Source organism: Plutella xylostella, chromosome 8 (genome assembly GCF_932276165.1).
Source record: "Plutella xylostella chromosome 8, ilPluXylo3.1, whole genome shotgun sequence".
Taxonomy (NCBI): Eukaryota; Metazoa; Arthropoda; class Insecta; order Lepidoptera; family Plutellidae; genus Plutella; species Plutella xylostella.
In genome coordinates, this window is record NC_063988.1 from 2,334,448 (window position 1) to 2,443,248 (window position 108,801).

The 108,801-nt window shown below is 38.2% G+C and overlaps 6 protein-coding genes across 8 annotated transcripts; 5 read left to right on the forward strand and 1 right to left on the reverse strand.

Annotated features, from left to right (window-relative positions):
- Positions 1-373: 373 nt before the first annotated feature.
- On the forward strand, positions 374-9,267 carry LOC105383751 (ankyrin repeat and zinc finger domain-containing protein 1). The gene is made up of 12 exons (XM_048622481.1): positions 374-686; positions 1,084-1,293; positions 1,528-1,694; positions 2,023-2,301; positions 2,516-2,602; positions 3,081-3,216; positions 4,989-5,112; positions 5,438-5,777; positions 6,090-6,256; positions 6,805-6,943; positions 7,515-7,667; positions 8,021-9,267. The coding sequence occupies exons 1-12, from the start codon at positions 563-565 to the stop codon at positions 8,159-8,161; spliced, it is 2,067 nt and encodes a 688-aa protein (XP_048478438.1). The 5' UTR covers positions 374-562; the 3' UTR covers positions 8,162-9,267.
- Positions 9,268-11,244: 1,977 nt separating this feature from the next.
- Positions 11,245-14,488, forward strand: LOC125488850. Of its 3 annotated transcripts, XM_048622473.1 has the most exons (8): positions 11,629-11,689; positions 11,799-12,012; positions 12,103-12,315; positions 12,466-12,604; positions 12,693-12,758; positions 12,993-13,183; positions 13,362-13,398; positions 13,482-14,488. In XM_048622473.1, the coding sequence occupies exons 2-7, from the start codon at positions 11,803-11,805 to the stop codon at positions 13,389-13,391; spliced, it is 849 nt and encodes a 282-aa protein (XP_048478430.1). In that variant the 5' UTR covers positions 11,629-11,689; positions 11,799-11,802; the 3' UTR covers positions 13,392-13,398; positions 13,482-14,488. The 3 variants fall into 3 exon arrangements, with proteins under 3 accessions (XP_048478428.1, XP_048478429.1, XP_048478430.1); XM_048622471.1 differs by having other exon boundaries at positions 11,245-12,012; XM_048622472.1 differs by lacking the exons at positions 13,362-13,398; positions 13,482-14,488 and having other exon boundaries at positions 11,245-12,012; positions 12,993-13,329.
- LOC105385352 (putative nuclease HARBI1) lies at positions 13,393-15,905 on the reverse strand. The gene is made up of 6 exons (XM_048622468.1): positions 15,541-15,905; positions 15,215-15,448; positions 14,755-14,951; positions 14,520-14,652; positions 13,999-14,140; positions 13,393-13,918 (listed from the first exon to the last, which is right to left on the reverse strand). The coding sequence occupies exons 2-6, from the start codon at positions 15,446-15,448 to the stop codon at positions 13,485-13,487; spliced, it is 1,140 nt and encodes a 379-aa protein (XP_048478425.1). The 5' UTR covers positions 15,541-15,905; the 3' UTR covers positions 13,393-13,484.
- A 570-nt stretch (positions 15,906-16,475) lies between these two features.
- On the forward strand, positions 16,476-66,643 carry LOC105383771 (irregular chiasm C-roughest protein). Its single transcript, XM_048622482.1, has 16 exons — positions 16,476-16,932; positions 33,369-33,490; positions 51,815-51,958; positions 53,134-53,317; positions 53,805-53,999; positions 55,008-55,202; positions 55,660-55,731; positions 56,073-56,193; positions 57,390-57,536; positions 57,801-57,932; positions 63,332-63,384; positions 64,597-64,752; positions 65,165-65,266; positions 65,450-65,483; positions 65,649-65,860; positions 66,508-66,643. Exons 1-15 carry the CDS (start codon positions 16,869-16,871, stop codon positions 65,848-65,850), a joined length of 1,923 nt encoding a protein of 640 aa, XP_048478439.1. The 5' UTR covers positions 16,476-16,868; the 3' UTR covers positions 65,851-65,860; positions 66,508-66,643.
- Positions 66,644-83,895: 17,252 nt separating this feature from the next.
- On the forward strand, positions 83,896-98,639 carry LOC105383750 (G-protein coupled receptor Mth). Its single transcript, XM_048622484.1, has 9 exons — positions 83,896-85,156; positions 87,042-87,225; positions 90,236-90,318; positions 90,813-90,921; positions 95,854-95,932; positions 96,265-96,443; positions 97,327-97,495; positions 97,911-98,096; positions 98,389-98,639. The coding sequence occupies exons 1-9, from the start codon at positions 84,689-84,691 to the stop codon at positions 98,627-98,629; spliced, it is 1,698 nt and encodes a 565-aa protein (XP_048478441.1). The 5' UTR covers positions 83,896-84,688; the 3' UTR covers positions 98,630-98,639.
- A 3,859-nt stretch (positions 98,640-102,498) lies between these two features.
- LOC105383770 (E3 ubiquitin-protein ligase RNF25) lies at positions 102,499-105,440 on the forward strand. The gene is made up of 7 exons (XM_038115412.2): positions 102,499-102,711; positions 102,784-103,090; positions 103,300-103,518; positions 103,784-103,900; positions 104,260-104,382; positions 104,843-104,985; positions 105,386-105,440. Exons 1-7 carry the CDS (start codon positions 102,689-102,691, stop codon positions 105,438-105,440), a joined length of 987 nt encoding a protein of 328 aa, XP_037971340.2. The 5' UTR covers positions 102,499-102,688.
- The last annotated feature ends 3,361 nt before the right edge of the window (positions 105,441-108,801 follow it).

A 108,801-nucleotide genomic window follows, 5' to 3' on the forward strand; every position in this document is an offset into this window, starting at 1 on the left:
GAACGGGCTAGCGGTTCAATCAAACAGGAGATTAAACCAGATGCCTGCGACATATACATAATGTTAAGGCCAATGTAAAACTTAGGTAGGTACTTACATAGTTGCAATAAATATATTACTATCATTATAATCAGCAACAATACCACTTACCATAATATCCCACATTCACATTACACTTACACGGTCGACGGAAAGATACCAATGATCAAGTTATGTAGTTGGCTCAGAATATTAACAGCCTCGGCCTTCCCTTCATGTTTAAATCAATTTTTTTTTCTGAGGATTACAAGAACGAGTACGCAACAGGGTCTGTAGGAATCTGTGTATGACGTGTCTGTCAATTTTACCTGACATTTGACATTTCAAAATCATTGTTGTCAAAAACATCTGTTTCAAAATTTTGAAACTCCCAGAAAAAGGATAGGGATTATTGCACAATGTGATTAAATAAATTATTTAGTGGATTTTCAAGGGAACTATTTTAGATGTAATTAGTTTCATGTGATTCTGTGGTACTTATTAGTTATTTTACATTAGAAAAATATACAAAAGCTAATAGTTAATGATGACGTCGAAAACGGAATATAAACCTAGAAATGTGAAGATTTTCGACTTGGATGAGTTTGAGAAATTACTGAAAGATGTCAAAGTGCCCGCCTGCATGATCACCGAGGCACCCGTTGTTGGTAAGCTGAATACTATCTAAATATATATTTTAACCTAAAAATATTTAAATCCCGAAATAGTTCATTGTTCTATGGCTGGATCATTAGCTTATTACCTCAGAGTAATAATTTATTACATTAACATCTATTTCATGTCATGGTCATAGATAGAATCAATCGTTTACCGCCTACCTAGGAAAATATAGTACCATTTCCCACTGAAAAACTTAGAAAAACCCCATATTCCATATTTTGTCCATGTTGTAGGCTGCGTTCTACTCTACACGTTATTTAAAATCCTTCCACACTATCACATCATCATAAAACTTGTGTAGGTATTAATTTTGCAATATTTTATATTTTCATGCAATATCATAACAAGAATATTTTTGTAAATCCTGCTTTCAATATGTTCCAGTGGATGAACAGAGTGTGATAAAACGAGTGAGTGCGTTGACACTTGGAGGCTTCACTGGCGGGGAGCAATGCTCGTGCTGTGGTGCAGGTCCCTTTGAGTCCCGCGCGCAGCAGACTGCCCACTACAAGCATCACTGGCATGCACACAACCTCAAGAGAAGGCTGTTCGGGAAGAGCCCGCTGACGCTGTCCCAGTTCAATAGTAGACAAGGTTGGTAAAGGAAACTTGGTAATTTCTGTTTTACCCTGCTATGGTAAAGCAAAACGAGTCAAAAAAGTCCACCCTTTGTAAATTTATTCATTAGTTGTGCATATTGTGCAATAAATAAAAAATATATATTCTAATGTATACATCCATAGTAAGTTCTTGTAAAAACATAAGGCATAAATTATTCAAAACCACTCAACTTTACAGTGTAAGATATGCTTCTGTTTTTATTTACAGATGACAACTCCAGTGTATCAGGCAGTGACTCGGAGTCTGAGGATGTGACCGCCAGCAGCCCGGGAAGTGATCTGTTCGCGGCTGCTACAAGACATTGCAAAGCATTCTTCACCAATGCTGCTGGCCAGGTCTTCTGCATCTACAGATGTGTGCTGCATCATAGAAAAGTAAGCTGTAATTTGAATTTTGTTATAGTTATTTGCTTATACATAAAATGATTTTGAACGTTTATTTGTCATACACAAACCAACTTGAGTGCAAAGTATTTCATATAATTTCTGCAAAAACATCATTTTGTATTGAGATTACACTGTTACATAACCCAAAATAGGCATTGAATACTGCTAAATTTGCAACATGTATAAAAATTTACGGCAAATTTTCTGTAGCTGCAGAATCTTCCCTCCTCCTATTAGAAAATCTTCCCTACTTCACATAGGTGCACCAAAGCATAAGTAAAACTACTCATTTCATAATTCTCCTAAACCATTACAGGAAGACCTGTCAACCGACGGCGAAGGCAAAGTCTGGATCGAGCGGTGCCGGCGCATCGCCCTCCCTGGGGCTCAACGCTGGGCGGTCCTCATGGTCTCCGGAGGCCACTTCGCCGGGGCCGTGTTCTCAGGCTCCGTCCCTGTGCTTCACAAGACGCAACACTCGTATGTGGTGCGGAGGGGGCAGGGGCAGGCGCAGGGGGCGAGGGACCAGCAGGGAAACGCGCCTAAGTCGGCTGGTGCTAGTTTGCGGAGGTATAATATGGCGCAGTTTGTTCAGGTGAGTTAGTTGGAGGTTTTTGTACTATCGTGGAATCCTGCTTGAAGCTGGCCCAAGTGTTCAGTACAAACACTCTTGCACGGCACGACCGTTCACATCTGACTTAAAATAAGGCCAGGATGGATTTCCCCAATGGTACCCATGTTTGAGTATTGCTATTGGACGTTTTATACCCATATAGAGTAATCACAAATTAATAAGGTATCTCTTCCAGCATGTCCACGATATCCTTAACTCTTGGACGGAAGACCTCAACGGCTGCTCGCTAGTTCTGTATCGCGCTGTCGGCCCTGGCAATCAGGTATTGTACCTCCCCAATTACTCATTTGTTAAACTTATTGTGTTAAACATAGCTTCATTTATGTATTACCTACAGTTTACCAAAATCATTGTAAGAGCTTTAAAATATTTACGAATATGGTAACGATTTGAATATAAACGAAATGGATCGCCTTTTTTCTTCTGTCAATCAGGCGTTTGCGAGCTCGCGTTCTACTGGTTGACCGAAGAAAAAGAGACGATCTCTTTAAATGTGCACAGCCCTTAGCCTATCGCATCCCGGCAAATCAGACACGAATCAAAATCTATTGTGTCTTACTGCCGGTTTCTATAAGCTATCTATCTATTACTGGTAGTTACTTTTACTTTCATACGATTTTGACAGATAGTTACTTTTGATTATGACAAAATCGTATGAAAGTAACTACCAGTTATGGATAGATAGAGTTATAGAAACTGGCAGTTAGAGTTCACTTTGTCCTTACTAACATTAACCACAGATGGCGCTGTTCGGCAAGGGCTCCCCGCTGAGCCGCGAGGACGCGCGCGTGCGGGCGCTCCCGTTCCCGACGCGCAAGCCCACCTACAGGGAGGTGCGGCGCGCGCACGACACCGTCGCCAACATCGAGGTCTATGGTGAGACCAGGGAATTTTTAGAACCTACCTCTTAGGGCCACTTGCACCAACAAATTAAATCTAGATTTAGTGTCAAATGTCGATTTAAGAAACGTCAGTCCATATAAAATTTGACACTAAATCGAGATTTAACACTAAATCTAGATTTAATATGTTGGTGCAAGTGGCCCTTAATCACTGGTGCCTCGAATGTAGAAGTTGCCGAAAATACCGCCAGATTTTTAGATTAACTGCTAGATTCTATAAATAAAAGTCGTATTTGATGTTCACTTTATACTTTATTCTCACACTATACACTGTTCTATTACACAACCTCTCGGTAGCACGGCTCTCAACCGACTGACTAGTAAAACGTAGGGTTCTTTTCTCTATGCTGACTAGTGTCTCCTACCAGTGCAGCGAGCACAGGATTCGATACTATTTTCGAATCTACACGAAGGGTCACTTTTACCAAACGCTAAACGTATTTAAATACATTTTGTAATAACTGACAGACGTACTAAATACGTTTAGCGTTTAGTGAAATTCCACCTAACATATGGAAAAAACGAATGTCACTTTGATGGCGCTATTCGGCAAGTGGCCGGTAGACACTGGACTAGACTCGCACAGGACCGGAAGAGATGGCGTGATAGGGAAGAGGCTTATACCCAGCAGTGGGCAGATACGGGCTGATAATGATGATGATGATGATGATGATTCGGCAAGGGCTCCCCGCTGAGCCGCGAGGACGCGCGCGTGCGGGCGCTCCCGTTCCCGACGCGCAAGCCCACCTACAGGGAGGTGCGGCGCGCGCACGACACCGTCGCTAATATTGAGGTTTATGGTGAGACCTGGGAATTTTAAGAACCTACCTCTTAGGTCCCATTATCGGCATCGGCAAGGAAAAGGATCCTTCGGCGTCCTACATGCAAGCGCACACTATCGGCAATTATGCTTTGGCATGCTGCGACGTTCTTAGGGATGACGTGGCGTCCTTAAGGATGCCGCACCGTCCTGTAGCTATTTGAGCTAGCTAGCTAAGCTATCCCCCGAGTGTTGCCTCGGCGCCGGCGGCGTACCGAAGGATGCCGAAGCATCCCGAAGCATTCTCAAGTCTGCCGATACAGCAGCCTCAAGCATACGGAAGCGATATTTTTGTTATTACGACCACATATCACGGAAATTTCTACTTTATGGCCATTATGTTATAGTATATTGCTATTTGCCACCTAAAATACTCAGTCGTACCGATGCCGATAATGGGCGCCGGGCCTTAATCACTGGTGCCTGGAATGTAGAAGTTGCCGAAGATACCGCCAGATCTTTAAATTAACTACTAGATTCCAAGCACAAGGGATTAGGAGGTACATAGGTAGTAAAAAAAAAAATTAGCATGACAAGGGGGAACCGGGTGGCCTTGGCAGTTTTTGGAAAAACGTTTTCAAACTGAAGTTACGACTTTTTTTCAACTGGCGGCGCTAGTTCTGTGTATATTATACATATATATCGCCTACCTACCTTAATGTATTGAGAGGTAACAGAGGAATCTTCTTCTGAGGGTTTGTCGCCCTTTTGAGGGTATTAGCCAGACACATTAGTGTCAGTCGCTGATAACATTGTTTTAACTTCTCCTTAATGACCCTTCTCAAGGGAGCATAGAACCTATGGAATAGTAGTATAAGGAATACGTTTCTATACGTGAACCTTATGAATGATAATTTGGTGTAAACAGTTTGCCTTATCTTACAGATACTTAAATACATAAATTGATTGAAAAATGTATATTTCAGACTCGATGGAGCTATTTCAGAAGGCAGTGGTGGCGTCAGGCAAGCCCGCGCCTGACTCAAGTGGAGACCGCTCTAGGAAGAAACCGAGCCCTAATAAACCAGTGCTGAACCGCGCTAAGTCCAGGTACGATAAGACTCTACTATACCTAGCTAAGGTGAGATCGCTTACGTTTGCAGCTTAAAGTGTCAGTATTTTAATTTGTGAAAGGTATTAAAATAACACAATAATTCTGGCTTGCTGTGAAAAGTCTATCTATCTAATACATACTGATTGAATGAAATCTTGAAAGGATAGGTAACTACCTATCTTTTATTTTGTTTACTTTGGCTTTCGCGCATCCAAATCGCATACACGTCGCGCTAGTTACTACCAATGGCATTACAGCTTCGCATGATGGCTTTACTCAAAATCCAACCACCAAATACTTACCAAAAACGATTTTCTTCAGGGAACCAATAGCGCGTGAGCTCCCTACCCTAGTGACTTCAAGCGAGGATGAAGGACCTTGCTTCATAGACTCAGAGACCCCCGTAGACTGGATCAAAACACTCTCAGAGCAAACTAGCAACGGCCTTATAACAGCCTCGAGAAAAGACCTAATAAACAATGACCTTTCAATCGCCAGCCCAGAAAGTTCGGAAACCGAAAGCGAAATAGTTCCCGAACAGAAAGCGCTGGCCACTAAGAAGAAGAAGAAAAAGAAACAAGATAAGGCCGACGTGGCGAAGAAGGAAAAAGGTTCGGCGCCCAAGGTTGCGCCTGTCAAAATTCCAGCCAGTGTTAAGAAGGTAAATTGATGGTACTAAATAGATTTTTAGTAAAGTTAATGCTAAATGTTATCTAAACTACGGAAATACTCATCAATAACTTGACAATAAATGAGGTAAAAGAAAGCGCACAGGAACTCATCATCAGGCCTTCTGAACGTAGACCTCTCCCTAGCAACGCCACAACACTCTGTCCTCGGCCTTCTTCATCCAGCCACTACCGGCCACCCGTCTAAGGTTGTCGGTCCAGCGGGCCGGAGGGCATAACCTGCAGAGGGCAGTACAGAAACTCATATTCTTTCAATATGCATTAATATTCCCCTACTCTCCTAGATGTGGAAGGTGATATCAGGCAACGAGCTCCACTCGCTCGAGACAATCTTCGAGGGCTGGGAGCCGACAGCTGTGTCGGTAACAGACGCGTGCAACACCGCCGACCCTGTTGACGGGAACACCGCGCTACATAAAGCCGCCATTGCTGACAAACCGGATATGGTCAAGTGAGTAGCTGTAGGAAACTAAATGTATTTATTTATACATTTATAGTTGTTACTTGAAATTTAAACGTTGGTTTTGAGCGTTGCGAACTTAGTCAAGAGCATGGGTCTATTTCTCGTCATACTTCTTGACATACTTAAACATAACTTTGTCTCACTTTAATTTATCATACACAATAAGTACCTACTATAGGTATTTTTTTCAGGAACTTGCCAAAAGCGGTAAAACAAAAGTGATTCAGAATTTTGTCACACCGTTTCGGCTTGCTATACCTACCACTTTTGCAACACCCTGTGTTGAACACTCAACCTCCCGAATCCTCCCTTTCCTGCACTCCAAATGACGTCATCTATCATGGCGAGCTGATTTTCCGCATTTAGTCTCCAAGGTGGGCCATTATGCGTGAAATACCTATGGGGTGACTAGCTATTGAGCCACCCAAGCTCTCGCCAGAAAGCCAGTAGACGACCTAGGTTGCTCATGACTTCCCGGAGGGACCCCGGAGATCCGAGGATTTCATAAATGACGTCATAACACTAACCTTCCTTAGACAGATCCTGCAAGCGGGCGGCGACCCGTGCGCACGCAACCTCGCGCTGCAGACGCCCTACGCCGCCGCCCAGCAGCAGACCAGGCTCGCCTTCAGACTGTTCCAGGCGGAGCATCCCGATAGATACAACTATGCTAAGGTACATAACGCTCTTTTAATCAAATAGTTCCGGACAGGAACACAGGCCGCTAAGAAAAGATGAAAAAGAAAAGAGGTAAGATGTTACCAAGGAAAAAAGTTCGTCGACCACGTAGGTTGCTTAACTCAGGTCCCGTGTTGGTGCAACCTCGCGCTGCAGACGCCCTACGCCGCCGCCCAGCAGCAGACCAGGCTCGCCTTCCGACTGTTCCAGGCCGAGCATCCAACCAGATACAACTATGCTAAGGTAGGGGGGAAATAGGTTAATAACGCTCTTTTTATAGCCAGTTCGAAAACCAAACTGTTCCGGACATTAATGTAGGATGCATGGTAAGAAAAAAGGAAAAGGGGTTGAAAAGGAAGACGTTCGTCGACCATGAAGGTCGCATTACTCAGGTCTTCTCTCTCTTTGCATTGCTCCCGTCTTATACAAGGTGTAAGATGAATTGTTTGTTCGTAATCCACCCTACAGCTTATTGGTTCTTCGACTTGCCTCATATTATCTTCAGAAAAACTTTATGTACTTTACTAAGTTTTTCCACGATTTTAATGCGATTTACTTCTACCATCAGGCGCACATCCCAGGTCCCTTGACGCCTGAACTGCTAGAACAAGAGATAGAGAAGAAAGCTGCCCAGAAGAGAGCGAAGCGGCAGAAGGACAAAGAGAAACAAGCAGAGAAGATTAGAGCTAGCAAGTTTTTGGCGATGAAAGATTCCGAAAAGGTAAGGTCTTCCAGTAAATCATTATTCGGTACAATAATTTTAACCTCAGTCAACCTCATACCGCAACTTACGATGCCTCTTTGAGGTATTTTTTTTTATAACAAGTTTGTTGCATATATTGGTTTGTCTGTTGTTATAGCAATAAAGCGTAGTTTCGTTTTTAAGGTGACGCGTTCCGAATCCAGTCTTACCACTCATTCAGACACCGGCTTCAATTTTATCCTATTTTTATCATCATCCAAACTAATCAAATAATGACATATAACACCAACACAACAGCCCCTTTGTAACCCAATATACCCATGTATTCTCCCATACCTTATTAGACACCAATAAGATTCTCTACCCCACAGATGCAATCGCAAGAGCTGCGTTGCTTCCTCTGCGGAGTCAGTCTGCCGAAGACTCCGTTCCAATATGACGTGTACCGATTCTGCTCCATCAAGTGCCTTCAGAACCACCGGAACCTCAGACCCTTGAATATGCCCCCGTGATTTATGTATATTAAGTAGGTGTTTGTTTATACGAGAAATGTATTGAGATTGAGGAAAGTTGCTTAGGATAGTGATTGGAATGAAACTAAATTTATGGTATAAAAGTTGCGTAAATGTGCTCAAATTATGGTTCTAGCTTTTCGCCGAAAGCTTCATTATTTATATTTATTTAGAGTAACGTAGTAGGTCATCTACCTAGTGAAGAACTCGCGAGAAAGTTCCACCGACAAAATGCTGACACCAAATAAAACATTTAATTTAAAATTTGACGCCAATATAAATGTTTTCGTCGGTATTCTGATGCGCTGATATTGCAGTGCTAACTATTTCACTGGATTTTTTTAATTGTTTGCGAATGTTGTTATAATTGGAAAGATTGACGGACACCCATATAGGTTTTCGATATGATAAAAAGCTAAATTGGTCGCAGTTGCCATTTAAATATTTAGAGATATGCCTCTTTCATTTCAAATTAGCAAATGTCGGAAAACACTTATCTATAGAATGCGTAGCTATCCGAAGCGATGGTTAAGCTTAAAATTAGAGCTGTCAAAAAACTCCAAACCAAAAAATACGCACTGAAAAATTATAATATTCAATCAGAGAAGCGTTTTTCAATAAACTATTTTAGGTTTTACAACAAAATTGAATGGATTATTGTTACTAGCCGTTTTTGAGTCGACTCAGTCCGTTTTTAATTTAATAATTAAAAATATAAGTACTTGATTATTATTGATTAAAGGTAAGTATCTAGTCCATTTGTATAATGTATTTTTTCTTACTTGTCGTAGATTTTGAGCAATCTTTGAGTGTCTTTTTATTTGAATTAATTTAAAAACTAACTTATAAATTAAAACTTAATGACAAATGAAATACTCACAAGCAAATATAATTGATTTCGTAATTGAACCATTTATTTTGGCCGTAGTTTATTTGTTTATTAGTCTTTTAATTAAAAAGACACACAAATATTGTTTACCTTTTTCGCCAAATAAGAATGAATACAGTTTTTTATATACATGGAGTGTCTCTCATGTACCATTTATATTTCATATCATTTCTCGTGTGAACCGATCATTCTTCACTTTCAACCTCGGGTGTCAATAATGGGTTCCGCTCATCTCGCATAATCTTTATTGACCAAAACTCATTTCGCATAACTCGTATGGTCTAAACTTTTTTGGCCGAACCATCACTTTGCCAAGACTTATGTGGCATAAGGCTCGTTTCGTCTAAAACTCTTTAGGCACAATCTTTAAACACCTAAGTTTCGTTTGCTCAAATTTATGTTCGTCTTTAATATACATTATGTTTCGTCCGAAAATCACGATATTGTATGATCAAAAAATCGAAAGTTAACGACCAATATAATTATTACAAACCCCATGAGATCGAAACCTAAAAATAGGTGCGACGACGAGCAAAGCGAGGAGGAGCGTGTTAGGTGCACATGTTCATCAAAACCAAAGCGGAGCGCAGCGAAGCGGAGCGGAGCGTTTTCCAAACAGCGGAAACAATACAAGGCACCAGTTTGCGCTATGTAGGGAGACGCTCCGTCAAAGTTAAAGCCAAACGAATATTATTACTTTGTATAAACCTAATAAACCTATGCCATAGCATTATTAGGCTATTCAAGATTTGGCCATACCATTATTAGGCTAAACAATGTTATGCGAAATAACTTTTTACTAAACGAGATTTATGCCATACGATTTTCGGCGTAACGAGACTTTGACCAAACGTTACTATGCAATACGAGATTAGGCAAATAAATCTTATGCCAAAAAAGGTAGAACCGTCAATAATAGGTGTAAGGTATTGCTGTATTTTTCGTTTTCAACCCAATATGTAGTCATCAGATATTTACTGAACAAAGTCATAAAAGTACTTAATCCGGAGATAAGTTATAATAAAGTGCCTCCTCACTCCAACCATTGACTTGTAATCTGATAATAGTGTAATTTATTAGAATTTGGGCTGTATGTATTTTACTATAATTTTCAGTCGTTTTACATTACAGGTGAATTATATATATATTCACGGTGAGGCAATACCTTAATTTATTCTAATAAGCTGTTTATGGCTTCATTACAATAAAAGCTTATTAGAATATAAGACATTTTACGAAGATTTATAATAGACATTTTTTGAATAGCACATAGGAATCAAATAGAAACCATGAAGCAATATAAATACCTAGATAAAAAATAATAAATACTTATTTATTTATAAATGTTGTAAATGTTACCGAAGTTTTAAAAAATATCTACAATTAGCTTTATGAAAGTTGATATTCCAATGTTTACTGCCACTTACGTAATGTATTATTGTTATTTACCTTATGTAATAATATTTTTATACCTTACAATGATATTCTATAGTGCCTGCTTGAATAATACAGCGTACCTAAATAAACTTATGAATATAACTCTAATGAAAATCTTTTAATTTCTTACCGACCGGATGGTATCCTTACTAATATTATAAATGCGAAAGTAACTGTGTCTGTCTGTCTGTCTGTCTGTCTGTCTGTCTGTTACTCTTTCACGCCAAAACTACTGAACGGATTTGAATGAAATTTGGTATACATACTGTGTAGACCCTGGGAAAGAACATAGGCTACTTTTTATCCCGGAATTCCCACGGGAAAACTTTTTAAGGCGAAGCGAAGCGCGCGGGAACAGCTAGTAGTACATAATATCCACGCAACTTGACCACAAATGGAGGCTAACTGCGTATTTTGCATTTAGAAACGAATGATAGGAGAGGATTTCGGTGCCTGGGGGGGTCACTCTACAGGAGGTTGCAAAAAGCGAATTTTGAAATTCTGATTTCAGATTCAGGCTTAGATATAACATGCTGCACATGCTGGTTTCGGCTTAGTATACTTAACCTTTTTGCAACACCCTGTATGTTAAGCTTTCGTCTTAACATACAGGGTTACTAAGCGAGCGCGAGCCACGACTCTATAATACATATATATATCCTTGTATTAAAAAGTGCCCATTGCACGACCAGCTCTCGTTCATTCGTTTCGTCAGTATAGAGTATCCCACCTGAAAGCATCCTTGAATGACGAATGATTGCAGGGGCGCGATTCACATCTCAACCGAAATATTTGTAAAGCGATACGAACGAGTTACGAGATGAAATCCGCAATGTTCAAAAACGCGATTCATAACACACATACTTTGACCTCGTTTTCATATCGCTAGTTCGTATTTGGATCGCTTGAGTGAAATGAATGAAACTATATTTTTTTAATTGCCATGCAAAAATAATAAATACTACCACTAATTGTTTTAAATAATTTTGTTCCTACAATATATTTTGTTGGAATTAGTGTAGATAGCAAGTATCAAGAAACTGCTTTTTAATTCAACGTTGAAGAAATTCATAACCTGTGGCACTTTTGACAGCCGCCATGTTTAATTCATAAAAACTTTGATTTTCTTTGTGGGTTTCGAGTCAACGTACATAGGAAATAAGAAGAAAGGAAATTAATTTAGAGAAAAACGACTGAGACATGTAAGTATCAATGTATTAACCTATTTTTTTTAATATAAATGTTACCGGTTGTAGTCAAGAAGGTATTGTAATTTACGATGTATCCAATTTCTGTTTTGAATTGTTTTAGAATCATGAACGAGACGAATACTAGCAGCAGCAGAGTCTCCTACTCGCAGTTGGAGGCTCTGCTTGCTTTTATGGAGGAGCACCGGGAACTGGCTGCCGGGTTCCTAAGATCAACGGAAGCCCGGCACAAAAGCCAAAAGCTATGGGAGGAACTCGGGATCACTCTCAACTGCATAGGCGGGGGGTCAATTAAGACCGCGAAAGGGTGGTCTAAAGTATGAAAACAATGTCTATAAAAAAAATATTTAGTTTTGCTATCAGTTTACAAGATGTATGCATATTTATTTGATTTGTATATTTTGTAGTACTGGAGCGACTATAAGAATAAATTGAAGGCGCGGGTGAGGTCCCTCAACAAGTCCCACACTGGGACTGGAGGAGGGGGAGCACTAGGCCCTCCTCTGTCTGCAATAGAGGAGCGGGCAGTGGGGATAATGGGTCCCCAATTTGGAAAAAACATAAAAAATGTACAGGTTGACCCGCTGCCCCCTCTCAATTTAAATGAAGGTTGTTGTGTGGTAAGTATCTAATTGTTTATACTAAGACTTTCTATTTTATTTATTTATTGATTTTAACTCTATATTTTATACACAACACACAATGAAACAGTTAAATAAAGTAAGAATACCAGTATTTTTTAGAAAAATATATAATATAATAAATTACAGGTGCTTCCCTTTGGAGACGAAAACTGTCCGCCACCACCACCACCGCCACCTGCCACAACAGCCACTGTGACTAGTGGTGGCAATACTGCTACTACTAGTCATAGTGGCTTATATGAAAAACCTGAGCCTAATATTTCATGTAAGTGTGTATATTGATTAAATGTATGAAAGTGTTATACTCCATCAGTCTTTGGCTAAACATAGAACTATGTTTTTTTTTAATTCAGATGCCACTGATAATGATGAGCATGGAAGCTCTACACCTATCAAAAGGATCAAAATGAAACGGCAGCGTGAGTATTTACTTTACAATATTTATATAAACCACAACACTGGCGAAAAGTGGGAGCAGCAATGCACATCTGCTTACCCCACAAGGGAGTCCATTAGGACAAGGCGTGTGTGTGTGTGTTTTTAAAGGCCAATAAGTCTTTTAATGAAAGAAACAGATGGTCAAGTGATCCAAGTGCTAACTCTTGTGTCTGAGTGCTATTAAATATGTATAGTTATTTCCTTTATAATTTCAGGTATTTCAACACCCAGAAGTGCATTGGCTGAAGCCAAAGCCGATGTACTCAACTTGCAACAAGAACAACTGCGCTGTGAGAGGGCCACGGCTTCAGCCCTCACAATGATAGCTGAAGCCATGAACCGTCAGGCTGCAGTGAATGAGAGGCAATGCAGGCTTCTTGAGGAGGGGCTCCTCATATGGAAAAAGGTAGGTTATTCCTAAATGTTTGGCTAAATAATAGAATAGAATTTAACTTTATTGTTACCCCAATAATGTGTTAGGAAAACTGGTGTTGAATATTTATGTTACTGTGTAGTTTTGTTAGTGTCTGTCTGTAATTTTTTAGACCAATATCATACTGAACTTTTTATTTTGTCTTTTCTAGGCTAATGAAAGGAGCAATGAAGACACTTAAAGTAAAGGTAAGGTATAATACATACAAACATAATTTATATCGGAATAAAAACAATTTTTGTATATGTTTTTACTATAAATTGATCCACAGATTTTAGCGGCGACGCAGTTGCGCGACCAGTGAAGCTCTGGCTTCGCGCCCGGCGTGGAGCGCGCGGTCCACGCGGCGCTGCTGCGGCTGCTGCGCGGGAGGATCCCGTCCCTGCGCATGCGCCTGGCCTTCAATGGCCTCACGCCTCTCTTCTTCCTCTTCTTCAGGCGTCAATTCCAACAGAGGAGCACCTGTTTTGCGCGCCACATTGTGCAACACCACACATGCGTTGACTATGCGGGCCGCCTTCTCCGGCTTGTAGTGCAACATTCGAGCTGCAAGCAAGCACCGCCAACGTGCCTTCAATACACCGATGCACCGCTCAACACAGTTACGTGTCTTGACGTGCATGTCGGTGTATAAGGCCTCGCGAGTTCCTGGGGTGGCATCCACAATAGGGGTCATCATTATCACCCGCTGAGCATATCCTGAGTCACCTTGAACAAACAATTTAGTTGCATTATTTTTTAGTTTAATTGTAATAAGAATGATTATGTTTGTATTGTGTTATTGTTACCTAAGAGCCACACAGCTTCCCCTTGGTCGTATAGACCCTGCAGGTATTCTTTCAGAGGGTGACCATTCCAAACAGCGGAGTCGTGAGTAGCCCCGCCGTGGCTGGCATCGACACTTAAAATAATAAGATCTGCGTCACATATCTGTAACAAACCAATATAGTTCCTAAATTGTTATGTTTTTATAGACTATATTTAATATAAGTACTTAATTAAAATAATTACTAACTGTGATTACCTAAGTTCCTATTTCCATTCATAGTTTAATAATTGTTAACAAAATATTGTATTATATAAGTATTAATAATTATACAAAAGGCTAAAAGCATTTTGTACCAGTCAACCTATAGGAGAGAAAATAAGACTTTACTCTTTGATTGCCATTATCTGTAGCTTTATTAAGTGGTAAAGGGACCTAATTACTACCTATATTTTTTTGTATTAGTCATAATTCATAGAATTTATTCTATCAATAAATAAAAAATACATGTATTACAATGTGTTTAATTCATTAGTAACTTACAATTTGCACATTGAGGGAATGTGTATGTTTTCGGTTGAAATATTCTTCCTCATTCTGCGCGGGCCTCAGGATGCAGACATGAGTGCCATCTATGCAGCCCACAATCCCGGGGAAATTATATACCTCAAAAAATCTGTAATAAAAAAACCACTTCAGCAACATATCCAGATAAGCCTAAAGCACAAGGGTAGGGACATACCCAGACGGTAAAATTTATTATATGCTTAATGCTTACCTTCGTTTTACAGTGTTCCTAGCTTCTGGTGTTCTAGGAAACACAATATATTTGGTTAATATTTGAGGATGGTTAAGTGCATCCGTCACTTCAGCTATAGCCCTCGACACAGTGGACTGGCACACACCGTGTGTAGCACCTTGCCCGACTCCTCTCTGGTATGACCCAGCAGCAAAAAAGCCAAGCGCAATTAAGACCTAAAACATGAACGTTATTAATGCTTATTTACTTCATAACAAAAACATATATCCATCCATTACATAAACATATATAGTCATGACTATAATCCCAGAGGGGATAGTCAGACAGTCACCGACTTTTCACTGTACACATCTAAATGTGCAGATTTCCTCACATGTTAGTTGAAAAAAAACATTGGCACATGCCAGGATTGGACTGGACCTTGGGACCTTATCCGTTATGCCACAAGAAGTTATAAGTTTATATACAAAATATTTACCTTTCTTGCCACTGATATATCTCTTGGGTCGGGGCGGTTTAAAAAGGGAGTTAACTCCTCTATAAGAGAGAGGACAGTCTCCTTCGGAAGCCTGTATGTGGCGACAAACTCCGCATCGGGCACATCGAAGGGGTCATTCCTCTCTCTCATATGGCGCAGCTGACGGCGGCGATTATCGACATCCACCCGGTGAGCTGCATCCAGAAGACGCAGGATTCTTTGAATCCGCCACATCTTAAATGAATAAAATGGTTACATTAATTATTTCGCAATATATAACAAATACATAAGGGAAAATTACGAATTCGGTAAAGATGGAAACGTACCTCGTAGGGACGGCTGTCCGGCTGAAAAATGGCTTGAAGATCTTGGAGAGATAACAAGGTCAATTTCACAGTTTTTTGCAGTATTTTTTCTGAAAACGATCTAACAATTTCACCCTTTTCTTCGAAAGTTTAAAATCGCATAAACGTCAAAATATGACAGATAAGCGATATCAAAAAGTTCAACAAAAATGACATGAATCGCGTCATTCTCCATTCCGTTCATTCATTTTGCGAACTCAAAACGATCTTACTATGTAGCTTGGGTTTTAGTGCCATGTGAATCGCAATTTGACACCTCGTTCGTAAAAATCTGAAAACGAGATGAAAGCGACGGGGTTTTTTGTGACACGAATCACGCTCCAGGTTTACGTCTTACTGCCAGTGTGCCAGTTTCAAGAACTCTACCTACCGATGGCTAGTAGTTAGTTACTTTTATAATATTTTGACACATCGTATGATAGTAATTACCAGTCATCGGTAGATAGAGTTATTGAAACTGGCAGTAATACACACACGGCCGGCGTACTCTGGGCAGTCAGCGACGGACCACTAATCTGACTGGCTAATCCTTTCACCTCGAAGATGAAGAAGGAGAGGATTCAGAGAGCGTCCATAACGCGCATGCACATGAAAAAAAAGTTAAAACTAAGTTCTAAATAGGCATATAGGCAGTCGTTACAAACAAAATAAAACTAAGTTTTTTTATAAATATTTTAGTTGCCTTCTAATAACCAAATGTCACCATTTGGGCGAGCCCTATTGTTTAGTTGCCGGACAATAGACTCCGAACACTGATTTATTTACGCAAACATGTGCATTCCCTTCTGCTGCGTAACATCTTTATCTAGGAGTCCCTTACATTTTTTTGTTAGCCTCCTGATTGTTTTTAAACCGTTTAGCAAAAGTAACAATAGACGAACGTGCCTTCACTATGTGCGTACGAATTTTATCATTTGTAACGTTTCGGTGTGATGCACACGGAGTCGGTATCCAGCCAGTGTAGTTCCGGTGGGGTCGATCACCAGCGCCGTGTATCGTTGCTTTACATTCGGCATTCGAAGTTTGAACCGTGCGCATGCCGGACGGACGTCATCTCGGATTTGCCGCGTAAAAGTTACGATCTCTCGCGCGCTTCGAAAAAGTTTGCGTTTGTGCGTCTATGGTCAATTAAAAACTTATTTTAGTGCCAATTTTGGACGTTAATTTGGATTTTGGACAAAAAATATGAAAAGTTTCAGTTTTATTTGTTGCAATTTTACGGCGATAAAGTGATTGGCTAACATTGACAGGATTATTTCTAAAGTGGTGTCATTTAAAGTGCAGTGAAAATGAAGAAAGGCGGTGAAAAACTTCTGGAGTCCTTGTTTTTGTTCATCTTGGCTACGAGTGTTGGTAAGTCCCTTCTAGTACCTATACTTACTTACCCACCTTTGAATAGGTACAGCATGCTTTAAATACTCCTCATATTCATGGTAAGCATTTCGATATTTTCCGTTGGCTAGGTAGAGTGAGTAGGTAATTTAATTACCCATACCTAAACACCTAATATCTAAGCCTAAGCTAATCTTAAATCACAATACTCAAGTCATTCTCTTTCCATTCAAGTCATAATATTTTTTGGCCAGTGCTTACCTGGCATGAGCAGTACAGTTACATCGACCAGTAGTTACATGGTTACACTCATATAAAAATAAATTCATAAAATAATTTTGCACGATGAATAAATAAAGCTAACGGCCATAGTCTGCAATTAGATATTATATTATGCCTACTGTATGCGAGGTTCCTATTAAATTTTGTATATTCTTACCTTCATTGTTCTACGGCCGAATCTGCGATAATCATCTTAATTTTTTCTATTATACGTGAACAGAATGAAAGGGAAAATTCATAGTTGATAACTAGCTACATAGTGGTTCCAGTCCGACCTAAACCAATGGTGATGTTTTAATTTTCAGAAAATAACTAAGTGTGATTTTTAAGGCCTAGTTTCTCTCTTCAGAATGTCAGGTTGAGAACAACTCTTATGTATGATTAGAGCATAATGACTGAAGCGCTGTAATCAAATTAACGTTGAGCAAGACATAGCTCATGCTTAGCTAGATTTACTTAAGTGTCTTAAGCTAGTATTTGTCACCGACGCGCTAAGAAGATGTCTAGATTGTCTTGTATATGTGTACCTTGAAACTAAGCACATGCACGCGTACCTAGGACCTATGCGAAGTAAGCGGGACAATTCAGGGGGACCTCTCTAAATCGACGAACGAACGAACTAAAATTGTCAGCCAATAGGCTTCGCTTTTACGCGAAATAGAGTTTTGTTTTCCTAAAGTTCGGAGTTGGAGAGTGACCCTCAGTCAAACACTCCTAAATCGTGAACTCTGCACTACTGCACTCCTATATCCGGGATATTTGCATCACGAAAATGAAATCGAGCCTGCCAGTGACTAGCCAACAGCCATAGCATTGTGTATCAAAATGCGCAACTCTTATAAGCTTAGTATTTCATAGCTATCTTATTCAGCCAGGCTCGCTACGTGTCTTATTCGAAGTTGATTGATATTCTAGTAGGGACTCTGCTTTCCTATGCAGTAGGTTTGCGGTGACTTGCTGTACTTGCAGTCGCATTGTTCGAGTTTTGCTTTGAACTGTTTGTAGGTGTACTACTGATTTGTTGAGCAGAATCTTCTTTGTACGATTTTACAAATCATCAATAGATAAACGTAGTTTATTTGGTGAACTAGCCTACTTACCCTAGTTAAAGTTTTGACAATTATAATCAGGTATCTATTTGCTTTGAAGAAGTTTTTAATATTACTTATAAGGCCAAACCTTATGTTACTGATGTAGAACATTCCAAGTAAACATAAAGGTAGTTAGCCTATAACAATATTGAACAATTTGGTAAGATACCGTTCTTTACGGTGGCTATCGTGGAACCTTCTCAGAAAAGTAATAAAAATCATGTTTGTTTCTTAATTACTCAGCCATGCTATGATCTCTCTGTTATTCAATAGTGGAAATCATTTTATGGTAGCTGTGGTTATTTCGGTGCACAGTTATTTTATTATGGAACTGCATGTTTAATTGGTAGCTGCCTAAATATTTTATTATAGCTACATCTGTGGTTGGACTTTATAACCAAACGTGTCAAAATCGTATGAAAGTAACTGTCAGCTATCGATAGATAGAGTTATTGAAACTCGCCGTAAAAGTCTCATAACTTTTGAACGACTAAGCCGATTTTGATAAAATATAGCTCGCTCGGGGTAACGTTACTTATGAGTCCTATGTCCCAAAAAAACCAAATCTAGTATCGGTTCAGCCGCTTGGGAGCTATGCTACCACAGCCACAGACACCCACTACATTGACACGTTAAAATAATAACACCTCTTTTGCGACGGGAGTTAATAAGTGTAAGTAAGTATACATATTATGTTCCCTTATAAATTAAAAACTCGGGACCAGCTAATGTAGTGCGGCCAAAGAATTAAAAAGTAAGTAAGTAATAACAGACTGCGAAGTCTGTCCAATATTGCCAGTCCCTTTTCGACAAAAGGGACTGGCAATATTGGACAGAGTTGTAGAAGTAAAGTTTGTTGCAATCGAAAAAAAGTCACATAACAACTTTGCCATAAGCTATGGAAATTAGCTTATTCCTTATTTTATTTAAAAAAACGTATTCGCCTCTCTATCTACCTACACTAAATAAATAACTAAATTAAAGGGAACCTACGAATTTGTGCTGAAACAGTGTTTACCGACTGACTAAATGTCCAAAGCTACAAGGAAATGGACAAGCAAACCTCTGCACTGAAGGCTAACTGGGTACACATGACGTTTCAGCCATGCGTGGCCCATGTATACTGTGTAATCTACCTAATTTCAGCTATGTACCTACGCTGAACAAATTCTGATGACCAGCAGTACCCTACCGTTGGTATTATACAGGTTGTTGCAAAAAGGGTATACTAAGCCGAAACCTACATATGCACCATAGCATAGTATATCTAAGCCTGAAACTGAAATCCGAATTTCAACATTCGCGAAAAAGGTTTTTAGGTTTCGGCTTAGTATACCCTTTTTGCAACACCCTGTAGGTACATGTTTTGAAATTATTACAATATTGGACGAATTTTTATGCGATTTCACATTCGAAGATGGCTGCTAAGGCCGAGTTTTTTGATCCGTATTAAACTCAACCACCGGCCCTATGTATTGTCTGTCGAATTAACGTCTGCCAAAGTAGTAGTCATTCGAAGCTGTGTCGTATCGAAGTATTGTCTATCGAAGCAATGACTTATCGATCTATGTGTTTTATAAGTTACTTACTACTTACTTAATTATAAATAGAGGCACATTACATTTAAAATAATTTAAATTATCAAAAGGGGACGCATGAACGACACTGAACACTTTGAACAGTGAGCATCATGGGTGTATAAACAGTTGGAATCGACATAAATTGTCAAAGCTAACTAAATACCACTCACCCTTCCCAAGCATTCGCAATTTACGCACCAGCACACATCAAAGCTGTACTTGTACATAAGCACCTATGTACATAAATGGTGTAGGTACCTATAAACACAAAACAGTGCAGTTGTTACAATACGGGAGTGTGATTTACTGGTTTTTCGTAATTAATTTACAGTTATCCATAAGCATTTACTTAAATTCGAATGATTCAGCACCTAGCTAGACTCTTCGGCTACCTGTGTGATTTTTTTCAAGGCTGTAGAGCATCATTTACTACATAATTCTATGACAATGCCAACCCTCGATTGCCTATTGCCGACCCTTAAGTGTAATTAAATCTATGTCAACTGTATAGACATCGAGATTATGACGCCAATTTCTTTATTTATACATAAGTAATACATGAAACAGTCGCCACATAGTCTACAATTCTCGTGTTTACAGACACATTTGAAAAATCACTATCGGTCACGTTTAATTACCTTTTTTACCTATCTATCTATTATTATCATGTTAAAGCAAATTGTATGTAACACCTACCTAAGTTCTTCGTCGATTAATCGTAGTACATGATGTGAGATTAGATCGTGACGATTATAGATTAAGTTCATAATGTTACTTAATCATGAATCGGGTGATCTGGCAGACAGTTGGTCGTCATTAACTAAATATTATGCGGATGGTGTGAAATAACAACTAAGGAATTTGAAATGTTATTATTATGCTGTTATTCTATTCGACTATGGTATGTTCATATTATATGAGGAGAGCGTTTTAAGGACAAAATAACAGTTAGTTCACGATATTTGACTCTGATCTAGCATGCGCCCTTAGGAATCTAGGATGAAATGTATGACAGTGTAGGTACAGTAAGGTGCAGAAAAACCTGACCCCTCTCAGAAGCATTGTTACTATGGGAGGGGGGTATAGTTTCAAACAGTTTGTATTTTTAATGTACTTATTACTTATTTTACATTCTCACAAAAGTTACGTTTTTATTTTGTTAACCCAGTGTTATTTAATGTTACGTTAAAATTGTACTTTAAATACTTTGTTAAATTGTTACACATAACTTAGTTTCCTTTAGTTCACCTATTAACCCCATGTACCTAATTAACTGCCAATTCTCAAAGTAAACGCGAGAAGCGACGCTTGATAACTAAAAGGGAAACTTCTGACAATTTGAGTGTTCTTGTTAATTTCGTTACTGATAGCCTATGTAGAGCGAAATCTCCTTAGATTAACAATACACGAACCATATGGTGTATCACATACAAAAACAAAGCAAAAACGTCCGCATTTTGTTGATTGTCAAACCGTTTTAAGTTCAACCAAATATCAACCCTTTAACCAATGAATATAAATAGTCTAACCAGAATAATTCAAAATAAGAGCTCACTGGTACAGGTGGTGTGCTATTTGTCGAGACGTTTCTTTTGCACTGACACTCCATCATGTTGGTATATTGTTAATCTAAGCTATGTAGAGCGAGTTCTCTAATAAAATAACTGTGTCGTAATTATCAAGAATTTTCATATGATTCTTATCAAATTATAAATATAAATGCTTGGACTAGGCGCTAAATAGGTACCTTGTTTTTTAATAAACACACACCTATTTTGTGCAAATTAATCCCAAACTTGAGCAATTTTTTTCCCTCAAATCTTCATACAAATATCTATGGCGGCTTTCTGTGTTATAAAATCATAAACACAAGCGACGTTTGACTCAGTCGGCCGGTGGCCTCCAAAGAAGGGTCACGTCGGTTTAGGCGGCACTGACAGCTCGCGATCTAATTGTGTACAGACACAAAATCACTGCACATTGGTTGTCATTGCACTTTTTCAACTTTTATGACACCAACATAATTTGATTTGAAATTGAGGAAGCATAATTCTTATACTAGTTATATTCAATAAATTAAATGATAATGTTTTTTATTAGTTAAGTCCATGGTACTTCTTGATTAAATTATAATTATTAATGCCTAACTAAAACTATAACTAATATAAAATTAAAATTAAACTAAAAAGAAGATGCTGGCCAGATCGCTGCCACTGTCGGGTAGGGTACCCAAGACGCTGGCCGCGTTACCCGTCTATATAGCGATGCTTATCCTTTGTGATAGGTAAGTGCCAGCCCTAGGGTGGTTGAGGCATGGTCTCGTGAGGATCTGATGAGGGCAGTAACACGGAGGTGACTGAATTTTATTTCAAAGATTTAATAGCTAAAACCATCGAGTTTGGGCGCGGTGGTAGCTCAGTCGGGTAAGCGCCCGCTTCTCACGCAAGAGATGCGGGTTCGAATCACGGCGCTGACATGTACCAATGAGTTCTTTTAACTTAAGTACAATGTATATTATCGCTCTAACGGTGAAGGAAAGCATCGTGAGGAAACCTGCATATCTAGATTTAGCACATCTAGATATGTGAACCCACCAACCCGCAGTGGACCAGCGTGGTGGGAAATGGTTCAAGCTTAGGAAGGCAGTTTAGACCTTGGGGATATGCACAAAGGTTCCACTCGAGAGAGCCAGGTGCAGGTACTTACAACCCCACAGAGAATAGAATAGAAACGAGTTTGGGCTATTAAGTATGTTTTTCAAAGAGAGAGAGAAAGATATTTTAGGTTTCCTCTGGATTAGTTAGGTTTACTGGGTTTACTAAATTAATTCGTAACGTAAAATTGTCAATGACGGAATTCCTTCTATAGACAGTAGCCACTAATAAAAACAACGATATATGGCGTGATTTGCAAAAGTACCTATCTAGTCAACCTGCCACGGGGTGACTTCGGTGGGTAACTCAGAATAATACTAATTATATGTTATTGCATCAATAATAAAAAAATCAAGAAAATATTCAAAGTTTCCATCCTCGCTTTTCACGCACACAAATCACAAACTCATGCCTTGTTCTAGGAGCAGGGTCTACCATGGTGCATTTCCATGACCACTTTTCATTAGCGTCCCACCGGTTTCGATGCTTAGCGGAATAGCACCATTAACCATTATTATTCTGAGATATCATCACTTCTTATTCTGAGTTACCCAACATAAAATCACGCCATCTATCGAAATAATTTTTTAAATTAGGATTTGTCTATGGTGTGGTCCCCAAATTTAAGGGTAAAAGCCAAATAATTATATTGTAACCTTTTTTTATACCTATTATATTAAAAGACCTATTCAACGATACCCTACCTACACCATCAAAATAACCGGAAAAAATATCAGCCCCAATTTACTTGTATGGGAGAGGGAGTACCCCAATTTTTTTTGGGTACTCCTCATATCTATGCGAAATATCAGCTTGATATCTTTACCCGTTTCTGAGAAAAAGGGCAGTGACAGACAGTCAGTCAGACAGACGGACTATAAAGAGATCTTATAACGGTTGCTTTTTTCCCTTTGAGGTACGAAACTCTAAAAATATTAAAAAATATTATTCTGCCACCAAAAAATATACTTACAAACATACATACATACAATCAAAAAACATTACTCTCCTCCTTCGGCAGTCGGGTTAAAACAAGTGAGACTGATTCTGAACTTTTGTTTTACGAATTTTAAAAATTAACCAAAAAAAACCTTTATCATAGAAACTTTGTTGACACGTGACTTTTTACCATGGAAAACGAATTTTTTTTTCGCGTTTTTGCAAAACTCGTAGAACTAAAGTTGTTCAGAATGACCCCTTGAGTCATCCCCTTTCGGCTTAGTATACCCTTAGTATAACTTATTATCTACACTTTAATACCTGTAGTTACCTTTCTACAAGTAAATACCACATTTGTTTAGAAATCTAATCGGGTTCCGAGTATGGAGAAAAGTGGCACCCCTATTAATTTCTACTCTTTCCTGGTGCTTACCAGTGTAATTAAACTTAAACTTACCCTCAAATCACTACTTGAAAATAATTGTCAATAAAGTTGGCGAGTAAAAGTTTATCGACCCACCGTGCAAACTTACATGTGTGCGTGTCACTGCGTGTGCTGTGTGAAGAGCATTGAAAACCCAAATTTGGCGGGGCACGTCACCCTGTACAGGCCCTTAACCAACAGTACTAACAAATTCCTAGTCATACTTTAGTGCTTTCAACAACAACAAAAATAAATCCGTATTTGTTTCTGTATTCCGCCGAAAACATCAACTTTTTTAGCTTTATCCTAGGCTACAGCCAAAATATCTTTGAGGATATGCTGCTTACGTAATACCTATGTCTGCTTCCAATACGAGGGCTACACCGAAAAGATCGGGAATAGAATACTTAGGAATAAATTAGAGTGAAACCTTTTTGGTGTATCAAATGTAGTGTTTTTTCAAACATAATTCCATTTTCGAATTTAAAAAAAAGTAAAAAATAAAAGAGTATTGACCATTTGAATTTGACAAGTCGGTGTAAAAAATGGAGCTTACGCGGGAACATTTCCGTGCAATAATTTTTCCAATGATTTCAAAAGGAAGGATACGCCCTTCAGAACATTTTGCTCAAACCTTCTTCATACAAGCAAAATAACTGCCATCTGTCATAATTTGTTGAAACTATGTCAGACCCCAGTTACTTATCCTGACGACGCAACCTTGTACGTGCGTTCATATTTTACCGTCACCGGACAGTAGGTACATAATAATATGAGTGAGTTGCATGCGGACGTCCGTACAAGGTTACATCGCGCGGCCATTGTAGACTTTGGTAGTAAAATAATTATCGCTTTAAAATGTGTTTATTTATTAATTAAGGATGATACGATATTCCATATTCCTTTTTGACCTTCGCATCATAGTTTTTGTAGCTTTTCACAACAAAATAGGCATATTTATCACAAGAAACAAAGACTCTTCTCTCCGTCACAGACAAACGTCGACTGAGGACCGTTGGCCCTAAAATGTCTATTTTAGGGCCAACGCGCGGGTGCCATTTTCTTGAGTGGTTTGGCCTGTCCTTACGCAGTAATATATATGTCAATGAATTTTTCACAACTTTCGTCGAGGTTTATCTCAAGAACAATGTCTCGCCGAGCTTGTTTCTATTTATAAACTTGAAGCACCAAGTAAAACGACTATATATCGTTGGTATTCTGAGTTTCGCCGTGGACGTTCCTCTCTTACCACAGTCCCTTCTACTGGTCGGCCAAAAACAGCGGTAACACAAGATAACATCGATGCTGTACGCCAGTTAATAAAAGAAGATAGACATGTGACATACGAGCAGATTCGGGCTTCTCTCAGCATTGGTATGACAGCCATTCAAACCATTTTACATGAAGAACTGGGTGTCAAGAAGTTAGTTTCGCGCTGGGTGCCCCACCGTTTGACCGAGGAACAAAAGTCGGCTCGTGTTAATTGGTGTGGATCTGCTCTGCAACGGTTCAATGGAGGCAGTTCAAATGCTGTCTACAATATCGTCTCTGGTGATGAATCGTGGATTTATTCATATAAGCCCGAAAGAAAACATCAATCGGCAGTTTGGGTCTTCGAAGGTGAGGTCAAGCCAACAAAAGTTATTCGCTCACGCAGCGTGTCGAAAAAAATGGTCGCTTCGTTTGTATCGAAAACTGGCCATGTGGCTACGATTCCATTACAAGAACAAAGGTCGGTTACTGCTGATTGGTACACAACAGTTTGTTTGCCGGAAGTCGTAAGAGAACTTCGTAAAACTAACCCGAATCGTCGTATAATCCTTCACCACGATAATGCAAGCTCTCATACCGCTCGCAAAACAAGAACGTTTTTAAATATGGAAAACGTGGAGTTGATGGACCATCCTCCGTATAGCCCTGATCTGAGCCCCAATGATTATTTTACATTCCCAAGAATTAAAGATATGCTACGTGGTCAACGGTTTAGCGGCCCAGAAGAGGCGGTCGAAGCTTACAAATCAGCTGTTTTGACAGTATCCACTTCAGACTGGAATTACTGTTTCAATGATTGGTTTAATCGAATGAAAAAGTGCATTGAATGTCACGGAGACTACTTTGAAAAACAATAAAAGTAAATAATATTATGATATCTTTGTACTTTTTTCTATTCCCGATCATTTCGGTATCGCCCTCGTATTCAATCTGGGTTTTTTTCAGCCGGATGTTTCATTTTTAGGTCTGCATTCGTAACATACATGATTACCTAGTGATAGAAATGTGTAGATATGTTCAACTTATCATAGGTTCCATTGAATGAAATACGTAATTCATTTATATGTTGGAAATTACCCATTCAAATGAGGCGTTTATATTTATTTAGCCAAATATATTATTAGGCCAAACCATTGACTAAATGTAGGTAATTCAATTAAATAACTCGCTTTGAGGTTTACGCCGCATTTAACCTATTAAAATGTCCACAGCAAATCCTAAACCAAAACAGAAATTCAATTAACGATAACCCAGTATATGTAAACATGGGTCAGCATTTTGACTGCCCACCAAACCAAATTACTTAATATATGGCAGTTTATATTCTGTTTCATCTATCTTTAATGCAACGCCTCTACCTACTCGAAATAATCTACTCTATCTAGAGTTGCATAAACAAAAAAAGATTCTGTCGCTGACTGGCTAGGGTGGGCTGGACGTAATAATATAAGGAATAGTCAAAAAATACATAGTGTGCCAGTAATAAATAATGCAACCCAATTAAATTGAAATGTTAATTGACGTGTCTCTAACTTCTCTGAGTATGTTTCAATATTAATTCATTTAATAAAACAAATAGATGGTTTTATTTCGTATTTGTACGAATGTTCTTCAACAGCTGTTCGTATAGCTAGATTATCTTGTTTTTTTTTAAAGTAATAGACCTCCTTTTTTCGAAGCAGTCAGGTAGCCTGCATTTCATCAAATAAATAAAGATTTCCCGGTGGTGTTTTTATACATGTTTATTTTACGCTCTAACCCCATCCAATTGGTTCATTCAAGACCACCGTACCGTGTCCGTGAGAGGATATCATAGGATCATAGCATAGTTATTAGTGGAGGAAAGTTCTACAAATAGAATTTGGACTTTGTTCCTAGAATATTACACTCATTAGGTACTGTAGTTTGGTAAAGAGCACTGCAAAAAATAATAATAGTCCGCGAAATGATCCTCGTGACGTTACGATTCTCCACATACGATAATTTCGATTGGCTAGTCCGTTCACCACGGTTACAGACCCTTAGCTATAGCTAGTGATTGTCACCAACTTGATAAGAAGAAGAAGTTCAGTTGTTTACAGCGTACCGAAGGGCGTCCCATTTCATCCGATATTTATCGTACGTTACGTTTAACTGAATTTCTCACTAGGTATACCTACATTCTTTGAAATACCAAAATCTTGAAACTAAAAGCTGACTTCTAAATAATTTTGGCCTATCTTCCTACCCATTTGTCGTCTTCGGTATTTGGACTTTACTGATACCACTATTCAAAGATTGGAAAGAACGCAACATAAGTAAATAAATGATACCATATCACGCACATCCCACAGGAAATAAAAGATTCAATATTTGTAATAATCGATTATGCCTATCTACAGTCAATAAAGTATCCCAAAATATATTGGTTAAGGGTGTCTTTTTATCATCGGGACATGGCTTTAATGCACTTTGTATGGTAATTGATAAGTTTTCTTAGATTTATTTATTGTATCTTTCAAGGTATGATACAATATCTGCTTTAGATAGAAAAGTCATAGAAAGTATTCACTATTTACCGAGTTAGAAGAATGTTTATGTGTTTGATAGCGCCTACTCACGAAAAAGTGTTAGGATTCTTGAACATAAGACCCTTCACCGTTTGTTATTCGCCGGCTGGTTGATGTACTTTTAGTACACTTTGCGAGATTATAATAAAATATGGCATTCGTTTGCGGTTTAGTTCATTTGACTGCCAATTTCGTAATTACTTTTATGTTTTTGTTTTTTGTACCTAAGTTTATTGGTCAGTACTCAGTACCCCTCAGGACGACTTTGTCATTTCATATCTACACCGCAAACCCTTAACATGACAAATACTTAATTACCACTACATACATAGCTCTACAAGTTGTAACACTTGTAACTTTAGATCCTAATAAAGAGTCGGCGCGGATTGTTAGGAGTCCCGCAGGTGGGTAACACAGTATTAAAGACGCGTTAAGACAAATTAATTGGTGCACGCCTATTTTTTAAAACACGATGTATGTAGAGTATGCACCTGCTGTTAGCTACCTAGGTTGCAAGATGCATTTTTGATTTAACCTAACATGAACCAATACAGAAATACGGTTGTTAAAACAACATTACCATAAGGTACTGCCATTAGATATTTACATAGTTCACGGTACTGTTAGCATAGAAGGGTCACTCCACACCGTTACCTATTGAACCCAAGCATCTTCCGGGGCGGGTAGGGTCAACAGCGCAGTCATCCGAGTGTTGAGTCAATGTTGACGTATCGCGCACCGAAGGACCTCCTCGCTTCGCCGCCCGCGCATTGACGCGGTTGCGCGCGCGCAGGAAATTGACCTATTTCGACACTCTTTTAATGCCCATTTCCATGTAACATCCGGTTTCTTTATGCCTGGTTAAGTTAAAACGGCCTATCTAGAAAAAAATATAGACAGCACGCAGTGGACGACGAACATTCTCTGGCCATTTTTCGCCAAATTTCTTAAATCTTAATCGTTACCGCTGTTCATACATAATGGTCTGAATATGATTGTGTGAACTATTGCAATGCCAGTTACACAAGCCACCTTGAAACTTAGAAATTACACAATTTTTATCAGAATCATGACATTCATCATGCTTAGGTACTATGGGATAACGAATGCGATAAAAACTAGAGGTATAATATGCACGTGCCACCTTCAGGCAAAAACAAGAACAGTGGGCAATAAATCGTCAGGAATCCAAAACGTGTTATTAAAACTCTCCGCATGTGTGTCATTAAAACCTGCGCAGGATTTCGGATATCAATAATTCATCGGATCAAGCCCTATCATTGGCTCGCTCTCCGCATACTTTCCCAACATTTGAGAGGGTATAATTATGGCGTTTATATTCGCCCTGGTCCTTCCCGGGTTTAGGCAAACTAGGCAATTATCACATGGCCTGCGGTCCGTTCCCACGGGATGGTAAAATTGTTAGAGTACATACAAACGTGTCGAACCTCGCGGCTCCTTGAGGTCTTGGACTTTTTGTCCGTCCGTATTAGGCTCGTAGGATATCGTAACTGTGGTCACTCGAGCTACGAAGCCTTATGATTGTATCCTTCACTGTGCCGCCGGCTCGTACAAGTTACGTCGCTCGCTTCCTTCGTCATTACCTCTGAGTGCTTCTAAGATATGAAGCAGTGTACACGGAGCAATGTTTTGTAGTGGTCGAAGGTTGGGAACGAAAAGTAGGAGTACCGGGTTTGTTTGTTCGGGACGCAACAGATCGCGTGAGAACCTTAAGAACTGCGCATGGGCGTGACATCGAGCCCTTTTTGTTTTTTTTTTCATCTCTCGGCTTGTTTTCTTTTGTAAAGCTAATGTAACGTTCAGAGAACATATTGGTAATAACTATTGAGGTACTTTGGTGGATTGTCGTGACCGTGACAATGGATTTCTTGCTGTATGATTTATTTTGGGCTGTTATTTGTTTTTATTATTTGTATTGTATTGACACTCGGTAGTGCTCGTAATGAAAGCAATGTTGAACATTTGCTGGGTACTTCGACATGTGTTAATGGTTAAAGTGTGAAGCAATGCGTCTATTTGTGTGCATATTTCTGCATTAGTCGCGCTTGCGCCCTTGGCTATTGCGCGCTCACATTTTTTGTTTCGTCGCAGAGTTCTCATGCTATGCGTTCTCTATTTAGGAATGGACGCTGAGAATTTCAAAAACCGATTGTGCCCGAAGGTAACATTAAAAATCCATTAAGTGTGCATTCAAGTCCTATCGACGAGCTACGTGGGCCTGGACGGAGTGTTTCAATTACCGGCCGGCAGCGAACCTACAGAATACTTTCTCCGTATTGTTTGTTTGCGGATAGAAATGGATTTCCACCGGCCTCCCGGGCCCACTGCAATCGAATACAAATGGCTTTTATTGGAGGACTCTTAAAACAGAAACCTGAATACCTACATAGAAATTGGGCTTGCATTCTGTTACGAATACAGATCCGTGCAGAGAGGTACGGGTTTAGCGTGCTCCAATTCAATTCATGATTTCCATTGTGAGGCCAATATGATATTCTAAATGCACTTTGTGTAATTTATTCAATACAATCAACTCTGCCATCGGAAAGCTTTTTCAATTCCTCTGCAATGCAAACTAATTCTATTTTGAACCAGTATAAAGTGAAACGTCAACGGACTCTTCATTCGTGATTTCTGATTTGTTATTTTTGTCACAATTATTCTATTTTTATGTCGGTATTATTTTTCGAATTATTATTTTACTGGGTATTAAAATAGTCAGTTCTCCGCGTGTGCTGCCTGCGCCATTAAAATGGGGAACACACAATTTTTAAGGATCTCCGTCAGCAGAACCTATTAGTTTATGGCTACTTAAGGTAGACATAAAATTCTGGAAGCATTGTGTGTAGTTATGATTGTTTTGCGTTCGGCGGGCGTTGTGTTGAATAAAACATACATTTTACTGCACAGTTCGGCTTCCTATGGTGCATATTTTTAACATATTTCGTGATCGGTTTCTGTGCATCTACATTTTTATGACATTCGGCAGTGGGACGCGCGGGAGTTTCCTCCGGGTGTTGTGGAGGAAGTTCTAAAGTTTGTCGGAACACGGGGCATGGTGTTTTAAAATAGCTTTTCAATAGTTTTATTGGTCTGATATTTCAACTTTATGGAAATTTAGTTTTCTGCTTTTGTTTTGATGTCGCTTTATATGGTTATGTTTGTCGCGTTTTGTTTGTCTTCCTGTAGGGACTGTTGATTGTAGGGATGTAAATTTTAGATAAGTACCTACAATAATTTTTTGAATGCCGAGGTTTTACACAAGTTGATGTTATCCCTACCCCATTACTGTTAATGGTGGTGGAACAGAACCGTTGCGTCCAACACCATATTAAAACAGGCTAGAGCTTTCTTTCTCATTTATTAAATTCATTAAGTATTTTTTCCGTAATTACTCACAGCAATTAATTATTATACAATAATTAATTTTAAATGTCACTCCCAACTAGTCCCAACAACGGATCCTCAGTGCAGCTGTGCGCAATATTATAGCTATGTATTGCTTAATTTTCGTTTAGTATAAAGTGAACTCGTTATACATAAGTTTGAAACTTTGACTCAGTAGTCCCGGAGCAGATTCTATTGAATCAGTCCGTGTCATAGAGTTAGATTGAAAAGTTCTAACACTTTGCGCTCGGAGCATGCAACTTCTAAATTTCGCTCGTTTGGATCTAGAAGTTCCGCGTTTATTCTCATGTGATCCAAACTAGATATCTCTAAGTAAGTACTTTTCCTATTTAGTGATCTATTTTCGTGTTTGCTTCAGCAATCTAATAAGTAGTTCGATAGTGTTTATTTACTGACGCAGTAAGTTTTTATTCATTGTTAATGTGTTTCGAGCAGCCATCGACAATGACCAGTGAGCACCCCTCAAATCAATTTGCAATAATACTTAATTGAAATCTGAGCAACAATGGCCCTCATCAGCACGTGTGCTAGTTTCCACGCCGCTCCATACGCCACCGCCTCGGGCCATATTGTGCTTGGATCTTAGCAATCTTTGTCTATGGAACGGCGATTGATGGTCCCCCATTATTGTGCATGTCGCATTAGCTTGAAAAATGAATTCTCGTGTTTGATTTGAGTTCGCCTGATTGCATGCTGCAATTCGGGTCGAGTGTTTTTTGCTTTTCGGTAGCGAGGGATGGCTGTGTGTTGTTGAGGGAGCAATTTGTGGTTTTTTAAGGGGCCGTATTGATCAGTTTAGATTGCAGGTGCTAGTTCCCATGGTTAATTGTGTGCCGGTAGATAAAAATGTTGAGTCGTTAAAATTCTGTTTTGGGTTGGTGTTTGATGGCTTAGAATAGTTTTTTTTGTAACTTTAATTGGTGACCTAGTTTATAGATAGCTTATACCTACGATATTAATAGCAGTCCAGTCCCTAATTTACTATTTTTATACCGATTTAGAAATGTAATTCTTAATAAACTATGTTATGCTATATAATCAAAATTCAAACGTGAAATACGAACTGGGAAAGAGAATATTAATTTACAAAATAAGACAAATGAATAGCGCATCTATTTTAAACAAACAATACGGTTAATGAGGCAAACAAACAAAATGGCTAATGAGCCAAGGTGAGGCGCGGATCATCAATCATTTTAGTAGAAAACCGAATATAATTGTAAATTATCGCAGCAGACAAAAGTGTAAGCGATATGATCTCTAGTGTGTTTGTTTGTATGTGAGCCGAGTCTGGTAAAGCACCATCTCGCATGTGGGCCGCTGTGGGTCTGTCGGTACATATTGTGCTATGTATTTAATGGTAATGTCCCTATCTCCGGTCCAATCTTTACGCATTTCGCGCCACGGTCGCGCACGAACGACGAACCGTGTCCGCTGCTCAAAAATGCATTTAATTTACGAATTCTCATTACATTTCTGCTTTAATTTTGGATGGAGACCGAACTGCTAGCATAAGTTGTTGATGGAATGAACAGTTTTCTAAAGAATCGACGAGGAAATTTAAGATCGTAGGCGTAGAATGCAGACAATAGGAAAGTCGGCGACAATGGTTCGAGAAAGTATTTGCGGTTTAGCCTGTACTTTGCAGCTTAATAGGCAGTTTATCAATGGCTGCTGATGCAGTAATTTCCCATTGATGAGATATAATTACCTTCCATGTGTTATGTCAAGCAAAACATGTTTGCAATCGCGACTCGCTTTCCTAACGTCTCATTATATCAGCATGGGTTCACTTTTTGTTCACCCACCTGTTTCGGATTTGTCGTCGAGTTTTTCAATCGAAATTTAAGTTTTATTATGTTGAGCAAAAACCCTTGATCCTGCGCTACTGATGAATAACACGTTCTGTCGTTAAGTTGGGAAAAATGTCCTCCACATGGATTTGATTATAGAGTAGAGATGTTGCCCTGTCGCCCGGCTACCTGAGTTATAATCCGTTGCTACGGTGCGGGGTTTAGGGGCCTTATTGATCACATATTGTGACATGTACAATGTAATGCTAATCCTACATGATAGGGCCTTTATTGTCATCAAAATGTAACCCTCTTTGGTTACATGTTGGGATCATGCTATGTTTCTATTTATACCAAAACATTCTCTAGTTACACAAAACCCTACTCTTTTTCACCATATTTCTGTACAAAGCAAGTGGTAATTTTGAGTGTTTTTTCTCACAGATGGGGTACAAAGGTTTGCGGAGCTGCCGACGTATACGGAGGTGAACCCCGGAGAAGATGCTCTGCTGAAGTGCCGGATATCGGACAAGAAGGGGGTGTGCTCCTGGCAGAAGGACAACAAGGTTGGTACACTAGTAACATTAGCTTTTCTTTTATAATATTAAATATTGAAAAGAAATTAGAAACTTCAGTATAAAATACTGCTATACATTTATAGACTAGGCTCAGACAATGATGGATTTCTAATTTGCTACATCCACTTTTCGCGTGTAGTGTCAGTCTATAGCTGGACCGGAACATATTTTTATATTATTTAAAGCTAGGTACTTAAATATATATTCTAGAGGGTTCCTGAATAAGTTATAATAATATATAACTTTGCAACAAAAAACATATTTTCAATCAGAGGCCTTCCGCATTGTGCCCAAAAATATTAAACAAACCCAAATAGTGGAAAGTAAACACCTGCCTGTATTAAACTCCATTAATACTACTTTCGCACTGCACGTAAGCAGCCAAAGCAAATTTCATCAGGAACACAATACCGTTTCAGACAAATGAAATCCTCATATTTGGCGAACATTATTAAATGAACTGAAAAATTAACCCGAGTCTACAATAACAAACCGGGGAACGGATGCAGCCGGGATATCTGAGCAGCCTCGAATCGCATCCGAGCCAAACATGATATATTGCCTCTGTTATTATGTTTCCTCCCGGCCCGCAAAATATATCCTCCAACGTTATTCAATAACATGCTCCTGAATACAATCCGTTCACTCTATCTTGGCCCGTGAAGCGACCGACCCCGACTGAAAATCTCCTTTAAAGCCTACAAATTATGGCCAAGTTAGGCCTGTGGCGTGACGTTCCACGGGCCAGAGTTAAAGTGAACGGCGGGTAGAGGCTGTTTGGACCTCCGAGTTCTAGGATTTAGGAGGCTAATATCGCCTTTTAACCATTCATACAGGCTGGCCTGGCTACTGCGTCATGCTACAATGTAACATTTTTGGAAATACATATTTCAGCAACATTGAAAATACTCTGATTGTAGGTACCTACCAGGGAATCTGGATAATCACATTCAACTTTGGTATCTGTACTAACATTGAAATGTAGATAAAGTGAGGAATACACTCCCGTTATTTCGTGTAAAACATAATAAAACGTTAATTAATTATCGCGTTAGTCGCCTCGGTTGTTTAATGCTCGGAGATTCCATATACCAAGGTACCTATACGTAGTGGTAGTAAAACTTTGATCAAAATGAAGTTTTAATTGAAAATTTAATTAAAGCTACTGGCTATTGGTTCAAGAGTTCAACAGCAAACATTAACTTATACATAAAATAATATAAAGTTTTTCTTTCGTGGTGTTTAGCTTCGGCTAAGCTATTTAAAGTTATTATCCTATTTCGGTTGTAAAAAGCGCCTTAGTACTATGTAGTAACAGTAATTCCATCCCTTCATCCAGCATAACATATTTTTATTAAAAGTAACAAACATACACCCAATTTTTCTGTGGAATGTAATACCTACCTTAGGTACCTACCTATTTATTTGCATTATTTACTACACAAATTATAAAAGGTATCCATATTATTATACATATTCATATTATGATACATTTCCAGTACGTACGTCTACGTTGTACAATGTACATCATTATAATACTATTATTCCCGCATCACATTATAATCTACACTCTAATTACACAAAGCCTGACAGATAATTAGGGAAACAATTTATTTTATAGCATAATCCTAAGATTCTTCTCGTAAAGTACCTGAAACCTATTATTCTTATGTCGGAAAATGTCTCTGAGTAAGCATTTTTCTTTCAAGATAAATTACATGCTGTAATAACGTTTTTAGTTTCATAGAGCTGTGGTCAAGTGTTAGGGAAACTAGTTAGTTTAACTAAACTAACGTACCTACTATACATAAATATGTAAAACTCAACCATAGTTAAAAACTACTGATAATTATTAAGACATTTTGCAATCGGAACTTTTTAAAGGTTTAGGTAGCCAATTTAGATTATATTTACTGTTGTTTACTGTTTAGTTTACTGTTTAGTAAACAGTAAACAACAGTATTTCTGAGTTTACTCTTTCTAGAAGGGTAAGTATGTGATGATGGGACGGATAGTGCATCAGTGTACTTGTGCACATAATTAGGTACTATAGAATCAACTTCAGTGGTGTTTGCTGTCTATCTCAGTGAGGCTAGAAATTTATTCTTATTGTGTAAAATTTACTGTTATGCCTGTTGTGTTAACTGCTGGTCTTTCTTATTTAAATAAATAAATAAAGAACTCAAGACACCATCATTGTAAATTTTGCTTCTCAGTCACTAAGTAGAAACAAAGATAAACACACGAAAATGTACCTATAAATATACTTATTTGTTATGTTACGTTGGCCTATATTTTATATTTCACAGAGCCATTTGGACTAATTATCCAATTTTCCAGCCACTGTCTGGTGAGCTCTATTTTGTACGTAATTTGGCCACTATTGTGCTAGTTCTATTTCGTTTCGGTTCAACTTTCTTGCTGTTTGACAAAGTTACCACGGTTTTCTTTGAAAGTAAGAAATTAAAGTGTGATACATTATGCAATAGCATACTCCAGTAAGTGAAATAACGAACGTTAACAGTTAGCTTGGACACATTTAAAGTTTTTACAGCACCGGCCAAGCCTTTCCGTTTGCGCTCGGAACACGGAATTCTCTGAAGTAGCTAAAACTTAAATGCAGAACAACAAGAAAGAACCTCTTTGGCAAAGTGCACCTATTTAGAGCTAAGTAATTAAGTAGAAGTTAGCTTTTAAAATACGTTTAGAGGTAAATCGTGACGTGGGCAGGAAATGTAGCGCGGCCATTACGTTCTGAAAGATAACGTTCCAAATTTAAACTTTTGTTTTTTTCTGAGAATTTTTCGCTTAGTCATTGCCAGTGCGTGTTACTAGGTGTGTAATGTGCTTTATGTGCTATGAGTATGACCACAGTATGACCATTACATTGAAGTATGTGTGACAAGTTACTTTGCGCTGTTGTCGAATATTAATGGCTATATGTAGAATAGAGACATAACATACCTACGCGTAGGGCGGTACGTTATGATTGGTTCTATTGATACAACTACATTATTCCTATCTTGTACATATTGCTCATTCAAATGAAACTTTTGGGCACGCTGCCAGCAGGTAGGCGTAAAGTTTCTAAATAGGTTCTTGCCAGACCATTATACCCACCTCAGGGTGTAGCGGTGTGCCTAATGGTTGTCATATAATGCCTATGACTATTAAGTATTAACCAGCAATGCCTGAGGCTTTAACTGAAGGCTTCCCGTGTTCGCCGTGAAATAAAATGAAATGTTCTCCTAAAACACATACAATCAGTTGCAGAGCACTTACACAATGTTTCTCTTTAGCTGGTGGTGCAAGGAATAAGCACACTCCACGGTATAGACCGTATGCTTTCTGTAGTAGCTATTTAACTTTACCATTTAGTATTTACTGGAGCGCTTGCGTTTAACTACTTACTCGAAGATTTATTTATGAAACTTACAGAAAATGTACTTACTACCATTCTGCAGAACTTTATTGTAATGTGCACTATTTAGACTAAAGAACACAAACACATGTCTCAAAATCAAATTTTCTAATACCCTGATAATTTTAACACGGTTTCCAAGTGGATTTATTTTCCTCAACCCTTTTACTTTAAATCGTCTATTTTCCCGTAGCCTCAGAACCCAAACCGGGCTCGGGTTATACAAACGGGAAAGATTCCCAGCAATATTCGAACAGCAGTTGGAAAATATTTTTAATGGACGTTTCGTAGAATTGGTAATCCCATTGGATTTGTCAGGTGGAGGCCCGCATTCCACTAAGTGCTTATTGGGTGAACCAATTTGCGAATGCTTCGTTCTTAAATAGTCCAGTCATTTTGTGATTGGGGTCAGTTTCAGGGAAAAAATATTTTTCCAGTTACCTTTATTTGATACCCAGTTACACTGAGTTTAAGTAGAAATAACATAAGAGAATTGACATATTACTTAATTAGCTAGGTAATAAAATTAATCAATGATAGAAATATGCTCTTCTCATTTGATTCTTGATAACACACCTAGGTAAAGGTATCTTTCGCAAAAACATGAACCTAACCTAAGTATAGTTTTCATAGATATTGTATTATTTTGCGTTCTATATTCTATACGTCATTTGTCACTCCCAATTAAATATTCCATGGTTCTTAATTTTAAGCTCTACATTAGCAGACGGAGCCCCCTGTACATGGGTAGGCAGAGATACGTCGCACATTTGTCACCCGGCATCTCCCAATGGGGTAGTTTCATTAATTTGCTACGCTAAAAGTTTTATCGCTCTCAGAAACTCGCTTTATGTTATGAGTTATTATATATAAAGTTATATGTATAGGCTTACGATATGAGAATCAGGCTTTCAAACACACAGTTAGTTAGTTTAGACAGTGATGATGAAGATTTGCACAAAGGTTCCATTCGAGAGAGCCACGTGCAGGCAATAGTATATATTATAGTAATAGTACAAGTTACTTATAATTTTATTGGCACGTAGCTTTTCTGCTTTATTTATCTATCTGTACATAGTTATATCTGAAGTTCCCTACCTCCTTATATCTTGTTTTCCAAGTCAAAACAACGGTCATTATCATAATGGTCGATCGCTTACTCAAGGGATCCACAGTTTTCCAATCCATCAATATTTGCATCCCTTTGTTATGGCATCTGATGAAGTCGGCATCCATTATTTAGCTGCACTTGGCAGACCCACGGCCAACCGGCTTATGCTTTAGAGCCATGTAAATTCCGTACGATGTTTAGGTACCTACCTGCTATTTTATTTATTTAATTCTTTATTGCACAAATATTCAAAATAGATGTACGAAAAGGTGGGCTTAATGCTAAGAGCATTTTCTACTAGCCAACCTACAGGAGGTGCAGGAAAACTGGATTTTATTATATGTATTTTATTTTGAATGTTTAGATGATATATTACCTATTTATTTAACTTTTACTATGTACTCGTATAACTATAGGTATAATATAAGAGGAAATTCATAACTCCTTTATAAGCCAGAGTTTAATAGATGTTTAGCAATATAAAATGACTTGTTAATCTGTTAAATATCATTCTAAACACCCATTGAATGTTAAACGTTTTGTAGTAATAACATGGATAGAGTTTGGGAGGGTAATTCAAACAGATTTTCATCGCACGAAAAGCCAGCTTTCTCGTTACTAATAGTAACGAGAAACTAAGGCACACGTATATTTTAGCTGATGCTTAATCCGGCGTAAAATGTTATATACTTGTGTATATAACATGTCTATTTACTCACGTATTGGTATGTACCTACCGTACACTAGCCCTCAATGTTCAGATTTTGAGCGTAATTGCTGGGATTAACATTCAGTTCAATATTTGCGTTTAAGCTCACTTTGTACGAAAAAGAGGGTTGCATCTCTGTTTGTGACATTTCAACGAACTAGGTAAGTACATTATGGGGTGGAATTTTATTATTGCCTGAGGGGAAAGCACGTCATTGTCACTACACAGCTATGGGCTGAGCTTTTCCGCGCGAGCTTTGCATCGCCTTTTAATGTAGATGTAGCTTTATAGGTATTAAGATTTTTTTAAATCTATCCTGAACTTTTAGAGCTTCTTTAATGCAAACAAACAAAAAAACATTAAAAGTATTATCAGTAGTAGGGACGTGATGGGTTGTGATGATAAAATTACATGCTTGGTGAGTGGGACGAGTGACTTACAATTTACAATCCTCAAAAATGTTACTGTTTCACCTGTCTTTACTTAAATCACTGACAAAACGCCACCCTCTAACAAATGTATTACAAATTGTAATAATGTCGTGGAGCTCTCCCCTCGGCCGGGGGTTGGATGCCGTTGAATTGAGAGATCAAGTGCAGTAGCCGGCGCGTCGCGCTCACTGCTGCGTACTTAATTAGCTACCTGTGGGTCTATACTGGTTGTTTTATTTAAGTAAGTACTACTTGTATGTTTCCTCTTTCAATCGCCTTAACTTAGAGGAAATTAAGTACTTACTGTAAGTAATTATTAGACCACAATTTAAACTAAGTATTTCATTATATATACTCACTGTGAAAATAGTTATTTTGTGCAATAAACACTATTTCGTATTGTCCAGTCCAGACCAGTCAGTAATATCACATAATATTTTGATACATTTCCATAACAGTGTGCAAATTTTGCTAAACGTGATTGAAATATAAAAGGTTTTCAACTTTTCATTGTGGATAAAACTGGCAGATTAGACCCACTATACCTACGATCGATGGTAGCTGAAATAATAGAATTTGTCGGCATTATTACGGAAATTTCAACTGTCAACAGTTTAGTTGATATACAGTGTGTTGCAAAAAGGGTATGCTAAGCCGAAAAGGGGTGACTCAGGGGGTCATCCTAAACAACTTTTGTTCTACGAGTTTTGAAAATTCACGAATAACATAGTCCACCAATTTGTACCTATACCTGTAAGAAAACTTTCCACCATGCAAGTAGTTACAAGGAATTATAAATTAGCTACTACATTACACTTTGATACCGCCTTCATGTTCAAGATAACAATGTAAGAGCATCGTCCTCAATTTCATGCCCGTGCACAAATGGGCCTGCACCTTACGACAAGGAAAAGCTGGTAAAATTAAACTGCTCGCTACAAGTAAGATAAACCACCGAGTTAACTTTAACTTAAACCTGGTATTTAGTATGAACAATCGTCCGGGACCCGCGATCTGAATCTTAATGAGTTTAAGTCACGATGTTCCCTTTAAACTCTTTCCACACAGCGAGAGCCGAAACATGCCTGCAACCAAAAAGGTAATGAATGAATGGAGACAATTTGTTGATAATAATTATGTAAATGTTTCCTTTGAATATTGTTCTTTATCTTTTTTTATAAACATGAACACCCATTGTTAACGACAGTCTTGGTTGGAAATAAAGTGAATAAATTATACATAAGTAAGTACATTTAAGTAGGTACGCCTACGCCACCATATGCCACGTAGATAATGTTAATGTACGTAACCTCTAATTAAGTCGGCACTTCGTACGTACTCCACATTGTTTCCTGTACACGTATTGAAGTTGAGACATTCTGTATATAAATGAATTGGTTCGAATTCTATACATATTAAGATAAATGTAATTAATGTAATTATTAGGCTTTCATTCAAGAGTAAGCATCAATTATGATAAAAGCTTAAATTGTTACATATAATTACTGTGCACGTAATATTGAGTTTCCCACTTCACATCGCATGATCGCACCTAGGCACTGCATGGGTATATTTGCGAGCCGAGTGGGAAAAGCTTTTTGATAAAATATTTTAGATAAATTGCAAAACCAACATGAAATTTATTTAGTAAAACTGATGAAATTTTAACTCAATACCAGTGCAAATGTTTAACAAGCGCCGGCGAGGGCTGACTTCGTATTATACGTCTATAATAATAAATAACCAAACTAAATACCGTGTAAGAGTCAAACATGTTATTTTCCCTGTACAATTAAGGGAAATGGCCGGCAGTTACACTGGAATAAATGTCGCATTGCATATGCTGAAATTTTCATAAATGGAATTTCTTTTTCTTTTTAAAACAAAACCGGTCGCATTTTTTCGTTTCAAGATAAGTTTACCGCGAAATGCCGGCTCGCAGGCAACAGTTCAATCAAAACTCTATCGGAATGCCTAACACCTACTTGTGTTAGAACAAAGTGCAATCATAAAGACGTTGCTTATGCTAGTCACGACGGCCCGCCGTGAGTCAGTCTTCGCCTTGCGGTCTGGGAAACTTCGCAACGGACTCCCTCAGGCCATTCAAACTATCAAAATATTGGCAGCCTAATGGAGGAAAAACACCAGGAATTATCAGCTATTACTGTCAAAGACACCGCTTTTCCTGCAACATGTGCTATTGTTCTACGTCGCGTTTTTATGAAATGACTGGTATTTCATTTTCTACTCAAATTGGAACACCGTTTTTTTATAACACAGGTTATTGACTTTGTCTGCCTATTGATAAATTCTGAGCTAATTGTGAAAAGTTATGACGACATGCGAGTGGAATTTATTGGTATAAAAAGGTTTCCATTGTATTTCGGTGCGTGTAGTTTGCATCGATGGTGGTTCCTGGCTAAACAGAGTACGTTACAGAGCTGGTAAACACCGGGATTACACAAAGGGCGAGGTACGTGCCTGGTGGTGCAGCATGGCACACACAACGGCACATAACGACGCGGCGCGACACGCTCGCCCGTCACGTTCACGCACATACACCCACCACCAATCTTTTCACTCCACCACGACTTTGACATTTCTCCAACGAAGCACTCATTGTCTACGATGGACTTTATTGTGTCATTCGCCGAATGTTGGCTGCATTTTTTCGCCCCAAATTCTACACAATAGCTGTGAGTTTTACGACGACGGCGCGGCGGCGGCGAAATTTTTTCAAGAAGAACATGACAAATCGTTTTATCGAACCTTTGAAATCCCTTTTTGAGTACGTTATCTTAATCTTGTACAAAAGGGCCCAGGGCTGGCCAATTAGGTGGACTATTGCGTCGTCATCCCGTTCCCATATATTACGGGCCATTAGTCATTTGATCTCGATAAGTGTACATTGCCGGCGCTGACTCATCTGTCTTTTTGCATGCTCTGGAGAGCCGTCAATAGAAAACAAAAAGCGATCGATAAAGTCGAATCGTTGAGTTCATGTCAGAATATGCAAGTCAGAGATTATGATCGATAATTTGACGTGAAACATGGATCGCAGGCCTAAAGGTTACAAGCCGTGACTCCTCTCCTTATTTATGGGAGCAAGTTTGAAACTTTTCAAAATTAGCTCCGTCAACATTCTTCGGAGATAAGTTGGACCTACAGTCCATGGCGTATTTCCTTTTCCCAGTAAGGAGCTAACGAAACTTCACTAATTAGGACATTTACGGCATTTCTGAAGTTTACTTTACCCACGCCTACATAAAATAATATTTTTACTCGAGAGAACAGATACAAATATCTCTAGATACAAGAGATATAGAGAATTATACAAATAACTAATTACCGACCAACTTAACCAACTTTTTCCTATTAGATTCGATTAGGGACCTATAAAATATTTTTTTTAACATAAAACGATGATGTTTATTTCATTTGCATCATTCATATGTAACCTACCCACCTCTATATTTTCCTTCAGCACCAGAATGCAGCGCGGTCGGCAAGCAACATCCAATACAGAAGCCATTCAATTATCAATAGGCAGCCAAAATAATAAACGTACATTTATATTCCATTGAAACGAAAATTCCCGAACATGTTTTCCAATATGCAACGCTCTCAACATATTGGCTACATCCACCTATACTATAACTATAGTATTATATACAATTCTACTATGTACACGATTCGTTGAATTACAAATATCACGCGAATAAGCACGCCTCCCGAATATACTTTGCAAGGAATATTGCCATTGTGGGTTGCTCGATGTGATGGAATGAATAATGATTAAATTTTAAAGACATTGTTTGATTTATTAAGCTTTCATAACTATCATTTATTTTAATAGTTATAGAGATGCGAGGCAGACCACACAGCAAGGTACCATTGTCACGACATTTCTACAGGTACGATACGATATAGAAGTTTATTGTACTGCTGTACAGTGGTAGATATTGAAGTACTTAAAGCTTTAGTTGTAGTTAGGTACTTACCTTGTTTGTTAATTTAGAATAAAACCGTGGTTTACTAAGCACAAAACAACTGTAGAATCTAACAAGAAACCTATTTAATCCCTCGCCAGACGAAAAGTTAAACCCACGTCTACATGTTCACGTATGTCGATTGTCATGGAATAAAGGCGAGTTCGTGACTTCTCACATTTTAATATTCGGGCCCCGTCCCAAGCCGCGGGCCGTTGCCATGTGTCCCCGCTCGCTACATCAATACACGGCGTTGTTCATTGAAGACTCACTGCTTAAACTTAATGCTTTCGAATAGACCCGCGGTTGTTTCGGCGAGTAGTGTGTACCAGTCTTTAGAATTTGCAAGACAGTGTTGTTGCTTAGTTTGTGAAAGTCCCTTTATTATTAATCACTTGGAAATCACCGGGAATTTGTATTTGCTTTGTTATAATAAAGTAAAAAAAATATTTTAAATGAAACTTATTATTGTTTAGGTTTACGGTAATTCGGTATGTTAAGTAATTTTATGGTGATTGTTTCTATAATTTTAAATTGAAGTATGTTGGAATTTGAGACACTAATTTGAATATTTTTTATTTTAATGCTCTCGTTAATTTAATAAAAAATAATTAAAGATTGGCTCTTCGACGATTTTATGACGTCATTCGCTACCATGCAGCCGCTGACGTCATCAAGATCGTAACTCTGTGAATATTTACACTTTAGATTGACAGAAGTGACATTTAACAATTGAACATTTTTATTCTCTTTGGTTGAAACTTTAACCTTGCGCAGCGTCTTGAAGGACAAATTATATTTTCATTTTTGATAAAATAATCGGAATCCTTGAATATTTTATATTTTTAAGAATGAGACACTTATAAAGAATATAATATCTCGAAACGGTTTTGGAATTAGCATCAATTTTTTTTACTTAACATACCGAATTCCAGTGTAATAAGAATCTTACATACACAGTTTGTTTTCTTTTCATACATACTTAAACACATATCCCGCTTAATCCTCAGCATATGGCCACCCGAACTCCAACCCAATTCACTTGACTGCAATCATCCAGACCCCGATTGCACCTTGGCACGATACTCATAAAGCTCATAATTGCACGAAAGCCTTCACTGAACTTTGCCATGGGAACCTTAATACTCAATATGGATGCGGCATGATCGATCCCCGAGTATTCAATAGGAGATTTGTTTCTAATCCTCTTTGAAGAGGAAGTCGGGCGATTATCTTGTTCCAAATGATTCATAATACCCTCGTTTATGTCACTCCGTTGTGCTTTCATAGGAGTCCTGGTTTATTGGTACCGCTTGAAACATGCCCTCGTAGTAACTGAATGAAAGCTCTGTGCATCATAAGTATTTTTTAAGATTACAAGCTTTTTTAATTTGGTTATAAAGTTACAAAACGTATGACATAAAAGCTTATATTGTAACATTCATAACATAAATCAGGAAGTCTGAGTTAAAGCGTTTGATGTATAACGACTCAGTTATCTTTACTCATTAAACAAGAAACATATTTCAGGAACAGTGTCTGCTTGTACTACTCTAGCCACATGCGACCACTTATTTGAATCTTACAAGATAATACTTAATTCAATGAGTGCTTTATTTTTAAACTCTACTCAGATAACGTGATAATAGGCAGATAAATAGAGCTTTGTTTTCGTATATAATAATTATGAGGATACTGTAATCGTACTATATTTACAGGCCTTAGGAAGAATAATGATTAGCTGTAAATAATTTCTACGTTACTACATTTGTATGTAGTAACGTAGAAATGCCTAACGTGCTCTGCTAATTTGTATTAGCAGATTTCCATACATAGTCTGTATTAATTTTTATAGAAACGATTAGCCTTCTGACAGTAGGTATAAGAAGCTCTCCCATATTTAATCATTTCATTAACCTAAGTAATATTGTCATTATGCAAAATAGGTCACAGGAAGAAATAAGACAAAATCCCTCCTAAACTCTACAACAAAGGCTTTCAACATGTCAACAATAGAACAACAAACCGTATTAAAAGCAAGGTTAAATCAATAGAAATCATCAATAAAGCCCAGCCCACACCGTTTCCTATACATCATGTTCGGTGCTCCGGCCTTCGTGTCAGCTCCACGCGTACCCATCTATAGGTATGGTATATCGTGTAGGTACTTATAATTATATACTACGGTATAATTTAAATAGACGTATCGAAAATGCCAATCCTCCTATTGTTGGGAGTTGTGCCCTTTTTTTTTTTTTTTTTTTTTTAAAGATTTTATTATCACTCCACAGACTTTATGTCCGTGCCTTTTTGAGAGATCAATATATTGTGAGAGTTTGGTTGTTTTTTGTCTTCATCTTTTAACTACTCACTACTCAATGTGGAAGCTTATAATATATATATTTTATCTTTTATATATATATACCTATATATTATTAATAATTTTTTTTTTTTTTGCACTCCTGGAGGAAAATCTACACAGACACCTGGGAAGGGGACCCAGGTAGTGTCGGCCTTTAACCGACTAAAAACCCCCAGTTGTGCATTTCTTGTTTTTTTTTTTTTTTTTTTTTCTTTGTTTCACACAGTCACACTTACAATTATAATGGCAACAAACATTTGAAGGGTAGGGCCAGTGTCAGCTGTCTTCAGAGAACTTAACAGACGCCTGTCAGTGGCCACACACTCCTTTTGTCATCGCTGTTGTTTTGCCTGGTGTTAATGTGTGACAGTGTTCTTAAAACTATCTTAATTTTATTGGTTAGTTCTTATACAGATAATATTAATTCATGATATACTATACAATACCTACATATCAAAACTATACAATACATGCTATATACTATACATAACAAAACTATAAAATACATGCAATACGGTTTGGCCGTCAATATAAAATTAAAATCAAAATTCTCCTATTCCGCTCCATTTTGCGTTGCCAAAAGCCTTGATTGCTGGGCAACGACCTCTTTGTCCCGATTTTTTATTGCCATCTTTAGGTTGTACTCGAGGATCCGTTTCTTCGGTGCTGTTATTGCCGTTTTAGCGAGGTTGCCGATAGCGTCCTCGGTGTCATCCGCATAGTAGGTGCAGGCGGAGGTGTGCCTCGACAGCGCCACTACTGCGTGAGGTATGCTATCGTGCAACTTTATTTTATCTTTTGTTTTTATGATAATGACGGATTCGTACGTCAATCCCTGTGCTTCGTGTATGGTTAAGACGCGTGATCCCGTTCCTTCTCCAAACCCTTGGCTGGTCAGGGTCTCTTTTTCTTCCTGTGTATGCGTCAGGAATAGAGTGTTGGTTTGGGATTTTGGAATTGCTGCGTCTGTAAACCTTTTCAGCTGCAGGGATTGGATACGCGTTGTGGCTGCGTATATGCCTGAGTATACTTCTCTTAGGGCGTATGCAACATCCATGGGGTTTCTGTATGAGCACAACAGCTCCTGGGTGATGTTTGCTACCAGTGTTGGGCGACTGTACCTTAGTTCGAATAGGTTCTCTCTGTCTATGTACGGTAGCTGGTTGATGTCTCCGATTAGAGCAATATCACTGGCACGGGACAGGCGGGCGGCAATTACGATTGCCCCGAAATGGTTCATCAGGGCCTCGTCAATTATCAGGCGTTGGCATCCGACATGTTCTCTAAAGCCGTTTACTAGGACTGATGCCATCGTACGTACCCTAGTTCTAACCATGTCCCCGATCCTATGCGCTAGCCTGTTTCGTATATCGACGGCCGCCTCAGTTGTCGTGGTGATAATGGTGTCTTTGCTCACATCGAAGTTATTTACCACCCAGGTTGTCTTCCCACATCCAGGTACCCCGTTCACCCAAGCGATGGTGGGCATCGTCCAGCTATTCCAGGTAGCGTTAATGGTTTCCGCTTTTGCTAGGATTTTGTCCTCTAGCATAATCCTGGTACACTGAGCTACGACCACCATTTGGTTGTTGTGTGGGAGAGTGAGTTTCGGGATGTTGCGTTCCCAGGGCACGAATCCGCATTCCTCGCTATAAGCCGCCATATACGCTCCAGTCATTTTGCCTCTGAGGACTTGGCAACTACTGTTATCGTATATGCAGGCTTCGGCCTCCTCGAGTAAAACTTTTAGCCGGCTTTCGTTCTCTTGCCTGTAGGTCTGCATGATCGTTTTGCAGGACAAGAGATTTACCTGCTTTGTGGCGGTTGTAATTGCCATAAATTCGATGGCGGCATTCTCTAGATGGTCGTTTGAGGTGGTAGCTGTTTTCAGCTTCGGTGGGACCACCTGGCCCATATCCGCTCGAGTAATTTTCCTCTGGGCAAGCCTTTTTCCAGTTTTAGGTTCTCTGGAGATTTGGCGCCTCTCGGGTGTCCTCTGTGGTTTTCCTATAAGGCTTGAGGCAGCTGCTTTAAAAGCCTGGAGGAACCCTTGGACACGCCCTTGCGATGTTAAATTGTGCATCCTCCTTTCCATGTTCCGTTGTTCTGAAGCGGCGACAGCCCCAGCGGTCATCCTCTCCTGTAGGCGTTCAGATCCGGTGACCAAGTATTCGGCTTGTTGGTGGCAGTTGTCAATGCCCCTCGCAAGTATATGACCTTTGAGAAAGCTTGAGTTGTGAAGAGTTGTGCCCTTAATTTAAGTACTTGTGTATATTATTATTATGTAGTAATTAAATTCCATACAAATAAAGAAGTTTTACACTACAGGTTTAACAAAAATGCATTTAAGTACGGACTTATTGCCAAAAAGTACTTATACCTCTTCTAGTAAACCTTTAATTGGCGAAGATTAGTTGTGAGTAAGTATTATGTAGATGAAAAAGAACTTTTGGCACAAATTGATACGTTTACTTGTGATGTGAGAACTTGTGATTGCCCAGTAGCTATTTCCATAAGACATTAATCGTATTTTGTTAAGTAAAGTTATAGCAGCATGTTCTCAAAATATGATTATGATTATATATTACCACCTACGGACATAATGCGATTATGATCGTGGAATACAAAATATTTTTTTCTGTTTTTATATTAATTTATTTTAGTGAGTTTTATCAATCAAATCAAGCCATTAATCTATCATTAGTTTTTATAGCATATTCATGTAATAAAAATACTTACAAAAAATTTCAGGTTTTCCACAAGGCTTGTTATTTTTACTTGAGCCTTAGATAAACGAGCGCCCCTGTTGCTAATAGTTTGCTAGCATTGACAACAGAACAGATACACTTCAATAACGTATGCGATAGTGTGTAAGAGCCTTAACAGTTCATACGTAGGATGGATGGTATACAAATCTTTGTAGTGGCTAGCGAATGCTAACGTTTTTGTGGGTTTTTTCTGGTCATGTTGATGTTGACATGTGTGTGATTGATGATTCAGAGTTTGCAAGTTCTTAAAAGCTTTTCAAAAGTTAAAAGCTACGGAGCTTTAATATCCATTAGGTTAGTTTTTGCCCCACACAGCCATTCTTTTTCCCACAGAGCTTAAAAGTAAATATACCTACTTACAAACATAACGTAATTGAGGATTTGACTTGTCATAATAATAATAAGCATAATAATTTATACTTATACCTGCAGATGTTATTGAGATGCTGCGATCGAGAAATGCCAAGGATTTCTCTCAATGATTTATAATAGATAGGTACTTACTAAGTTCTTACCTATATCTAAGTACATTGTACATTGTGAAATGAGAGCTCTTATATGATATGAATATGTGTGTGTGTGTGTGTGTGTGTGTGTTCATAGGCAAATTCCGTGTAGGCTGTTGTTTTTCAATTCAATGAGATGATTTATGCGCTGCAAATACTCGGGCTCTTCCCATTGAACCCACAACTACCTATTCTGTACACATACTTGTTCCTATCGAGGTAAGTAATATTCTACAATACACAATGGATGAGGTGCGATTCTACCTTGCAAAGGTTTTATCGTTTATTTTGTACATTGTTGGTAAATTTTAAATAAGTACCTACCTTCCTACGTATGTACTTAAGTAGTTTAGATTGCCTCCATCTCATTATTTGAAAAATTGGTTGCTAGATTTAAATGATATTTCTTTATATAAATCTTAGGTAGAGTTGTAACTGGTATTTATTTAATGTAGTAAAGTAAGTAAAGTAAAATGTTTATTTATTTGCTCATAAAACACATATAATAAGTAAAATTAAAATCTTATTTTACAAAACATAAAGTATTTTTGCGCACATCTTTCATTTTAAATCACAAAGTACCTAGTTTAAATTTATTCAAAAACTTTCTACAACAAAAGAAACGTTTTACGAACAACCCTTCATTATAAAGATACTCCACAACGCTCCACGGCTGATGGCTCAAGGCTCTCGGATTATACTCAATAATTATTCTCGTGTGAGAATGGGCACGATTATACTGATGAAAGCTATAATTACATCAATATACACGTGTTACCAAACTATATGATGTGCCAAGTGACTTGTCAGCCCTGATGGATGGCGCGGCAGATGCTAATAATGACATAATCGGGAAAGCTATTAAGTTATAGAAGCCAGTTATAGGCTGATGTATCGAGTCGTGATGCTGTTACGCAAAGACAGTTTCAGTTTTTTGCGAGCACTAATGATGACAAGTTAAGTAGGAGACGGTGAAGTAAAGCCTTAACGCCATTTTCACATCTGAGAATTCCATTGACGTTATACCGGGTTTTGCAAAAAGGGTATAAGTACTAAGCCGAAACCTACATGTGCAGCATGTTATATAAGTACATAGGTATAAGATCGGAAATGAAATCAGAATGTAAACATTCGCGAAAAAATAATTTTTAACATCCTGTACAATAGGTAAATTTACTCAAATGAGAAACTACCTAGGCCTTAATTATCGTCACCTATCGCCAGCGGCGTCGTACAAAGCCTACTCTTTGACCTTCCATTTCAAGAACAAATACTAATAATCTTTAATCTCGCCAACCGCGAAATTAATTTTAAAGACCGTTATTTAATACGGCCTCGCAGAACAAAGGCACTCACATTTCGCATTCGGAATGCGTGCCTGCCTACAAACCGCATAAAGAATCCTCTTTGTATTAAAGCGAGTGCTTATAACATAAAGCTGCGCAATCGCTAAAGAAAGCAAAAGTAAATCGCAGATGTATGTAGATCTCGATGCGCTCGCGCACGCTTCATAAAGAACGTGAACCACGCCTCCGCCGCCGGATATTGCCTTACATCCGACCCTTCTGAAACAGAGGCATTGTTCTCGATCGTTATTAATCAAAACGATTTGGATGTCCCTGATATTTGCTCCCGAAAACATCGTCCCGTCACGCTCAACAGCCTTTGCAGAGAGTCTACAATACAACTCTACACCCGCCGTCACACACTGTTGGATCTACACTTTCAGACACACAACCTTAGATTAACAATATAGGTATATACTTACAAACAAATTGTTGTTTACTATCAAATATTGTATAATGTATAATCAAATAGTGTATTGTACCAACTGTTGTATATGAATGAATAAAATTTTCTAACTGTTCAAAATATGAGCTAAGTGGTACAAGGGATATTATTAATTTGTGGAGACTTTTCCTTACACTGACATTCCATCTAGTTCGTAATAAAATACGAGTATCATCGGCACCCGCAGTTACACACTGCTGGGCTCAGCACTTTCAGACAACTGTGATTTTGTAATTTGACTACACAATCCTTAGAAGTGAAATTTACCCATCCAAGTCTAGATTGGCTCAGTAATGGTATAGGCAGAGGTGCAAGCAACAATAGTGAAGGGAGGCCACGGTAGGCACGGTGAAGTAATCACGAATTCCGAACATCCTAAAGTTCAGATGATACTCGTACTTGCAGGATGTACCGGCGTGGTTTCTATTCCTCTATGGCTAGAGGCATGTTCATAGACGAAATTAGACATTGGTAGTAAGAGTGGTTCTGCCTGTTTCATCCTCAAGAGATTTCTCGCTGATAACTGGCAGCTACTTTTCAGTCCATATAAGACACACTACGCTCATCGACTTAATTATACTATGAATTGCAGAGCTCTACATGCACATTTGTGAAAGTAATTAATAAATTTTATATGATATGGCCAATTCATTCGCAACTGTAATTAATGTATCAGATTAAATTGGATTTTTGTTTTCAGAGTAGAATAAATACACTGAAAAACACTTCAATTCTCCATTATTTAACAATTTAATGCGGCTTTTGTATGAAAGTAGATAATAAATAATAATAAATATGTGGGGACATCTCACACACGGCCATCCGACCCCAAGCTAGGCAGAACCTGTGTTATGGGTGTCGGACAGCTGATATATCTACACAAATACATAGATAGATAGATACTAAATATTAAATATAAATATCAACACCCAAGACCCGAGAACAAATATCTGTGTTTAAACAAATATCTGCCCCAGCCGGGAATCGAACCCGGGACCTTCGGCTCAGTAGTCAGGGTCACTAACCACTACGCCATTCGGTCGTCAGATGTAATCAAATCAGATATGGGTAATTGGATAATAATTTTTACGTTAAACTACCTTCACATGTTTATGGTATACGTACACGTGGGCTGTAAATTGTTGTTTAACATTCGAGCTAATCCCAGACCTTCCATGTGCATAATTATCAGCTCCCAAAATTTCACCATCTTTTTTCTTCCAGCCAGTGGGCATCTACCGCGGAAAGTACGAGTGGGCCAACGAGAATAGCCCCTCGGACTGCTCGCTGTGGGTGCGGGGGGCCACGCTGCAGCTCGACGACGGACAGTGGCAGTGCCAGCTCACCGCCAGCAACTATGATGTGCAGGTATGTGTCACCTAGTGCGAGGGGGCAATGAGAATAGCCCCTCGGGGGGGGGGGGGATCAAAAACACCGCCGCTATATCCCATTCCAAGGGGAAAGACATCTGATACAAACAAAAACTACCCTTATTCGAATGTAATATTGGGTTCTATCAGATGTCTTTCCTCGTGGAATGGGATAGGCAGACTTACCGAGCCGGTCTAGGCCCCAGTGGTTCCTCTAGACATCTGGGATCGACGCAAGAAAACGAACCGCAACCAGAGCTAGGAGTAAGCACTAGGATGACCTCACGAGTATTCTTTATTCTCTTCTTAACTGACTTGCAGCCAATTTGAGTGGGTGGCACCTCTATATCGTGATTCATGATCATGTCATGACTGTCGATGTCGTGAGGTCGTGAGTGACAAGGAGTGTATTGCATGGTGTAAGTTTTGAAGAAATTACATACTTTTTGCACAAGCTTTGCGTAATATGTAAATGTTGATAATTTTATTATAATAAGTACTTATTATTATTTGCGATTCTTCATTTTTACAATGTCGGTGATTTGTACCAAGGTGTACACCAATATTTTATTCATACAAACGTATTCCCATATTCCTATCGAGACTTTGAAGACTAGTGACGCAGATTTTCGATAAGTTACAGAGACAGACGACCGAATGCCGTAGTGGTTAGTGACCCTGACTACTGAGCCGATGGTCCCGGGTTCGATTCCCGGCTGGGGCAGATATTTGTTTAAACACAGATATTTGTTCTCGGGTCTTGGATGTGCCCGTAAAATGGCAATAGGCCCGCCCCCTATTACATTGGGACTAACATAACACTCTGGCGAAAAGTGGGTGCAGCAATGCACCTCTGCCTACCCCGCAAGGGAGTACATTAGTACAAGGCGTGAGTGCGTGTTTTTTTTTTTTGTTTTTACAAAGACAAAACTCTTTGTCGTGCTTTACATGTAGAGCTACGATAAAATACTCGGTTCTACATAATATATGTATACCGCACGTATAAAAATAAAGCATGATCCCATTCCGCTGATAAGCAGTCGTTGTTCAAGACTTCCAAGAGGCCTCTTTTCACGTGTTAAGACATTAGCAGCATTGGAAGACTAACTTATCATGCAAACCCCTCTTCCATTACCTTCTCACCACCCACCTAACCCTCCCCTACAATTCCAGGACGCGCTCTCCAGTCCACCAGCAGCCCTGGCAGTGCGGGTGCCTCCACAAGCGCCCCGGATCCTGTTCAACGGCTCCCACATCATGCCAGGACAGAACATCACGGTGCCCGCCGGGTCCCGGGCCACGGTCGTCTGTGAGGCGCGGTATGGAAACCCGCCGGCGTATATTGAGTGGTATTTAGGTGAGAGATTGGTTGCTAGTTGCATGATTGGCCATAATTTTCTATAAGGCCTAACTGTTGTGTACTTTGTTCTTATATGTATATAGGTATTATTATATACTGCTATTACTAACTGTTCTGTAATTAATCATATTACCACTTCCAATATGTAGTGTGTTCACACACCTTTGAAAACGGTAAGTATAGATAGAAGTGATTATAAAATTAAGTACAAGTTTATTAAATTCCCATGTTTTATTATGATTGGATCATAATCATCTCATAAAATTAAAGGCATTGCATTTACAGACAATTAAAAAGTCAATTAGGTATATATACCGGATAAATGTACCCATGAAGATTTCCTCACCACGCGGTAAAAAAAAACGCGTATCGGTGCATCGGAATGTAATACGCGAGAATGAATATCGCGCGGTGAAATATCGCTGTGCGGACACAGCCTATAACCGTCAATCAAGAACCCTTAACCAACCTCCCAACCTTCCAGAAAAAGAGCGTCTCTCAGCGTGGAGCCAGACCAACGCGTCCGAGGTCGAACGCCCTCGCGTGTGGGCAGCCAGGTCCGTGCTGGAGCTGGCCGCCAGCAGGTCCGCCCGCGGCCGGCAGCTGGCGTGCCGCGCGCACCACCCGAGTTACCCCCAGCCTTACTACAAGGACGCGTTCACCATGCTCGATGTTACATGTAAGTTTATAGTCTCTAGCTTTAGGATTTTGTTTGTATGAAATATAATAATGGCAGAGGAGCAGAATGTATACGCCGAATTACTCTTTCTGATCTTATGCGCGAGTCGCCGAACTAGGCTTTACCTAGTTCGGTGACTCGCAACTTGCTTTCAATGACTGGACAGGATGTCTTACCTATACGGTTATCTGCCATAAGCATTTGAAACGGATAGACTAATTTGGTGGTAAGAATAACTGGATCTAGATAGGAAATGCATATTAAACTCTACGTAACATTGATGCAATGTAATAAAAATTGATCAGAGAGTACTAAATAAATATTAGGTAATTTTTATTACGTTATTTATAGGTACAGCAGGTAATAGTATTATGTTATGCCGTTTTCATATTAACAACCGGTAATGCATCAATATGTAGATATCCCATATTAGCCTACCACAACAAGACCTCATTTGAATGTTAACACATTTGACAAGGGCGAGCACCGTGCAGCGGTGAAGGGTGTCTCGATTGGTCGGCCAAGCTTGTCCTAGGTTCCGTCGCTGCGATATATGATTGTTGACTCCTTACATCCGGCCGCCACCCATTGCTTAGATATGCTGAACTACTTCACATAATGGTAGCTAAATATGATTGGTTAGGCTGGGTTGGTCTTCCTTTTCCTTTAATTCATCATTCATCTAGGAGTTCTGACTTCGGAAATAAATACCTATCCTTTCACAATCAATATTTTGTTATTTTTTTCCTCTATCCACAGAGGAATAAAACACTATGCAATGCGGCCTGCATTGCATATATAGTATCCGATTGATAGAGGTTTTTAATTATAAACACAGTTTTACAAACTGATCCTGATTGGTACTGAAATCAAAGAGCAGTAAGTACCATGATAGATAAAGGATCTGACCTACAAACTTAGGTCAGAAACCAAACTACACTTCACTTACCTATAGTAGATACTCAAACTTCAAAACCCCTTCTTTAACCCTCCACTTTCCCATTCCAGTCGTCCCAGTAGTATCAATCCAAGGCGCGGACGCCAGCACGCTTGCGAACCTGGAAGAAGGCTCCAGTGCCCTAACCCTGGAGTGCAAGGCGGAGGGCAACCCAAGCCCGTACGTGTGGTGGACCAAGGACGGACAGGTGCTGGCCACTAACGGACCCATGCTGATATTGGCTCCCGTCGCGAGGAATCATTCTGGTAAGTGGTTGAGGAAGTTATTTGATACATCTGTGATCGTAGTGCTGGATGTAAAGCTTTCGTAAGGAGGGTAAGGTACGCTCTGTAATTAGACTTCCTCATTCAACTATTCTTGGTTACCTTGTCTAGCTCTAAGGTCATCATAAAGGGTACTTTTCATCCTAGATAGGGTAGTGATTGCACAGTTAATGTGGAAGCAAAATTATAGCTTAGTTATAGTTATAACACATTCTGCAGCCCTATATGTATTGCAAGAAAGTACGAATTAATTAAATAATATATCTACCTACTTACCTAGTTTTGATTAGCGTAAGTACCTAAGTTCCTTTGTGTGAGCTGAAGATATTTTATGTACCTATTCAAGCGAATATATAGACAAAGGTATAAATCTGAAAAGAAGCGATCGCTGCATAGTACATATACTTACATAAGTATTCCGTTTCTGTTTCATTCACAGGAAACTACAGATGTCAGGCGCGGAACTCTCTGGGGACCTCCGATGCTGCAAGAATTGATATCGATGTCAAATGTAAGTTCAAGGTGCCACTTGAGAACCAATATATTGTTGTCTGTTACCTATCTATCATCCATCGTTAAATCTTTGATTGTTGGACAATATAGAACTTTCCTCGGTTGTCCTCATGCATCCCCCAACAAATATCTGTCTTTTGTCTACGGTCTGTAGTCCAGCGGGCTGGATGGGTTTCTTCAACGTTATCACCATCATCATATATCAGCCGTGTAACCCGACGGAGCTACAACGGTAGATATGATGTGTCAGGTCTACGGATCAGAGGCCCTCAATCATCAGTACCTCCTTGATTATTAATTGCTTACCAACTCCTAATCTTCAATTCTCTTCCCCTACAGACTCCCCGCGAGTGACCTGGGTGGGTCCGGACACGGTGGTGGAGGCCAACCTGTTCTCCAAGGTGACCTTGGAGTGCCGGGCCGAGGGCAACCCGCCGCCAGAGTACCAGTGGTTCCATAAGTGAGTGTGCACAACTTTCTATTCTGCATAGGGGTAATGTAAGCGTAGTGAACTGTTCCTTTTAATTTTTGGTCAGGTTAGTTTAGAGCCAGGTAGGTACAGGAACTATCAACCTGTGTTGGTTCCTGCTCCTATTATAGTTCACACATAAATGGTGTCAGCCGACCTTTAATACGTCACGTTCGGACTCTGTCTCAGTCTCTGTTGCTACCTGTATAAGTAGTAGTACCTAGTAGTAGTAGTATTATAACTGTATTGTACATAAAACACTTAAAATATATAATACAATAGCAATAATATAATGCAATGGCTTTATCGCTAAAAGTGTTCTCTTCCAGGCCGTAAGATGGCCGGTTTAACTGGCTGGAGGGCTTCCAAGGTTACGTTTGCTTGCTAGTAGTTTCCATGCGAGAACTAATCTACTGACTAAACTTAATCTGCAATCTGCAGTGACAAAGATAAGTTTTAATTGAATTTATAAAAAAAGAACTTTTCATAACTTTCAACCATTTATTATTTACTAGCTGTTCCCGCGCGCTTCGCTTCGCCTTAAGAGTTTTCCCGTGGGAATTCCGGGATAAAAAGTAGCCTATGTTTTTTCCCAGGGTCTATAACATATGTATACCAAATTTCATTCAAATCCGTTCAGTAGTTTTGGCGTGAAAGAGTAACAGACAGACAGACAGACAGACAGACAGACAGACAGACAGACAGACACAGTTACTTTCGCATTTATAATATTAGTTAGGATAACCAGTGTCATTATTAAACGCCTACAAAGCAATACCAAACTTTCTTCCTCTCAAGTAAGAAAGTTTGCAAGTTCATTGAGAGATGCAGAGTGGAGGCTTCTCGCTCGGGCGCCCAAGCGTGCGGGTTCGAGTCTCGACGCTGACACACGACTGTTTGTTATTGTCTCGGATCAGGAGTTTACTGTTGTTTTGTTTCTGTTTTGAATATATCCGGATAACGAGAGGAAATCTCTAAGTACCTACCTACATTTAAACAATAGAAAAGTATTTACGAGACTTATGTTCATGTAAAATGCAGAAAAAACAGTTTAAGTTTAACCGATAATTTAAGAAAGTAACAAAATAGCAACACATACTATAAATATAATGTATAGAGCAGCTCCAAAAATGCCCTGACCTCAGTAATGCCGCATGTATTTCAATAATTACTCTTCTTCCTTACAGCCCTAGCCCCACATCCCACACGCGAGGCATCCCAGAAGGGGAATACCCAGTGTCTTCATCAGCCCATTTAGAGCTTCACAACGTGACCTACAACCAGCACGGCAGATACTACTGTGTGGCTGTCAACCAGATCGGATTGGAGGACAGGTAAAACTTCAACTTAAAAGCAGAAGAAAATCATTACCAAGAGCTTTATTAGTCGGAGTAAAACTCATTTTGGGTAGGTAACTGAAACTGAAGGATGGAAAATGTATGGGTACTTAAATAATTTTTTTTGACTCAAATTATAAATTTACTTCCCATTCTATGTAGAAACCGGACCCACAGATTTCTTACAACGGTATTTTTGGTCTACCTTTAGTATAACTTCATCTACAACAACAACTAACCCAACCCATTCATCCCCAACAGAAGCCACCAATCAGAGGCCATAACCCTGAACGTGCTGGGTCCTCCAGTGGGCGCGGACGCGGGCGCGGCGCACGCCTGGAGCGGGAACGAGGCGCGGGTCACCGCCACCGTGTGTGCCGACCCGCCACCCAGGTGAGAGAGAGAGAGAGATGGCATTTAGGTAGGAAGGAAAGAGTACAAGCGAGTCAGGCTGCATCCAGGTAAGAGAGAAGTAAAGAGCTTCGTATAACACAAATAAAGATGGCATAAGGTCAGTGCCTTGCGGTGAGCCCCAAAAATATTAGTAGCAAAAAATAATCGTCTACAAATTCCTCGTCGTCGTTAGTCAACCGCAGTCTACTGCTGCATCCATACATCCTCTATTATTAGCTACTCATAGTTGGCGCTAAGAAGCCATCAATCGGAAGCCATAACCCTGCACGTGCTGGGTCCTCCAGTGGGCGCGGCGCACGCCTGGAGCGGGAACGAGGCGCGGGTCACCGCCACCGTGTGCGCCGACCCGCCGCCCAGGTGAGAGACAGAGAGAGAGGGAGAGAGAGATAGAGACGGATGGAATTTAGGTAGGAGAGATAGAGTCCAAGCGAGTCAAGCTGCATCCAGGTAAGAGAGAAGTTTTTGGTGTGTGGTGCTGGTCACCGAATAAATAATTTTTATCTTTATCTTTTATCTTTAAGGAAAGAGCTTCGTTTTAATATGTATATGTCGCAGTAAGATAGTTATAGCCGTAATATAGTTATATCCCTAGGGATATGATTATATACCGGAACATAGTTATACGAAAGCGATTCATTACTATCTCACTAGGGATATAGTTATAAAACGGACAAAGTTTAGTGATATAGTTATATTACTAGATTAAGTTGAGTGAAATAGCTATTTGAATGAAACCAAGATCTCACCTTACTTGATAAGAAATAAAGATATCTCAAAACTGTTGATTAGTTTAAAATGATTTGTTTGTTTCATTGACATATATATTACTGCGTAAGGACAGGCCAAACCACTCAAGAAAATGGCACCCGCGCGTTGGCCCTAAAATAGACATTTTAGGGCCAACGGTCCTCAGTCAACAGTTGTCTGTGACGGAGAGATGAGTCTTTGTTTCTTGTGATAAATATGCCTATTTTTGTTGTGAAAGGCTAAAAAACTATGATACGAAGGTCAAAAAGGAATATGGAATATCGTATCATCCTTAATTAATAAATAAACACATTTTAAAGCGATAATTTATTTTCCTACCAAAGTCTACAATGGCCGCACGATGTAACCTTGTACGGACGTCCGCATGCAACTCACTCATATTATTATGTACCTACTGTCCGGTGACGGTAAAATATGAACGCACGTACAAGGTTGCGTCGTCAGGATAAGTAGCTCGGCTGACTCGGCTCTGACATAGTTCCAACAAATTATGACAGATGGCAGTTATTTTGCTTGTATGAAGAAGGTTTGAGTAAAATGTTCTGAAGGGCGTATCCTTCCTTTTGAAATCATTGGTTTGTTTAGTTTTAATTGTACTTATTCTTAATGTTATTCCAAAAAATATGATCGTTTTAATTATAATGTCAATTACTTTAATATTTGTTCATGCCACAAAGTATTGTAACTGCAGGATACATATATATCGTTTGCAATAGAATCCAACAATCATGTAAACAAACCAAATTTTCACGATTACTCCGTAATCACATACATTTGACGATCAATTATGAACATAGTCTGATTTCAACGAACGCACCATTGTTTTCGCATTATCTTCAACACGATTTAACTTGTATTTATAAGTTAAATTTGTTAAAACATTTGCAACGTAAAAATTTCGAAGTATTTGACAAGCTGTCATCTTAGTTTTTTACTCATCGAACTCTATAAGTCATTGAAAAGTTAGTGTTGTTCGTAATCTGAAGTTATCTTTTATTTTTAATTTAATAAATTATTTTAATTTAATATTATCACACACACACACACACACATATTTAATATTATTTGAATACAATTACATTTTTTTTCAAGAGCTTAATATAATTAACCAAAACGAAGAGGAAGAAATGAAAAAGCTCGACGGCATTTTAGACACGGCAAGCGATGACACAGTGGTTCCATTTATAATTACGGTCACCGGCGACACTTCTGATAGTGATGATGACGAAGACAAAGATTTAAATTTGTTTTAATAAACACTTTTTTTTATATTATTATACCTATAATCAGTTTTATTTTATAGTCTATGGCTTATATACTTAATCTAATTAGAAAACTATGACATCACTATGGGCATAAACAAGACGCTGTCAATGTCAGTCCGCCATATTTGTTTACATGATTGTTGGATTCTATTGCAAACGACCTACCTACATTAATAATGTGGATTTTTTTATGAATACAGATAAAACATTTTGGCTTTGATGCCAAGGTTATTGAAAATGTTCCTGTAATAAAACAAATAGGTGTTCTACAAAAAGATGTGCCTGTAAGAAGCATCCAGTGCTATGTTATTCTAGATATCACTATTCCTCTACTTGTCCGAACAAAAATTTTAAAATATTTTTAATGAAATCATGATCTCACCTTATAAGAGATGAAGATTACTTCTGTCAAAACTGTTGATTAACTTTAAAAGAATTTTGTTTAGTTTTGATTTTATTGTTAATGCTTAAATTCCAAAACATATGATTGTTTTAATTATAATTTAAATTACTTTAATACGTGTTAATGACACAAAGTAACTAACTGCAGAAACACAAAGTAGATTTTTAATAAAGATAAAACCAATATACTATCGTTTTATTTAATTCTATGTGGTAGATTTCTATTTCACTAAGTTTAATCAAGTAATATATTTATAACACTGAACTTAATCTAGTAATATAACTATATCACTAAACTTGGTCCGTTTTATAACTATATCCCTAGTGAGATAGTAATAATAATAATAATAAAGCGGCAGGGCAGCTTGTGGCGAGCTGTTGGGCATTAGCGACCCCACCCACCCGATGCCGGGGAGGACCCCTGTTCCTCATCTCTGGCTTGCCTTTATTGGTTGTCCAGAGTGAACACTGACGAGGAACAGGATCTCCCACCTCTTGCTTGCCTTCATTGGCTGGCTTGAGTGGTGTACCGCTAGAGCAGAAATGCTCGGAGGAAGGAAGTATATCCAGTAAGTGCTTGTAGGGGTCTTGACCGGCATCCGCGATTGCTCTGAGAGCCTTGGTATACCTCTCCACCCTCAGCACCTCATGCCATGTTGCCCCCTTGTTGCTACGTCACTGTAATGTGCTAGCGACTGTTTTGGGGGGCCCATTTAATGTGTGTGCGAGTCACCCCCTGCCTTTTTATCCGTATGTGAAACATATAGGTCCAGGCAGGGGCCATAGTCCTTCCATAGTCCCAGATACCCAGTCCATCTAGCACCCCATTCCATAACCCTTTATTCGTTTTCTCCATATCCTACAATAGTCCTGCACTCACCGGGGATTTTCCTTGGGTTTACTTCTATAGTCTAAACAGGGAAAATCGTCGGTTGGTGTCACATTTCATATAGATTAATGTTGTCAAACGGGCCTCTACATGTTGGCTTCGGCCCCATGCACGCCTTCCAAATGCCCGGGACCCCATGGTCCCGAGATGGTAAAGACACAACATAATAATAATAAATAAATAAATTCATTTATTTCAAGTAACCACGGACTCATAATATAAAACATCAAAATTACATTTACACATTAAAAATACAATTTACACATAGAACACAAACAAAATTGGATTAACGGATCAAATTAACAGAAAATTTAAAAACATTCATTAGGTACAATAATATTATGCAGTAAAATTTAAAATAAATTATCAATAAGTAAAATAATATAAATAGAAAACAAAGATACTTTTTTGAATAATATTGTCAACGTAAATAAAATTTATATAAAAACAAACATACAAAAAATCATACTAATTAAAATTTAATAATATTATATCTGCCACTGTTCGTTGTGACATGTTTTTGACAGCAGTGGCGGATATAAGGACACTTCTCTTTGTTTGCAATCATCGCAAGGACAGTGTTGGCGCTGGCCCGCACCCTCCGCACCAGGGACGCGCAGCGCTTCCGCACGGTCGCGTGGAAGCAGTCAGTGCGCGCCCACGCGAACATGCCTGAAGCGCTGCAGTAACGGGGCAGCCCCAACACTGCCCTTAGCGCGTTATTATACTGGACTTGAAGGGCCCTAATAGACTTCTGCGTGTAGTTAGCCCACAAGCTGCACGTGTATAATGAGGTACAAAATGCTCGGAAGAGAGTTATTTTTACATTTTGTGAACAACGTGCAAACCTGCGAGCCAACATGTTTGCTCTTATCGATAGGGCCCTTCTTTCCCGCTCTATATCAGCACAGTCTTTGAGGTCTGGTGTTAGAACATGCCCAAGGTATTTAAAATGTTCCACCCGGTCCAAAGGCACGCCATAAAGTCTGATGGGCGGCACACCGTCGGGACATTTTGAACCGGCCGCAAAGACCATGTATTTGCTTTTCGGCACATTATATTTCAGACCATGACTCATTGCGTAATCCTCACAGATCCGCAGAAGCTTCCTCAGACCGCAGACCGACGCGCTCAGCAGCACCATGTCATCTGCGTAGCTCAAATTGTTTACACATACGCCGTCTACGTGACATCCGACATGCTGCTTGCTAAGCGCGACGATCAGCGCATCCACATATAGATTAAAGAGTGAGGGGGAGGTTAACCCCCCTTGTCTCACCCCGCACTCCATACCGAAAGACTCGGACATCACGCCCGCCCATCTCACGTTGTTGACCTGGTGCGAGTACCAGTACTAATGAATCGCTTTCGTATAACTATGTTCCGGTATATAATCATATCCCTAGGGATATAACTATATTACGGCTATAACTATCTTACTGCGACATATACATAAATAAAGATGGCACAAGGAGAGTGCCTTGCGGTGGGCCTTAAAAATATTAGTAGCTATATTTTTTTCGTCTACGAATTCCTCGTCATCGTTAGCCAATCGCAGTCTACTGCTGCATCCATACATCCTCTATTATTAGCAACTCATATTTGGCACACAGAAGCCACCAATCAGAGGCGATAACCCTGAACGTGCTAGGTCCTCCAGTGGGCGCGGACGCGGGCGCGGCGCACGCCTGGAGCGGGAACGAGGCGCGGGTCACCGCCACCGTGTGCGCCGACCCGCCACCCAGGTGAGAGAGAGAGAGGGAGAGAGAGAGAGAGAGAGAGAAAGAGAGAGAGAGAGAAAGAGAGAGATAGAGAAAGAGAGAGAGAGAGAGGGAGAAACAGCATGTGTACAGTGCCAGTGTTGACCACCATGTAGGCTGTCTAGTCTGGCATATACGATTGAAAGAGCAGATGTGTGATATAATAAATATTGATAAGATAGTATAAACTCTTCCTGAAAATCTACCGAATAGCGATCAGTTCTACCTATGCTCAGCCTTTTTTTCAAATAATTACTTAGTTATCACTAACCAAATATATTTTCTTTATTTCAGAAGAGCAGCCTGGCTATGGGGAAGCTTAAGATTAGATGTGCCATCACAAATAGGTAAGTTATTATGATGCTCTAAGGTCCCTCTTAATAATTTCCTCCTGAAAAGTAATCTTCGAGGCCATAACTTTTCTGAGTTTGCTGCTACATAGCACATAATTAAGTATATTATTTAAGCTACTGCCAAATCAATTCATCTTTATCTAACCCATAATCCACTTCCTGCTTTTCCTGATTCTAAACCTTAGTCTTCCTGTAGATGTAATACTTTCCTTTCGATTTATTTTATTCATAGTACGGTAAAATTCGAAAAACGTCTTAAAATTCCTTCCTCCCCAGGTCGCTACCGAGCCATCGACCCTTCAGGCGTGGACGGGTGCTACCGCTACTCGCTGCTGGTGTCGAGCGCGGCGGTCTCCGACGCGCGGGTCTACGTGCTGCACGTGGAGAACGAGCGCGGGTTCTCCTCACACGCCGTTACTCTTACTGTGCATGGTGTGTGGTGCTTCTTCTTCTTCAGGCTATAGCAGTCCACTGCGGGATGTAGGCTACCAGATGCGATATATAGGTTTCCGCATCCAACCATTTACAGCCACCTTTCGCAAGTCATCAACCCATCTAGCCGGAGGGCGTCCGACACTAGGTTGGCCTAGGTGCGGTCTTCATATATAGTAACACTTCATGGAGCCTATAGCCGTATACAGAAAGATAGCTGGATACTATTCCATACATTCTGAATCAGAGCTGATAAGTGCGGGAACAATATCCATATGGAAGTAAGCTTTCTTTCTGTATAAGGCCTTAGGGACCCTTCACGTCGCTATAAAGCCATAGACCCTATAGGCGTGGACGGGTGCTACCGCTACTCGCTGCTGGTGTCGAGCGCGGCGGTCTCCGACGCGCGGGTCTACGTGCTGCACGTGGAGAACGAGCGCGGGTTCTCGCACGCCGTCACGCTCACTGTGCATGGTATGTTATACTTCTACTACAGCCAATAGCAGTCCACTGGATGCCATCCATAGCTTTTCACATCCAATCATTTACAGCCACATATAGTAAGTCATCAACCTATCTAGCCGGAGAGCCTCCAACACTACGTTAGACTAGTCGTGGTCTCCCTGTGTGTAATATTTGATGGAGCCTATAGCCGTATACAGAAAGAAATCTGGAAATTTTTCCATACTTTGCGAACCAGCGCTGATAAGCGCGGGAACAATATCCATTTGAAAGTAAGCTTTCTTTCTTTATATGGCCTTAGGGACCTATGAGGTCGCTATAGAGCTATAGACCCATCAGGAGTGGACGGGTGCTACCGCTACTCGCTGCTGGTGTCGAGCGCGGCGGTCTCCGACGCGCGGGTCTACGTGCTGCACGTGGAGAACGAGCGCGGGTTCTCCTCGCACGCCGTCACGCTCACTGTGCATGGTATGTGGTACTTCTTCTTCAGACTAAAGCAGTTTGCTGTCGGACCGTATCCAAGTAGTCCACCCATCTAGCCGGAGGGCGTCCGATACTACGTTTGCCTAGTCGCCTTCTCTATGTACCTATTTAATACTTGATAGAGTATTTAGAAAGATAGCTGGAGACTTATAAGCCCTTAATTTTCCATAAACCGAAAGCCGAACCAGGGGACAATATCCATAGTATAGTAAGCGTTTTTAAGTTCCCGGCTTTCTTTCTGTTTACGGCCTTAGGGACCCTTGAGGTTGCTATAAAACCATAGACACTATACAATATATCCTTGTCATCTCCTGCATAATTGGCTGATCTCATTGAATTTTAGCCCCTAGCTATAAAATCTGCCTACATACCTAATGTTCACTCCTTGTCCCTACAGAGACGGAGCACCTGGCGCCGCTGATCGCGTCGGCGCTAGTCATCGCGGCGCTGCTCGTCGTCATCACGTGCCTCGTCATCCGCTGCTGCAAGCGACGGAGAGGTAATATACCCGCTTCCTTCCATCCTTGTCCCTACAGAGACGGAACATCGGGCGCCGCTGATCGCGTCGGCCCTTCCTTTAACTTCCTTAATGTGGTTTTCCTGAATTTTCCACTGTCCTATTTTACTGTATTATGGTAATGATATCCACGAAATTAATGCATTGTTTTATTTTCTCTTGCAGAAAGCGTACAATACAAGACTGATGATTTAGATAGGTGAGTGGTTTTATTATTGGTAACGGTAACAATGATAGTTAAAGGTATAATGCGCAAATTCAGTCCAGCACTTAAATATAGAAATATAATATATAAAGTTGCGTACAATATTGTTAACTAAACATAGCATTACCTCGTCAACTAAGACTAACTTTTCACCCACAGTGAAAAAACCGTCCTCCCAGCGGACGCGGTCTACTCGCACCGCGAAGCACCACGACCGACCTCCCCGCCCATGTCGCCCCACCCCGGCGTGATGCCCGGGGCGGGCGCGCTGCCCGGGGCGCCGCTGGGGGCGCGCTACTCGCCCGGCGCGCTGCAGGTCCGCCGCGCCGCGGTTGTGCTGCAGCCACCTACCACCGTGTGAGAGTGCACAGGTGTGAATCTTTAGCACGCACTTTAGTTATAAGAGAGTGTCTGTGAAAGTAGGGTTGGAACGAATGAAGGGGAGTCGGAAGGGATTTCGGTAGATTCGTACTTTCACAGACACCATAATTATTGATAGCGGAATGAGGAATTAGGTGACTGAAAGAATATACATACAAGATATAACCCACGACTATTTAAACTGTAATTTCGATATTTGGGCTCACTCATAAATTTTATGGTTGACAGACGGGGAAAGTACTTACGCCATCTGTGTGTGTGTTTTAATTCACATTTCACTCTCATTCCGCTATCTCTACTTACTAATACTCTTAATTTACCAACGAGGGTGCATTTGGTTCTTCGAGTGACATGTTTTCTGTGTGAAATAATATTAGCTCGATGTGTCTCAAAAATGAGAATGAAATAATGGTTATTTACTGAAACTCCTACAACAAAAACTTTGAAAATCCCCATAGCTTCTGGAGTTTGATTAAAAACCACTAACATAAAAATCTTGTTTAACTTGCATGTTGAAGTTAAACATCGTTATCACGTTGTTGTCAACTTGTCAGTTCCCCAACAATGGCAGGTGAAGTGTGACCGCTCTGTTATCTGAAAATGCATAAATAACTAATGCAACTTTCCCTTTTTCCAGGCAGCGCTATCGTCGCTGGAACAGGAAGCCAAAGAAAATGTATTTGCGGTTTTAGACCCGCATATACAATACGAGATAACTATTAATAATCACGGGGAACCCCCTAAGTACTTGTCTCTGTCTAAACCCTTAACACACCAAAGAACGCACGCTTTTGACCCTCACAACATAAATGAAATTAACAATAACCACAATACTGAGAATAGATTCTCCACTTTTAAAGGTAACGTTAATGTAAGAAAATCCAATAGAAGTAACGATAAGGCAGAGCAAAGAAATGTTAGTAAGAGTAATAATGACGTAGAATATATAAGAAATCCAAATTTTGGCATTACTAGAAGTGTAAATAATTATGATTCGTTTCATTCAAGAGATGTAAGAGGTTCTAAGAATTATACTAGAATGTACGAGAGAAATAATTCTGGAAGAAGTGGTAAAACGGCCAACAGAGACGTTGTTGAAATGAAAATCACAAATACAGATGCAAGGAGAGCATCTAACAGAAGTAATAAAAGGAATGATTGTAACGATAATTCAAACAGACAAATGACAACAGAAGCCAATAACAGTAGCCACGATGCACCAAAAGCGAAGCATGAAAATGAAGAAGATTATCAACCGAGGCCCGGGAAAGTTAGAGAAATAGCTTCTAGATTCAACCAGTATTCTGGAAATTTGAGGCAATCATTCAAAAGGAAGGTGAGACCGAAACCGTTACAAAGTTTTGGGAACCAAGCATATTTGGACCACGTTTTTCCTGATGCAGTAGAAATTTAATTAGTGGACATTTTAATAAAAATGTGTTCGAGATCTCTATTAGTGTGTAAATGTAGATTAATAGATAGGGTCCTTAAATTGATTGAATAATCGTAATAATATGACAAAGCTTTTGCACTGCGCTCTCTAGTTCTTAGTTTGTATGTTTGTACCTAATACGAGTACCTATGATATTGTTATCATAGACCTAGCCATTATTATTCGTACTTAAAAGCGAAAGTGTTGCATTTATTTATTAATGATTTATGTGTAGATGTACTTACTTAATTCTTCTTTAAAGAATCTTCCGTTATACAATGTACCTACTTTTATCTTTGTGAATAGTTTATATTTCTTATGTTTTGTATTGTTGAATTTTAACAGTATTTAAAGTAAAATTGTAAATTGATAACGTGAAAACCAATTGTTTTATTTTATTACACAACTCCTACTTACCTAACATTAAATGCCCTATGGGCCTACCTACTCAATTGTTGGTGTACCCTGGTTAATAGATAAGATAACCGGGCATTAGTTTAAGTGCATACCATTTTAGTATAAGTACTTACTTTATGGCTAAGCAAAAATTAGATTTATGTGTGTACTTCAATCATCTACACAGATTACAGATGATCGAAGGATATGTATAATTTATCTTCTTCGATATCTCTAGTTTCCGAATCTTGTGAACCTGGTAATTAATTTTATTGATGTTGCTTCTATTTATAAATTTCTAATAGACCAAGCAAGGTGGATATGCCAGTATCTGCGACATAATAAAATATTTTAATCTTGGTAGGCACGCTTCAGCTGGCTGCAACTACGTTGTCATGGTTTCGAATAGCAGTCGATTCAAAATTCTATTTATAAATATCAAATTATTAATTTATTAACTTTGAATCTAGAACGCTTTTCTACCTCTATGGTGCACTTTGTAGGACTCTGAAAATAGTAAATAGATTTCTCGGAAGCACATAATTTTTATGAATACTTAATCACTTTATCATGAAGGCAGGTCTCCTTGTGCATTAATTCTATGATACCGAAACAATAACGATGAAGGCGTTCCAGGAATACTCGCCTACTGAGTGAATTCTCGTACAGGAAAATGGAATTGATGGCTTGCTGGCATGGTAATTTTGACCTAACATTTAGCTGAATGTTTTTTTTTCACTGTGTAAGTATAGAAATCTGCTGCTATAGGTAAAGGGTTAATGTACCGATATAACGTATAAGTAATATTCGTTGTTTAACTTTAAAAACCACGAAAAATGCAGCGGTATTTCAGTAGGTATGGAACGGCTTTGTTTTTTTATCGCTATTGATTGTTCCCATTGTTGTTAGTTGTTCCCATGAAGAAAATTGCATTTATGAGTACCATACCTAGCTTCCAGAAGCTCAATAGTAAAATCCCATCTTTACACGAAGGACTATACATCAGTACTTAATTTATAAATAAGAGATCTATGCATTTTAACGGTAATTATTATGATTACTTACTGAAGATTTCACGACCTACTATAAAACAAAATTATTAACCTGCTAACCGGAACTGTCAAACGCAGTTTTTATAGTAATTTTCTGGGTTTTCAGTAGTAAAATCATGTAAGTATAGTCTAGACCTATTAAGACACAAATGTAATCGAAGGTTAACTTTGTGTATTATGGGTAGTGTAACTTCTTTCTAAATTAAGTGCCTCCATTAATTTATCAACACCGTATTGTGATTGGCTCTTAGCAGTATATTTTATTGGCAGATCATAAAACATAGTGGTCACGCGGAGTTTCAGGAATATTAACTCCATTACTATAACATAGACTTATAATAGTAATAATGCTTATTCATAGTACCTACTTATGTGGTTTACGGGCAGAGTGATAATATAAATGGTGTTAAGTAAATGAGATGGGTAAAAAACGCTTTTTATGCATTGAACTATTATATTACTACGCTAGTTATATTAGTTCAATGTTTCGTTGGCTATAATTATTTCGTCCCCGCGTTCCCTAAATATTTCGTTACTCATAGGTTTAAACTTAATTAAACAATCAATTACGTTAGGCCCTACGGGATCTTTTTGGCCATAGTTTAGATGGATTAAATAATAATTTATTAACCGCAAATGTCAATTTGTTTTTAGTGGTAGAGACTTGACAGAAACATAAATTTCACAAAGGTACAAGGCGGGCGAAATAACTAGACACCTGGGTTAAATGACATTTGTCTTTAGTACTGAGTGCAAAAAAGTAATATCGATAATACCAAAAATATTTCTTTTCATCCTCTTTGCTATCAGTATTTTTATAATTAAGCTCGGAAAAATAATAAACCTCGCCATACTGCGCAGTTTTAATAAACTAATTTTATAAAGGAAATTGTTGCGAGAACGTAAACATAATATACATGTGGCACCCCTATATTTGAAATTATTCTGGTTATCAAAAAACCCGCATGCGAAAAACATACTTACCTGACTTTTGTTGTATTGTAATAAAATTACAAAGTACAGAAACTTTGGTTTCGGCTTAGTATACCCTTTTTGCAACACCCTGTATAAGTCCTGGCTATCCACGACACAGGCCTAGCCTAGTGTGGTAGCCCTTATTCACCACCTTTTAATTTTTAACCAAACACTGCAACCTATATTTTTTGTAACTTTCATAATCTTTAGTTTAAATTTATAAATATTTTTTTATTTTTTCATTTCAAGTATTAAAGTTGTTACCTACTTGTTAAAGTAGTAACAAAAAAGTATGCGATAAAAAATATTTATTGTTAATCGTCTGATAATTCTTATGCTAACGCTACAAAAGGACGAGAGCGGGGCCTCGCGCGGGGAAGAGGGAGTGGGGTAGTTTTTTGGGCCAGGTGTCTAGAAACTTTGCGCGGGTTGTATATAAATTAGATAACATAAGGGTATGTATAGTTGGTGCATCGTAGCGTGGAGTACGGTCAGGTGCAGAAAAACCTGACCCCCTCTCATAGTAACAATGATTCTGAGGGGGGTCAGGTTTCTCTGCCTCTTACTGTACCTGGGCAGTTCTTCTTTTTAACCTACATAACTTAGTCTCCATCAGTTGTGAAGAAAAAATCATGAGTTTTTCAAATATTTATTTATTTATTTATATTTCAGCGTGCATTGTACTAAAAACACAACGGCTTGGCACGTTTACAAAAATATAAATTTATATTTTTGTATTTAAAATTACGTTACAGAGTGGTAAATCCGCGTGACAGAGGTGTATTTCATACGAATCTTGGCTGTCTCCCGCCACTTCATCCTGCGCATATTCGATAATGTTACAAAAAATATATATGACGACATAAAATATAAAAATTTATTTAAACTCCAGAAGATATTACCTATTTAGTAAAACAAAATATATATTTTTAAATGATTTCAGAAATATTTTAAAAAAATGTTGAAAATTTGTCTCTTACTACCTAATGTTTTAGTAGTTACATTCTGTCACGTAGGTTGCCATTTAAAATATTTGTTTGAGCCACTCGTCCTTATTGCCATCGATCAGAGTTTAAGATCTCCTTTTCCCCTTGGTAAGATTTCCCCTTTGAGATCCAGACACCGCGTATCGGCCACCCGCAAAGTGTGACAGGAGGTGCGTGTGTTTATTCGGCGACAGCTTCGTCACGTAGGTAATTGTTAAAATAAAATACAATTAAATTATTATTTTGTTATTTACTCATTGGTAATAACAATTACTTTGCAATCAACATGTGAATATTACACTTTATGTTACTGTTTAGATGCTAATCGACTTTGCAACACATTTTACCCCTCTGTCACACGACAAATCTGTCACATTCTTACGAAACACTCCAACCTGAGGAAATTCATCAAAGAAAAATTGAAGAGAAACTACACGTTTTGGTTAAAGTAAGAAGCGAAAGGAACGTCCAATACACTTGCGCTGCATTAATAAAAAGTTTCGTTTGTGAAAAAGGTAATTTCGTGCTATTGTTCTCAAGAACAGACGATGAATGTGGTAGACTGTTTAATATGGTGGAGAGTGATTTATCGGATGTTTGATGATAACATTAAAGTCCTTCCAGCTTCTAAGGCAATTAAAAAAGGAAAGAGTATTTTTTTCAAGTTCTAAGAGCCACTGCTGTATTTTCGAAATATGGCTGGTTAAAACTTTAACAAATTACGTAATTTTCCATTATGTTACTTAAATTTTAGGTTGCCGAAAATATTATTTGTGCAGATAAACACAATTTTATGTAGTTGGAACAAATTTGTCCTTTAAGTTCCTGAAATACGGATATTTCACTCTCCAGAGGTTCTCAAGTGTGATTTCATTAGTTATACTAACAATAAAGATATCTCCAGTAATTTTTTTTACTACCTTGAAACCATAATGATTTATAAGTAAGTTACTAAATTATTATTTTTAAATTAAACTGTTTTATTCCAAAACGCTGCCGCATATTTAATAGAATAACAACTATGTCACATCGTTTACCACTCTGTAACGATTGGTGTCTCCTGGTAATCAACTTATTTTTGGTCGTTTATATGTTCTGTTATAAATAGTGCAACTTTGGAAAAATCATATTAAATTTAGTCATTGATGTTAACGTCTATGCTGTTAATTTTTGACTGTAATTAGTAGCGAAAAAATACTTATAGCAAAAACAAGCTTCATTTTAGCTGAAATTGTGACAGAGTGGTAATAACTACTTAATAAATATTTTGTTATTACTAAAAATCCATTCCTTCAAATGTTTTCTAAAATGGTATTTTGTTTATTAACGTATCAAAAAAGTTTCATTTTAATCGACGAAGACTATTTCGTTAAAATAAAATAAAAGATTCTGTGACGAAGGTGTAATTTTCTTTGCCTTATCCACGTATTATGTTCTGAAAATCTTGAAAAAATACTTAAACTTCGCGGCCAACCACCTTTTTCGATAGAATAGAAATGTAGCTATCATAAAAATTATTAGAGTTCACCAAAAAGCTAAAGTTATTTTTTACAAATTCGGGATATTTTTTATCCATTATGTAGGTTAAAAAGAAGAACTGCCCACCTGCAGTAGAAATGACGTACGGGAGTCATTTTCGAAAAGGTCGTTTAATTTCGACCGTTAATTTAATATAATTGTAACTACTAATAGTAACCTCTATGCCCCTAGCTGTACTTTGACTGTCATCAATTAATAGGCCTAAAGCAATTAATTTACCACAGAAAGATTAAGTACGTAAGTCTATAGTAGTCCATACCATATACCTTAATTGGAAAGGCTGAAAGTAACTACGTAGCTAATACCAACTACTTATATACAGTGTGTTGTTTTTCGGACTCGACAAACTTTAAGGGTGGATTCTACGAGTAATTTCATCGAGAAAAACCCCATATGTGGGGTCAAATTCTTAATGCTAGGTTCTAAAAAAAGGCTTTATCTTGATGAACATTGATGTATTTTTACGATTTAGAAAAGAAGTTATGATTTTTTTTATTTTGACAACGCAAGACAGACGCAATACATTGCCTTTCAAGAGTAGTGGGGCTGGTGGGAACGGATTTCAAAAATAAAGTACCTACGGTGGAAAACCACCCTTTTTTTAGCCCTTTTTTAGCTAGTTGTGCGAATTCGTCAATCCGTAAAACCGATTAAGAAGGACTAGCACGGGGCGCAAGACGCGCTGGCCAGGACATGTGAACGACTCGCTTCGAGAGCGAGTGCGGAAAACTGTTATCATGTCTTGCATCAAAGTCAAAGTAATTTTTTTTTTCATCGTAAAAACATAAAATTTTCTAATGAACGTCAATTTTTACAAACTACTCTCCGTTCGGATAAGGGGGGCTCTTTCTGGCTAGCTGGCATCCCGTGCTAGGTCTTCAGCTTTAGGGCCTGTTTCACAATGTCTGGTTAGTGACTACCTGTCGGATAAAATACATGCTGTCACTGTCAAAAAAGTAATAACAGACAGTGACAGCATGTATTTTATCTCACAGGTAGCCACTAACCAGACATTGTGGAACAGGGCCTTAGTGTATTGTAGTCCAGTACTTTTACTAATTACCTATTCTGTATCGTGTAGAATTTGCAACCTCATATTTTTTGTACACAGTCATCCCATATTACAGTAAAGTTATAACCTCTACTTATTATTAGTTACCGCATCGCTATTCATGAGTTTTAACCTTCCCGTGAATAGAACTATGTTATAAGTTTTTGTAGTGGATGTGTTTTTCTGACTGTGACATATTATTTCTACGAAATAAATTAAAATATCTTATACTTACCTACCTATGTGCGTTTGATTCGACAACTTATAAAACGATACTCTATTTTTATTAGATTTGAACACATTACATTGTTAAAGCTAATATTTATATTTTACATTGAATTATTAGAATAGAGCGTTATCTTCACTCCACTCACATTACTTTGATAGACAGTTCCGTTGCTCATAATAACATGTTAATCCTAAAAAATATTCTTGAATGGTGATATCGGTATATGTATAAGTTCCAATTTATGCCAGGTAGGTACAACTCTGTATATATGTATATAAATAAGCTAGAATGAAAAATTCAAATGAAAGAAATCTAGGTTTCCCAACTATGCCTAACTACCTAGGTACTTTTAAGATTTGCATAATCAATATGAAAACATTTTGTGAGTAAGTGGTACGTTTCATTGCCCGCCAGAGACAAAGCTCTGAATATTACATGAGAACGCAATTTTCATTTGTCGCACTCTATGTTACTATAGCCAAGGACGAATAGTTAATTAAAACTTGTGTTAAAAGCTTCCAACTAAGTGCATTACATTTCTGCTCCATTGGATTGTCACAACTTACCAACCATTGACGGTAGCCGTACCTACATACTAAAATACAAATAATATTAAGTATGTTTCATTGCCTTTCATTGCTTTCATGACAGTGACTCAGTGCCGATTCGACCGCTGAGATTAACCGATGTGCGCGTAAAATCGAACCTTTGCCGCTAAAATTTAAAAAGTTAGGTCCAAAGCGTGTTCGAAGAAGTTTTCAAAATGAGGCGGGAATTTTTACTTTTTCTTTTATTCTCTAGTGCGACCTGCCAGCCTTGTGGAGACAATGTCAGTGTGGACCTATCAGATATGGACACCTTTCGGGACGGATCCATTATGAAAAACGGTGTGCATTACCCACCAAAGTTTATCTATTCGAAAAATGTGACCGGCGTGATAAAGACTTTTGGGTGTATCTGTGAGTTGAAGCCCTGTTTTAGAAAGTGTTGTCCAATGGGATCAGTGATGTTAGGCAGGGAGTGTGCTGCCATGCCCGAGTACGACAACATCACCAACCATGGCTTGGCTGTACATTACATAAACAATTTGATAGAGACTGTGGATATAAGAAGTAAATCGAACCCCTTCGCCGTGTTCTATGGACGACCGTGCCCGAAGGTGTACTTGTCTGATGATGGTCGGGAATTTGTGCAAAAGGTGAGTTTAATAAAAAAAAAATATTTACGAACATTGTCAAATACGCACATAATGAAGCATGCTCTTCACTTTTTGTCATTTCAAAACAATCGCGGTATTTTTAATGCATTTAATAAGGTAGAGTAGAGACCTCATACTATTATGGTTTGTTATAAATAAGTTTTGAGTTTCGTATCAGCTCTCAGTTCAGATAACAAATGAAAAATAGCTAGGTCTGGTGATCTGGTGTGTGCGGCAGTAGTTACACTTGTAACATATTCAGTTTTCATAGATATATACTTTTATTATCTTGTGAAAAACCAATAATTATAAGTACTTAATTATAACGTTAAGTTCTAGTTATGTACCTAAGGGTCACTTGCAGAAACATTTAAAATCTAGATTTAGTGTTAAATCTCGATTTAGTATCAAATTTTGTATAAGGGCCACTTGCACCAACATATTAAATCTAGATTTAGTGTCAAATCTCGATTTAAGAAACGTCAGTCCATATAAAATTTGACACTAAATCGAGATTTAACACTAAATCTAGATTTAATATGTTGCTGCAAGTGACCCTAGATTGACGTTTCTTAAATCGAGATTTGATACTAAATCTAGATTTAAATGTTTGTGCAAGTGTCCCTTAATACATATTGATACTAGGTAACTTTGTGAGTTGTCTACCGTTTTCATCAGGTACAGATCTACGGTAGGAATGCAAAATATAATGTTTTTAGCAAATTGTTGCACAAGCATGGCCGTGACTTGATATTGCAATTATGACGTAATAGGAATGGCCCTATACGAATACTCAACATGATCAGAATCTGTATAAGGTATAGTTTCTTCTCATAAATAGTTAATTGCTTAAATAAACGCCGTAATTTTGCTACATTATGGACCAAAAAAACGTGTTCGTGAAACAAATGACAGGCAGGAGATGTAACCAATGAAAGGTAAGTCAGTAACCGTAAATTAATATTATTAAAACACCAATAAATAAAGGGTGAAACATAGATTCTTGATTTTCCATATTATACGTTTTCCACACTTATCTGTCAGAAATCGTTTACCTATTATAGAAAACACGCACAGTAACAACACAGAAAACGCAACTACGTGCGTTCAACGTTCATGCGACATACATTGAACGCAAAATGCAGCGTGTTTTGGCGTGTGAACACTGCTAAATAACTTTATGATACATAGTGAGATTATTAAAAAAATATAAGTACTAATGCATATCCAGTGTTATCAATGTAATGTTCTTGCTACCGACGTCATTGAATGAGGGAGATAACTCGATAAGCCGCCAGGATTTGATGCAGGAAGCAGTGGGAGGACACAACTGGGTAGAGAAGTGTTATACGTTTGACGTTTTGTGAAACTGTGCATGTAATAGGTACTTGTCCAAATAACTACAGCCGTCAAAATTTATCAGAACGATACATAGGGTAAACGTACCGGTTTGCCGGCCACTACCCCTTTCCGGCCACTTCGCACATTATTTTGAATAATAGGATAGTATTGAGACATCTCCTTTCTAATTTCGCGCCATTCGACCTGGACGAACATCACGGTTCATAATCCATCGGCATGACCTCGAAATTTGCGAACTGAGCCCTCAGTCACCATTTCAAAATTTGGTGTGTGGATGCGTGGCAAATTTAGCAGAAAAAATAGCAGGTGGATTGATTTTCAGAGGTAAGTTTTTAAGTGTTCCTACTGTTTTATTAGTGATTGAATGGGTTTGTGTGTAGTAAAGTATGTTTAATTTCAATATTAAATTGCCTAAACTAACAAACCTTTTCATAATTTGTAATATTTTCGGTGGTCGGACAATAGGTTATCGATTTATTTCAAAATCTAGTTTCCGGCCGGGTGGTCGGAAACCGGTATATTGTAGTCATTAAATTCTGCCTATATTGCGGAAACCTTAAATGCACTAACATAGATTCCATTATATTAGTAAACAGCTAGAATTTTGCGAATTGACAACTAGATTCCGGCCGCCAGAATGCCTCATAGTTTCAAAGATATGTTCCTAAAAAAATAACGAATGTTTAGCGGCCGATAACCAGTTAAAACAAAACCTTTTTCCGGCCATCGAAATAAGAGGCCGAAAATAGGTAAAAATTACACCTGATTCCGGCCGTCTGAAATAGCAGGCGGACGAAAATAGGTAAAATTAAACCTGATTCCGGCCATTAGATAATAAAACGGCCGATAATGTTTATCGATGCCAATGCCAACAGTAGCTAATTTGACTTAAGATTTTAATTTGTTTTTTTAAAAACCCTATGAACTACTGAATAAGACTCGTTTTTCTACTGTGAATTAGGTGGCCGATAACCAGTGCACTGGTGGACGATAACTGGGTAAAATGGCCGATATCCGGTATATTTGCTATTTTTACAAAAAAAAAATTTTTTAAATCATGTATCACTGCTATGTCTATAAACTTTAGGTTTTATGAAACTAGACTATTGAAAGATCAAATGATATTTTTTTGGAAAATCTTGACACACAGCATTATGATAGAAATTAACTCTGAAGTCAACAAGTCGCTTAAGTGGCCGATAACCGGTACTGTTACCCTATTGGGTAAGAAGAAGGAGGTATGAAAGTTAATATGGACAGGTAGGAAGTACCGGAAAAACTTCAATAAAAATATGAATATAAGTAGGTCCTGGTGTAGGTATTTTTTCCCGCAAAATAAAACTATGTAAATTTATAGTGTATTTTTTCTTACTTGTCGTAGATTTTGAGCAATCTTGGAGTGTCTTTTTCTGAAGACGGAAATGTTGGTGTTTAGGGCTGGCAGAGGTCCGGAGAGGATCCCTGAGGTGGTTCTAAATGGTGCACCAGTTCGGGTTGTGCAGCGGTTCAAGTACCTTGGCCATATTTTGACGGAGGACCTGAGAGACGAGTGTGATATCGAGCGGGAGAGGCGGGCGCTCTCGATCAGATGCAACATGCTCGCGCGTAGATTCCACAGATGCAGCAGTGATGTCAAAATCACTCTTTTTAAAGCATACTGCCAAAATATGTACACCTGCCATCTGTGGATCAAGTACACCAGAAGGGCGATGAGCACCATGAGGGTGCAGTATAATGATGCATACCGCACGCTCATGAGGCTGCCACGCTTCTGTAGCGCGTCGAGCATGTTCGCGGAGGCGGGGGTGCCCGACTTTTTTGCCGTCCTCAGGTCACGTATCGCTTCTTTCTGGTCGGGGCTGAGCAGCTCCGGAAATGCAATCTTGAATGTTGTATCGCAAGACATCACCAATCCTTTTTACAAGCATTGGATATCTGTTCATCAGGACGCGAATCGTAAATGACTGTCTTTTGCAAGTGACTAGTATAACCCTATACATTATATTGGTTATTTGCAAAAGACCTTAGACTTAGATTTTAGATTTTTTATTGTAGCTAGTTTTAAGACAATATGGGTACTGCATTACCTGAAATAAATGACTATTTATTTTATTTATTATTATTTTATTATTTTTTTATTTGAATTAATTTAAAAACTAAGTAATAATATAAAACATAATGACAAATGAAATTCTTACAAGCAAAAATGATTGATTTCGTAATTAAACCATTTATTTTGGCCGTAGTTTATTTGTTTAATAGTATTTCATTAAAAAGACACACAAAGATTGTTTACCTTTTTCGCCAAATAAGAATGAATACAGTATAGTTAATACGTGGGGTCAGATAAATAAACTTGAACTTAGTAATAAAATACAAACAAAAAATATATTAAAACGTTATTTCATCAAAGAAAAGTACGGTCCGTGTGTGTCAGACAGATCTCCTACCGCTCCACCTCAACTAAACTAGATATTACTGCCTACTTCAACATGTTCCTCACTTTCTGTTATAAAAATGATGTATATGTATACCTATGTACCTACTTGTATACTGTCTGTGTACTTACATAAAAAAAACCTAACCTTGATGTCTAAATTAATAAGTGTTCCTAGGTACTTGTACTTGTACTTACCTACTTATACATACATAAATGTTTATTTAAATAATCCTTAGATAAACTTACCGTATGTACCTGCATACATCTACCAACGTAATACTAACTTGCATGGTGTGTGTAGGTGCATAACTAGGTTGTTTTCTGGTATTGCTTTTGTTTTTTGCACTTAACGCTGTTACTGAAATAACTTTTTATAACTAAGTATAATGTTAATTTATAATTTTTTTTTACTTATACGCTGTTCTAGGGTAACAATCTAAGGCTATTATAATCTCACCTAGTAAGTAGATTAAGTCATTGGATCTTGTAATTCAAAAATTACTTATTTTCTTGAAATAAACAGTTTAAATTTTTTTTTTTTTTTTTTTTAGATATCTTCGTGCCTATCTGTAACTGCATATACATAATTATTATTACAATTGAAAACCTTATGGATAGATGAAGAAAAAAAACTGCTGTCAACCTTATGAGCAGAAAAAAAAATATTGTCTCTATGTTTAATTATTATCCGATAAAAATAATAATCAGACTACAGACGTCATTGAATGAAAGAGATAAGTCGCCGGGATCCGTCGCAGGAAGCAGTGGGAGGGCACGAGGACCTGTGAGAACAACAACACACACAACTACTTACTAACTATTGTTATCTGTCATACAATGTTACTATCACTATCACTATACAACGTCACTGTGTTTGGAGGGAGGATTTTCGTTTCGATTTTTCCCGTCGGCAAATCAATTACTTAGTTAAGTCTAAACATACGGCCAGCTAACCTTATGTTTTTTTACACCTGATAACATATAAGCCGCAATATAATTATGTAGATACAAAGGATATAGTTTTCTTTAATACTTAGGTAGGTACACATAATAACACAAAATAAGAATGGTAAATAAATAAATAAATAAATAAATAACTTTTATTTCGTTTAAAGCTTAGCCTAGATTACATACAAGGTTGGGACCGCCTAGTAAGTAAACAATACCTGTGACAGACGGCCCCGCTCTTTTAATAACATACGGTTAAAAATAATGAAAGCAACATAAGCTTAACTGTGTAAGATTTTAAGTTAAGGATAGTTAAAGATAACAATATAACAAGTTATGGAATCTGACACATGAGTGTGTGTGTGTGTGTGTGTGTGTGTGTGTGTGTGTGTGTGTGTGTGTGTGTGTGTGTGTGTGTGTGTGTGTGAGTGTGTGTGTGTGTGCTTATATTAGATTGATGCATTTTAGACAAAAGTGCATATAAGTAGGTAGGTAATACATAATATAAAGTAGGTATATCACCTATAATATGGGCAAGATTAGTATAAGTATAGGTATAACGCGGTTTTTTTTGAACCTACGTTTATAGGTAGGTATGTAGTAAGTATTAGTCTTAGGATCATCAAATATAGGATAGGCATGTCATCAAACATCAAACAGGGTGTATACGTAGTAGTTTGTCAGGTTTGACCCTACGAAATAAGAAGAAATAATAATCTTGGGATCGGTAAATATCAAACCATCAAACAGGGTGTGTAGTTAGTACATTGCCCTGTTTGACCCTACGAATAAATTCTTGGGATCGGTAGATATTAAGCCATCAAACCTGGAAGTACCTATATATTATTTTTATTATTGTTATTTTTTTTTATTTTTTATTTTTTTAGCATTTGTATTGCAGCAAATCTTCTGTTTCATCATAATTAAGTTTATCTAAGTGTGACGTCATAATTTTTTTACATTCCCGTAAGGACACAGGATATATATTTAATATTTTTTGTAACTGTTTATAAATATGAGCAGATTGCGTCTCATATTGTCGACTAGCAAAAACAGTATTTTTGAATACTGCAGGTATAATAAGATCTTTTCTTCTTTTATTTAGATACTCAGGATTAAAGTGAAGCGTTTTGTGAAATCTTAAAATGATGTTGATAACATAGAGCTTCCTGACTGTAAGTAGATGTGAGTTGGAATATAACAATTCAGTTGAGTACCTGTAGGGTTTGAAAAACATGACCTTGATTAATGGTAACATTATAGCGAAAGCTCCAGCTTCCATAAAGCTCTGTCAGTTTCACCTGTATCAGAACTTGAGTATAAAATGCAGGAAGCAGAACTTGAATATCATAATCAATTTTAAAAAGCTGTGAAAAAAATGTTGTTGAGAGATAAACATACAGATAGACAGACGGAAAGCGGACAGTAAATAATAATAAGTTATCGTATAATGATTACGAATTCCGTTTCACCCTTTTCAGGTAGGTACGTAACTACAGTACCCAAAACAATAAATGTAAGTAATCTAGTCATATGGATTGGCCAAGATACCGAAATAGCACAGATTTAGCTATTTTTCAATAACATTGTACCTACTAATAATAATTCATGGAGTAGTGTTAAATTTATGTTCGGTTATCGAGGATGTATCTTATTGCTTATTGCCCACTATTTTAGAACTGCCCTAGTAGATAACTACTTAAGTACTTATTACTGTGTTAAAATATATTTATTAATTTTATAATTATGGAAACATTTTATAATGATAATATCGAGCAATGAAAACGTTCCAGTGAGAATACCACCAAATTAGGAATGACGCTGTCTGCAATATTGAGGTAAGTACATTTAACAGCGCATCAGAACATTACCAACAAAAAACATTACCCTCCTCCTTCGGCAGTCGGGTAAAAACATAAATTTTGATCACATTCTGAATTAAAAGTAAAAAAATGGGTCTTTACTAAGTAAGTACATACTTATCTTGTTTTATTGCTGGAACTTTTTCATTGCTCGTGAATGTAATTTACATTTATGTATAAGCATCGCTAAACTGTAACGAAAAAGGCAGCACCAGAGATGCAGCACCTAATATAAGTACATAGTTATAATATTTTTCCATGCTGTACCGAGAAAATAGCGCCTTTCTTGAAAACCTGCGAATCTGTACCTATTCATATATAGGTATACAGATTCGCACTGTTTCAACTTGCTAATAATTTTTTGAAGGCACCTGGATTCCTATTTTATTGTTTATATTTCTATACAGAATATTTTCTCCAAGATGTACAATACAATTGTATACCTTTGCGGTGATTCTGCGTAAGTACATCGTACAGCATTCTGAGTGAGATTACCGGTCGAGCAGTGAAAAGTGATTAGTGAACGCCAGCGGTAGCTACACGGGTTGATATCGACGTCGATAAACTCGTTTAATGCGCGTTCCACCTATCACAACGCTGTATGTATGACGAATCGCGATATAGTGACTTATTCTACGTCGATAAGGAATCCATATAGCGGCAGCAGTGTGTATGTGGGAGAGTCTACAAAATTCTAGTAGGCGCTCGTGTTATTTGCTCTACATTCGAGTCGATCCTTGCTGGTTTAGATAAATCAGGCGCTTTCAGTAAGCTGTGCAGTTCGGCAAGCTGTGTAGATAAAAAACCGTGAAGTTATACTTACACTCACGGGCAATAAAATAGTACCACTCAGAAAATGGTGACACCAAAGACCCCAATTTTTCAAATTTTAGTAGTTAATATCTTGATGTTCTGTTAAATGTACTTCAATGTCGCAGAAGCCATCATTAAGCTAGCCTTCTCCGTTAAAAAGTAATTTGGTGATTTTATCAGTGGAACCTTTTCATTGCCCGGGAGTGTATTAGGTAGGTACTTAATTATTTTCAAAATTATATTTTATATTAAAATCCTACGGACAGTTTCGTAGGATCGATCAAAATGCATAGTTTAATTGGTACCCGACATCTTAACAATAGAAATTTCAGGCAAAATTATAATTACCAATCCACTCATCATCATTAACCATTTTAGATACATTTTAGAATTAGACCATAGTCGCAAATTAGCCAGCTAAGGGTCTACTAGAGTAGTCTTGACAGACGGACTGCATTTCAACTGCAAATTGCAGTTCAGGTGCAGTTTGGATGCAGTTGACACGACTGCAATACCAAACGCGAAGTCCGATTTCACACGACTGCACGCCGACTGCAATTGAACTGCAATCTGACTTCGCGTTTGGTTTGCAGTTCTATTGCAGTCGTGTAAACTTCATTCAAACTGAACCTGAACTGCAATTTGCAGTTGGATTGCAGTTGAAATGCAGTCAGTCTGTCTAGCTAGACCCTTAGTCGGTGGAGGAGACGCCGGGTGGCGTAGTGGTTAGCGACTCTGCCTTCAGTGCCGAAGGTTCCGGGTTCAATTCCCGGCCGCTGCCGACTTCTTATTTGGGCCTGGGTGTTAAATTAGTAGAGAATATACGAATTACGAAGTATATACGTAATAATTACTTATCTAACTATCCAGGGTTCACCCATTCATTCAATATCATATTACTTAATAACGTAATCGATAGCGGGTGGTAATTTGGAAGATAATGATTAATGATTAATCGAAGACAGATACCACAATAAATATACTGGCAGTGTGTATTTATTTATTTATACCTACTTTTATTGCACAATTTACAAAAGTAGATGTACAATCAGGTGGACTTAATGCTAATAGCATTGTCTTCCATTCAACCTGCTAGAGGTTCAGGATCTGAAATTAGGAAAATGCAAAAAAATATATGCAAATAAGTACCTAATCATAAAAATATCAATCATGTATGGACTAAATTTAGTGTCATTTTAGCTTATAGCTGCTTGTAAGAGCTTTCTAAACTAAAGTGCATATATGTATGTATATTGTATATACCTACCTCTACACAGATGGACTTTCTCCATCACAATCACAAATAACCGATTGTGTTTTTATTTTTATTTTTAACGGTCCCAAGTAGGTGTGTCAATATATTCTGATTTCTGGTACTTAGCCGCTACTGCTGCATCATCACGATAACCTTGAAAAATTTACAAGATCCAACTTCTCGTTCTCAAGTTTAGTTTATTGTGATATGTCAGTGGCATGTCATCTTACCTAATAATTATAAAGCATATTTGGCAATACATTTTGGCACATGCCTCCAAAGATGTTGAAGATTGGAGCCCAGAAAGCACAGCTCTAGCTCATTCAGTGTCGAAAGTGATGGTGGAACAAGGTTACCAATGCTATTCTTTTCCCAATTAAGATAATTATTTACCAGAACGTACGAACTACGAACTGAAAAAAACCCTTGATAGTACCCAGGGGAAACGTCATCAACGTTGTTTTTTTAATTGTCGCCAGGGGAACCCGGGCACAAACCGGCCAAACGTCTGCCACTTGTCGAACTAGTCAGTCGACGGTCGCGCCACGGCAGCGGACGCAACACGCGCGAAGCGTCTTCAAACTTTCGAAACTTTTAAAAAAAATGCAATATATTGCCAGCCAGTGTTAAAAAAGTTCTGAGTTTAAATGTGGCATGTGAATTTAGTGCCAAATTAAAAGTGATCGTAGTTTGTCTTTGGCTGATTAAAAGTAAGAAAATAAACAATGTTTTTAAAATGACAAGAAGGACACTGATTTCGCCGCGGAAATTCCACCGAACTCCTTCGAACTCGCGACCGGACTACAGAGGTCTATAAATAGAATCGACTTTATTTATAAAATTGGAATGCAGATTATGAGATTGACCTGCTTTCTCAGAAGATAAAGGAAAATTAAAAATATACAGTTTTGACTCAACTTCAAGGTTAATGTACAAATTAAAGTGACACTTATAATACTCATGTTAATAGTACAATAATTAATAAAATAGTTACTCAACTCTCCGCCAACTCGGTATTCCCTGATTGACTAACTCAAGCAAGAGCCTAGTTATTGCGTGACCGAGGCACTGATTCAACTCTACAATCTGCCAGACTCGTTAATAACGCGTTAACTCAACAAAACAATAATTATACTCATTTCCGTGTCATTGTGATCTCAACCAAGAATCCAAAAAATTGGTTTAGCAATCAACAAGCGTAACGGACTGGCCGATGATAAACTTAAAAAAAAGTTTATGACATTGACAATAAACTAAAAACTCTTGAAAAAAAAACAAAAATGTACATAAAACTGACATTATTTTTGGCGGTAACTTCGATAGCCAAGTGTTGGACTTTATCAGTATCAGACGGAAAAGTTTTATGTGACCGAGACACCAGTGTGGACATATCGCAAGGAGTAAAAGTTGACAACGGAATTTTGTACAAAGGTGTGAAATATGGAAAAGGAGAATACTACTTTGACAGCGAGACCCAGACTCACCGGGGGTGTATTTGTAAGAAGAAGACTTGTGTCCAGAAATGTTGCCCCTTCGGTTTCGGGTACGACCCTGGGTTGAAGAACTGCACCCCTTATACTGAAGTGTTTGACCCCCCCATTTGGGATGAATACCACGTGATGGAGGGGGTTCACGCGCTGCAGACGTTCCACTTACTGTTCGATGTGATCGAGTGCATGAAGTTCAACAGATCCGATATGATTCGACTCCGAGTGTCCAAGCTCACTGATAACTTCCACATTCGGAAGGTAAGTCATCTTTACGAGACGATAATTTGTAGGCATCACGCCCACACCCGCCTATGTTTGTACAGGTAATCCGCTGAATGACTTATCGAAAAAAACAGATAAAGTTAAAATACTCTTTATTGCACACAATCAGTCAGTTTCACAAAAATAATAGTAAAATAGAAAATAAATAGCATAATCGATGGCCTTATTACTAAAAAGTAATCTCTTACAGACAACCACATACCTACTTAGATAGGATAAATAAAGTTAATAAAATGGGAAGTGGATATAGCAAGCAATATTTTTTACGAAGTCCATTATTCATAGCATCATTAGAAAAACAAGTGTTACAACTACAGCATACAAATCATTACTTTTGAGTAACGGAAATATCTGGTTAGCATCAAATGTGTTCGCAAAAAAACAATAAACAAACGGCTATTGATGAATCCGTAGATTTAAAAATAGAATTAAGTATCTACCTAGGTAGATTGTTTTTTATTTAACCCAAAGAACTTGTTGATCGAGCCAGCACTTATTCAATTAGCATTATGGATGATACATTGGATTGACCCGCGTAAATTTTATCAATCTTACACATTTATTTCAATGTGCCATTGCATTTGAAATTATATCTATACTCTCACTAAATTTTCTAAATAGACTAAATTGTCTAAATATGTATGTATGTATATGTGTCTAAATGCATATTTTTCATACATAAAATCATTTAACAAAATATAATAATGTGAATAGGTACATACACTCGCGGGCAATTAAAACGTTCCACCCACAAAATATCGACTCACTTAAAATGACCCCAATTTTACTTAAACATTTAATAAAAAATTTGAACACAATGTTTACTTTTATAATTGGTAATATTGTGATGCGCTGTTATTCTTTTATGTTCTTCAAAACTTAGTGCGTGTTCTACTTATCCTTAAAATGAAAGAAAAAGAAATTCTCAGTCTATAACTCATTGAATTTCCTGAAAAACTATGAATAAGTCTGTAACGCGAATCATGATCATCGTTATCTTTGAAAGACATAATATTTAGATTATTTACGATTATGACTATCTTTTCCGTGTGAGCTTCCCATCGCATTTATAAAGCTTCTCATTTGAATTCTGGGTCAATAAAAACACTCAGGGATAAAGTAACTAAAGCAAAATCCTATATTATTGCTTATACAGTACCTCAGACACTTTTAGAGTACTACACAATATTTTTATTGTACCTATTTTGTGCTAACATGCGTGTTCAATCCTTGCCAAGGGAAAAGGGAAAAGGTGCGGCCATTAAATTACATTACCTAAACTATATACTTATGTATAAACTATTACCTACTACTACTACTACCTAATGACATCAATACTCAAAACAAAAAAAAATGCATGAATTAAAACTACGAGTTTACTACTGATAGTTGCGTGTGGACGAAGTGTTATGAGTTGTGAGTTGTGACCATCCGAGAAAGAGGATTAAATCCAATAAAATTATCATACATCAACCAACCAACGCTAACGGGTATAAATAGTTGCCTATATACCTACATACCAATGTTACTTATCTACCAAAAAATATCATGTCAATTTTATCGGTTTTGGTATTTTTCGATGACGCCACACCACACTACACTACTCACTATTGTTGCCAACTTCCTCTTATGGTTACTATTTTTTATTTATCTACCTACATTGGAAACCTATGAAATATTATGTAGAGGTATATATATTATGGACGTAGATTGGTATGTAGGTATAAACTAGGAAGTTCCCAATTTAATAACTGAGATTATTAATCTATGTTGCAACTTTCAGCCATCAAAAGTCTTTTGTGGCGCTCTCTCCAAAGAGTTTAAAATTGACTTCTCTTTAAAATCTTATCCTTCTTCGCAGGATGGTAAACTCCACATCGAGTCTCCTGAAGACGTCCCCCCGTGGACCCTGCGCACCCCGGACAAGTACTGTGTGGACACGTTTGTATTGGAGGAGGAGGATGGAGTCAGCTCGCGGCTGGACGCGCTGGTGTGCTTCTCCACGGACGCCGAGGACCCGCACAACTACCTGCTGAGTGCTGCTTGTGAGTTATGGGTGATATTTGATAGGTATTGCGCTCCACTGTCTCCGCTGAATGACACCTTAATCGATGTAGATAAAACATGCTTAAATGGCGTTTCACCATTAATATGACGCAAAACAGGACTTGATAAAGGATCTTTGCGGAGTTCCCGCTGCATGAATGTGTTATCGCCGTCGATAAACGCTAATGCGCGTTACATTAATTACAGCGCCGTATTTATTACGAACGCGCTATAGGAACGTTTATCTACGTCAATAAAGGTGCCATGCAGCGTGTATAATCTCGTCTACGGAATGGGACTGTTATCGTCGATAAACTCTTTTTTACTACGCGCTCCATCAATCACAGCGCTGTATTTATTGCGTAACGCGATATAGTAACGTGTATCTACGTGGTCGTGAGTGGGATGCCCCGGACAAGTACTGTGTGGACACATTCGTATTGGAGGAGGAGGATGGAGTCAGCTCGCGGCTGGACGCGCTGGTGTGCTTCTCCACGGACGCCGAGGACCCGCACAACTACCTGCTCAGCGCTGCCTGTGAGTTGGCTTTATGTAAATGTAGAGTTGGATTAAGGCGCTCTCTTTTAGAGTGTTATGGTTATGGGGTTGCTGGGATGGCCGGTGTACTGAAGGCTGATGAAAGTTGATGGCTGATGATGATGTTATGCGCACTATACAGGTTAGAATATATTTAGTTGGCGCGTGAATATGTTTATTTCACGATATTATATGAGTAAGTATCTGAAAATTGTTCAATATGTCTAGGTCTAGGCCTGGCAGTGTCTTGGCACTCTTGGCCTATTTATGCTATGTGGTTTATGCAAAAGATAAAGTTCAAAGAAATAATGTTATCTTACCGACTGTTTTACTACCAACTAACGAGTAGCGTCTTCTATTACGGCTAAATAAGATAGAATGAAGCTTTATAATGATGTTATCTTTATCTATTCTGCAAAGTGTATACCTATATAACTTTACTGCAATGCAACTGCACTATTTATTAGTCTTGTATTGTTACTGTTAGAATAGTGTATAGACTGCTAATAATGATAAATAAACAATAAAGTAGTTTACAGCTACAATCCTACCCTACCTCAACGCTCTAACCGATATTACGTAGGTATATATTGGCATGAACTACCTTATGTAAGTGTTTAAGGATATATGAGCTAAAAAACTTATAACAAGATTTTGAAATTTTAGTAGGAAAACATTATTTTACCTAGCTAGATGAACTGGCTCACCTTACGCTACCATTCTTAGAATACCTAGTCTTTTTGGAATCTCAAAGTATAATTTGAGGTTCAAGCCAGTTTAAAACATAAGTACCTAGGTAGGTATATCTTTTGCGTATTTATGCTCGCAGAATTACATAATATAGGTATACCGAATTAGTTTCTAACGAAACAAGTGTTTTAACAAATCTTGGGTGATGGTCTATCCGGCTGGACCGACGATGACCTACTCTCTAATTTTTTATTGAAAAGAATTCTGACAGTTATCAATTTTTGATATGTCAGAGATCACAAACCTTTTTTGGCTGGGTACTTTTTTCAATACGAGTCTGAACATCAGTTGTATCCGGTCAATTTTCTATATTATATTTTTAAATATTTAGAATTATGGTCTTTTCGTTAGGCGCAAAAGAACCACGAGGATGCTTCTTTTTGGGAGAGAGAAAGTCTGACTCTTGTGCTTTGTCAGATGGGGCTGCTTCCCGGGAAGGGCTAGGTTGTGGCTCCATAACCTTTACAAAAATCAACAAACAATCACAACGCTAAAAGTCAACAATAAAAAAACTGGCCAAGTGCTAGTTGGACTCGCGCACTGAGGGTTCCGTACAAGTCTACTTACCTGAGATATTTTTCCTTTTAATTTCATAATTATGTATATCTATACGAAATATCAGCTTGATATCTTTAACCGTTTCTGAGCAAAAGGGTGGTGACAAACAGACGGAAAACAAAGTGATCCTATAAGGGTTACTTTTTCCTTTTGGGGTACGGAACCCTAAAAAAGAATAGTAACAATCGGATCAATCGTTTCCGAGATATTCGTTGACAAACGTACAGGCCAACAAGCATACAAACATACCAACATACATAATCATATTAAGTATACAAAAAAAATAATGTTTATTAGCCCTAATATGTAGATTGTCATATTATGTGAATATGGTGCAGTTCCAATAATCTTACATACATACCGAACATATTATTATGTACTTACCGAATTGAGAATCGATTACAAAGGTTTATTATCCCTGAATTTAGTAGGAAGTGATGCCATGCTAAAGAATAAAATAAAGTAATTAAAATTTATTTACATTGGTTGTGAGTGGTGATCCTACTTAATATTATAAATGCGAAAGTTTGTGAGTATGTGTGTATGTATGTATGTACGCATGCATGCGCGCATGTTTGTTACTTCTTCACGTCAAAACGGCTGAACCGATTTTAATGAAATTTGGAATGGAGTTAGCTGATACCCTGCATTAACACATAGGCTACTTTTTATCGTGGAATTCCCACAGGAAAACTTATTGAGCGAAGCGAAGCTCGTGGGAACAGGTAGTATTGAAATATTTGTATTACCTAGTTCACTTAAGCAAGTAAATATTTAGATTTATCTTTTTGTATGAAAACATTTAAAAAAAAAGCCCTAAAATGGATCCAAATTTTTCCTTTTTTCGGTGAAGAGCTTTTTTAGTAGCATCACTTATGAAATGTCAGAATTCTTTTCAATAAAAAATTAGAGAGTAAGATAGTTTTTTTCTTTAACTATAATCATCAAGTACGACTTATATGGCACTTGGTTTCTATTGCAAAGTTGGATTTGGCGAACTCTACCATTATATCGTAATTAAAACCCCCCTCATCATCATCATCAGTTTATAGCAGTCCACTGCTGGACGTAGGCCTCTCCCAACACGCCACTGGATGCTATGTATAGTTTCCGCCCCCAAACCCCCCTCGATATCTAATTACTGCTTCCCTCTCTCCTGCTCAGGCATGCTGATCTCCTGTGTGTTCATCCTGGCGACTCTAGCGGTGTATGCGTGGCTGCCCGAGCTACGGAACCTGTATGGCAAGGTAATCATGTGTTCATGTTTAAGGATGTATGGCAAAAACCTTATTAGTTACCTAGGTGTTATTGCGAATTGTCAGCTTCCTACGTAGGTACCAAAATTGTTTAAATAGTTTTCCCGTAAAATCGTAACAAATCTCCTTTATAACATTAGTGTGAATAAAGGCGTACTTAGGTACTAATTTTTCCTCAATCTTAGCTTTATTATAAAAAGTTTCCCTTTGAAAACTCCGACATTAAGGGCGCCTAACGACCAGAAGTGTCATATTCAGCTAGACTGCAATAATGTGAAAGAAATCCTATGATCCAACCAGTGCTATGCTATGTGGACCAATAACTAAGATTGGTGGATATCAAACGCATCCATAGCAACTAGCAACACTGCACAATTGCATATCACTGGTGGGTAGACCCTTTAGTTTTTACGTTCTGAGGTAGGCACCGTAAGATGATGTGCTCAGGTGGATGTCACAGTTTATCTTATCTCATCTTACCCCAGGTGCTGATGGCGTACCTCTCCTGCCTCCTCCTCGCCTTCCTGCTGCTGGGCAGCATGCAGGTGCTGGTGTACGTGGACAACATCAACACGAACATGTGTCTTGTACTCAGTGAGTTGATGCTCTCTTGTTTAAGCAGTGAAAAAGTTTCATCCTTCTGCCATTGACGTTCCATATGGCACTGAAACATTTTCATTGCTCGTATGCACTCGGCTCGAATACCGTCACCGCGCTTGCGGCGTGAGGGTCTCAGCACAGATAAGGGTAACGTAAAGGGATCGCCTCTTTTTCCTCTGTCAACCAGTAGGACGAGAGCTCGCGAACGCCTGGTTGAGAGAAGAATGGAATTATGCGGCTAGCTGGGTGACGGTATTTGGGCGGGGTGCATAAGTTTGGATTTGGATGGAACATTTTCCCTGCTCGTGAGTGTATTTTTAGATGTTTTTTACGAATTTCCAAAAGTTGTTGAACAAAATTTGTTTAAACTGACCCCTGAGTGACCCTTTCGGCTTGTATTTGTGAGTTTGACAAGGTTTACCTACTTAGCTAATACTAATGAAACAGACTGTACTACGTCCAAACTGAAAGATAAAAGAGCTGGTCTGGCACAACAACGCCCATCCATATTAATTATAACAAACAGTTGTTAACTATAAAATCAAATCCACTCCCACGCAATTGCCTGGTCTCAGTCTCAATGAAATTTTCCGTCATCGTCGAGAAAAAAAATTGGCCAAGGCCAAGAAAAAATCTAGAAGTAAATATCGAAGTTTTATTAATTATCTTATCATCATCATTCATACTGCGACAAAGGAACAGAGTCAAGTTATTTACAATATTAATAATTAATAGGCAATATCGGCTTAACCTATTCAGTATGTCTTCGAACAACCAATAGATATCTTACCTACTTATACCGTTATAATGATTCAAGTCAGGTAGCGCCAAGATAATGGGTTTTATACACTTCATGTAGCCACTACCGGTCGGTCTCGTAATTCACTAACAATAGATACTTTGTAGCACCACCCAGTAATGTAATTAAACCATAATTTAGGTGCGTTATGTTGAGGAAACAAAGATGTAATATTAACCTGTAATACACTAATAAATAAATAATAGAGCATTGTTAGTCAGTATTAGCAGCAGGCTTCTTATTTGTACTCATCCAAAAACGGCGATACGGCCCGCAACCTCTGTATTTCGTGAGTACAAATGAAGCGATAAGCGGGTGACTCACTTGCAGTTCACCTATGACTACCCCTTCGGTAATTTCAGTCGTTAGCATAATAACTCCGTACTTATATATTTTTTTGTAGATACCTATATTATACCTATAACGATATTTATATGCATATAAATTAAGGCCCAAACATGTATCGTAGAGTTTCAGAGAAATTCAAAGGAAAATTGTAAGGAAAAACTGCTCAAATTAAATAAAGTTTGTTATATAAAAAGTACAAAAGTGACTAACTCATTCGTTACCTTCATTTTAAATTACTGGTTAAGGTTACTCATTTCTTAATAAGTAACTTCAAACAAGGTTAAAAGAAAACATAGTGACAAATAAAAACCTAAATAATTTGTGTAGAGTTAAATTTGAAGTAAAAATAGTTCATAAAAATCCCGACACATTTTGCGGTCAAGAAGCGCATCTCATCAGATTAAATTTAGAAGTGTCAAAAGAATAATTAAGTACCTATATATGGGAATTCCCATATAACAAATAAAGTTAATGAAGATTGATCAAGTACCTACCTATGTGAAGTAGTACAAAAACTCAAAGGTAATATAATTTATATGATTTGAGCAACAATAACCATAATTTTGTGCTAATGAATGATATCTAAATCTAAGCTGTTGCGATTTTAAAAACAAACACTTAACTATTCATTTAAATCCTCATTACAGTAATAGACAGAAATACCTTAAGGTACTTTATTACTTAATTATAATTAAGTATCTACATATTATTGTGAGTGGGACGGGACCTTCGAATTTATTTTCAGGCTGATAGATCTTAAAAGTTTTTTTCTTTAAAAGAATGAACAAATGTACAATGTACACCATAGTTTTCTAGGCACTAAAATGTGCTGTAATGGCTCTTTTTACGCGCTACGTCCAAAAAAATGAACATCTACGTCTGGAGAATGACCGAATTGTTTCATAAATAATGGGTTCAATTCCCCAAATATTCGTCCACTGTTGTCTTGGAAAACACATTCAGTTTATGTTTACGAGCACTGTGTCAAGATTCGTTATGCCGTCTGCCTATAAAAAGTTGACTTAACAACTGGCAAAGTTTAGTAAACTTACAAGTTATTAAAATACCGAGTTAGTACTTACATCAAATGTCAGAGTTATGATGATGGTCTTTCACCGACTATATTATATCTAATAAAGCTAATGTGTATAAAGGTGAAAATTGGTATCGGACGACTTATTGAGATTGTAATTACAGACGACGCATTCACTATTGTGTCATTCACTAAAGTCTGTTTTTTTTATCTCAGATACTAATTGACAGATTCTGAACGGTTCATCAACAGTCGATTGTCCCGCGATTAAGTGCCAATTTCTCCATAGTGGGTTTGAGCATAACCAGGGATTATTGCTTGACTTTTGACTCATCTGTCAAGAATTTAATATGGAGATGACGTATAAATGATCAACTTTTCCCTGGTTACAATTTAACCGACTATTGTGAAATTTGAGCTAAGTGACGTATAGCTCTATTGGCGGGATAATCGACTGTTCATGTGAACCGTTCAGAATCTGTCAATTTAGTATCTGGGATAAAAAACAGACTATAGTTTAGCTGCAACCTCATGTCTTCCGTTGCCAAACTTATATGTATACATTCATGATAAGTAAAGTAAACGATATACTTAAATATTAATATGAACATAAACACATTAACTTAGAATGTGCTGTGCTGTATAAATAACTCACTTGACTGAGGCAGTCTACCTAGTAACTACTTACTACTAATACTAATCCATTAATGCTGGTAGTTACTGTTGTTATGTTTGCCGATAGCTAAAAGCGTTCGTCATACCACAGAATAATAACTAGTACCAGGTCATACTAAGAATAATAGGGCCTGTTAATCTGAGAGCTGCTTCACGATCATTGCATAAAAGTTACGATTATAGATACGTCATAAGTCATAAATACATTATACCTACTAACTTTTCGTATCCAAAATCAGAATAACAAAATAACCCAGAGTGACTAAGCCAAGCTAAGTTGGTAAATAGACAATTTAATATTATTGTATCTGCAGATATACATACCTACTACCTATCTACTTCTTAAGTATAAATAAATATAAATTTTCCGTAGGCTACGATTTACATAAAGAACCTGTTCCGGACCGTTGTGTTAGTTTCTTCACCTCCTCAGAAACTAATATTGTTAATATAAACTTTATTGTTATTGTCGGAGGTCAAACGTATTATTCAGCATTTAACATTTTGAACATCTAAACAAGTAATCAGTTGGGCATCATGGTAATCATGGTATGTATACCTCAGCCCGTATTCTTAAGCCCAGAATTATTTTGGACACTGCTTTATTATAAAAAAAATATTAAGCTGTTTTTATGTGCAGAAGTACTTACCATAATCTTTTTAGTGGGTCGTTAGCAAGTTTAGCGACCCACTGTATACTTATACAGGAAGTATAATAATATATAGTAACGATAGGTTCGTATTGTAAATTAGTAACCTTTTGGGTCTATTAATATCAATTTTATGGGTGGTTAATATATTTTTTACATGGATTTGCCTATTAGATTTTATTAAGATCTAGGTACTTAATTAATTATACTTTCATAAACATAGAATAGGTACTAGCTGTTCCCACGAGCTTCGCTTCGCCTTAAAAAGTTTTCCCGTGGGAATTCCGGGATAAAAAGTAGCCTATGTTCTTTCTCACTCTAGACCATATGTATACCAAATTTCATTCAAATCTGTTCAGTAGTTTTGGCGAAAAAGAGTAACAGACAGACACAGTTACTTTTGCACTTATAATATTAGTTAGGATCTATAATATTCATCTAAAAAAGTGGTATAAGTGTTAGTGTAGAATCTCAGATGTCTCGTTTACAGACGTGTAGCAGATATAGGAAACAAGTCTGGAATATATTTTTAGAATTCTTTGATTTTAGTCTCGGACGTTGCCTATACAATAAATTATTGTCACAATCACTTCACAGGAATAGCCCAGTCGATTTGCAACGTAGTTTTTTACCACTTTACATTCCTATCTATACTTACACATTTACTAGATAGGTACTTAGTCGTTTTCCTCATGGGAATTGCGGGTTAAAAAGTAAAAATTATGTGGGTTAAATAACTCTAGAAATTTCCCTGTACAGAAACCTCATAAACTTTCCTCCTATCCCACTCTATATGCGAAAAGTGTAAACCGTAGTAAGTATATAAGTTAGTAGGTATTAAATTGTTTTTTTTTTATTATTTGGATGTCACATTTCTACGAAATATCTCTACTCATCGCATCTGCGTCACATAAACTACGTGGCACGCCACGCGTCAATGATCAGTTTGTCACATAAATGATTGCATATATTGTATTACGTCGTCGCATCGTAATAATAACGCATCCGTAGTTAACCTAGGTCCAGGAAAACCGGTTAGGTCCTCAATTTCAGACCTTGTTTGCATGTTCCATAGGTTTCGAGGTAGGCACTTAGTTATTATTGTGTTACTTATGTGTGATTGTAAAACATGATAGATCTCAAGCGGACTCGATAATTTATCTACCACGCCGACACGAAGTATAAAAAATCTGTGGTAATACCTGCTGCTTAAATACAAACAAAACCGCAGCTCTTACCACAAATACTTAATGTTGTAGGCAATCTTTGCTCACATGGCCCATTTACTCACGTTAGTGGGAATTCCTGTAATGATAATTAGTAATAATAGCAAGTTAGTGTTATTATTTAAGACCATGCAGTGGCAAACTATTAAGGTTGCCTTTTTAATAGTTTTGATGAGGATATTTTAACTGTTTCAGCATTCTTCATCTACTTCTCGATGCTCTCTGCATTCTTCTGGTTGAACGTCATGTGCTTCGATATCTACTGGACTTTCAGGTAAATGTCTAAAAGGTACCTTCATACTTAGCTATATAGATACAATTAGATAATTACTTACGTACTAGAAATTTTCTAGAGTCTTCTTGGAAAAATACAACGCCGTTACCCCTTCTAGGTAAAGCTACATAGCTACCTACGTAATACTACGTATTCCACCTATCTCATGTAAATAGCCACTCTAAGAGAGGTGCATACCAGATACCCATAGGTACCCGGTATGCACCTCTCCCTCAGGTCTTTGACCCAGACTTTACCGCCCTTAACACCACATCAGGGATCTACCACCAACTACTTACAGTACCATGAAAAGCCACCTTGTCTACTTCCAGCGGCAAGCGCGGCCTCTCCCTAGAGAAGCTGTCCAACCGCGGCCGGTTCCTCGCGTACTCCACTTACGCGTTTGGAGTCCCCTCCGTGCTGACGGCGCTGCTCATCGGCCTCGAGTTCTCCGGGATGCCTGTCCACCCGCTCATGCCGGCGCTGAGGCACCATGGCTGCTTTATACATGGTAAGTAATTATCAGCAGTCAACAATCGTTCCCTAGTTAGGCCACTTCGAAGGAGCACCACATCACTCTGACTGGACTATTAGGTACCCTATCTATGCTAGTCGTACCAGCAGGCTGACTCTTCGTTCAGGTTTGTCTGTACGCGCTCTGCACTAGTCCAATGAGCTTGCCACCTCATCAGCATAGCGTTAGATAAGACAAAGGACTGATCGGGAAATCTGAAGAAAATACAGGTACCGTAGTGGCGTTGCTTGGTAGAGCCATAGACTAATATACTAATGAAGTCTATGGTAGAGCCTCTGTTTCTGGAGAAGCTCTCCAACCGCGGCCGCTTCCTCGCCTACTCCACTTATGCGTTTGGAGTCCCCTCCGTGCTGACGGTGCTGCTCATAGGCCTCGAGTTCTCCGGGATGCCTGTCCACCCGCTGATGCCAGCGCTGAGGCACCATGGCTGCTTTATACATGGTAAGTAATAGGTTATATCTGACATTATCACCAGCAGCCAATCACCAACACAATCGTTCCCTAGTTAGGCCACTTCGAAGGAGCACCACAACACTCTGACTACACTATTAGGTACCTGTGTTGACGAGCAAGCTGAAAAATGTCACGTAATGCTTCGTTGATGTTTGTATGATCTTTACGGGCTCTGCACTGGTATAATGAGCTTCGCTCATCATCATCATCAGACTAGTATTACATAAGATAGAGGATTGATCGGGAAAGCTGAAGACAATAAAGAATTATAGCGTTACTTGGGAGCCATAGGGCCAGCTATGTGGCTTGATGGCCACCAACTAGAGCTTACCTTTACTTACATATTTTTCACCGAGACTCTTCAATCCATCTTACCCAGCTAAACAAACAAAATCTCCCTCCCCAGGCAACAGAAAGCTCCTGTACCTCTACGGGCCAATCCTCCTGCTGTCACTAGCAAACATCGCCTTCTTCACTCTGACCACCATCCGCATCGCCGGCATCAACCGGCAGACCTCAGTGCTTCAGAACAAGGAGAGCGCGACTCACGACCACCAGCGGAAGGATAAACAGAGGTACATGTACTGGTAAAAACTTTACATTTGAATATTAGCAATATCTAAAGAATAGCTAGAACCACCCTGTCCTGGATGCAGGGCTCCTCGATCGACGTAAACTATACTTATCGCGAATTCCGTAATTGCAATTGGTGGGCTGTGCACTAAACGAGTTTATCTACTTCGTTAAAGATGCAGTACAACTTGTTATTTCGGCTAATGGTGGTCGGTCAAACGACTAACGTTCTCACATTGACTTTCTCATCAACCAACACTCTTTAGCTAAAACCTCTTCATCTTCAGCGGCAGCTTTTATAGCTCGATATTATCCCGAATTATGCATCTAAAATGTATCAAACCTTTTTAAAATCGGCTTTACTTTTATGTTATTATCATTATCCATTAGTTACTCTACGTGTGTTGTCTCTCGTAGGTTGCTCCTCTACGTGAAGCTATTCTCCGTGATGGGCGTGAGCTGGATCCTGGAGGTGTTCTCTGCTCTCTACCCCGAGGCTCAGCTGTTCTGGCAGTTCACCGACTCCTACAACGCGCTCATCGGAGTCAGCATCTTCGTGGTCTTCGTCTGCAAACGCAAGATCTTCAGGCTCATTAAGAAAAGGTAACGAAATGTTATTATTGCAATCAGTTTAATCTTTGTCGAAAACTTTTCGGTTCTCGTTTCAATTTGATATTATGACTCTGTTGTTGTGCTACATATTGTAATAGCTGTTGCCTAATGTTGCTCTTACAAATTAGGGATAACATTATTTAATTTATGCGAGAGTTATGGACTTGAAATAAATTATTCTACTCCATGAAACAATGGTAAAAATTTTAGTTTATTTGATTAATACAGAATTATTCCTTTGTTAGGATGTCTACTCTATTTACATAATGATTTGATCACACAGGATAAGAGAAAGATTTCATAAAGAAACAGAAGAACCTGCAGGCACAACAAGGGTTAATTTAAACATTATAAATGTACCGAGGGACCTCACTTATTTGAAGAACTATCAACCAGAAAGAAACGGAAGTCTGGATACAATCAAGACCACGCTTGAAACAGAAACTGATAGTAAAAGATCGTCTAAAACATCGAATTTGTGCGATGAAATAGTGGCGGAGACTGTTATTCACGAAGATAACTAAATTAATATGCATTTAATAAGCATAAATTACAGACATTATAATTTGTATTATGATGGCAAAGACATGGGACATTGAATAAATCAGAAATGAATGAAGTGGTATACCTCTACACATTAGGACCCTACCAAGAAGTGAAAATGTCTAGCCGTTTCTTGATGGAGCAATATGAGAAAAAAAGCGTATTTAAAAGCCAAGTTCAGCCACGAAAAATGGAGCAGAGAAATCGTGAAACTTTTAAATTGAAGCAATAATATATAATTATAGGTAAATCTAAAAAACCTATAATTTTGGTATCCTGGGTGGATTTTGGTGAACATGCACTGGTGGCTTTACTGCAATTTCAGTAGTTTTGGAAAAAGCTATTTCTGAACATGGGATTTCTGCACTAACTTATCATAGCTTTTTTCCATTGCACATTTTCACTAAGGCTTCAGTAGTTCATTGATTGATTGACGGTGATACAAAACATGGGGCTTGATGGGTGAAGTGGATAAAATGAGTGCCTAATCTGCAATATTGGAAGTGAGGAATATAATGAAGATCACGAACGCTATTTTTAACTAAAACTCGCACGATTTAAGATTAGTTACTAATATTATTTCTACTAAATACCTATCTACCTAGGAAATGCTTTTAACAACTAAATATTCTCCTAAATTTCGCACTGATCTCAATGGCTAACCTATTTTTAACCAATGTGCATTATTAATGGAGCCAAAGCACTTTGCAAGTGCACTCACTCGTACACACGTAGAAGGTAGATATTTAAAGTAGGAACTAGTTTTTAAGTTTTTTTTATTTCTTAGTATTATATACATATTATTATAGATTTTAGATACCTATACATAAGGACAAAACAAACCTGACCTCCTCAGGTAGTATCGTCACTCTGAGAGTGTTCAGGTTTCCTTACTCCTACTTACTTTGTGAATAGACTCCCTCACTATCACCTCTAGTCCAAGAAACACAACCACAATCACCACTTCTAATGAACCCCCTTACCACCAGACACAACCACCAACATCACCAATCCCATATTCCAGCAACAAAACCACAACAAACCTTTCTAATGGATCCCCCCTACCACAGATACAACCACCTCCGCGGGGTGCCGATGGCTCGCAACCAGAGCTCCATGGGCACCTGCTCCAGCCGCGACGACGTACGCATGACCGTCAGCCTCAACCACGCCACGTGAACTGCGGAACCCTAAAGTGTAGCTTAGGAAATATGGAGAACCATGACTCTATCTCGTTAAACGAACCGCAACCGTACCACTACCGAATCTGCTACAGAACCACGCCACGTGAACTCTGGAAGTCTCCACTCTAGCTTCTACCCTTGTTGCACTTAACGAGAGAAGTGACCGAGACAGTGTCCACGGCCGATCCTCGACCAATGACCAAGTGCTCGGCCGGGGACACTGTCTCGGCCACTCTACTAGGTTGGTGTAATCAGGGTACTAGAAAATATGAAGAAGAACCATGACTTCATCTCGTTGCATTAGCTCTCTAAAATTTCGTATATCGTCAAGAGCATGCATGCCTATATGCCTGTTGGTAGCGCTAGTCGTGTGTGTCATGCCATAGAATCAGACGTTAACTTATTAACACCTGTCAAGAAGAACCAGACGTTAACTTAACTCGCGTGGTTTGTAGAATACTTGGAGTACTGGTTAATCTCAAAATAACTGCATTTCGGGCTTTTATAGTAACCTAAATACTTATAATTATACGTAATAGGTATCTACTAACCTTATTGGTATTTAATAATTACTTACCTACCTCATGCTGTTTTTACTATAGATAAATATAGTGTAATATTACTCTATAATCAAACCATATCTACAAAACTACCTGTAAGTATTACTTAAGAAATATTTATCATCACATCACAACCCATCACGGGCATCACGTCTCCACTCCACTGCTTTATCACGGGTGTCCTTCCAATGAAGGAAGGGTTTTAGACCTAGACTTTCCACGCTGACCTAGTGCGGGTTGGTGGAGAAATAATAATATTATTTAATCATAATTAAGTAAATTAATAGTTAAGTATATTGTGTATGTTCGAAAAAATCCTAGAGGAGAGTAAAGTTGGTCTGCCTCTATCCTTTCAGGACTTTGAAGAATGGGGTCCCCATTATCCAGTCACTTAGAAACCTAAGTAAAATGCATTTTCTAGTCGTTAAGTACCTATATATTTATTGAATAAAATATTTTTAATATAACGTTAAGTAGGTATGTACACAAGTGTATATCTAAGCTAGTGGAAGTCTACATTATAGTATGACTTGCTACCTATTTAAAATTTGCCTGCTGTAAGTAATTCAATAAAATGTCGCTGAAACTGAAAACATTATTTCCTTTATATCCTTTCAATCAACCAATTATTTATATCATTTCTTAACCTTTAAGTATGGACGTCATTTTTTCTTAACATCAGTGCGGACGTGGAGCCTCACAGGCTCCTATGTGCATACACTTTTTTTTGAGAATTTGATATAAGATTACTTTAAAACTGATTGGATATTGAATTTAAAGGATTTAGCAACAAAATAACGTGCTTATGTAATCAAATATTATTTTAAAAAATATAGAAATGTGAAAAATTCAAACTTATGGCAATTTTAAGTCCTAATTTACTGAGGCTACATTTTCTGGTATTAAAAACAGTCAAACTTATTACTATAACAAAATTAGTCTTATTTTCTTAAAATATAATACATAAGTAACCGAAAACACAAAACACCTGCTTCAGGTAACTATTATATAAAATATTGACCACAGTCTAATAGCGCCAATTTATTGGCAGTCAATGCACAGAGGTCTAAAACACTTGGAGACACACAGGCTATACAAACATAGGTATTCATCCTATGTTTTTTCGCGGGACAGATTCTACATGCTCTTGTGGACCCTTGACTGGTTTCTTGATTCTGGACACCTTCTGTGACCATAATTATCATCACCTAAACTCGATTCATTAGTCAACCTCAGTTCTCTTGGCAATCGTCTATTTATATCACGTCTTTGCACATGAGGCACTACATGCACACGTGCTAGTTTTTTTTAGAAATTACCTTTACCTTTAGAAGTACCAGCATTATTTATTTTTCACATTTTGAAAAAAAAATCTAAAAAAAACATAATCGCCCATACAAAATATATTGTATGACAACAATGGACGTGTAGCCTGACAGGCTCCAGTCAATTTTTTGATGGTCATTTCTCGCGTGATATTCATCGGACGACTCAACCTCCTCCCTCATTGCTAATTTGGCAACTAAAACAAAAGCTACTGAGCCGCTCAATCGCGGGGAGCGGGGGGAAATAGGCAAAACTATGAAAACGTAAACATTAGGTAGCCTGTGAGACTCCACGTCCATACTTAAAGGTTAAGGTTAATACAATATAGGTCTTGGTAGTTAGCAGATAATTTGCTAAATAGCTTAGGCTAGACGGATATCACGGCCATAGCGAACACCGAAGGCGAGATAAGGATAAGTAGGTGTATAGTGGTAAGTAATCTACCCATCTGAAGTTATCCAGTAGTCAGTGGATGTTATAAGATAGTCAGTCTATTACAGTTAAGGTTTAATAAGGTACAGACCTTTCTAAAGTCGCCTACTTATATTATATTACCTATTACCTACCTACAAATTCTGTGTGAGATAGCCTTTTTCTTAAATATTCATCGTTAGGTTAGCCACTGTTTTTAAATTTTTGAATAGAACCGACTCGACTATCGATCAAGTATAGTGAATCTCAGAATAAGAAATACTCTGGAAACGTATGGGAAACAGTAGTCTGTGAACGCTGGTTCTGATTTCGATGCCATGCTCATTTTGACATTGTCAGATTTGTCAGTGTCAGTTGTCAATATTTGACTGCAAGTCCATGATTGATTTTTATCAAGATTTTGTAAAATAAAAATTCACAGCTGTTTCAGTTACAGTGCAGCTGCATTGCGCCTGCTCGTAACCTGGGCATTTGTATTAAAAGTTTAGCCTGGCCTCCAGATATCCGGGGCTTTCCGCCGCGATTTTCAGTCAGCATCATGTCGGAAACTTTGGACGAGAGGTAACTTTTGCTCGAAAAACGTGTAAATCGTTGTTTAAATCATGTTTTCTGTAATAAACACATTATTTCCAGGATAACCGACGAACTAGAAGCGTTGGAGGCGATATTACTAAACGATGTGGTGATAAAAGCGGTGGACAACATGCCGATATTCATCGAGACCGTGGTGCATCCTTCCACTGGCGATGACGCGGAGCAGCAGTACGTGTGCGTGACGCTCGGCGTGACGCTCCCGCCGGGGTATCCGGACGTCCGCCCGGACGTCGTGCTCAGGAACCCCAGAGGCCTCGATGACTGTCTGATCACAAGTATCAAGGAACAGATTCGGGATAAGCTTGATGAGTGTATCGGACAGCCGGTGGTGTTTGAGTTGATTGAGGTGAGGATTCCAGGCTTTTGCCTTCTAAAGCAGGGTTTTACTCTAGCTATAAAAATGCAGAAGTATTTTATTTTATTATTATACAAGCCAACTTCTTTCATTTCTATTGTAAAGTGTAGAAACCACTTAATGCAGTAGAAGCAATAAAGCCTAACCCTGCTATTATTATAAATAATTTGCAACTAAACAAAATTTCATGTATGTTTCAGTTAATAAGAGAAAACCTAACCGAGAGTAACTTGCCGAGCGGTCAGTGTGTGATATGCCTGTACGGGTTTGCGGCGGGAGACATCTTCATCAAGACACAGTGCTACCACTACTTCCACAGTCACTGCCTGGCGAGCCACCTCATCGCCGGCGAGAAGTATTACAAGGAAGAGTTTGAGAAACTCCCTAATTGGCAGCAAATGCAGGCTCCTCCGTATCAGGTATGGAATGCTATGTTTACAGTTTCTTTTTCTTTATGAATGGGTGACTGTTTTCCTAATTTGCCAACATAGTTAATATTTCTCTATCAAGTTAGATTTTATGAAATTGTATCAAGATAGGATAGATTTATGTGTGTAATATCATTCACTGCTAGACATGTTGTCTATCCCACCGTGAAATTCCACAATATTCCACTCATTTTGAATTTGAATTTTGAATCATAATATGGCTACCTTCTCTAAATCATTATTTTTACAATCTCAGCAAACCTGCCCTGTGTGTCGGTCGCAAGTGACCTGTGACGTGGAGACCCTGAAGTTAGCCCCTCCGCCCATGGAGTCTATAACTGCACCACCATTCTGTCTCACTGCTGAGCTTAAGGTACGTTAAATTAATTAAATAAGACCATATTGCACAAAGTGAATTCTATAGGACACATAATCTATCAATAACAAAAGCAAGACAAGATTTTATGTTTAGATTGAAATAGAGACAGTCACTAAGACAAAATTTACATATTTCATTTATTTTCACATAATTATGTCAAATGTGGCTTATTGTTTCTACTTACTAATAATAGTACAATCAAGGCTGCTATTCTATTATGTCCTACTGCTGTTTACATGTGAAACTGGTTATGTATAAAAACCTAAAGAAAGGACATACCACTCGTCACTCTACACAAAATAACTGTTGTTCAATCATTAAATAAAATTAATAAATATGTCCTTTCCCCTCAGGCCCTCCAGCTAAAGATGGCGTCGCTGCTGGCGCACCAGGTGGCGAAGGGCGGGGTGGTGGGCGCGGGGGACGACGGGCCGCCGCCGCTCACCATCACCACGGCTGCGGATAATGAGGATAATGTGAGTACACTGCGATTCAGATGATTTGACCATCATAATCATCAGGCCCTGGAATCCTAATCAGGGAGATAATGCTTGAAGAGTAGATTTCCACTCTGACCGGTCCTGTGCCACGCCTCCGACTTCGTGCCACCACTGCCACCCGACTAATATGACTTGACCATGCGGAATAACTATTGCCAATGAGGTTTATGTGCGGAGATGAATGATTGTGTTGGTAGGGGATGTCCTAGGTGAAAGTATGTCGACTAGATTAGATAGGTGACATTCTGAATGAGCCACATGAGGAGTTTCCAAAACCGATGCGTGTGTATGAAGATACAAACTTATGAATGTAGAGAAAGCGGAAGAAGTATGTATGTCAGGATTTTGTGGCACATGTAGATCTCATGGAGAGTCTCTGCCTACCCCTCTGTGTATGTTTATATTTCTAACACATTAATCCTTACCTATTTCACAGGAGGCGACAAACGCATCGCCCAGCGCGCCCCCGGAGGCGGCCAAGGCGGGGGCGGTGAACAACGGCGGGGCGGTGAACGCGAACACTTCAAACGAGACGCCGAGCTCACCGGGCGCCCGGCAGGCGTATCGCGGACCTTACCGGTACGAACTAATGTAGAATAATTGATAGTATAAAACAACCAACCCATGGATCTCCGGGATCTTTCTGGGAAGTCCTAAGTAACTTAGGACTTTCTGGCGTGAGCTTGGGTGGCCTAAAAGAGCCTAAATACGGAAAACCAGCTCGCCACGATAAATAGATAGATAGATCGCTCAACATACCACTTTAATGTCTATAATTAAAATATCTACAACCGATATTATGCAGATTTATCAGTCAAACATTACAGATTAAAAGTGTAGCATAAATTCTAAAAGAAAAATATACTACCTACACTTTATTTTTTCTTGACGCTCCTTTATAACTGTTTGATTTCTTTACATGCTAAGCAATTTAGTTGATCCTTCCACTATATAGTCTAACCCCCAACTCTTTTTCCAGAGGCTTCAACCGCCGCGGCAAGCCGGGCCGCCGCGGCCGGGGCGCCCAGCGGTGACCCGCACCGCCGCCCCCGCGCGCCGCCGCCGCCTAGCTAGCCTCCCCCACCCCCTCCCGCGCCCTCCTACACCTGTCTCACACAACACGCGTAAGAGGGAAAGACAGGTTCGTGTTTTATTTATCGCTACATGAAATTTCAGTTGCCGTTTCGAAGGATGAGTTTATGTATGTTAATTATGGTTGGGAAGTTTTGATCTGTAAGTTTAGCTTGTTTGGCATTGTTTTGGAGAGTTATTCGGTTGGGTCAGGCAAGTTATTTAAGATTGTGTTGCTGAACCAAAGCGTTTTGGTTGTAAATTATGATAATGATTATATAGGGTCTAATGTTACCCGTATGCTAGTTGTAATAATAAAAGAAAAGAGGTTTTTTAACAACAAGAGACAGGAATATATGGACTGCGTTGGTGGGAAAGAGAGGTATGCCTTTGTCTTTCCTTCCTGCCTTGATGTTAGCATTATATTAAATGTCACCTCCATTATGGTTAGACAGAGAAGGGATTACTTTTCTGTTGGGAAAGAGTCATTGTTTTATATATTTATTTATATTCTTGCCAGCACTAAAGTGGTTGGCTCTTTAGCTTTTTACTTCGATTATTTTAGAAATAGACATTTGAAGAATAAAAAAAGGCTACTTCATTTCCTGGATGTGTTTAACGATGTTGTTAGAAAAGGATGTATTAATAAATTGTACTATATAATTATACGAATTATTACCAATTCATTACGTTTACGTTATTTACCTCGTAATTATATGAATTTCATACGTTTCTGGGTCAGCAATATTAAACATTATAATATAAATACGATTATTTTAAAATCAGACCATCGAGTAACTGAAAATAGGGTATCAACTTTAATATTTATCCTTATGAACCAAACTGATCCTAATAATTTGAGACTGACGATTTACTCTAGATATTATGATGTAATCCTTAAATTAGGTAAATCCGCACAATAATATACATAATAATGGATTTTGCATAAATACCCATTTATATAATTATCTTACCCAATTATAGCACGACAAAATATATCATATCATAATTTTATAAATTTAAGAATACATTCTCTTAGTGCCAACGAGTTTAATAAAATTTCTGTGATTCCTATAAGTAGGCATATATTTAGTGTGCTCCACACACTTAAAATTAAGGTATACTACCCAAATTGTGGGAAAATACTTTCCTATTAAATGGATGTTATTTCCCATACAACCTCATAAGCCGCGTACAGACCGGCCAGACGAACGCCAACGAGCGGGTTTCGTTGACCTTCATTGCTGCAATCTGCCCTTTATTATTATTATTATTATCCATCGTTGGGCGTTCGTTGAGCCGATTTGTACGCAGCTATAAAACAGTGGCTGCCTATTGATCTCTTCGCTTTCGTACGGGCAAACTATGTAAGATCCTGCAGGTCTAGTACAGGTTTGACAGTTTGTCGAAAACTATAAAAGTTTACGTTTTTTCGCATACTAAGTGACGCCTCTAATGGAAACTATCATGAAACTTTTGACAGATAATGTATGCAGATGACTGGAGAAAACGTAAACTTTATTCGTTTTCATAAATAGAAAAACCCGTACTAGAGGGTCTGGTATGCAGTTTCCAATAGACCATATTATTTTATTTTATAGGTTTATTGTCAGTCTCAAATTACGACTATCAAACCAAACTAACTACAATATTTTCAGAGTGTTCAAGACTTATCTTAATTTTATTGATACATGTTTTTTTGGGTACTTATAACAACAACTGCCATGAATGGAGGTGAAAAGGTATGAGTACCTACCTAAGCACTTGCAAAGTGTATTATAAAACCCGTAAATGTTGTAATAGTTAAACATATATAGTCATTTCATTAAACAACCAGATCAGGTAATTACGAATAAAATATGAAAGTATCGTGAATACAATGAAAAAAAACCTTAAGTTATGGAAAATACAGTGCGACAAACTTATCTGTTCCAGTGACAGTTAAATTGGTTCATATCTCATTATTTACTAATAAATTATACAATATTGATATAGATTAGATGGGTTTATTAAAACCGCAAGGGTAAATTACCATTACGGGGCAACTTACCATCTTAAAGAATGAAGAAATATTAGACATTTACGTGAGCTCTCACAGGAACCGATAAGTTTGTGGCACTGTAAATAAAACCCTTAATTTAAACGTACTTTCAACACCAACAGTTTGATCCTAAAGTGTCGTAGTAGAAGACAGATTAATCAAATCATATTTTATCGATAGGTACATAGGTACAAACAGGCTTTGTTGATTATAATGGTTGTTCATGTCACATACATCTTAATATTTATGTGGTTGCGCTACGGCGTTATACATACAACATACCGATATCTTTTGCTGACTATATAACTTAAATACATAATACTTCCTATTTCTATTGTGTACTGTACTTCAGTGTGTTTACTTAAAATGTGTGGTAACTATTTATTTAGTGTTAAAAACCAAACATACTTTCTTTATTACCACCAACTATTATAAGGTGTACCTAGTACCTACATACCTACTTACATATTCAAGCATTAGTTAGGAGGCTGCACAAAATGAAAAATCTAGGTAGTTGTTTGACATACATAGGTACGGCCATGTGCAGAGAAACCTGACCCCCTCTCATAGTAACAATGCTACTGAGAGGGGTCAGATTTCTCTGCCTTATACATACTTAATTACTACATATTATAATAATATAAGCTACCTACTACAATACATAGTAAGTATAAAATATGTAAGACCACACTTCTGTGAGCATTCCTAGTCATAAAATTACATTTTATTACACAAATAATATATTATAACAGTGGTGGACATTACTTAATTAATAATATTAATATAGATAACAAAATAGATTTAACTCAATTTTTTGTGTGAATCTTCTTTTTTTTGGATTATCTGCAAATTATTGCACTTCCTGTGGGTTGACTTGTAGAAAAAGCTTATAGCATTAAGTCCCACCTTGCTTGTATATTTTGTACAATAAACGATGATTATTTACCTACCTCAACTATGATTTCACGTCATACACTGTCTGTATGCTTTTTATTAAATCTTTTGATTAAACACTTTTTAATCATCTTAGTTGATGGTCAATTTACGTTTTTGAATACCTACATTGGATCAATCGACAATTTGAAAACCTTATCACTTTTGCAACATCGTGTATAAATTAAACACCTTACGTAATAATTAATCAATAAGGGTTCTGGCCCTCCTGTACTTTCAATTAATTATTTTGCGTAAAGCTTGACCTATCTCTGCTTGACCTTTATAATAATGAAATTAAGCTGTATTGAAGTGACCGTAATTACTACTTTAAATCGTTGATCATCTCA

Coding starts and splice junctions, on each gene's coding strand:
- LOC105383751 (XM_048622481.1), top strand. CDS start 563: ATGATGACGTCGAAAACGGAATATAAACCTAGAAATGTGAAGATTTTC. Junction 5,113..5,437: donor CTGAACCGCGCTAAGTCCAG/GTACGATAAGAC, acceptor GATTTTCTTCAG/GGAACCAATAGCGCGTGAGC. Junction 6,944..7,514: donor ATAGATACAACTATGCTAAG/GTACATAACGCT, acceptor TTCTACCATCAG/GCGCACATCCCAGGTCCCTT.
- LOC125488850 (XM_048622471.1), top strand. CDS start 11,767: ATGTATCCAATTTCTGTTTTGAATTGTTTTAGAATCATGAACGAGACG. Junction 12,013..12,102: donor CCGCGAAAGGGTGGTCTAAA/GTATGAAAACAA, acceptor TATATTTTGTAG/TACTGGAGCGACTATAAGAA. Junction 13,184..13,361: donor GGCTCCTCATATGGAAAAAG/GTAGGTTATTCC, acceptor TGTCTTTTCTAG/GCTAATGAAAGGAGCAATGA.
- LOC105385352 (XM_048622468.1), bottom strand. CDS start 15,448: ATGTGGCGGATTCAAAGAATCCTGCGTCTTCTGGATGCAGCTCACCGG. Junction 14,952..15,214: donor ATATATCAGTGGCAAGAAAG/GTAAATATTTTG, acceptor TTCATGTTTTAG/GTCTTAATTGCGCTTGGCTT. Junction 13,919..13,998: donor GGAAGCTGTGTGGCTCTTAG/GTAACAATAACA, acceptor TGTTTGTTCAAG/GTGACTCAGGATATGCTCAG.
- LOC105383771 (XM_048622482.1), top strand. CDS start 16,869: ATGAAGAAAGGCGGTGAAAAACTTCTGGAGTCCTTGTTTTTGTTCATC. Junction 54,000..55,007: donor CACCATGCTCGATGTTACAT/GTAAGTTTATAG, acceptor TTCCCATTCCAG/TCGTCCCAGTAGTATCAATC. Junction 56,194..57,389: donor GAGTACCAGTGGTTCCATAA/GTGAGTGTGCAC, acceptor TCTTCCTTACAG/CCCTAGCCCCACATCCCACA.
- LOC105383750 (XM_048622484.1), top strand. CDS start 84,689: ATGTACATAAAACTGACATTATTTTTGGCGGTAACTTCGATAGCCAAG. Junction 87,226..90,235: donor CTACCTGCTGAGTGCTGCTT/GTGAGTTATGGG, acceptor TCTCCTGCTCAG/GCATGCTGATCTCCTGTGTG. Junction 95,933..96,264: donor GATATCTACTGGACTTTCAG/GTAAATGTCTAA, acceptor GTCTACTTCCAG/CGGCAAGCGCGGCCTCTCCC.
- LOC105383770 (XM_038115412.2), top strand. CDS start 102,689: ATGTCGGAAACTTTGGACGAGAG. Junction 102,712..102,783: donor TCGGAAACTTTGGACGAGAG/GTAACTTTTGCT, acceptor CATTATTTCCAG/GATAACCGACGAACTAGAAG. Junction 104,986..105,385: donor GCGTATCGCGGACCTTACCG/GTACGAACTAAT, acceptor CTCTTTTTCCAG/AGGCTTCAACCGCCGCGGCA.